We start from the raw sequence: 144179 nt of genomic DNA on the forward strand, positions 1-144179 counted from the left end.
TCTTCCATTTGCTTCTTGTTCCTATCTCATGGCTGCCAGCTTCATGCTCACATTTCCTCCAGTGGCACTCACCCTCATCAAGTTTCTGTAGCACATGTGCAGAGAGTTTCTCATCAAGTTTCAGTAGCGTCTTGATTGACAGCTTCCCAACGAGTCTCACAGGTATCCCAGAAACCAGTTTCCCAGGCTTGGCACTTTGGAGGAGTGGTTCCTGCTTGTCCAGTATCTATGGATCAGTCCTAGTCTGGGCAACTGAATTGCAAAGTTCTCTGCAATCCAGAGGTCCTCAGCCACACCTTTTCCAATGTGGCCTTCCTTAATCTCAGCCTTGGGGAAGAGAGATCTTTTCCACATTTGTTCCCTCCTTGGGTAACCTCCTGAGCCTTAGAGTATTCTTTTGAGTTATCTTTATCCTTCATAGATCACCATCTGTTACAGTTAATTATTCTTGATATAAAACTTTCCCTGTTTAAATTACTCTGTTGTCTGTTTCCTGATTGGCTTCTCATTGATATAAGAGAGGGGAGAAAAGATCTTCATTACTGAGGAATAAACCTTCAAAGCATTTGTTTAAAAACCCAAAGAATGCAAAGAACCAGAAAAGATAGTTTGACTTTCTGAAAGATAGTTTGACTTTCTGCTGGAGTAATCTATTGCAAGTGAGCCCAATATCTTGATTACAATAAATGAGACAGAAAAAAAGGCAGTGAACATTCAAATTTTAGAAATAAAGATTTTCATATTAAACCTGCAATAAAATAAAGCAAAATGAACAAACATAATTAAAAAGTCAAACCTCAATACACAAGGGCCTTAATTGTCAAGTTTCAGTATTGCTGTGCCCAAATGATTATCTTCTATGTTTAGTTTAAAAAATTATCTGGGGGATCAAGGAAGAGGAAGCCTGACTAATTAGACTTTTACATTTGTTTTCTGTAAAAATATTAGCACAAAAATATGCCACAAACAGGACCCGCTGGAAGTATAAGGTCTGCAGTCATGATACTTTGCACATGGTGTTCAGAGTTTCACTCTTTGACTCACAGAGAATGAGAATCATAATACCTGTCTCATGGAGTTATTATAAAGATCAGTACCTAGGACAGTGCTTGCCACATAGCAACTTCTCCAAAAGACTATTTTTTGCCGTTATTGTTGTTATTCATGACTTCTTTTTTTTACTATATTGAGTATTATAGCAAGAAGATTTCAGTTGCCAGTAACAGAAAATCCAACCCAAATTAGCTTAAACAATAAAAAAAAGTGCTTTGGGGACTACATAATAGGAAAGTCAAGAGGTGAAGGGAAAGTGAGCTATGTATTCCAAAGCAGAGTCCTGAAATTCACTCAGATTAGATTGGCTTGGGTCACATGCTCACCCCAATAGCAAAGTTCAGAGAAATGTAATGTGCTGACTGGCTTAAGCCAATCCTAACTTACCCGTGAAATCAGGGGTGTTTTCCCAAACTGCACATAGGCTATAAGGGGGAAAAGGAAAAAGCAATATGGATGTTGCATAGAAAAATAAAAAGATCTTGCTTAAATAATTTAATTTCCCTTGTCTATTTTTCCTGTAAAGCTTGTATAAATTCACATTGTGATTTTATAGAGGTAGTGAATACAAATATAACAAAGAATAAACAACAACAGCAATCTCACATAGTCTCATCATGCGCTCTGTGTTTTAAATGCTTTAGATATACTCATTCATTCAATCCTCAAAACTACCACAAGATTTAAGCGAGGAGCTATCCAAGAATGGAATCAGGATTTGAAACTTAGACAATAAGGCTCCAGAAACTGTGTGCCTAACCCTTCTGTTAGACTGTCTCTCAACAAAGCGGTGATACTTAATTCCTCTGGTGTGCTACAGAAATGTTGTGGAGCTTGGTTCTATGGTGCCTTCTGTCCAGGCGTGATCAGTACAGAGCAATTGATGAATGAAGGACTAATGAGTAAATGAATGACTTGGGAAGGAGGTGTTCTAGAAAGCTTTTTTTTCCATTCAAACAATATTTTAAAACCTGAAACCCAATAACAAGAGACAAAGCACATAGGCCATTCACCAACAGAGTAATCTGAAGTTCTCCAGTCACATTCCACTCAGCTTCCAAACCCTAACAGCATCCTCAAATTGTAAAGTCAGAGATGATCTTGGATCTAGTATCTCTAATTCCAAAGATTAGAAAGCTGTCAACACCATCAATTGAGAAAATCAATCTGAGTCTCAGATTCTTCCCCTGTGAAGTAAAGGAATACAACGAGGTTATCTAAAGAACAGCATGTACACACACACACACACACACACACACACACACAATTACTCCTACACTTCTACCACTACCTCAATTTTTCCCCTTCAAACAATAGTTTGTGATTTTACTTGGAACCCATGTTTATTAAATCTTTCATCATGCCTCCGGCATCCCTCCAAATATGATCAAACTAAAAGGGAAGTTAACTGGTAAACCAAAGAATAAATAACACACAAGAAATCTTGAAATCTCTCTGCAAGATTCAGCTGGTTAATCCTCCCAACATCCCCCTGGAGTCAAGCTAATCGTTTTCAAAGGTCAGATCTTTGAAAGCCTGACTAATTTTATTAAAGCCACAGAAAAACCCAGAGTTTATGATTACCCTTCCTGTCTCTCCCTCTTTTCTCTTCTCTCACTGTGTTGTGTCGTAGAGGCTATAGATGGGCTAACATGTTTTTTATATCCTTATTTATATAGAATTACAAATTGGAAATATTAATCCTGCTAATGTTAGAAACTATATCAGGACTAAATTACTGTACTGTGTGCTCACATAGAAAATTATTGATGACCTTAAGCACCTCACAGCAATTTCAATTTCATAAATTTATAAATCCAAAATAAATATGTTTCAGGTAATGCAAAAGCACCATTCATAAATTCTGGACCTTTGTGAAGGATCCAGGTAACTTCTATTTTCTCTATTCTAATAGCTAAATCATTTTCTGGGTTTCTCAGCTTAGAAAGAAAGTGCTAATGAGACTCATTCTTTTGGTCAGTGATTCCCATTAACCTCAGACAAGAGAAATCCCAGTACATAGATCAAAATGAAAGGGCCATTTGGCAATAAACTATTGCTACCTTGGCCACTAAAAGAGAAAGTAAAATGTATAATACCTGAAACAAACCTTTCCATGGTGAGGTACCTTCATTCCCTGATGAAATTCTGTTAATTTATAGAGATTTTTTTATGGAGACTTAGATAGTTCACCTTGTATCCTGTAGAAAGTATCATGGATTTTATTTTATGAGATTTACTTAGCAATCCATAACAGATTAGAAAGGAAAAAAATTGAAGGCTAAGTAAATCTGCAGAAACAAAATGTGCACTGTCATCTTCCTTAACTAATGGCATTGAATCTGTTCCAAGGATGCCCTTTTTTTTCTAAATTGACACTTGAGAAAAGGCAGCAAGTCTAATACTTCCTCCACTTCTCCACAGGAGCCCAACTTCTGCCCCACCCTCCTTTTCCTTTCCCATCACCTTATTGTCTCCAATTATACCATTCTTACATGCCCATCCTAAGACCAAAGTGGTAGATGTTGGGCAGGGATTGGAGGTGGCATATGCTCAGTTCATTAACTTCTTGGAAGGCTGGAAGCTTTCAAAACTGGACATAAGAAGGAATAAAAAGTGACAGAGAAAACACCTGAATTTCTTTGCGCTGTCTCTAAAATGTTGTGCCCTCAGTAAATGAAGGAATTTGTATTCAATAAAGTGCATTATAATGGACATCCCTGCTGCACTATAGTGAAGTTGTTAAGAGCATGGACTTTGGAGACAGATGTCTGGGTTTCCACTTAATAGCTACATGCACTTGGATAAATTAGTTAACTTTCTTTATGCCTCACTTTTTGTATCTATAAAAGAGCACCTTCCTCATAGTATACTTCTAAGGATTAAATAAGGTGATACGTGTAAAGCACTTAGAATTGTGCCAGGACCATAGGAAATGCTACATAGGTATTACTCATTATTATCTCATCTGAGATTTTAATAACCTTTCAATATTCCTAAGCAGCGGTCATTTATCCTGTGCTTGATTTTTTCCCCACAACATGGAACTCATTATCTCCCAGGGTAACTTACTATTGTTCTTACTGTTGTAATGTTGATCTTACTACAGTGAACAAAATTTGTTTTCCTTTTAGCTCCTACTTACTGGTCTGAGCTTTACCTTGGAGCTCTATAGAAGAATTTAATTCAGTTATAAATACTGTTATTTCCTTCTCATTTTCTTTAAGCTAAATATCTTCCATTCCTGCAATCATACATATGTAATATGGATGAGTGTTTAATAAATAGTTTGTCTATGGTCTTTTTAAAGCGTGGTACATGGAAAGATGTGTCTGAAAGCAAAACTAGTGCTTCCCTCATTCTAGAGGGAATTCAAAGGTCCTTTTCATTTTGGAATTTTTTTTAGCATCCCCGTATTACCACCTCAGATGAAACTCTTAAGTCATTTTTGTATGACTGCTACAAATTGCATCTCACCATCCCTTTCTGGGCTTATGCAATTTTTTCGTGTTTTTTGTTTGTTTGTAGGATGGTGGATGGTTGTAGGGTGATGTAGGCTGTAAGTGAGAGTAGTGATTACTCCTGTTATATTTCATGTGGCAGCAGCCTACAACATGAGTTTGTCAAGATATTTTTGGATTTTAGTTTTATCAACCTTCATTTCATCATACATCACAAAGTGTCCTCTTCCTTTTGATAATCAAAAATATGTAGCCATCATACAATGAGGATGACAGAGTACTGTGGAAACCAGGGTCGTATTTTTATTCCTAGTCTCAAAAATAACAGGCCTAACATACTTCTTAACTGCTCAGGCTATCTGTGTACTTCGCAGCTTTGTTTTGTAACGAGAGTTACCCAAAACACTAAAATGGTAACTACCTATCATCAAGACTGTAAATAATCCTCTAGAATGTTAAAAACCAAATTAAGATTTTAGAAAATTTTTACTTATAAAGCTATGGAAATAAGCAAAAAGCCTCAAGGTTAGCCTAAAAGAAATCAGAATGAATTTACTGAGAATATGCAGAAAGGTACAAAATTGATTTTTAACCCGTGATCTTTTGCTTGCTCAGTTCCTGGATGTCTAGGCATCTCCTCATGAGTTGCTCTAGCTCTGAGAACTGCCTCTCTGCCCACACGGCACTTTGTACGTACCTCTGCTCTCATTTTGGCAATGGGTGGAAGAAAATGTTGGCCTGTCTGTCTCTTTCTTAAGATCATGAGCTCCTCAAAGGCAAGAAAAAGCATTTTAATAATTCCTACACCCAGCACGGAACCTAACACGTAATAGATAATACATGTTTATTGAGTAAGCATGCTAAATGCATGTACCTACTGATACGAGGCCTGTCATTAATTTAGGTTACAGCTTAAGTAGAAGAATTGTAAGAAGTAAGGACATTTCCCCTTCCCTACCTCCTCCTTACTTCCACCAAATCCCCTTCCCCTGTTCACTATGACCAGAAATTCAGTTAAATAAGGACATTTTAATTCTACAAGTCTCTAAGAGAGAAAATGTAAGTATCCCCACTGGAGCAATACTTTGGAATAAATTTATGTTAAGTTGCAAAGTAGTGATACCAACTACTCCCCACAGTGCACTTTATAGAGACTGAGGTGGTAGCAAAAAAGAGTATTCATCATCCCTGCAGATCCCAGCCCTGCTACAGCCATGGGCCAATGAAATCCTGTAGCATCAGCTCACCAGCAAGTAGAGGCTAGAAAATTCTGTTCCTCTCACAAATACCATGCCTGGAACATGGATTTATACTGCAGGTGTCCTTGTAACAGTCTGAACGAAGTTTCCCCATTAAACACCTACTGCATGCAGCCCAGCTGCCTAACTAACTTCTTGGCCAGAGTTACAGGCACCTGGGTCCCGTCCTGAAAGAGGAAGTCTATCTCTGAATCCCAGTCAGCAATAAAGAACACAGGCTTCTGTGCCCTCGCTATCCCCAGGGAAGACTGCTTTCCAAGGATTCTTCTTCGGGAGGTCTTTCACCCAGACCTGCCTAGAGAACCTTGTTGTCCCTTGGTGGTGATTTCTTCATTCTTTGATTAGCAAACCCTTGGCCATTCACCTCTGCCTGAATGGGAACCTGACTTGTGCCTTCCATCATCTAATTTGAGATTGGAGCTCCCCACCCCCTGAATCCTCCCCTCTTCTAATCATTGGACCCTAATCCTTGCCAATCACTCAGTACCAATTTGCTCCTTCCTCCCCTGCAGGAATCTCTGCATTTCTATCTGCTCCCGTCACATGGTTTATGACTCTGAGAGGAAAAAAGGAGGGGGAGGGAATAGGAAAAGGAACCACTAGAGACAACAAAGATAAAAACTTCCATCCGCCTCACATGTTTTGCCTAGAGCCAGAACCAGTCCGTGACAGAGGTTCTAAATTCCATGCACGCAGCCAAAATTTCTTCCACAAGCATCTCTAACTATAGCTTCTCTGTCTTGGCCTCAGGATCTTCTTGCAAACAGTGCCTTGCCAGGTTGAGACCAATTACCCTGGATTAGCCACTTCTGCTGGGGCTTGGGCTCATGCCAAGCTCACATGCCAAAGTAAATAGAAGAGGGAGGGGGCACAGAATAAAGAGATCAAAGGGGCATTTCCCAGTTAAGACATCAGTACTGCTTTAAAAAGTAATAATAAAAATTAAAAATTTTTTTAAAACCTATGTTTTTAAAATCCAATTCAAAAGTGTAAATTCTTGACAAAAAACGTTTTCCTTCCACCAATGGCTATCTCACTTTTTTGTTTTGATTTGCTGTATTTACAGTATTAGATAGGTTTTATTTTCCCATTACACACAAGAAAGTTTAATGTTTGATATCAGTAAGTTAATTATAAAATGTAAGGTGCTAAAGGAAATTAATACTTCATGATGTTAGATGAGTAAATGAAATGTTTTTAATCATAAGCTTATTCATCACTTTAGATTAATTCAGAATTATTTCCTTTTTATAGGATAATTTCTTCAGGAATAGAAATAACTCAGGTTTATTTAACATCTAACTTAAGAGAGGTGGTGTTTTAAGGTGGAAAAGAAACTAGATCAAGAATCCAAAGTTCTAAATTCTAGTTCTTTTGCTAACTGTGAACCTCTGGATAAGGTCTCAAACTCCTCATCTATAAAACGCAGGAGTTGAACAAGGAGACTGCTCAATCGCTATAGTCCTTTTCCTGTTCAATAACTTGCTACACTGAGAAAAATACAATCAGATTCAAAAGACAGATTTTAATCTGAGTGCTACCTCTAACTTTCTTGGTGACTTTGAGCATTTACCCTCTCCTGTTTCCTCATCTGTAATAAAAAGAAAATGGGACAGATGGTGTCTAAGGACATTTCCAGCTCTAAAATTTTATAACAAAGAAAAATGTCTGGAGTGCATATGCTGCCTTCCATTTGCATGTAGAATTTGATGTTTTGCTCCATGTAGCCTGAGAAGATATATGTATTTGTAAAGCATTTCCCCAGTGTGCTGGCATATATGCTTACCCACATGAAGAGAGAATCTGAGGTCCCAGGGAGAAAAGCTCTTAAGATCCTTTTATGTTTCACCTTTCTTCTAAGTACATGAGGTTAGGCTCTGGAATCCAGCATAAACTTTAATATTACTAGGCTTCATCCTAGTGACCTCTGTAGGCCATGAAGCAAAGACAACTATACTCAAATCTAGTCTTCACCTACTGTTTATAAATATACTGCTCAGGTCAAAAAGTGACTTCTTAAAACCTAAAAAAAAAAAAGCCATTTATCAAATAAGCTTACTTTAAAATTTTCTTACATGAAAATGTGCTTAATCCAAATATAATTTGGGGTTTACAATTTCTGGATTTTTGTTAAAACGTCCTAGCTCTTCAAGTAAAGTATCTTTGCTTCAAAAGGAAGTCAAAGCTACAGCCACGGTGGTTTACAGAACATTTTCTGGTAGTCTTTGCTTCATTTCAATATCTTGCCATGATTGGCTGTTGAAAGTTACAAAAAAGGAAGTCTTCAAGGCAGGGGATTTCTCAGTGGAAGTTCCCAGTTTAACACAGGGAGATCTCAGCACAGTTTGGGCAGCACTGCTAGAGACTGGAGATAAAACTTCCAGACTCTGTAACTGCCTACTTCTTTAAGAAGAATAGTCTATGAAGGAAGCCTTGTAACCTGGAGAAGAGGTAATCAAAACTTTAGCAGTTTCTACCGATTCTCAAGCTAGCAAGGTGGCCTGGATGTCTTAAACTGAAGTGTTGCAGATTTGCTCTACAATTCCTTCTATTAAGTGAGTAATTTATGACATGATTCAGTAATGCCTTTTATTCATTGCCACAGTTGGAAATTCAGCCTTTTAAAAATGGGGTCCCTAGCCAAGAGTAAAGGAAAATTTTTTAAACTGTGATCTTTTTGCATTCTTCTCAACTTTTAAGGTAGAATTTATGTCTTTATTTGAAATTTTTTTTAAGTTTATCTCTGGAATATAGCCTTCTCCAGTGAGTGGTTTTTATAACATAAGACTTGAAAGATACATATTTAGCATAAGTTAAGTTGTATACCGCTTACTAGGTTGAAAAGTAAATGCTGTATATATTCATACTTTTTTTGGTTAAATTTTTAAAGATCAATTCTGGCCTGATTCAGTGTGTTCATTCAAACATTAACTCACATTTACTATTTTTCTATCTTCTAAGAAACACATGTTTATGAATATTTCTTTACAGTAAAGTATTAACCTTATAGAAAACTTTGCATTTCCTATCTTCGAACATTTAAATTTATACAATAATAGCTATCCAGTCTTATTCTATTACCAATTGGCCTTTATTTTCACAAAAAGTGAATATTAAAGATTGTATAGTATATTCTTAAGAATAAGTAGATAGTTCAAAAAGATTAAACCTCAAGGATCATTACTATTGTTATATTAATAGCTGCCATTATTGAGTGTCTGCTACAGGGAAATGGTCACAGGATCTCCCAGCTAGTAAGTGGTAGAGCCAGAACTTAACCATAAATCCACATCATTTCTTTTTCCATGGCTCTGTTACCACTGCCCTGCCTTCTTACAATACTGAAAAAGTATTTTGAGTTATCTTATCTAAACTGCAAACGGGTGGGGGAAAAGGACAATACTTAGTCAAGATCACAGAGAAGCCAAGTCATTCACAGAAGCTTAGAATTCATTCCTAGGTCTTCCTTGTCCTCACTAGCCCACCCCATCTCCTCACTCCCTCCAGGGCTCACTTCCACCTGGGCACAGGTGCACATATTAGTCTGCCTCCATGCAGGAGGGGGGACCTGGGGCTGTATACCAGCTCTAACCTGACTGAAGCTCCTGCTAGCAGCCAAGTAGAGCAACATCCAATTATTTCTCTTAAACACTTATGACAATGAAAGAGATGGCCAACTGGAAGATTTAAAATTAATATGTTAAATTCCTCCCCCAAAGAGCTGGTTGGAACTTCATGAAACTTATGCACTAATTTGAAGAAAATAATCATCCTTCCAGGAGAGAACCTTACTGTCTGCAAACATTCTTTCTGTCCATGTGTTAAGGCCTCAGGAAACATAGGTTGTTTGTTTATTATAAATTGTATTCCAATATATTTTATCTTCTTCATGTGTGTCATAGGGATGCTATCTTGATAGGGGTATTCTTTCCACTATATTTTCTAACTAATTACTGCTGACATTTAGGAAAGTTCTTGATATCATAATTTTATCTTGCATCCAGTCATTATATTGATATTTTATTTATTTCTAAATTATTCTAAATTATTGTAGGTAATTCACATGCAAAGTCTAGATAGGAAGAATTTACTTTTGTCTTCTTTTTTTCTTCTGGTGGTGACATTGGCCAGAACTTCTAGAACAGTGTTTAATAACAGAGGAGATAGTGGCCAACCTCATCATGTTCTCATCTCAGTGGGAATTTCCCTAGTGGTTAACATTAAGAATGACGTAGGCTGTTGGTTTGAGATAAACACATTAATCATAAAGACCAAATAACTACCAAATATGCTTCTAACCCTAGTTTCCTAAAAGTGTATCAAGACTTCAAGTTAAACTATATTCATTGTCTTTTTGATATCATCAGAGACAGTTGTATTGTTTTTCTACTTTAAACTATATAGTGCCCTGTTGTTACACAATAGAGTAATTGCATTTTTAAAAAATTACATGTTGTTAAAAATCCCTTGGTAATAAAAGTAGGTTTAAATTATAAAGTATATTTGTTATTGCCCTGGTTAAGATAATAAATTGGTTGATCAAAACAAACCAAACTTACACATTTCCTCCTTTTCTCTTCAATCCACATGCTTAAATATCTCTCCCCTATTATTTTGGCTTCACAATTCAGTTCACAACTCAAATTAACAGAAAAGAATGAAAACAATGTGGCATAGCCAAGGAACCCTATCAAGGCAGAGCAACCAACACTCAAACAAAGCAGTTGTTCCTACACATTGTGCAAAAAGCTTTCTCCCTATTTTAACACTGCTACCTGCAGATCACAATTCAGTTACAACCAACAGTGGTGTGCAAAATGTGTGTCCAAATTGATTTATCTTACACAAATTTATATTAAGAAAACACATACTGAAAAAGAATTAATGAGAATTTTTGCATTCCTATTCATAAGTGAAATTCATCTGTATTTTTATTTTCTGATAAAAATACCAAAACTCTCCATGTTCTAAAAACATTTCGTGGGACTTATCAACTCCTTGAAATGTTTAAAGAGCATATCTTAGCACTCTGTCCTTGGCACACACTTTTGGAAGTAATTATTCAAAAGCTTTTCAATGTTTTCTATTGTTATTGATCTATTCAGGTTTTATGCCATTTTTTCCGCACAGTTTAGGTTATTTGTTGTTTATAAATAAAATTTTATCAAATTTTTCAAATGTATTAGTATACATGGTATTGTAATTTTTACCATCTCCATAACCATATGGATAACCCTTTTCGCTATGTTTTCTCTCTCTTTTTTTCCTGATTGGACATGTCAAAGGGTTAATCTCTTGGATGTATCTCATTTATGGTTAGCTCTTTTTTTAATAATTAGTTTTTGCTTTTATCTTTATTACTATTTTCTTACTGCCTTTCCTTCCTTTTATATTATTTTACTTTTCCTTTCCTCAGTTTTAGATCTGGATGCTTAGTTCGTCTATTTGTTTTCTTTCTTATTTTGTAATGAAAGTATTTAAGGCTAGGAATTTTCTGAGTACCATTTTAACTGTTCTTACACGTTTATATCATTTTCACATTATTTCATTATTATTATTATTTATTATTTTTTTGTGTGTGTGGTACGCGGGCCTCTCACTGCTGTGGCCTCTCCCACTGCGGAGCGCAGGCTCCGGACGCGCAGGCCCAGCGGCCATGGCCCACGGGCCCAGCCGCTCCGCAGCACGTGGGATCCTCCCGGACCGGGGCACGAACCCGTGTCCCCTGCATCGGCAGGCGGACTCTCAACCACTGCGCCACCAGGGAAGCCCTTCATTATTATTTTATGTTTTTCTAACTGCAGTTTTATTTCCTCTCTGTTCCAAGAGTTATTTAGGAAAATAAAGGTTTTTCTTGTTTTTTGGATTTTTTTTACCTAACAGACTTTACTTTTTTTGAACAGTTTTAGATTTAGAGAAAAAATTAGTAAACACTACAGAGAGTTCCCATGTACCACCCTGCCTCTTCCCCCCTACCCCTGCTCCCCAACATAATTTCCCCTGTAATTAACGTATTAGTATATGGTACATTTGTGACAATTGAGGAACAATATTGATACATTTTTATTAACTCAGTTTATAGTTTATTCAAATTTCCTTATTTTTTCCTTTTACAAAAATTGAGGTAAAATTCACATAACAAAGTTAAGCATTATAAAGTGAACAATTTAGTGGTATTTAGTCCACTCACAATGTTGTGCAACCACTACTTCTATCTAGCTTCAAAACATTCTTATGACCCCAAAAGGAAACCCTTTACCGTTAAGCAGTTGCTCTGCATTTCCTGTTCTCCTCAATCCCTGGCAACCACCAACCTGTGTTCTGTCTATATGAATATACGTATTCTGGATATTTCATATAAGTGAAACCATATAACCTGTGACTTTTTCTGTCTGGCTTTTTTTAACTTAGCATAATATTTTCAAGATATATCCATGTTGTAGCATATGTCGGTACTTCATTCCTTTTATGGCCAAATAATATTCTGTTGTCTGTGTATACACCATTTATTTATCGATTCATCTATTGATGGATGGGATAGTTGGGCTGTTTTCACTTTTTGGCTATTGTAAACAGTGCTGCTATGACCATGCATTTACATTGTATGATTACCTATTTTCAATTCTTTTAAGTATATACCTCACAGTGGAATTGTGGGGTCATATTGTGGGCTGATTCTATGTTTAACTTTTTAAGTAACTGCCAAATTGTTTTCCACAATGACTGAACCATTTTACATTCCCACCAGCAATGCATGAAAGTTCCATTTTCTCCACATTCTTGCCAACACTTGTAATTTTCTGGGTTTTTTGTTTTGTTTTGTTTTTTGGTTTTGGCTACGTTGGGTCTTCATTGCCATGTGCGGGTTTTTCTCTAGTTGTGGCAAGCAGGGGCTACTCCGTTGCGGTGCGCAGGCTTCTCATTGCAGTGGCTTCTCTTGCTGTGGAGCACAGGCTCTAGGTGCGTGGGCTTCAGTAGTTGCAGCACACAGGCTCAGTAGTTGTGGCAGGTGGGCCCTAGAGTGTGCAGGCTTTAGTAGTTGCAATGCATGGGCTCAGTAGTTGTGGCTCGCAGGTTCTAGAGCACAAGCTCTGTAGTTGTGGCGCACAAGCTTAGTTGCTCCACAGCATGTGGGATCTTCCCAGACCAAGGATCAAACCCACGTTCCCTGCATTGGCAGGTGGATTCTTAACCAGGGAAGTCCCCTTTCTGTGTTTTAAGTTATTATTATTATAGTCATCCTAATGGATGTTACATACCTCATTGCAGTTTTGATTTGCATTACCCTAATGATTAATGATGTCAAACATCCTTTCATGTGCTTGTTGGCCATCTGTATAGTCTCCTTGGAAAAATGTCTTCAAGTCCTTTACCCAATTTTTAATTGAGTTGTCCTTCTGTTGATAGGCTAATATATAAAGAGTTCTTTTTATATTCTGGGTATAAGACTCTTATGAAATACATAATTTGCAAACATTTTCTCCCATTCTACAGATTATCTTTTGATAATGTCTTTCAATGCACAAAAGTTTACTTTCAAAATTTTTTAGAGAGTCCAATTTATTTTTTTCTTGATTGTATTTTTTTTGTTTATGATTTTGGTATCATACCTAAGAATCCATTGCCAAATTCAAGGTCACAATGATTTACGTCTTTTCTAAGTTGTATAGTTTTAGCTCTTATATTTAGATTACTTTTTCACTTTGAGTTAGTTTTTGTATATAGTGTGAGATAGGGGTCCAGTTTTGTTATTTTCATTATGGATATCAGTTGCTCCAACATCATTTGTTGAAAAGACTATTCTTTCTCCATTAAATGGTCTTTGTACTCTGCTCAAAATCAATTAGCCATAGATGTAAGGGTTTATTTCTGGACTCTCAGTTCTATTCCTGTTGTCTATATGTCTATCTTTATGCTCTTATCACACTGTTTTGATTACTGTAGCTTTGTAATGAGTTTTGAAATGGGGAAGTGTGAGTCCTCCAACTCTTTTAATTTTTTTCAATATTCCTTGGCTATTTAGGGCTCCTTGCAATTCTACATGGAACTGAAGATTGGCTTTTTCATTTCTGAAAAAGAAGTCATTGGAATTTTGATACAGATTACATTAAATCTGTAGATCATTTGGGGAGTATTGCCATTTTAACAATTTTAACTCTTCCAATTCATGAACACAGAATGTCTTCCCATTTATTTAGGTCTTCTTTCATTTTTTTCAGCAATATTTTGTAGTTTTCAGTGTACAAGTCATTTTCCTCTTTGGTTAAATTTATTCCTAGATATTTCATTCTTTTGGATGCTATTATAAATTAAGTTGTTTCCTTAATTTTCTTTTTGAATTGTTCATTGATAACATATTGAAACACAACTGATTTCTGAGTGTTGATATTGTATCCTGCAACTTTGCTAAATTCATTTATTAGCTCTAGTAGCTTTCCTGTGGATTGTTTGGGATTTTCTACATGTAGGATAATGTCATTTGCAGATATAGTTTTACTTTTCCTTTTTCATTTAGATGCCTTTTCTTTTTCTTGTTTAATTGCTCTTGCTAGAGCTACCATGACAATGTTGAATAGCAGTAGTGAAAAAAAGCACCCTTGTCTTGTTCCTGATCTTAGGGACAAATCTTTCAGTCTTTCACCATTGAGTATGATGTTAGCTGTGGGTTTTTCATAAATTCAGAATGTCTTAATTTCTCCTTCATTTTTGAAGAATGGTTTTGCTGGATATAGAATTCTTGGTTGGCACCTATTTCTTTTTTTTTTTCCCAGCATTTTAAATATGTCATCCCACTGCCTTCTGGCCTCCATGATTCCAAAGTGAAATTGGCTGTTAATCTTACAGAGGATCCCTTGTAAATAAAGAGTTGCTTCTCTCTCACTGCTTTCAAGATTCTCTCATTGTCTTTGGCTTTCAACAGTTTGATTATAATGTGTCTCAGCGTGAATCTGAGTTTAGCCTATTTGAGTTCATTGAACTTCTTGAATGTGCAGATTCAGTCTTTCATCAAATTGGGAAGTTTTCAGCCATTATTTCTTTAAATATATTTTCTGCTCCTTTTCTCTCACCTCTCCTTCAGAACTTCCATAATGCATATTTTGGCTTACAAGATGATGTTTCATAGGCCTCTTAGGCTCTATGCACTTTTCTTTATTCTTTTTCTCTTTCTGTTCCTCTATCTAGATAGTTTCAATTGTCTTATTATCACATTCACTGACGTCTTCTGCCTGCTCAAATCTGTTGCCCCTCTAGTGAATTTTTCATTTCACTTATTGTACTGTTCAGCTCCATAATTTCTATTTGGTTCCTTTTTACAATTTCTATCTCTTTATTGATAATCTCATCTTGTTCATACATCATTTTCTGATTTCCTTTGGTTTTTTGGTCCACAGTTTCCTTTGGCTTTTTGGACAAATGTAAGACAATTGATTTAAAGTAAAAGATTTTTCTAGTAAGTACAATCTCTACATTTCCTTAGGGTGAACTTTTAAAGACATTTTAAATGATAATTCTGACTACTTACTTAAATTAAAACTCAACTGCATGTAGAACCACCTACTTAAGTTATAGATATTATCTATACAATATGGGTTTGAACTGCATAGGTCCACTCATATATGGATTTTTTTTCAATAAACATAATCTGCAGTTGGTTGAACCTGCAGTTACAGAACCATGGATATGGAGGGCTGTAAAGTTATATGTGGATTTTCAACTGCATAGGGGGCTTGGTGCCCCAACCCTCTCATTGTTCAAATGTCAACTGTATTAGCTAATATTTATTGAGTTCCTCCTATAATCCAGGCCCTGTTCATATATTATCTCACTGTACACACACACATACACACACATTTTGAGGCCAGTATTATTATAATCTATACTTGACAGGAGAAGAAACGGAAGTTCAGTGTTGGTCACATGGTTAGTAAATGGCAACACCAACATATGACTGGGGCAATTTTAATGAGAACTCTCATTTATAGCTTGCTTGCATTAGCCTATGTCAGCTTGAGTTTGCCTTTGTGACGGCAATGACCATCTAGGCCTCAGACTGTGTTACATGTTTCTTTAATATCAGTTGTAATAGCCATCCTAACTTCAAAAACATCCAAATATGTGTCTTGGAATTTCAAGTGTGTGGCATGTCATAAAGGGGAAAGGACAGGGTGAAATAGGAGCCCATAGTTCTAACCTGGAAGAGAAGTCAAGTAGGGCCCTGTTTTGAATCAGACCATTCAGCTGAGGCCATAACAGACCAAGCAAAATGTGAGGGAAACATGTTCTAGGATGAGGAAATCACACTGGCAAACACCTGAAAAAGAAAGAACATGGAGCATTTGAGGTGTTGAACGAAGCCAGAAGAAGAGGCAGGATATGAGTCTAGAGAAGTAAGAAGAAACCTCATACTATGTTTAGAGTTTGGATTTTATTCTAAGGTTAATAGAAAGTGACTTTAGGTGCTAAAGGAACATAATAAAATTTAGAATTTGACAAGAGAAAAAGTTAGGAGAATAGTTAGGAGATTGTATGGTAAATATGAATTTGATGATGGCCTAAACAAGGGGTGTCAATAGAGTCAGAGTGTGACAGTGAGGACAGAGATGACAATGAGGACAGAGTATATGCATGCAAAAAAAATGTTGCAGAGGAGTGCTCACAAGAGTTACCTTATTGGATGATTGATAAAATGCTGGGAAGGAAGAGTTTTACATCTTCATTACATGAGCAATGTTTTCCTTTCTTTCTCCTCTATTGAGGAGCATGAAAAAATGGGGAATTCTATGGTGGTCCAATGGTTAGGACTCCTCGCTCTCACTGCCAAGGGCCAGGGTTCAATACCTGGTAGGGGAACTAAGATCCCACAAGCCATGAGGTGTGACCAAAAAAATAAACATAAACAATAAGCATATAATTTTTTTCTTTTTTTTTTTTTGCGGTACGCGGGCTTCTCACTGTTGTGGCCTCTCCTGTTGCGGAGCACAGGCTCCAGACGCACAGGCTCAGTGGCCATGGCTCACGGGCCCAGCCGCTCCACGGCATGTGGGATCTTCCCAGACTGGGGCATGAACCCGTGTCCCCTGCATCGGCAGGCGGATTCTCAACCTCTGCGCCACCAGGAAACCCCGGCATATAATTTTGTTAATGGCTTTATTGCAGTATAATTGCTTTTAATTCTACTTGTAGTTATTTACCTTTATTTTTCTTTAAAACCTAAAATAATATATGTTCAATTATAATATCATTGTTAGAATGAGAGCCTCTCATTTCCTTGTTTTCACATATAGAAGATAAGAAAATGAGTAAGTTAGAACTTTCTCCTTCCTGCCACCTCTCTTCTACCCACTTGAGTTTTTGTTGCTATAATCAGGAAGTTTAGAACACATTATTACTAAATTGTTTATTTATACTTGGACCTTATATCTTAAAGATTACTTTTAATATTCTAATTATATTTGCAACAAGTTTTTACCTAATCCAATATTTAAATTATTTCAAATATTTACAGATATTTCTTTTATATCAGAATTTCAGCTTTCTTAGTTTTTGCACTTTGATTCCCTTCCTGACTAACTGAAGTGTATGTCCAGTTATTTCAGGACATAGGTGAAATATTTCTGAACTATAAGGTATCTAAGAATGTCTTAGTTTTCCTTTCCTATGCAAATGATAATTCGAGTGGGTATAGACTTTGTAAGTCAAATCTTTCTCAGGCTGCTGTACGTGTTATTCTATTCAGCTTCTGAAGCTTAACGTTGAAGTTAAGTCTATTTTTCGTTTTTTTTCTTCCTTTGAAAATAGTTTCATTTTTTAATCTGTATCCTTATTGAATTTTTTCCATACTTTAGATTCAGAACGCTTTTTCTCACCCCCTCATGACTAGACTAAGACCTCTCCTATGTGTTTTTTGAGTACCCTATTCTTACCCTTATTGTTATGGTGTAATACCACATTGTATAGCAATTGCCTGTTTCTTGTATGTATATCATCCACAATAGACACTAAGTTCTTTTAAGGTAGAACTGTGTCTTGGTAATCTTTGTAGCCCTAACTTTTAGCATATAGCAAGCACTCACAAAATAGTTCCTGAATAAATGAATGAATTGATTCATAATTTAACATTACAATTTTTATCAGGATAGGTCAAAATGTTGGGCTCTTTTGATTAATACATTTCAAAACTCACTGAGTTCTTTTCATCTCCGATTGTCTTATATCAAAGTATTACTTCGGATATATTCTGATATATCTTTAGTTGCTATTTCTGTTCCATTTACTCGGATCTCTTTTTCAGAAGTTGGAGCACTATCTTTCCACTATTACATTTAATGGTTTTCATCTATTTATCCTTTCCATTCACATTTTGAGAGAGTTTTTCAAGCTTTTTCTCTAATCATTGATTTAACATTCTGCAGTATGTATTACTTTTTTTATTATGTTCAAATAATATTTGAATTTTGATGTTGCATGTTCTGTGTCCTTACAGCCTTAACTTACCCAACTTTGTTTTTATTTCTCCCTTCTTATCTTAGTTCAATATCATGTCTTAGATTTCAACTCTTGTATCACAGAAAATACAAATTGGACTCTTTCCACTTACGCTTCTGGCAAACCATTTTCTAAAGTGTTCACTTTCTCAGGATTTGGGGAGACTTTGCTCTTCTTCCTTTATGCAGCACAGTCTTTTCAAAGGGATGCCTTATCTTGTATTATACTCATTAATACAAGTATATTATATCTTGTATTAAACTCATTCCAAGATTTGTATAGCCCTTACTAACCAGATGTGTGGATTTTATTTGGTTCTTCTCATTATCTGCCTGATTTTTACTAGCTCCTCAGCACAGATCTTGAGCTGGGAGACATAAAGACATGCATAGTTCACAGATAACTTTTGGACCTAAAGCTAACATTTACCAACTTTGTCACTATGAATACTGGCCTGAGGCAAGATCCCTCACCCTTATTGCCTAGTTGTTTTAATATGAAGAAGTGAATTCCTGGTTAATCTGGAAAAAATCATTGGTCTTTTCCTTGATAGGAGCCATGTATGAAAAACTAAACTCCCAGAGAGTCAAACACACAGCTCTGTCTGCCCAGGCCCTTCCATTATTTGCTTCACATATCCTTAGATACAGAGTATCACATCTGTCCACTCCCATTGGGATCATGTTGGTATACTCCAAATCAGAGCTCCAAAATATCAATAGATAATTAAAAAAACGTACTAATGGGGGACAATGGGGCAACAAGATGTAAAATAGTACTTGCAGATAACACATAGTAGCGGGATTACTGTCCAATTCACTAGTAGGTGCCATGAGGCAGATAGCTTTCTCACTATCCTTCAGGGTCACAGGTTTGCTCACCTTCAAAAACAAAGTTCATGTCCATTTCAGCCCTACAGTTCTTGCAAATGGTGGAAAAATCTTGTCAAATTCTGTCAGTAGGATGCTTATCAGCAGGGTTATAGCAACTCTGTAAGACTCAAGCCCAAGTTAGCAAGGCTTGGCAAGTGAGCACCTATTTCAGCCAAGTGCCCTGTACAGGGCATAGCCTCTCAGCCATATGTGTTGGGTCTGGTCATCAATCCTGCCTTTTGATGCTATTATGAGTTCTCATATTTTTCTGATTTTTCATTAGGCATTTAATTCAGAGAATCTGAGACAAAAACAGCTAGTCCAGATGTCATCCTAAATCAGAAGTCAACCAGATTCTATTAATAGTGATATTTCACATCAAAGATTTGACTAAGATCATTGATGCATACCTGGCATTCCAAGTTAGTTGTAATAAGTGTTTATACTGGCAGCTTTCCTTGTTTCTAGATTTATATTCAGAACTCTCAATAAAATACTAAGCAGTTTTGAAAACAGGTTCTGAAATAGTTTTAATAAAGCTGCAGTTCTCATTTTCATTCCACCCTACCCTCCAGTACTACTTGTTAACCTGAGGTATATAATAATATAAGGAAAATTAGAGTGAAATTATGTCATTTTTAAAGAATTATTCCTCAAATGAATATCTGAACTCAATTTCTAACCTTAATAAAACATTTTGTATGTCAATTCTAAAAAATTCATCATCATTATAAAAAAAGGAAAATGTTTGACACTGTTTTAGCACAAAACTCATCCACTTACCCCCCCAGCATTTATGCATGTTTCAGACATTGGAGCAGTATGCAGCCACTTCTCTTCATGACTACAACATCATGGGAGTGGAAAGAGATAAAAATACATAGTTAAGAAATGTGTGTTTAATTTTTTCTTTCCTTATTTAAAGTGTTTAGCACTTTCATATTTCAAAATGTTCATGAATTCAGTTTTAGATTCTGAGTGTATTATTAAATTCTACTATTTAAATTAGAAATAGTCAAAGTAGCTCTTTCAATTTGCTCAAAAGCAGTGCTGGATAAGTTCGACTTTGTTAAAATTAAATTTTTCTGCTCTGCAAAAGACACTGTAAAAAGAATGAAAAGACAAGCCACAGACTGGGAGAAAATATTTTCAAAAGATACATCTGATAAAGGACTGTTATACAAAACATACAAAGAACTCTTAAAATTCAACAACAAGAAAACAAACAACCCAATCTTAAAATAGGCCAAATACCTTGACAGATAGTTCACAAAAGAAGATATACAGATTGCAAATAACCATGTGAATAGATTCTCCACATTATGTGTCATCAGGGAAATGACAATTAAAACACAATGAGATACCACTATACTCCTATTAGAATGGTCAAAATCCAGAACACTGACAACACCAAATGCTGATGAGGATGTGGAGCAAAAGGAACTCTCATTCATTGCTGGTGGGAATGCAAAATGGTACAGCCACTTTGGAATACACTTTGGCAGCTTGTTACAAAACTAAATATACTCTTGCTCTACAGCCCAACAATCACGCTCCTTGGTATTTCCCCAAAGTAGTTGAAAACATGTGCACACAAAAACCTGTGCACTAATGTTTATAGCAGCTTTATCCATAATTGCCAAAAGTTGAAGCAACCAAGGTGTCCTTCAGTAGGCAAATGGATAAATAAACTGTGGTACATCCAGCCAATGGGATATTATTCAGTGCTAAAATGAAATGATCTATCAAGCCATGAAAAGTCATGGAGGAAACTCAAATGCATATTACTAAGTGAAAGAAGCCAATCTGAAAAGGCTACCTACTGTACGGTTCCAACAATATGACAATCTGGAAAAGGCAAAACTATGGAGACAGTAAAAAGATCAGTGGTTTTCAGAGATTAGGGGGAGGGAGAGATGAATAGGTGGAACATAGAGGGTTTTTAGGGCAATGAAATTATTCTTGTATAGTATGATACTATAATAATGGATATATGTCAGAGTGTATAGAGTATATTAGTATCCTCCAGTATATTGTAGTATAATACTATAATGATAGATACATGGCATTATGCCTCTGTCCACACCCATCAAATGTACAACACCAAGAGTGAACCCTAATGGAAACTATGGACTTTGAATGATAATAGTATGTCAATGTAGGTTCATCAATTGTGACAAATGTATCACCCTGATGGGAAGTGTTGATGATGAAAGAGTCTTATGCATGTTTCAGGGTAGGGAATATGTGATAAATCTCTGTATCTTCCTCTCACATTTACTGTGAACTTAAAATTACTCCTAAAAATTCTTTTTAAAAATGTGCTGTCCTGTCATGTTTAACTCAATTACTTATTACAAGAAAACTGTTCAACTGGTCACAATGCTATACACAAGAAGTTTCTGTTTGTTTGTTTTTTAAGTGTTTTTTAAATTATGTTTTGGCTTTGACTTAAAAAATAAGCCCAGGGCTTCCCTGGTGGCACAGTGGTTGAGAGTCCGCCTGCCGTTGCATGGGACACGGGTTCGTGCCCCGGTCCGGAAGATCCCACATGCCGCGGAGCGGCTGGGCCCGTGAGCCATGGCCGCTGAGCCTGCGCTCCGCAACGGGAGAGGCCACGACAGTGAGAAGCCCGCGTGCCGCAAAAATAAACAAACAAACAAACAAAGCCCAATATTCAAGTTAACCAAGTAGAATACACTGCAATTTGGCAAGTTTTAAAATTCTTGGACTTACTTGCCTAAGGAAAGAAGTATAAACATCCATGATTCAGAAATGTAGGGAGAAACTGAGGCAGTCAGAAGCCCATCCTTCTGCTCTAACAGAGAAAAGATACTATCCTAGGAGGAGCAGATCCTGAACTCCCCTGGGAGATAGCAGCTTCTAAGTTATATGTTATATGTTATATATAGCATGGCTAGAAAAAAAGCTCAAGATTCCAGGGCTAGGCTTGCAACTTTCAGAATGAATAAAGATTCTTGGATGGACTGAAGACCTGTCCAGGTACGGCTTAGCCAAGATCACTAGGACAGGAGTGTTCTCAACTTTGGAAATTTCATCAAGTCTATGGATATAGAGCTATGTTCTAGAGTAGGCTCTGCCTAACAACAATATATAGTACTCATGGTCATTTTAATCTTTGCTATGGAATCACTATTTCAGCACCCTTAGTATCCTTGTGCTTGGTGATAAAGTCTTTTTCAAACACCATTACCCCTTGTCAGATATATGCAAAAATAGTGAGTTTTAAAAATAATGTTTAGGGCTTCCCTGGTGGCGCAGTGGTTGAGAATCTGCTTGCCATTGAAGGGGACACGGGTTCGAGACCTGGTCTGGGAAGATCCCACATGCCACGGGGCAACTGGGCCCGTGAGCCACAACTACTGAGCCTGCGCGTCTGGAGCCTGTGCTCCGCAACAATAGAGGCCGCGACAGTGAGAGGCCCATGCACCTCGATGAAGAGTGTCCCCTGCTTGCCGCAACTAGAGAAAGCCCTCGCACAGAAACGAAGACCCAACACAGCCAAAAATAAATAAATTAATTTAAAAAATAATAATAATGTTTAATTAAATAAATAGTAGGTCATCACCATGGAAGCTTCTGAAAGTGCTACATGCATTCACCCAGATACAGTTATGCTCCAGTCCATGTGGAGTGTCCCAGCCTTCAGTGCTCTCAAGAAGCTTCCACATGTGCTGTGGATTTGACTGCTCTTTTCCTGAAAGGAGTCCTAGGGATGACCTTGGTGGTGGGAAGGAGCCAGCATGACATGAGTGACTCCAGACGACACCTTTCATTTACAGAGCATTCTGAACTTTACCACGACTTTTGCTTACATTATGGATTGATTCTGCAACCATCCATCCAGTGAAGTAGGTTATCATTGTCATTTGTCAGATTTTAGAATATCAATGTTCATTAGGTTAAGCAACTTGCCTGAGGTAGTAGGTATCCGAGCTAAAACTTTTCTTGAGGTATCTGTCTAAACTTTCTATCATGGAGAATATTCAAGCATGGCTAGGAAATGGAATAATGGGGAATCGTAAGTCATGGGAAATGTTAAAGGTCTACTTGCATGTAGCAATCATTCAACTTTAGCAAGTACTTCTAATGAAAGGTGTTACTAGTTGGGGGAAAAACAAATGTGCGTGCGTGTGTGTGTGTGTGTGTGTGTGTGTGTGTGCTTTTCTCAGAGTGTGGAGCTTAATCACCTTAATCACATTCATATAGGGATATGTTGAAAATTCGGGTTCCTGGGCTTCACCCCAGTTCCTCTGAACTGGGAATCTCTAGGGGTGAATCTACATCTTTAACAAGCCTCTCAGGTGATTCTTGCGTAATTCTCGGGTGATTCTCGGCTCACACACTGGGTGTTGCTAGACCCTGTTATTTGTTGTTTGGCAAAAAGCTAGCCAACACACTCAGGTGACCTTTAAACTTGACATTGTATGCCTTTGCGTGGCTGTGGTTTTACCTGCGAGGAGGGGCGGGGCTGCGCTGGGCGGGGCTTGGATGAGCGGGACAGGGACGAGAGTGGGCGGGGCGGGGAGGGGCGGGGCCGGAGAGGCCAGGCCTGGAGAGGTGGAGGCTGAAGGGTTAATTCTCCGCGCGCAGGCGCTGCCCTTTGAACTGGAAAGGAAAACAACTTCCGGTTGGAGTCGCTCCGCCGGACCCCGGCGACCCGAGGCGTGAGAGACTGGCGCGGAAGCTCAGAACTGTGAGTAAGAAACTTCGTGAGCTAGTTGGTGTGTCCGAAGCCGTCGGGCACGGCGACGGAGAACTTGTGTGTGTGAGCGAGAGGGATATGCTGGCCGTATGCGCGCCGCAGGGAGAGAAGCCGAGGAGCTGCAGAGACAACCAGTTCTGAGTGGGGAGGGACTTAGTGCGAGAGAAACCACCTGGGTCCCCATCCCCGAGCGGCCGCGGGAGGGGCTTTCCGGGCCCGCGACGTCAGCGCAGCAACGACGGCCCCCGCTGCGACGGCAGCAGGCGAGGGATCCTGCCCGACTCCGCGTTGGCTGCTCTCGGTGACTTGACTTCTTGGCTAGCCACCGGGGAGGCAGGGCTTGCGATGTCAGGGTGAGCACTGGACCCCGCCTGGAGGTCCCAGCCTCCTTTGAGGAGGGCTGCCTTCCAGAAGCTAGTACTATCGTTGTTACTCTTCCGAAAACTTCGTTGGTTCTTTCTGTTGTTTTTTTCCCCAAGATTATTGCACAGTTCCGCACTCAGCTTTCCTGTGGGGTGTCATCATAGCCTTGTCAATGAGAAGTTGGGTAACTTCCCCGAGGGTTACGGAGAGAATAGACAGCTGAGGCGGAAAGAGCAGAAGCAAACCCTGCCCGCATTGGGAACCGGGCGTTAGGTGGAATCCCCAGCGCTGTGTAAACTGACTAGCGACGAGTTACGGGTGTCACAAGCTGTGCTTGTCACGAAGTGAAGAAAGAAGGGGGAAGACACTCAAACCAAAGAGTCTTTGTGTCTCTTATTATGCTGTAACAAGCAGAAGTAGAGCAGCCTTTGCTATGTAAAGTGTCATTTATCTCAGATTCTTTTGACAAGTTATATTTTGAGAAACGGTAGTAAAGGAAGTGAAATGACATGACAGTGAAGGAAAATAACGTGATCTGCTTCCCTACCACGGTTGGAATACACATTACAAACCGAGAGGTAGCAGAGAAGCAAGCTCTGTATTCTGCTGAAAAATTATTTTGCCCCTCTCATTAGGGAGGGGAGGAGAACCCTAAGGTGATAGTCATGCATAAAGCAGAAAATGTAATTCCTTCACAGCTCTCTCCCCAACCACAGGTACTCCAACGCCTTCCACATCTCTCTTATGTGTACGTAAACATGTTGTTTCGCTTTCTTATGACAATGAGATTATATCCGCATACAGTTCTATTATCTGGTTTTTCAGGTGAAAAATATATGGTGGAAATCTTACCACATGTAGCTACTTTATCTTAATGTCAGCATGGTATTCCTTTGCCTGGATGTACCATATGTAGTTAACCATTTCTTGATATGGCCTGTCTATATATTTTGCCCTTGTTCTACAAAATTATCTGTATTTCATTAGGATACAGATATATTAATCCTCTGTGAATTATATGGCAAATATTTTCAAGAACTATCAGTCTTTGGTTTAAATGCCCAGGTTTTGTATCGCTTAAGAATGCTGTCCTTACTCAAAAATTATTAAAATATTTTCCTGTATTGTCTGTTACTTCTTTTTATAGTTTTGTATGCTTTACTCATTAAAACGTATGAAAATTATTTTTGTACATTGTATTAAGGTAGGGTTTAGCCATTTTTCCTGAAATCAATCAATTCCTTCCCAACTGACTAGAAATACTACCTTAATATAGTAAATTTCCACCTGTACATGAGTCTTTTTTGGGGGGATTTTTCTGTTGCTGTGTTCTTTTTGCCTCTTCCTATACAAATACCAATCTCTTTAATTAGGCACTTTTTAGTAATTCATAAAGCAAGTCCCTCTTCATTTGCCTTTTTCAAAATATCCTTGGTGATGGCGTTCTCTTCTCAGGTAAAATTTAAAGTAAACTGTTTGTTTCATTAAAACATAACTTTTGGGGGGGTTTTAGCCATCCACTAATATTTTGTGACTGGTATGTAGATAATTTATATATCTGGCCAACTTTCTAAACTTATTTGTTGTAATAAATTTTTTCTCTTGAATTTTCTAGGAAAACAGTCATCTAAATATAATCTTATCTCCTTCTTTATACTTCTTTCTTTCTTTGGTTTAATAAATTTCTAGCTTCTCCAGAACAGTGATATATAATAACATTGATTCAGGCCATCCTTATCATATTTCTTAGTTTGTGGATGTTTTTACTCTGTCATCATTAAATATGAATTTTAGAGTAAATTTCAAATAATTTTATTTATCAAGGAAGTGTCTTTAATATTTCTAGCTCCTGGGATTTTTGCAGGGAATGGATTTTGGATTGTGTCTTAAGTTGGGTTTTTTTGTTTTTGTTTTTTCTTTTGGTCTGTTTGCATTGGCTAGCACTTGGAGAGCAGTTTTAACTAACAGATGTTGAATGTTCATTTGGTCTGTATATTTCTTGTTGTCAAGATGATGTCTTTTCATTACTACTTAACTAAACATTTTTATCAGGAGTAGAAGTTGAGTTTTGTCATACGGCATTTTGGCATCTATCATGGCCTATCATGTGCTTTTCTTCCTTGACCTATTAGAATGGCAAATTGTTTTAGTAGATTTTTAGGGGTTTTGTTGTTGTTTTGTTTGTTTTTTTTTAATTTTTATTGGAGTATAGTTGATTTACAATGTTTTGTTAGCTTCAGGTGTACAGCAAAGTGAATCAGTTATACATATACATATATCCACTTTTTTTTTTAGATTCTTTTCCCATATGGGCCATTACAGAGCATTGAGTAGAGTTCCCTGTGCTATATACAGCAAGTTCTTATTAGTTATCTATTTTATATATAGTAGTGTGTATATGTGAAACCCAATCTCCCAATTTATCCCTACCCCCCTTTCCCCCTTGGTAACCATAAGTTTGTTTTCTACATCTGTGACTCTACTTCTGTTTTGTAAATAAGTTCATTTTTACCCTTGATTTCTAGTTTTTGAACCAACCTTACACTTGGTCATTGTGTAATATTTAAGCATATAGGTTTCTTTTCGGTCACATTTTTATTTAAAACCAGTAATTGAGTTTCATCTGTAGTTATCTTTTTACTGTTATCTTTGGCAGAGTTTGATATCTAGGCTATGCTGATTTTCTGAAAAGAATTGAGAAGAGTTCCTTCTTTCTCTGCTCTGAGGTAGTTTAAATACAGTTTAAGAGCTCTCTATTTGAAGGTCTGAAAGAATTCACTCATGAACCCATCCAAAAGTACAGTGGACCCTTGAATAACACTTGGGGGTTAGGGGTGCCGAGCCTACTAGCAGTTGAAAATCTGCATGTAATTTATAGTCAGCCCTCCATGTCCGAGGTTCTGCATCCTCAGATTCAACCAACTGAAGACAGTATATTACTGTAGTATATATTTAATGGGAAAAAAATTCACCTGTAAGGGTATCCATGCAGTTAAAACCCATGTTGTTCAAGGGTCAATTGTACATCGTTCTTAAAAACAGCAATAATATTCAGCAAAAAGGTCCAGAACTTTAAAAGGCGAACAAACAAAAACTCCTTAGAGTAAATCCTTATAAAAGAAAGGGTGTGAAACACCAATAATGTTAAGAAAGAAGAACTGCTGTACTGATCCTGGTTATTTTTGTCCCCCACCTTTTTTTTTTTTCCCCCTGTTCTGGGAAAATGCTGTAGGTAGACTGAGGCCGATAATAAAGTGTTTTACTGTTTTTTTCTCTTCTCTACTCCAGTTTTTGAAGGAAAGAGTGTTGCTTCTACATGGGCAAGCTCACCTATGCCCTGAAAGAAACTAAGAGGGAAACTCAACTGAGAAAGCATCAGTTTTACTTTGTTGTCATCAGCTTCCCAATTTTGCCAGGAAGTTTCTTGCTTTAGAGGTAGTAACCAAGCTGACATTCTACTCTAGCCAAATCCCATAGGGGAGTTTCAAAATGAGTGGTTGAGAAAATATGCAAGCTCAGCATGCTTTTACTTATTTAATATGAAGTGAAAATCAGTAGCACAGTCTAGGTATGTACATGGCCTGTGCACACACGTAAGAACAGGGCTGCCTTCTAAGGAATACAAAGCATCCAACCAAAGCCCACCGTTTTACTCAGCTAACAGTTTACTGTTAATATGTGGATACTACTGTATTATGTAATCTTTGGTAGAGTTACTAACTTTTATAAATGATTATTTCAAGTACTTTTTGATTACTTTCAAGACTATTACCTTAGATAATGCAGTTTAGCAGTATACATCTGTGAACTGTGGAGGAGACTTCAAGACACTCATAAATGTTATTTACAGAAGAATATAGGCATTATGATTCAATGCTTGGATATTTGAGTATCTTAAATTATCATCTATTAATCTAGAACAAATAATTATTGGCATAATTTGGGGGGTGTGCCCTAAATAAATAAAGACTTGCATGATTTTTAAAAGCATACCTATTATCTGTAAGGAAATGGTAAAAAATAGATAGCCTATTCATGTAAAACTTCACTATTCTAACTATAGTTGATCCGTGAACAACACAGGGGTTAGGCATGCCAACCCTCTGCTCAGTTGAAAATCTGCATATATTTTACAGTCAGCCTTCTGTATCCAAGGTTCCTCCATATCTGTGGTTCCACCATACTGGCAGTTCCACATCCAGGGATTCAACCAACCACAAATCATATAGTACTGTAGTATTTACTCTTGAAAATATCTGTGGATAGGTAGACCTGTGCAGTTCAAACCTTTGTTGAACTGTATTCTTATGCTTTAGCTGATTAGCTCTTCCTACTATTTATCCTTTTGTTTTCTAACACCTTTCTAAGCATGAATAAATATTAACTGTTCAATTTCAACTTGGTTGTGTTTAATTATGTCAAGCCAAGTTTTATTTTCTATTTTCTATTGGATTTATGTTGTGGCTGCCATTCCTCCCATGCTATCTCTTATGCTTGCTGCTTTGGTTTTCAGTCATGGGTAGAGGGAAAGAGGAGACTATTACTGAGAATAGGTAACCAAATTTCTTTTTGGTCCAGGACCAAGATTCTGAATCATTTTCAAAAAAGGATAAGAGAGAATATGTATTGAACTCCCTTGTGGGTGGGTGACTAATTAGTGTACAGAGTCTTTTGAACTACATGCAATGTTTGACAGCTGTTCAAAAAAGTTGAGGAGGATTGGAACAGGCAGTGGTACCAGAGCCTCTGCAACTGAAAACAAGCCTTTGGGACCTAGTAATGCATATGTTATAGGTTTTCAATCCCTAGTTTATAAAAACATTTTTTAAAATTGTGGTGAAATTTACCATCTTCGCCATTTTAAAGTAGTGTTGAATGTATTCACATTGTTGTATTGTACAATCAAGAAAAACATCCCTAAGAGACTTACTTTTTTTTTTAAGAAAAAAGTTTGGGAAGTAAATAACAATGTAATTATTTGTCTCATGGGGAAAATGTCCTGGACAGTAACCTGAGTTTTCTTCCTTTTACCTTCAGAGATACACTCTCTATGATGGTAATTATCATTACTAAATTATGAGAGTAAACAGTTTGAGCACCAATGATCTGTAATAGCTTTCACTTACCACCAATACTTTTTCTTTGCGAAAAAGAAGGGTCTATTGAAAATAGGTCGTTAACAGTGAAAACAGTGTGTCTTTCAAGTCATTGCTGTAAGGAATTATAGGAAATTGAGTGGACTAGGAAAAATAATATGAGTTCCATTTTGATGGTTACATAGTCAGTTGAAGTTATAAGAATGCTTGAGATATTTGCAGTAGAATGAGGTATGGAGAATTGTTCTCTTGAGCAGCAGAATAAACGCACTCAGGTCATTTTGCTGTGGAGAATGACTTGCTCTAAGGACAGAAATCAGGGACTCAGGTCCCTTCAAGATAATATACTATTTTAAATTGCTTGAAGAAGATCAACTGTTCTTATGGGATATTTAAGTGATTTTACTATTTATAGTTAATAAATATGTGGCTTTTACTTTAATGTAATTTCATGATTTTATATATTTGCTATCCCTAAACTAAAAATGCCTTTCCCTTGATATCGATGTTTTCAACCTTTTAAAATCCGTATTTCCTTTTTTATTAACATTAAAATACCACAACTCCTAGGAGATATGTGCTTTCCTTCCCAGAGTCCTCTCTTACACCTTCTCATACTGAGTATAAACTTTCTCTTGCAGTTTTCCCCATCCAAGAATATTCTGTAGAGCCTTTCTTTATATGATTTATGAAAACAGATTTTTAATATTAAATAGCCATTTTTAACTAATAACTCCCTCTCCCCCATCTCCAGATTCTAATATGGCCCCTACTCAGAAGAGAGGATACCCCTTACATGGACTGAGCAAGCTGAGTAATGCAGTGTTTATGTACACCTCAGATGGGTAGAACATCACATGCCTAATTTCCTCTTTGGTGTTAATACTATTTAGTTTTGCACTTCAACCCACAGAATTTGATAAACAGTTTGAGAGAGGTCCTACTGGAGATAAAAAAGGAAATGAGGCAAAGCTGAGACTCTGGGTGTGGTCTTTGGCTGAAAAGTCTTCTTTTAACTCTTAGAAGATAGCACAAAAAGTTTCACCAAGTTTTAACATCCAGCAAAGTGGAGAACCTGGTCTGGGGAGCTTTTGGTTTGATCAGTGGGATTGTCTTACCTTGTTTATCCTGATGCATTTAGCAATCCAGCTTATGAAAAAAATACAAAATCCAAATTCTGACACTGCTGGATCTATTATATTTAAGTTTCTATTATTTTAGCTGCCTGATTGGAACACAGTAACAGTGTAGTGCTGTGTGCTATGGGTATATCCATAACCGAAGTTTACAACCTGGAAAGTGAGAACAGAAATGCAAGCTGTCATTTTGGGGAATTGGCTGCTTGTGTTATGGAACTCTCTTAAAAGTGGGAAATGATCGTAAGTAAATGTCAGGAGTGACAGTTCTCTTCCATTTCCCTTTCTTCAAGCAAGGAAAACACACATACTTTTTAGTGTCTTTAAAGGTTTACCTTAACCATCTAAGACAGAGGATGTTATTTTATTTATGTGTATATACTACATTATTGACTTATTTTCTGCTTTTTGCTTCTGTTGCTTTTTGTGAGTGAGGAGGCACAAACATAGAGCTAAGATAGAGAAAAGACAGGATGTATCTCACTTACTCACCTCTTCGTTTGCTAAGATGGTAACTTTTCTGAGATAGAATATGAACTCTTATTATTATTCATACCCCGAGGGGTTGGGAAAAGCAGGTGACTTTCTTTTCTAGGGCAGAGTGGAAGATGTCACAGTTACTCTATGTGATCCTTCCCCCATCCTGAAGCTTCTGTAGATTTAAACTGGCCTCTTACCACAAGTGTGAACCCTGGTAGAACACTTACCCAGAAGCAGAATAGTCTCAGCAGTGGGGGAAACCCAGCAGAGAACCTTTTACTACTTACTAAATCACCCACAGTTTTCTCTACTTGTCGACAAAAAGACTTGTTAAAGATTTATAAATCATTTTAGGGGTGGAGGTTGTGGAAATCTACCTTTAGGCCTGTGATTCTTTTCAAACTTGAAATCCCAATGTATATAACTAATCATAGTTGAGCTGCTCTGGTTGAACTGGGCAATTGGTGGTAGAACATTGTTTGGCTTATACACCTACAGCCTCAGTGGAGCTCCAAAAGCACCACTACTTTCTTTGATTATTACTTTTTATTCAGGATTGGTTAGGTATCATTTGGTATCATAATGCTGGTTGTCAAAGACAACAGGCTTAAGATATTTTTATCTATAAAATAAGGGAAGATATGATTGTTTAAAAAGAAGGAGGGGGGCTTCCCTGGTGGCGCAGTGGTTGAGAGTCCGCCTGCCGATGGAGGGGACGCGGGTTCGTGCCCCGGTCCGGGAGGATCCCACATGCCACGGAGCGGCTGGGCCCGTGAGCCATGGCCGCTGGGCCTGTGCGTCCAGAGCCTGTGCTCTGCAATGGGAAGGGCCACAACAGTGAGAGGCCCACATACCGCAAAAAAGAAAAAAGGAGGGGGACTTCTTAAGAATCCACCTGCCAATGCAGGGGACATGGGTTCGAGCCCTGGTCCAGGAAAATCCCACATGCCGCAGAGCAGCTAAGCCCATGCACCACACTACTGAGCCTGTGCTCTAGAGCCCACGAGCCACAACTCCTGAGTCCGCATGCCACTACTACTGAAGCCTGAGCACCTAGAGCCCATGCTCCACAACAAGAGAAGCCACCACAATGAGAAGCCCGTGCACCTCAACGAAGAGTAGCCCTTGCTCGCCACAGCTAGAGAAAGCCCACGCACAGCAATGAAGACCCAATGCAGCTAAAATAAATAAATAAACAAACAAATAAAGAAGAGGAGGGTGGGAAGAGTTAGAGTACCACCTCAGAAAATTTAACATCCAGTTAGTAGGAGTCCCAGAAAGGGACACAGAAGGAATGAAATTGCCCAAAAAATTATTCAAGAAAATTTGCAAGAACTGAAGGGTGAACTTCCACATGGGTTAAGTACAAGATCAGAAATCAAAATGGCTCTGCACTTCAACAAAAATAAAAGGGAGCTTAGTAAAACTTAAAAAATTCTGAGGAAAAATTACTTCCAACCTAGAACTCTTAACCTGGCAAACTATCAGTTAAATCTGAGGGTAAGATATTTTCAGTTATAAAGGGTCTCAAAAAATTTACTTTGCAGGCACTTTATCAGGAAGCTACTAGAGGGTTTACTCCACCAAATTGGGGAGTAAAACAAGAAGGATGAAGATTTGGGATACTGAAAATGAGGGATTCAGCTAGAGAGAGTGGTGAACAAAGGGAATCATCAAATTCAAGTTGAAAGAAGGTCTCAAGATGAAGGCTTTCCTCTAGACATAGAAATCAACAAATCTAGACTTGAGCAAGTCAGAAAGCTCAAGGAGAGATTCTTCTAAGTAGATGAAATTGATAGAATAATTGAAGTGTCTCAATGGATTGAGGAGTTGTAGTAATGATAATAAGAAATAAAACAAGAAGTTTTTTTCAGGAAAAATGTTCTTCAGGAAAGGAAAAGGAACCATAGTATATTATATGGCTCAACAGTGAATAGCATTACGTAGTCATAAGAAAGTTAAAGTAGAATGCAAATCTAACCAAAAAATAGGATATAACTATATGAGGAGAATGGGGAGGATATAAAGGGAGGGGAGATTTTAAAGAGAGCTGAATCCTTATTTTGCATAGTGGGAAGACAAGTAAAACTGAAAAATCAGTAGTGGCAATATTAGCATGTTATTTAGAGATACAGAGATAATACCAAAAAGAATCAGCCAAAAGGGATTTCGCTGGTGGAGCAGTGGTTAAGAATCCGCCTCCCTGGGCTTCCCTGGTGGCGCAGTGGTTGAGAGTCAGCCTGCCGATGCAGGGGACACGAATTCGTGCCCTGGTCCGGGAAGATCCCACATGCCGCGGAGCGGCTGGGCCCGTGAGCCATGGCCGCTGAGCCTGCGCGTCCGGACCCTGTGCTCCACAACGGGAGAGGCCACAACAGTGAGAGGCCCACGTACCGCAAAAAAAAAGAATCCGCTTCCCAATGCAAGGGACACGGGTTCGAGAACTGGTCAGGGAAGATCCCACATGCCACGGAGCAACTAAGCCCTTGCGCCACAACTACTGAGCCTGCGCTCTAGAGCCCGCGTGCCACAACTACTGAGCCCACGTGCCACAACTACTGAAGCCCACACGCCTAGAGCCTGTGCTCCGCAACAAGAGAAGCCCCTGCAATGAGAAGCCCGTGCACCGCAATGAAGAGTAGCCCCTGCTCGCTGCAACTTCGTGCAGCAACGAAGAGCTGACGCAGCCAAAAATTAAAAATAAAATAAAAATAAATTTATTTTTTAAAAAAAGAGGAATCAACCAAAAGAGCTGAAAATTGTTGCCAAGGTGAAGCAGGAAATAGGAAGGGAGGAGAGTAAGGTACTACTGTTTTTCTTAAACCTTATAAAGTTATTTTACTCATTAAAATGTAGATGTGTTATGCTTTGATTAAAAATAAAATAAAAACTAAATTAGGGTGAAAAGAGCTAGGATGTTGGACTTTCACATGAAAGAGACCTGGATTTATCTGGGTCTTCCATTTTCTAATTCGTTGACCTCAGGCAACGTATTTAACCTTTTGAAGCTCAGTTTCCTTATCTGGAAAGGGAACATTAAAATAAGGTAGTTTATATAAAGCAGCAAGCAATTTTTACCTCAGCAGGTGTCAGTCTCTACCCTTGTCCCTAATGCTTCCCAGGAGGAAATAGGGAACCACCACCACTGTTGGGAAGCTTCCCATTCAATTATAAGACTAAGATTGTCCTTCTGGTTCATAGCTATGTGCCTATTCAGATTGAAGGCATGGCACTGGGATCTATGTCCTTTCTAAACTATCTGTAGATAGTTAGAGAATTTAAATAGAATTGAGATGATTTAGAGTATTGGTAGGGGTAGAATCAAGTTATAAGGACTGCTTGGTGGGAGAAGAGCTCTGGTCACACTCAGAATTCTCTTTCAGCATAAGTTCAGTGCAGATGCCATTAATGGTGTCTCTTCCATTAATAGAGAAAACAGTTGTCACATAGACTGATGAATTGTGGAAATTTCATGGAACCAAGATCAACAAGAGCGCTGTTGCTCTGGACCATCTGCTAAAGTATCAAAATACCTTTTTTTTTTTTTTTTTTTAAAGAACATCTACCTTAGTAACTGCTATCTCAATTCTATACATTTCTTTTGGAACAGTTCATAAAGCAGATCACTGTGGAACAAAAGGACACTTTATGAAAGCCTATTTCCCTGCCTTGGTGCATATTTGTGTAGTGTTTTACGGAGTACAGTGCTTTCCCACTTACGATGCGATCCCCTATGGCAGTGATTCTAAATCTCTCACACTTGCTTCTCCCTCTTACTCCCCTCACCACCCACCCCCACCAAAAAAATTATGATCCAAGAAGTCTTGGACAGGGATGGCTGATCTGTTTTTTGAAACTGCCCTGGATTACTCTAACGTACTGACAGGTTGGGAACCCATGTCCTATAGCACGCTGTACCCAGACATTCTAAACTGGGGCGAGGGAACTGAGGGCCACAGAGGGTTACAGCTTATTCACTCTCGCCCATCAACAAGCATATCTAGACTGGACATGTTTTCTGCACTTCAGCTGTGATTTTATCTTTGGTTGACTAGGCTTTTTAATTTTGATTCTCTGACTTGTATTAAGAGAGAAATTAACACATTTTACACAAGATGTGGTCTCAGTTAAAAATAAGATTTGGAATCTTTATTTTATAGCATCTTTTTATTTTATCCAGATGCAAAAGGAAGTGAAACAGAGAATCAAATTTTTTAATAAACTCTTGTTCCTCCACAGTAGGGTAGCATAACAAGTGTTGGGACTTAACTAGATCTGAATATTCACATTTGAGGAAAACTGGAGTGGCCCTGAAAAGAGTAGAGATTTGGGTAATTTTGGCACAGAGGCAGGTTTGAGAAGTTGGTTTGTCAGGCTACCCAGGGATATTTAGTCCTGTCTTCAGGAGTATTCAACAGTAGGAGTAAGAAAGTGTGTTGCATGGTATAAAAATATTGTATCTGGTTTTAAACTTTTATATTATACATTTAAAGTCACAACCTAAACATCTTGGGAATGACTAGGAATGGAGATCTGGATATCTCTGAATCCTTATTTATTTTCTCACTGGAGTTCTCTCAGTTACTTCTAATAAGACAAGTTGTGACTTGCAAACATTTGCCCAGCAGCCTTTAGGTGTCCTCAGGGAAATTAAAAGCAGGGGTATGAAGAGCCAGTAGAGTTCTGTGCTAGTAATTAAGAGCACAGAGTACAACTTATAATTATGTAGGCTTTTGCCTGTTCCCGTTTATCATTGGTAATATTCTCAAGGCTAAGTGACTGCTCAGCAATTTCAACTGCGATTTAAGAGAAAATAGGCCTTTTTGTGGAAAGGTCCTCTGTCTCCCGAAGTTTCATTCTCTTTTCATAGAAGAGCTCTCTCCTTTCGTCGTGGTTATGATTTAGTAAATGACTCAGAGATGCTGGAGGGGCCCCTAATCTGTTAACTCATGAGATTTTAACTACTTCTTTTTCAAAAACAACTTTGCCCTTTATGAATCTGGTGCAGCCTGTGTCGTCTCTTCTGGTTGGGGGGACCTTTTTAAGATTACTGAAAATATTTTTTCACACTTTTTAAATTAAAACCAGAATATAGGTACAAACGTTCTACTCTTGTGAAAGATCATTAATAATACTATTTCATTGTCATAAATTTGGTAGAGTAGAAGAGAGAGACTTAAGAAAAATAACACATTCAAACACTCTACCAGAAAGTTACTTTTCTTGTTATTTAACACTGTATAAAGGTTAACAGAACAGAACGTTAGATAACATTCCTACCTGTTTGGCTAATAATCTCTTCATATAAGGTAACAGACTTACACTAAAATGCCTTACTATTTTATGCATATCCTAGTTTTCCTTCTGACGTTGTCCAGTGGGCCTATCCTCTTTTTTGGTTTATATTTGGGAGAAAAAAGGTGTTCATCTTGTGACACAAAGTGGTACAATAACACGTATTGCTTCTTTCTCTCTCCACTGTTTTCTTTTAAAAAATGTAAGGGTTTTGTTTGTTTGTTTCTTTTTTGGTAAAAAGATTTTGGCCTGGTTGATTGTCAACCAGTATCAAAGGACATTAAAAACTTTAAGAATATAAGCAGGAGGGAAGGCATACTTAGCCATCATTTCTTCCTTTAGATTTCATTATCACTCAATTGGTGCATTTTTCCTGACTGTTGTTAATTATGTCTCTGTTAGCACTTTTGTTCAAAATTGAATTCAATATCCTCTCCTCTCCCCCTCAGTATTTCTTCCTGTTTCTCTGTGGCTGACTAGCATCACTGTTTGCCTAATTTTTGAAAAATATGGCTGGTGAACTATAACAAAATAACCTGGTTACTTTGCTTATTAAAATATAGATTATAGGACTTCTTCCCAGGCCGACTGATTCAGAATTGCTGGGCCCTGAATGCTTCCTTTTTGTCTGTTCAGATCCAGTTGACCAACAAATCCTGTTGATTCTACCTTTAAAATGTCTCTTGAATCCATTCATCTTTCATTTTCCCTACTCTAGTTTAAGCCCTCATCCTTCACCCAGAATACAGCAGTAGTTTCTTATGGATATCCTCACTTTCTCTCCCTCATTAGTTTATATTCCCTGCTGGTATCCAGTTAATCTTTCTAAAACATAGCCATCTCCTGCTTGACAATCCTTCATTATTCCTTAATGTTAGCAAGTTAAAGTCTAAATTTCTTAGAGTGACATTCAAGGTCTACTGCAGTCTGGCCGTATCTAAATCTGCTGTGTATAGTTTACGTAGTTAGTGCACTCTGTAACTCTAGGGTGTGACTCTTTGCAATTATGGTCTACATGAATGGTACCCATAGGGTTCTTTCATTGCAGCACAATCACACATGGTGGCCCTGACTATGCACCTGTCTTAGCACCCTGACCTCTCTATCCTGTCTGTACATATACCTTACTTTCATAAATACAGTACTCACCACCAGTCCCTAAATGCACTATACTAGTGATATCTCAGAACCTCTGCTCTTTCAGAGTGAATGTTCTTTCCCCTCTCATTCTCTACTTGTTGCAATCCTTCTCATATTTCAGGGCCCAATACTGGGTGTCAGATCCTCTGTGAAGCCTTCCACAGTTCCTGTCATGTTAATTGTTCCTTCTATTGTGCCTTTTCCCTGCTTATACTCTTTATTTAACAGTTCTTTCTTTTCTTCTTCTTTTGAGATAAAACTTAAATACAATGAAATGTACAAATCTTGAGTGATCCTTTGGGTCAGTTCCTACAAATGCTTCTACCTGTGTTTCCCAGATACCTATCAAGATACGCTTATACATTTTTACACATTTATAATTGACTTGCTAATATGGTTAATCATTTCCATGTGTTTCTGCCTTACTAAATTATAAGCTCTAATTAGAGCTTATAAGGCAAAGACTATGAGTTTGTCTCTTTCCCATGGAAAAAGGAGAACCTACTGTGTGTTCAGCACTGAACCAGTCTTGAATATTGTGCCAGTTAGATTACAGTTCAGCTCCTCTCTTGAGAGACCCCCAAAGACAGTGGCTTAAACAAATAAGACAGATATTTTATTTCTCTCATGTATTACAATTCAAAGTATAAGATGTCCAGAGCTGATCTGGCAGCTCCACAGTGTCAAGGACCTGGGCATCTTCATTCTTGTTGTTCCACATCTCCTTGTTCCACCGTCCTGGAAGTGTTGCCCTCACCACAGTGTTTCAGGTGACTTAACCACAATATTCCATCCAACTGGGAAAGGGAAAAAGAAGAGAGCTTGTCTTGGAAGTTACACTTACTTGCCGATGACCAGAACACAGTCATATGACCACATCAGCTAAAAATCAGGAATACTAGAAGAGGAGAGAATGGATATTGAGGAACAGTTAACAGATATTGCTTCGTATATGATCTCAATCTTCACAATAAACCTACAAACTATGTATAAGAAAACTAATACTCAGAGAAGCTAAGTAAATGGCTAGAAAACTGCAGATTTGAGATCTGAATTCAAAGCCTGTACTTTTTTTTCATTCTACCTGGTAAAGTGTTAGGAGTGACTATATAATTGTTACTAAATAAATAAAGTCATTAATTTTCACAGTGTTACATCATGTATTTTCATATCACATATTTTCACAGTATCATATCTCTTCTAGGACATCCCATATAACTGTATTCCATACTTCTCACTATCTTTAAATGAATTACCATATCAACTGGCTTGTAACTTTTAAATCTATGATATCATTTATAAGGAAAAATAAATCACTATATTTGCCAAGCAAAAGCTTCTGTACTCTGTATTTGTTTAGAAATGCTGTCTAATCATAAAGTTGAAGGAGATTATGTCTTGTAACCCCTTCATTTTAAAAGCAAGGAAAATTGAGGTCCAGAGCAGATATAGGACTTGTCCTTTATTTCATTACTACCCTTGCTTCTTTTCAAGCATCATGGACAAGCCAGTAGCCTAATTAATCACTTCTATAAGTAACCATAATTTGTTATACTTAAGAATTGTCTCAGGTTTGCAGAGTTGTCCTGATCTGGAAATTCAAACTGAACAGTGCATAAGAAATGTATGTAATCCTGGGCTGTTTTAGTGAAGAATGGATATTATCTAGCACCAAAAAACATCTTTATAGCTGTCAGGAACCTGTTTTAGAAAGGATGACTGCTATTTGACAGTCAAATAAAAGGAATGGGTGAGGTCATTCCTACCCATAATTCAAAACCCAAGTCAAATGCCATCTACCTCTTAAAGCCTTTCCTAAACCTTATAAATAGATGTGAGCACTTTCCTTTCCAAACCCTAGCCTTTAAATATCTCCAGGTACTCAGATATATTCTTTAAGTTACAGCTAATGGTGCCTTTGTCAGGGTAGGTTTCATGTCTGTTTTGTTTTCACTACATCAGTGGCGCCCAGCCCAGGCTTTGTTTTTTGTTGGCACTCAGTAAATGTTTTATGGAATGAAATATCCATCATGGCATTCTAGGAGAATACTTTGCAGCTGGCTTTAATAAACAATCCTTGAACTAAGAGTTTCAAAGATATAGTCCCAGTCACTTGCTTATAGCTTTGTAGCTGTATGCAGGTCATGTAACTCCTCTGAGCCTTATGAGTCAGATTGGAATAGGAGTGACAGGAAATGAAGAGCTGGTGAAAAACTTTGTAAAAGGAACACAACATTAAGGTGGCACTATCCCTAAGGCCCCTTGCTGCATCCCACATAGTGCCTTACATGTATTAAGCAGACAATTACTTCAGTTTTTCTAATTTAATTGAATCATAATGGTATATGTTTTACTGAAATCAAAGTTTGGCCCTAGTAGTTGACACACCTTTGTTGGAGCTGGGAAGTTTTACCAAGGGAAAATAAAATTATTGCCCTCATGCAGGCTGATTCTCCTATCCTAGAACAGTTTCATTATGAACAAGGATCAATGAAAGAGGAAGCAGCCTGATGCCCAGGGATTTTCGTAGTACTTCTTCCTGTGCAAGCACATGCTGGACCTGGGAGGCAGAATAGGAACTTGCCACCCTCCATTTTCCATCTTACAGGAACAACCCAAAGGAAAAAAGGAACTTCTGTCAGAGGAATAGAGGTGGGTGTGACAGGACTATCTTGAAGCCAGGATTACCCTGGGGGTGGGATGCTTTGTATTCTGCCCACCCAGCTATACTGTCTTGGGCATCAGTGAGTTAAGTTTTTCCTTGTGTGGTATGAGGAAACCAGTAAACCAAACCCAGAAATAAATTACCACGGAAGGCTTTCCTTAAAATACATTTAAAAGAGTGAAGCCATAGCTAGAAGAACGTTTCCAAGGCAGAGCTGGCTCTAGCTTGGACCTCCTGGGTTTAGGGGATGAGAGTGGCCATTTGATTTGAGTTTGAGCATGTTTATTATAAATAAAACCATTTCCCTGGAGCCTGGCAAGTTTTGCAGAAGGCATACCAAAATGTGATTGAATTGTGACTGCCTCTTAGATTGTGAAATTAATTTTACACTTAACAAATGCTTGAAAAAATAGAGAAACGAGTGGCTTTAAAGTTCAGGGTGTTAATATTTGAAATCTGTCCAATTTAATTAGCTGGTTCCCAGAGACTGTTTCCTTTTTCTCTGGTCAGTGTCACTGATCTAATACCCAATTTTCTTCTTGGTTGTGAGATAGGAATTAAATGTATCATTTATTTAGTTGTAGTGACCTGAATCATATCTCCCCAGCATACATTCTTATTTCAGGAAATAGGATGCATCCATGTGGAATTTACTCAGTAAGTCTTCCTAGTGACATTTGTGTGATCTAATTCAAGGAACTGAAATGAAGGCTGCACATGATTTACTTGCATATGATGCAGCTGTTTTTAGTACTATATTTACATTTTTAAAAGCAAGAATGCACCTTCTTGATGGAACAGACATGCATTTTTAGATTCACAGACTCAAGAACTGTAGAACAAAGAAGTTTCTTAGAAATTGAATCCAGACATCTTTTTTTGTTTTGAAGAGATAGAAACTTGAGTCCAAAAAGATTTAGTGGCCCTGAACTAAGCTCACAGGGTCAGTCAGTGATAGAACAAAACAAGAAACTAGATGGGTTCCCAATTCAAGCCTCTTGTTTGTCCCAGATAAATATAGGTGTGGTTTACATTGACAGTTTGTTATGACATATGCAGCTTATTAAGACAGTGATAGACAACTTAGCCACTTAGCTACTTAAATCATCTCATTTCTGCATGAGCATATTATAGTATACTATAGTCCCTGTAGCTACCTACACTTATTTTTCTTTTCCTGCTTATATACTTATTTTTAATCTTGTGTGTTTTTTTAGGCCACCCTAAATCAATTTTTTGAATGATAATAGTATCTAAATAAATACTCAAAGTGATGCTTTGTGTTCATGCTAATTACGCATGTTTCCATAGTGTCTATAGTATGTCAGAGATCCTGGCAATGTTAATTATTCTAACAGTATTTCATCTTTTCCATCTATCAGAGGTAGCAGTAGAAACAAATTTCAAGTGGAATGCGTAAAAAATATATCATTCTTTCATTGCTTCACAAGGTAAAGACACTGTAATCCCCATAATAAAATCCTTGAAATTGTTTTTATCAAGCCTAGAAAATAACTTAGGAGTGTATTTAGTATCTTAAAATGAAAGACTGGCTGAAATATTACCTAGGTATTTAAAAGGGCATTGTGATTTATGGTCAACTGATTTTCAACAAGGCTGCCAAGGGCATTCAGTGGGAAAAGAATAGCCTTTTCAACAAATGATACCAGGACAACTGGCTAGCCACATGCAGGAGAATCAATCTGGAGCCCTACCTCATACCATATTATACAAATTAACTCAATATGGATCAAAGATCTAAATGTAAAAGCTAAAATTATAAAATTTCTAAAAGGAAATGCAGCTGAAAATCTATGTGCTCTTGGGTTAGGCAGTGGTTTCTTAGATATGATATGAAAAACACAAGAACAAAAAACAAATAGATAAATTGGACTTCATCAAACTAAAAACTTTGTCAAAGGGCACTATCAAAGAAATGAAAAGATAATCTATAGAATGGGAGAAAATATTACAAATTATATATGTATGTATGTATATATGAAACGTGGGCAAAGGACTTTACTAGACATTTCTCCAAAGAAGATATACAGATGACCAATAAGCACTGTAAAGATGCTCAACATCAAAACTGTGATGAGGTATCACTTCATACCAACTAGGATCCTAGCATATAATTTTTAAATGGACAACAGTTATTGGTGAAGATGTGGAGAAATTGGAACTCTTGTACGTTGCTAGTGGAAATATAAAATGGTACAGCTTCTGTGGAAACATCTGGAACTTTTGTGGCAGTTCCTCAAAAAGTTAAACATAATTGTCATCTGACCCAGGAATTCTGCTCCCAGGCATATATCTAAGAGATTAAAAACATGTTCACAGAGATATGTATACACAAATTGTAGCTTTATTCAAAATAACCAAAAAGTGGAAAAAACCCAAATGTCCATTAGCTGAGAAATGAATAAACAAAATATAGTATATTCATAAAATGAAATATTATTCAGACATAAAAAGCAATGAACTACTGTTAGATGCTACAACATGGATAAAGGTTGGAAATTTTATGCTACATGAAAAAAGCCAGACACAAAGGCTACGTATTTTATGACCCTAAACGTCCAATTAGGCAAATCCATAGAGTCAGAAAGTAGATTAGTGGTTGTCAGGGGATAGAGTGGAGATGTGAATTGGGACTAACTGCTAATAGGTACAGGGTTTCTTTCTGAGGTGATAAAAATGTTCTGTGATTAGATATTGGTGATGGTTACACAACATTGTGAATATACTGAAAACCACAGAAGTGTATACTTTAGAATGTTGAATTTATGTTATATGAACATCTTAATGTAAAATACTGAAAGTTTTTTAAAGCATGTATACCCAAAGATAAAATAAAGGTGTTATAAAAGGTTAGAGACTCTTACGAAGGATTTCTAATCATAAGGGAGTGAAATAATTTGGTACCCCCAAAATCCCCTATGACTGATAGAGAACTTTGTCTACTCTGTGGCTTTCAGAGGATTAAGAGAAAGGCTCTGTGGTGTGGTTTTTACAGCTTGACAGGAAGAATCAGTCATTAGAAGACCCTCTGCTCAGAGTTAGGGAATGTCGTTAGAGATGTTATGCAAGTTGAGATGGTAAAAGTCAATTACCTCCACTGAGTAAATCACCTGTAGTTCAGAAATAGCAAAAAAGTTGGCAAACTAATAGAGCATAGGGGTAGGACTGATGGGATGTGATTTTTTCTTTTTTAATGTAGAGTCCAATGGCAGCTCTCCCTAGATTTTGTGCTAAAATAAGAGCATTTTCACACATTTTAATTGCACTGTGATAACAACAGTGTGAACTCTATCCACAAACATCTATCTACTTAATTTTGCTCTAATTTCAGTGTAGCAAGCATTTACCTTGTAAGTGGGAGTAACTGTCCCTTTAGTAAAAAGAAGTCCCTTCTCACATTGCTAATCCTGTTGTGCATTTCTGTAATAAAGATTAATAACAAATGGCTTTTTATATTTTTCCATTTTTAGCTTGCATTTATAGAATACCATTTGCAAAGTAGCATCTTTATGAACTGGAAGCCTAATTGCTCCTTAAACATTAGTAAAGAATATTTAAAAATTGTAGAAGTTAAGGTTTCACAATATTTCTGATCAGGATTTTAAATGAGGCTTTTTTGCCTTCATAAAACTTTATAGTACTTGGTGCTATAATGTTCATGATAAACCATATAGAACTGTCTTTGAGGTATATTTTTTAAATGAGATTTATATAACTTAATAGCTGTCTAAATTTTTCAATTATTTTCCAGACCTGTCATTTACTCCATCATTTATAGTGATGCTACAGGACAGAGAGGAATGGACAAAAACATTGGTGAGCAACTCAATAAAGCTTATGAAGCCTTTCGACAGGCATGCATGGATAGAGATTCAGCAGTAAAAGAACTACAGCAAAAGGTATGTGGTTTTGGTTTTGAAAGTTATTTACCCTGGTAAATGGAATTTGAGTCTTGTGCAATGGAAAATATTATATTGTTTAAAAGTGCCTTGAAGAATGAAAACACAGTGATATATTAATGGATGAAATTTGAGATTTTTATTTGCTATCTTTTTTTAAAACATTGTGACCTGTGGGAAGAATTCATTTTAAGGTGATTGTTTTAAGGAAAGATAAGAATGTTACCTTCCATAAATAATTTTTAAATAAAATGACAGACTGAAAGTCAGAAGTATTACTATCTCAGCTAGTTTTATTTTTTGGTTTTTTTTTTTTTACATTGTTATTTGGCTGGTGAGAGGACTGTACAAATCTTAAAATATCCTGGAACTAAATTTGTTATTAATTTATAATAGTCTTCTATTCTTTAAATGTAACAGTTAAAAATCAACTATTTCAGTGAAATCTTTAGTGACTTACCAGAATGTTCAGTTTTTAAAAATTACTCCTGTACACATAAAGCTTCTGCTTAGTGCTTTCAGTTTCAAAAGAAATAAATTGGAAGAAAGGTATACCCAGGCAAATATTACTTGGTCTAGTAGTTACCAGGTACATGTCTGTTATTGGTCCATTATAAGGTTTTCACTGGTCTACAGCAAAATGAGAAAAATGAGAATAATGTAATGAACTTCTTACAATGCTAAATTTATTCCATTTAAAATTCTGTCCTTTATTCTGATACTGTTTCCATGTTTCTGTACTGTCAGAATAAAGAGCAAAATTTTATTAACATATATATTCATTGAATGACGATCATAGAGTTTTTTGTTTGCTTGTTTAATATCATTACTTAGTGTTTTGGGGGTCCCCAATACCACCCACACATTCTGCGACTCTCTAGAAGGACTCACAGGACTTAGTATACTGTCATACTCAGAGCTAAGATTTATTACAAAGACATTGTAAAGATACACAGCCAGATCACTAATGGAAAAAGACATCAGGTGGAGTCTAGAGGAATCTGTGTGCAGGCTTCCTACACTCTTTCCCTCCTGTGAGAGGTCACACAGAGTGCACCCTCTCTCCATCTTCAAAAATTCACTCAACACACTTGCAGTGTTTTGGTACGGGGAACTCCATTTGAGACTCAAGAGCTTGGGTTTTTTTTAAGGGCTGGTTACGTAGGCACCTTCTGTCAACCAAAATTTCAGATTCTCAGAAGGAAAGTAGTTATTCACCATAAATCTCATGGTACAGTCTAAGTAGGCTGGCACAGCATTTAGAATCTTATCACTTAAATGTTTTCAAAAATCAAGTTCCCAGATGCTGTCAAGGGCCAGCCTTGCAAATAGGCCTTTCTGAAGATAAACAGCCTAAGGCCTGCTATGTTAAATTATTCCTGCACAGGCAGTTGCAAGTGGAGGATCTTATGTTGGTCCCCTCAATTAAAAAAAAAATTTACTAGCCTGTGAAATTCTGAAGTCTAAGAAATATGCCAGCCATGTGGTTCTTAGTTTCTTCCATAAATATAGGAACTACACAATTCCCTTCCTCCTTCCCGTTTGATACATCTACTATAAAACTAGCTGTTATACATACTTCACTGCATTCCTCAGAAATTATCATTATTCTTTGTGATTCTCCTTTTGATTTACAAAAGAATCAGTTATATAGGTAAACTTAATGGACTAGAGGCCTTCATTAGGGGTGCATAAGAGAAACAGAGATGGGATGACAGGCACTTTCTCAATTATTGAAATGAAGTTTGGATTTCTTTTCCTTTCCAGTTCATGTATAAGGCATAATCACTTTTTAAAAAACAAAACAAAAACTTCCAGCTTTTATTCTTCTTATTTTCCCATTAGGTTCATTAAGAAACTTCAACGCTGTACTTGTTCTAGGAAAGTTAGGAAACACAGAATTAGCAAAAAGGAGTATTGAGATATTCTTGGGTTAAGGCAGACACAGGAATTTCTCTGTCTCCTCCTCTTTCTACACTGGCCAGTGGTAAGCAATTGAAAACTTTTGTAATTTTATCTCTTACCTGCTATGGAAGAAACCTTCACTCAACAGTAGCAATTACCTTAAAGAGGGGAAAGGGAAATATTGTTTTACATTTCTCAAGAACAGGGGAAGAAAAAATGTATACTATATATTCTTATATGTTAAACTCTAAATATTTTGATTTATTTAAGAAACATTATTGAGTGTCTGCTGTGTACTGGGTCCTTAATGAGGTTCTGAGAATACTGAAATAAAATATAGTTTATGTCCTTAAGGAACTTTCAATAAGTAAAAAAGGAAGATCAGGTTATTACCATAGCATACTAAGTGCTACAGTAGAGATCTGTGCAGGATAATATGTGAGCACAGAGAAGAGGCATCTGTCTCAGTCTGGAAAGATCAGATCATAAACCCACTACTAAGCCCAACCCTTTAGCTAATATTAGGAGGAGTTGGGTAAATTAGGGAAGACGGATCCTGCAAGCAGAGAGAGAATAGTATATAATAAAATCTTGGAAGTGAGGGAATATATGGTATGTTTTATGTACCATAAGGTGATCCTATGGCTCCAAAAGGAACTATAGGGCAGAATAGGAAAAGAAGCTGTGAAGGTAGATTAGAGCCCTATCTCGATGATTATGACTATGTAGTTTGTACTGTATTCTTACTCATTCAAAATTTATTGAAGGATTTAATATATGCTTTAGAAAAGTCTTTCTGACAGTGGGATAGAGGATAAATAGGATAGAGAATAGTCTGGAATTCACTCAACAAACATATATTGATGCTAAGCAATGGTCTAAGATTAAGGAATATAAAAATAAGTGGCAACCATCAAGTTGCATTTTAATATATATAATATATATAATTATATTTCTATTTATATATATATTAAATACATATGTACATATGCTTCAATTTACAAAAGAAAGAATGAATGCAGTCATTTCAAGCGATCAAAATGAGGACTTAAATTAAGCATTGGGAATAAATTTGGGAAGAAAACTAAGATTTATTTAGGAGATAGAATGAAAAGCAGGTGGCATCTGAATGTAGGCCACTTCTTAGGGTGATGGCGTAGATTCTAAGATGATACCCATGTATCTGGAAGAGAAGACTGGATTAATCATGGTGCTGATGAGCTGAAACCAAGAATGGAGAAGAAGGTTCAGATTTAAGGGATTGGGAAATAAGATGTATAATTAGATTTTAGTTATTAGGTTTGGTTTCCTATGGGACATACAGGTGAAAATGTCCAATGGATGGTTGCAAATATGGACCTAAAAGCCTAGGTAGAGTTCTGAATTGGAGATTATAGATATAGGTTATAGAACAACAGATTTCATCATAGCCTTGAATGTTTATAACATTTCTGAGTTATATGTATGGAGTGAAGGAATATATGAAGGACAGGAGGTAAGAGGACGAAAACAATGAAAACCAGTTGGTCGCTGGAGATTCAGAAATAGGTTAAGGAATTTACTATGAACAAGAGGAGAAACACCTATCCCTCTAAGAATTGGAGGGAACAAGAGAGAGAAATAGCTGCAAATGAAAATAAGTTTGCAGATAAGAGGTGGAGGTGGCAGGAAGTTAAAAGGGTTATCATGAATCACTTATATCTGGAATCTAAAAAAAGTCAGACCTGTAAAAAACAGCGTAAGATGGTGGTTACTAAGGAATTGGAGGGGGGCCGATAAGACTGATGGTGTTTAAATTTGTAACAAGTAGTAAATAAGCCATGGAGATCCAATGCATAGTATAACGAATATAAATAATAATATTGTACTATAATTATTTAATGTGGTAAATATGACTACAACAATCCTATTAAAATATATAAATGTATCAAAGTAACACACTGTACACCTTAAACTTACAAAATGTTACATGTCAAATTTATTCAATTTAAAAAATCAAATAAACAAAAAATAGTAGGGTTATCATATGAGAGTCCATTTTTTTCCTGTGAAATATAAGATAAGGTCATCTACTGAGTGAAATGATTTTAGGATATTCTGAAAGTGGTAATAAAAACATGAAAGCTTCAGTTAAGAAAAGAAAGAAGGGGCTTCCCTGGTGGCACAGTGGTTGAGAGTCTGCCTGCCGATGCAGGGGACACAGGTTTGTGCCCCAGCCAGGAAGATCCCGCATGCTGCAGAGCAGCTAGGCCCGTGATCCATGACCACTGAGCCTGCGCGTCTGGAGCCTGTGCTCTGCGAAAGGAGAGGCCACAACAGTGAGAGGCCCACGTACTGCAAAAAAAAAAAAAGACAAAAAAAAGAAAAGAAAGAAGAAAAATTTTGCATCCAGCCTTTACCATGAATTTTTGGTGGTGTCAATCCATGTTTGCTGGTTATTTTTTCAGCAAGATTCTTGATATAGAAGTAGAACAAGTGGGTGGCCAAATCCAGGATTAAGAGATTGTAGAGTGAAGAGTAGAAGAATTTCTGGTTAGGTGGCCAGAAAGTGCATACTAAAGCAATTGAAATTATGTGCTTTGCGATATAAGCGAAAATCAGAAAGAAGCTAATCTAGGAGGAATCTAACAGACTAAGAACAAAAAGAGGGTTTATGGCTGAAGTGTTCATGAAGTGAGAGAACAGATGTAGAGGGAGTAGAAGAATGTGAGAGTTCAAAGGATAGGTTATTGTCAATGAGTAAATATTGATGTTTAGGATCTTCTATCTTCATAATGAGTCATAAAAGTGGGTAGCTGGAATGAGATTGAGGAATTCAAGAAACTCCAAGACTAAAGCAATTCTCCTAGAATGGTGGTAGGTTTAGGAGCATTTAGAGAGACTGTTGTGAAAAGAAGAGCAAAAATTCTTGAATGTGAGGAAATGACTAGTATCTTGGAAGATAACTGTTTTGAGGAGAGACTGGTATAATTGAATGCCTTGTGAATGGTTTTTAGCTTAAGTTTAAATGAGTAATGGCCCAGAAGTGGCAATAATGAAGCAAGATCATACTTATCTTTTTGTTCTCCCACATCTAACTCCATCACCTAGCCCCTGTGGTTTGATATGACACTAGACAGCTTCATATGAGGGGCTTACAGAGGCATCTGTATCCTCAAGGGACAACATAATTATTCCCATTTTAATGTGAGATGCCAGGCTTGCTAAAATGCACATTCTTAACCACTTAACCACTGGACCACCAGGGAAGTAACATGGCCCTTTCAAAAGAACAGAATAAATTTCTAGAAACAGCCCCTGAAGAAACACATGCATCAGACTTAATAGACAAAGACTTTAAAATAACTGTTGTAAATATGCTCAAAGAGCTGAAGGAAGCCAGACTCAAAGGACTAAAGGAAATTGGGAAAGCAATAATATGAACAAAATAAAAATTTTACTAGAGGGGTTCAAGAATACACTTGAACAGGCAGAGGAAAGAATCAATGAACTTAAAGACAGGTCATTTGAAAAAATGGAGCCTGAGGTACAAAAAGAAAAAAGAAAAGTCAACAGAACCTAAGGGACTTATGAGACACTATCAAGTGCAGCAATATATGCATCATGGGAGAAGGAGAAAAGAGAAATTCTTTTGAAGAAATAGATTATTTGAATAAATAATAAACTTCTCAAGTTTGAGGAATAACATGCATATACAAATCCAGGAAGCTCAACACACTTCATGTAGGATAAATCCAAGAGTTCTACATCAAGACAAATTATAATCAAACTGTTGAAAGACAAAGGTAGAATCTGGAAAGCAGCAGGAGGAAAGTGACTCATCATGTACAAGGGAGCTCCAATAAGGCTGTCAGTGGATTTCTCAGCAAAAACCTTGCAGACCAGAAGGCAGTGGGATGATGTATTTAAAGTATTGAAGAAAAACAACTGTTAACCAAGAATTTTATATCTGGCAAAAATGTCCTTCAGAAATGAGGGAGAAATTAAAATATTCCCAAACAAAAGTGGAAGTTCATTACCCCTAGACCTGACTTACAAGAAATGCTAAGGAATGTCCAAGTTGAAGTGAAAGAGTGCTAGAGAGTAACTTGAAGCCAAGTAAAAATATAAAGTACTCTGGGAAACGTAAATACATAGACAAATATAAAAATCAGTATTATTGTAATTTTGGTTTGTAACTGCTTTTTATTTTCTATAGGATTTAAAAGACAAATGTATAAAAAATAATTTTAAGTCTATATTAATGGGTACACAGTATATAAAGGTGAAATTTTTGACATCAGTAACAAAGTGGGGGGCAGAGCTATAACGGCATAAGGTTTTTGTATGCAACTGAAGTTAAGTTGTTGTCGATTTGAGATAGATTGTCATAACTTCAGGATATTATATGTAATCTCAGTGATAACCACAAAGAAAATATAAAATATGCACAAAAGGAAAGGAGAAGGGAATCAAAAGTGTGTCACTACAAAAAAAACAACTAAATACAGAGAAAGGCAGTAGCAGAATAAATGAGGAACAAAATGCTATAAGACATACAAAAACTAAAGAACAAAATGACAAAAGTAAGTACTTCCCTATGGGTAATTACTTTAAGTATAAATGGGTCACATCCTACTCAAAAGACATAGATTAGCATAATGGATAAAAAAACAGGATTCCAGTATGTGCTGTCTATAAGACTCACTTTAGATTTTAAAACATGCATAGATTGAAAATGAAAGGATGGGAAAAGACTCCATGCAAACAGTAACCAAAAGAGAGCAAGTGTGGCTATACTAATATCAGACAAAGTAGACTTTATGTCAAAAATTGTTACAAAAAAAAGGAGGGACATTACATAGTGATAAAAGGATCACGGTATCAAGAAGATATAACAGTTATAAACATATATTCACTGAACATCAAAACTCAAAAATATACAAAGCAAACATTTATAGTATTTAAGGGAAGAAATAGATGACTCTACAGTAACAGTAGGCGGCTTCAGCATCTCACTTTCAACACTTCCATTAATGGATAGAACAACCAGACAAAGATGATCAATAAGGAAATAGAAGACTTGAACAACATCATGGACCAATTGGAAATAGCAGACATATACAGAATATTCCACCCAGCAGTAGCAGAATTCACGTTTTTCAAGTTTACATGATACATTCTCTAAGACCATATTTTAAGCCATTAAAAAGGCACCATAATTTTTTTTTTTTTTTTTTTTTTTTTTTTTTTTTTTTTGTGGTACGTGGGCCTCTCACTGTGGTGGCCTCTCCCGTTGTGGAGCACAGGCTCCGGACACGCAGGCTCAGCGGTCATGGCTCATGGGCCCAGCAGCTCCGCAGCATGTGGGATCTTCCTGGACCAGGGCACGAACCCGTGTCCCCTGCATCGGCAGGTGGATTCTCAACCACTGCGCCACCAGGGAAGCCCGGCACCATAAATTTAAAAAGATTGAAATCATACAAAGTGTCTTCTCTAATCACAGTGGAATGAAACTAGAAATCAATGGCAGAAGGAAAACTAAGAAATTCACCAGTATGTGGCAATTAAATAACACACTCTTAAATAACCAATGGGTCAGAGAAAAAGTCATAAGGGAAATTAGAAAATATCTTGGAGACAATTGAAAATGAAAGCACAACATACCAAAACTTATGGGATGCGGTGAAAGCAGTGCTGAAAGGGTGAAGAAAGATCACAAATCAGTAACCTAACTTTACACCTTAAGAAACTAAAAAAAGAACAAAATAAACCCAAAGCTACCAGAAAGAAGGAAATAGTAAAGATTAGAACAATGATAAACAAAATCGAGAATAGAAACTAATAAAGCCAATGAAACCAAGAATCGTTTCTTCTAAAAGATCGACAAAATTGACAAATCTTTAGCCAAATTGATTAAGAAAAAGAAGAAGACTCAAATAACTAAAATCAGAAATGTAAGAGGGAACAATACTACCAATTTTACAGAAATAAAAAGAATTCCAAAAGTACTATGAACAATTGTACACCAACAAATTGGATAACCTAGATAAAATCGACAAATTCCTAGAAACACACAACCTACCAAGACTGGAACATGGAGAAATAGAAAATCTGAATAGACCTATATCTAGTAAAGAGGTTGAAACAGTAACCAAAAAGTTTACAACAAAGAAAGCCCAGAACTTAATGGCTTCCCTGGTGATTTCTACCAAACATTCAAAGAAGAATTAACACCAGTCCTTCCCACACTCTTCCAAAATATTGATCAAGATGGAACACTTTCCTTACTCAGTTCTATGAAGCCAGCAACCCTAATCCCAAAGCCAGACAAAGGCACTACAAGAAAACTACAGGCTGATATGTCTTATGAATATTAATACAAAAATCCTCAACAGAATACTAGCAAACGAAATTCAATAGCATGTTAAAAGGATTATACACCTTGACCAAGTGCGGTTTATTCCTGCAGTGCAAGGATGGTCAAGTCAATCAATGTAATCAAAATCAGTCAATGTAATACACCACTTTAACAGAATGAAGAGGGGGACAAAAACCACACAATCATCTCAATTGATGCAGAAGAATTGATAAAATAACACCTTTTTCAAAATAAAAGCACTCAACAAACTAGGACTAGAAGGAAAGTATTGTAACGTAATAAAAGGCCATATATGAAAAACCTACAGCTAACATAATACTCCATGGCGAAAGACTGAAAGCTTTTTCTCTGAGATCAGGAACAAGAGAAGGATGTCCACTTTCACTACTTCTATTCAACATAGCACTGTAAGTCCTACCCAAAGCAATTAGGCAAGAAAAACAATATCCAAATTGGAAAGGGAGAAGAAAAATTATCTCCATTTCTTTGCAGATTACTTGATCCTGTGTGTAGAAAACCCAAAAGATTCCATCAAATAAACTAGTAGAACTAATAAACAAATTCAGCAAAGTTGTAGGGTACAAAGTCAACATTCAGAAATCATTAACATTGAACAAAATGAAAAGGAAATTAAGAAAATTCAATTTAAACTAGTATCAGAATGAATAATATACTTAAGAATAAACTTAACCAAGTAGGCGACAGACTTACACACTGAAAACTACAAAATGTTGCTGAAAGAAATTAAAAGAAGAGGGAGTTCCCTGGTGGCTTAGTGGTTAGGATTCCAGGCTTTCACTGCCGTGGCCCAGTTCATTCCCTGGTCAGGGAACTGAGATCCTGCAAGCTGCACAGAGCAGCCAGAAGAAAAAAAATTAAAAGAAGAAGCATATGGGGGAAAGTCTGTGTTCTTGGGTTGGACCCTTACCTTTCACCATATACATATTAACTTAAACCTGATCAAAGACCTAAATGCAAGAGCTACTATAAAACTCTTAGAAAAAATCATAGAGGGAGAGCTCCATGACGTTGGGTTTGACAATGACTTCTTAGATATGACACCAAAAACACAGACAACAAAAGAAAAATTAGATAAGTTGGAGTTCATCAAAATTAAAACTTTTGTGCATCAAAGGATGCTCTCAACAGAGTGAAAGGCAACTCAAGGAATGGGCGAAGATAATTGCAAATCATTTATCTGATAAAGGATTGATATTTAGAATATATAAAGAACTCCTACTCTCAACAACAAAAAACAACATGATTAAAAAATAGGCAAAGGACTTGAATAGACATTCTCCAAAGAAATTACACAAATGACCAAAGCACATGAAAAGATGCTCAACATCATTAAGGAAATGCAAGTTAAAACCACAGTAAGACACCACTCTGTACCCATTGGGATGGCTATTATAAAAAATAAAAATAAAACCAAAATCAGTATTGGTGAGGATGTGGGGAAATTAGAACTCTTGTACATTGCTGATGGGAATGTAAAATAGTATATCCACTATGGAAAATAAATTATGTTTCTTCAAAACAAAACATAGGATTACCATATAATCTAGCAATTCCACTTCTGGGTATACACCCAAATGAACTGAAAACAGGGATTCAAAGAGATATTTGTATGCCCATGTTCATAGCAGCCTTACTTAGTGGCCAAAAGGTGGAAGCAACCCAAGTGCCCCTCAGTGGATGAATAGATAAACAAAATGTGGTATATACATACAATGGATAGACTAGTTGTATTCACAGAGACAGAAAGTAGTAGTGTGGTTCCTAGAGGCTGGGGGAAGGGAGTGGGGAATTAGTGTTTCAAAGGACAGATTTTCAGTTGGGGAAGATGCAAAAATTCTGGAGATGGATGGTGGTGATGGTTACACAACAATGTAAGTGTACTTAATGCCACAGAACTGTACACTTAAAAGTGGTTAAAATGGCAAATTTTATGTTACATATATTTTACCACAACTTTCAAAAAATCTATTACCAGAAAACAAAAATCAGTGTAGCCTAGATTCTCCTACTATCTATGTTTTATTGCTGTTTACCTGTCATTCATCAGTTTGTACAGACTCGCCTGCCTTTTACCACTTAGCTGTCCATACTCCAAGTCAGTTCTTCTCACAGCATTTCTTCTAGTTCACTGCAGTTTAAGACTCAGAAGCTCCTCTTTGAAGTCAGTGTGCTACATCCATTTAAGAACATTGTCAAGCAAAGACATCTGAGTATTCCAAATCAATAAAGGAGACAAAGACAAATAAGGCAGGTAAGTGATTTTTTTTAATACTATTGGCCAAAATTACAAAAGCAGCACATGCTTATTGAAAAAAATGCAAATAATCCAAGATACACAGAATATAAAGTGATGGTCCTCTCCCTCACTTCCCAGAGGTAACCATTGTTAGTAATATATGTATATCCTTCCAGAATATGTGAATCATGTTTTTTCAAAAATGGAGTTATGCTAATTTGAAAAAGGTTTTAAATTTTTTTAAATGTCTTTATCATCACCATCATCATCACTAAGATTTATTGAGGCTTACATTTGCCTAAGTGCTTTACAGTCATCTGATTTAATCATTATATGGCTCCTATGAGGAAGAATTATCTTTCATATGAGGAAACTGAAGTACAAAAAGGGTGAAATAACTTACCCACAACCACATTACTAATAAGTAGTAGAACTATGATTTGAAAAAAAAAAAAAAATTGCTTGACCACAGATTTCATGTCTATGACTTCTTTGCCTAAAATCATCCATAGTCTTTCAAGTTCACACATACAGAACTACCTCATTCCATCTAATAACTGATCATATCTCTTGTACTACATCTTACTTAAAGCACTATTTTTCTTTAACATTTCAGACACCATATTTGATTTTTCTCGTTCCTTTTTGGGTTGCATTTCCTCATTCTTCTCTGTAGGTTTATTCTCTACTACCAGGTCACTAAACATTAGACTTATTCAAGGCCTTCTTTGCATCTTACTTTATATTCATGTATGAGCTATTTCATCTTCTCCTGTGGCTTCAAATCCCTATGACAGTGACTAAATTTATCTCCCTACTCCAGATTTACCCTCTGAGCTTTAGACCCATATATCTCATTGTCACTTGGAAGGCACAATAAACTGAATGTCAGACCTGAACTTATATATCCACTATTTTTTCCCCACTTATACCATATTAATAGAGTGATGAGTTTTATAAGGTACTGTGTGGAATAATGCTGCCTTTTATTTATCCTAAATTACCTCACTTAAATTGCAAAGGATGATCCTTCATACTGCTACTAAGATCCTACTATTGATCATCAAGTATATTTACTTTCCCTGGCCCCTAAGAGGTGTTCTTCTCTATACCAAATTTTCCATTGTTACATCTAGGCACTCCTACCACCATGACATTAAATTGTTTGTCTTAGGACCTCTAGTCTTAAAAAAACATGACTATTTTTAGCTCTTCCTTACAGTATAGCCTTTTTTCTAGACCATATTAAAATGTCAGGTAATCCCAGAAAATACTGAACCAATTGTATCCTTTTCCTCCTTCAATCCTTAAATTCATATTACTTCAGAAAGCAGAAAGGAGAATTAACGTTTTATGAATGAGTATATTTTACAAGAGTCACACATACTTTATATGTAAATACTCCCAGCCCTATAAAGTTGGCATTGTTAGCCCCATTTTCAAATGAAGAAACTGAGACTCTCAGAAATAAGTTAATTTTTTAACATAAGTGGCAGAATCTATACTGAAACAGTTTATCTGACTAAAAAGTCCATATTCATTATACTAACCTAGTTAAATCACAGCCCATTCCAGGTTTTCAAACTGTTTTCTTCCCATTGCTATAAATAACCAAATATAATCTTCCCTATCCTTGGATAAATCCTTACTTTGTGATTTATACACCTCTTACTAAGAGAGGCTAGAGTATAAAGTTTGCCATTCATATTTCTTTTATTCATCCTACAAATGATTTATGATGTTCCAGGAACATAATAAATGCTAGGTATTCAAAGATACATAAAACATAAAATGTACCTTTTAAAGGATTCACAGTCTAATATGGCTTATTCTGTTTCTTGCTTTGTATAAGCACTTAGATATACCCAGACTAAAAGGTCTTCCGACTGTTGCAAAGTAGAGGAATATTTTAATCACAGTAGCCCCTGACATAAACAACTTTTAATGTGCTTAAAGAATAAGATAAGAGATTATTATATAGGGCAGTGGTAGAGTTGGCTTGGCCCCTGAGTTTTGTGCAGATAGAATAAGCTGTTGTTACAAAGAGATCAGGAAATACCATGCTTAAATAAGATAGAAGTTTATTTCTCTCTCATGTAACAGTCCAGAAGTGAGTAGCCAGGGCTAGTCAGGCAGCTCATTCACCCCTAAATTACAGTTTCCCTCTCTGGAATCACAGTGGCTGCTCTACTTGTTATCATTTCCCTGCCCGTAAGAAGAGAGAGAAGTGGGGAAGAGCAAACAACTTCCTTATAATGATGTAGTCCAGAATTTGGACAGGTCACTTCTGTTCAGACCCTGTTAGCCAGAACTTAGTTACATGGTCACACCTAGTAGTGGGGAAGGCCAGTAAATATATTTTCTAGCTGGATGATCATGTGTCCACTTAAAAGTCTATATTACTAAAAGAAAGAATGAGAATGCGTATGTGGTAATAATGAGCAGTCTTGGCCACATCTTGTGACTGACTAGTTAAGTTGCCTAGGGAGTTTCAAATATCACAAGATTCCACAGTGTGGAATTAAATATTAAATCAGTTTTATTATACCAAGTTGCTTGTCACTTATTTCTGCCACTGTCCTGTGGGAGAAACCAAATATATTTTTTAAAGACTTAAGTACCCTCTATTGTTTCTTTGACCAAGAGAAGAATCAATAATAAAGTAATAAAAACATCTGAAAATTTAAAAACTGATTGCCAATTTAAAAGTCAGATTACCATATTCATAAATGATTAAGTTACAGAAAACTTCCTGCATTTGATCTGCTTGTCCCCAGACCCTTTGTATTATGTAATCAGAAAATATCTGCTTCTTGAGGAAAGAAGTATTTGTCTCTTCTTGCCCAGTTCTTGATTAAAAGAGAAAAATCTACAATAACTTGTATAGAAAGGAGGAAATTTTCTTAATTCTAAAATAGTTCAGATGCTGTGCTATAAACTGCTTTTTCTTTGTACTGATAAGTAAGGTGAAGGATATAAAATATTTCAAATCACCCTGTGTGCTAAGCAAAGAGCCTTATTGACTAACCAGTGGGTATAAGGTAAAAACCTCAAATAAGACTAAATTTATGCTTTTTATCATAAATTACAGATCTAAATGTTTTCCTGACAATAAATGTAAAGCCATAGGATTGTGTTGTCAGATTGCTTTATTCTAGAGCTAGTCTTGACCCATGTGAAATGTAAACTCTCAAGGCTTATGTTACCTATAAAAGCTTGTAAAACATGTTTTAAAGGAATGCATAAAGGTGTAACATGCCTTTATTTTACGTACTACTTTATTTTAAAATGCCTTTTCGTTCACTTAAGATGTGAATGGCCTCATTATTGTTTACTACTCTTCCTTTTTTCCTTTCTTTCCTTCTCAAAACATTTATCTTGGTGTAAAGTGTCGGTAGGAATAAAGTAGTTCACTCTTTTTTTTTTTTCTACTGAAGCTACTGGTATTAGAATAAAGGTGCTTCTGGCTGTTTCTGATCGAAGGCTTATTTCTTCTGTTGTATGTTGTGAGTACTTTGCCATAAACTTGTTTTCCACCTATTAGAATTTAAAATGTTTGTATCCTTTGTTCCAGGTCTTAATTTTCAGAAATATGTCCTGTCAGAACTTTTAGGCAGGTATGCTAGGATATATATTCAAGAAGATTCATTAATAATTAGGAATATTTAAATTATGATACCCATTCAAAGATTATAGGAATATTTAAATTATGATACCCATTCAAAGATTATTTTGAGCACCTACTCGCTGTATTGTATCAGGAACTGCTCTAAGTTACTGGGTCTACAATGAGCAGTAGAGATGCTTCCTACTTCATGAAATGGTGGCACAGACTACTTAAGCAGAGACTAGTCAAACAGTCCTGTAAATGTAAAGTTTCAAACTCTGATTATGTATTAGGAAGAAAAGTAAACTGCTTTTAAAATATCTGTTAGAGATTTGACCTAATTTAGAGAAGACAATTTTTATGAAGTGATTGTGGAAGGGCAAGGTTGGGGGGCTTTCCAGGTACAAGACCCATTGGCCTAAAGAACTGAAAGTATAAGGGAAATAATGCAATGAGAAGAGTCAAGGGCAAGACTTTGTAGAGCTTTAGAGGCCATATTGAAGATTTTTGGTTCTTTATTCTATAATCAGTAGGGAGCCATTTAAGGGTTTTTGGGGGGAGGGGTGGGAGGAGGAAAGAGTGGGTCTTATGATTAGATTTACATTTTGCAAAGATTTAAGAAGAGCAGTTAGGCTGTTGCAGTAGTTCATTAATGTTTGATGCTTGAACTGTTATGTCTTCATTGGAAATGAACAAGTGGATAGATTTGAGAGTATTTAAGATTAAAATTGACACTTGGTGGTGGATTGGCAATAGAACAAGTAAATGTCAAGGATGGTTGTAGCTTTCTGGATAAATAGCGATGCCATGTATTGAGAAAAGGAATACTAGAAAAGGACCGATTTGGTGGGTTTGAGGGGTTTGTTAGTTGGAGGGAGGAGATCATCAGATTTGAGTAAGTAAAATTTGAAATGCTTTTTCAGCACTTGACCACATAGATACAGAGTTCAAAGGAGGATTCTGCTAGAAGGAGAATTTGAAAGTCTGGGAAATAACCAATCACTGGGAATGAGATTGCCTGAAGGGAGAATATATAGCAAAAAGAGAACCTTGGTAGAGCTAGATAGACTCACATGAGTCTAGCCATGGTGCTTATTCAGGGCCTTGGGCATTGTGGTTAGGCAAACCTGTATTCAAATCCCAGCTTTACTACTTACTGAGAAACCTTGAGCAGGTTATTTTGTAACTCTTTGTGCCTCAGTTTTCTCATCTATAACATGTGGGAAATAATCTCAGAAGGTTAGTTTAAGGATTAAGTGAGATAGAGAAAATAAATCTAATTTCTGGAGCATAGTAAATAGTCAGTGAAATGATCATATGATGATAATGTGTTGATGAAAAATTTGGTTGCAGAACAGTTCACATTTTTAAAAAAAGATACATACACATGTACACAGAAGTTTTGAAAGGACAAATGCCAAAGTGTCAGTAGTAATTACCTCTGAGGAGGAAAGGAGAGCAAAGTAAAGGAAGAGACTGTCACTTTTACTTTGTACATATATGGGGTTTTGTTATGGTGGTGATGGTGGACATTTTGTTGTTTTTTGCATTGTTTTCAACAAACGTGCTACTTTTGTAGTTTTTAATGACAATTTTGTTTCTTAATCATTTCTGAGCCTATTTTGTCTCTTTGTAAACTTTGAACAACCAGAGTTTGTTTTTTTGCTTGACAGAATATTTTTGATTCAATGGAGATACCACACTGATTTCTTGAAGAGAAGCTTCTGAGTCCTAGATTACAGTGAACTAGAAGGACTGAGAAACTGGCTTAGAGCATGGGGTGGTTGTGTGGTAAGTCTGGTGACAAATTGCCTATGTACAGTGATAATCAGAGCTTTAGTTAATGGACATGTGCACTACATGCTATAGTAATAGATATGTGGAAATGTTGTTCATTATTACAGGAAAGTAACTAATGTTTGCAAAGAGCTTATTATGTGCCATAATAAGCAATCTCCTTCAATCCTGTAAGTAAATATTATTTTCATTTCAAAGTGAAAGAAACCAAGGCTCAAAGAAGCTGAATAAATTAATCAGGACCAAAATGCAATATTGTAAAATAAAAATAGTTTACCATTTGGCATGCAGAGAAATTGGTGACAGCACTGTCGCTTAATAGTAGATAATCAGATTGATAATCTGATCTGTCAAATTGCAGATCTTCTAGGTAAGTCTTGGTATCAGGAAGGTGGGAGAGGGCAGGGTTTCTAACTCCCTAGTTATAGGAGAATATAGCGGAGAATGGTTTAGCAATGAGCTGTGTAAACCAGATCTCCGAGTTGCTAATCCTATAGGGTCTCTTTTTTTTTAACCTAAAATTGAAGTTGGTTTTTAGTTTACCATAGTTTCAAGATAAGACAATTAGTTTGTATCTGAAGTGTTATGTATTGGAATAATTAACATTTAATTATCTTCCTTCATGAACAGTGGAGCTCCCTATTGAGAGCTTTTGTGGTAGCCAAGCAAATCCTTCAATAAAGCTTTTCTTCTCTTTGTTAATCTTGGAACAGTTTGAAAGGTTTTTAAACCAAGGCTTTTTCTTTTAATCCATTCAATATTTACTAAACTTTTTGTTCTTTTTATACTTAGAGGAAAAGAATGGTATTTCTCAGAATATTGGGATTAGTTCTTGAGGATGAGAAGAGATAATGTTTGACCTATTTAGAGAATTATGGATGACTTAAGGACACTTGAACTTTTTTTCCCATTTAGGAAATACATGCTTTGGAAAATATGAAAAATGAGAATTTTCAGTATCAGCAGTAGAAAAAATTCAATTTATAGAACTCTATTAATATTTATGAAACCCATGAAAACTTGAGCAGCTGTATGTCCAAAATTATAGAGAATATGCTGCCTTAGTTTTGAAGATGGATTGAAATTTTGCCTGGATAAAGGGACATTTCTTAAGATAAGCTTTTTGCTTTATTTATGATAGTCGAGAGTATGTATGGACAACCATTTTTAGTAAATTCAAGATGTGTACTATATTTAATCACCATTGTTTTAAGTTTTGCTTTTGAACACTGAGAAAGAATACAAAGTACATTCTGGCACCAAGTACCTAAGTACCTGTTTACCTCTTTAGATGCTGATAGACCATTTGTTTTGCTAGTCTTTGGGACTGGAAGGAGTGTCAAATACACAGAAGCCAGAGTCATCTCGGCCAGATGGTGTTTGATACAGATGGATGGTTAGTTGTCATGCAGATCTCCTAGTTGGTAACTTGTTGCTGCCATCTGACTCAAAGAATCATTCACACACACTGGCTGTCAAAAGCATCTTCTCTTCTGTCTGTTTTAGCTGTCATGTCTGTGCTCTGTACAGAAGTGTTGACAAGACATTGCTGTTGTACATTTTCAATGTGGTTGTTAGTGATTTTTCTGTTTTGTGGGGTCTTTGGTAGTGCTGGAATGTACTTGCTTTGTAATTGTACTGGTTTTTTAAAAAAAATACTGTGACAGTGCAACAATTATCTGACCTTTTAAAAGGACTTTTCAGACAGTAAGTTTGTTAACATCTGTTCAGTGAACAAAAGCATTTACTAAAAAGAAAAAAAAAACCAAACTTCTTGTTCCTGTTAGTTTCCAAACTTAGTAAACTGAATTCTGCTGGTTATCTCACAGTTTGATACAGTATCCTCTTCTGGATTTCCCCTCTCATAGCCTTGTGGTCAGAAGCTTTATACTATTTTCTAAATATGTCTTTTCTCTTCTCGAATTAGTACGTTTTTTTCTGATAGTATAAGTTTCCCTTTTTTTCCAAAAAGAGAAAAAGACATGGCCTATTTTTTTTGCATCCATCTTCTGAAACTTAATTTCCTTTTGTCTTATTTACCTACTGACTTACTGTCTCTATTTTTCCTATTTTCCTTATAGAAATGTAAGCAAAACCTTATCTCCATTCCTTCAGGTTACTTCTGAAGGCATATCTATTTCTCTTATATTTCCTTATAAAACTTAATTAGTTTATTTATTTGACTAATATTTATTGAGCGTCTCAGTGTGTGCCAGGTACTCTGCTGTACTCTGGAGATGGGGTACTCAGGAGAAAGTAGTCTCTGCCCTTGAGAAGGTCATAGTCTAAAGGGAAATCATACATATAAACATTTAGGCTAGACTACTGTAATTGATATAATGTAAGTATGTGGAAAGAACAGTAAAAGAACATGGGCCATTGCTGTTCTATTTCCCCTGCTATACTTCCAGAGTATTGGTTTTTAAATTATTACAGAATTTGCTTAAGTTTATAAAGTACTTTGTTAAGTTGTTTAAGGAATAGTTCAAAACTTCAACTTGAAATTATTGTTGATCTATAGATTTTTTTCCAGCTAATGAAAACATTTTCAGCATTATTCATTTATTGTAATATGCTATATGCAGATGTGCTAAAGTATGTTTTTAAGCCAGAAACTAGAAGATGAAAATTACCTGGCAGAGGCTTTCTGAGTTGGTTCCAAAAGAAAATACAGGTCATTTGTTTTTTTCATTAAGGTTGGGGAAAAATATATAGTACATGGAGAATGGACTGAGGCTTGAATAACTTATACATTTATTCTGGGCCCATCTCTAACTTACTAAGTTGTACTGGTTACTTAATGCTAGATAGTAGAATATATATAGCTCTCAAAGAATAGTGAAAGAATGCGTAATTTTTGTTGATATTTATGAAAAGCTTTGAGTTCTTCAGAGAAAGTTCTAAATACACAGAAGTAGATAGTACAGACTGTAATATCAGCGTGTTTGCTGATTCCTCAGCCCCAGTGGCTCTGTGTAGCCAGGTAAATTTAAAGTATTACAGAATTTGCATTAGAGGTCTAAACCCTTCTTAGAGTCAACCTACCCACTCTTTCTAGGGGCTTGGATGTAAGTTTATGTAGGAATAAGAAGTCTTATTGGGGGAAACCTGGCCCTCGACTGGAATTTGGTATCCAAGGTTCTGTTCTCAGACTCCTAGTCATAGGACATATGGTTCAGACAGATTCAAAAGACTCATTCTTTTATTCATAATAATAAAATTTACTCAGATTTTCTTTTAATTGGATTCTTTATTTTATTTTTTCAATAAGCATGTGTTGAATTCCTCCTATGTGTAAGTTACTTTGCAGAGTTCTATGGGAGTATCAAGTTATATGATACTACCCAGAAGCAACATGCAAAGACAGCACACCACTTGGGTTATTTACCAGCTTTGTCAGTTACTCATGTTTGAAGTGTAATACTTATAAAATTTCACCTTTTATTTGGGAAAATGTGGTATTTTGCTTTCATTTCTTAAGCTAATTTACTTTGGGAATCTAGGAACAGCTGTGTAATTTATAAAGAACTTTAGGTTTATAGATCTCTGAAAATAATAGAGCTTCATTAATTTTGAACTTTGATTAAGTATCAATTCAAAATCAAATATTTAGTATCTATTGAAGGACAGTCCAAGATTATTAGAACCCCATTTCATATTGCAAGGAATTTACAATTTAGTCATTTATATGTCCTTCTAGTGATGGAAATTGTTAAAGAATTCTCTATTATTCATATATTTTTCAGACTTTGTACTAACTTGATAATTGTAATGGAACGTTTTCAAATTTCGGGTTTGCAACATTCGTATTCTCTAATGCAAACTCGTGTCTTCTTTCATTGCTTAATTCTCACAGCCACTGCAATGAAATAGTAAGGTGAATGGATTAAAAATATAAGGGAGGGCTTCCCTGGTGGCGCAGTGGTTGAGAGTCCGCCTGCCGATGCAGGGGGCACGGGTTCGTGCCTCGGTCCGGGAAGATCTCACATGCCGCCGAGCGGCTGGGCCCGTGAGCCATGGCCGCTGAGCTTGCGCGTCCGGAGCCTGTGCTCCACAACGGGAGAGGCCACAACAGTGAGAGGCCCGCGTACCGAAAAATAAAAAAAAATTTTTTTAAAGTAAGGGAAATTGTAGTATTTAAGATATCCACTAGAGGTTAACCATGTGTTCTCTTGACTTCTTAAAACTTAATCTTAGAAGTTTCTGATCAATGTAATTTTATAATTTGTACATGTCCCTTTGATTTTCATAGTGTTTTAGCTAGAGCTACTTCCTTTGTGTTTTTGTACTCTAAAAGTAAATTCAAAAGTGTGTTTATTTAAAAGACATGAAATCTTCACTTTTTAAAGTTAGTGGGTATTTTTATAGAATAACTTTAATATAATATCCATTTTGTCATTCATGCTTTTCTTGTTATTATTAAGGATTAAAGTCTAAATTATAGTTTTTATCCAAGAAACTATACATTGAACTCTTAACTGAAATTTCTTTAATTAAGATTTTTAAAATTTTACAGGGTTAAAAGCGTTTTAAATCACTTATGTTTGTAATGATTATAAATGCATTATTGGATCCTATTTTTAGCTCATAAATAAATGCTCCAGTACCTGGGAAATGGCAATATGGGCAACTCATATCTATATGTAATTATTAAGGGACAGTAAATGATGTACATGTCTGTCAGTAAATATCAGGCTAACTGGTTTTTATGTCAGCAGACTGAGAACTATGAGCAGAGAATACGTGAGCAACAGGAACAGCTGTCACTTCAACAAACTATTATTGACAAGCTAAAATCACAGTTACTTCTTGTGAATTCGAGTCGAGGTATGTTCATGTAAAATTTTTATTTATTTCTTAAACCTCTGGGAGAAAAGACAGGTGGAAGTTAAGTTTTTCTACTTTATTTCTCCATTGTTTCTCAGTAGTTCTGATATTTTAATAACTGTGGTACAGTTACGTTTATTTAAGAAATGAACAGTTTCAGGAAATGGGAAAATGGACATTCACATATATTATCTGGTGGAACTCTTAAGTTGATAAAACTTCCTAGAAGACAATTTGTCAATAAATAGCAAAAGCTTTTAAAATGTCTGTGCCTTTTAAACCAAAAATTCAAGTCCTAAGAATATATCATAAGAAAATATTTCTTTAAGTATTCAAGGTATATATGCAAGGATGCTCATCACAGTATAATTTCTAATAATGGAAAACTAGAAATAAATGTTCAACAGTTAAATTACAGTCATTTGTCTAGTGAACAGCTGTGTAGCCAAGAAAAGTGATAATAGGGGTTCAGTTACAAACATGAGACATATTCATGATATATAGCAAACTGAGCAAAGCAAGATAAAAAATAAATGTAATTTTATCTATGCAAAAAAAGAAGATTCTTTTGTGAATTTATATGTATTGGAAAAGAAAAATTCTGATAAAATATAAACCAAAATGTTAACAATAATAATTCGTAGATAATAAAAACTGTGGGAAGCTTTTTTTTTATACTTTTCAGCACATCTGCATTTTCTCATTTTTTAATAATAAGCATAGAGTATTATGCAAATAATTATCATAAATAAGAAATGCATACCTGAAAATATGACTTAAATAAAAGTTTAATTACATTGCTGATGATAAGATACAAAGAACATACTTCTAGTTTTCTAAATTCTACGTATTTTATATACTACTGATATTGGAAGAGTAGGGGTTTTCTGTGTTTAGTGGGAATGAAAGTAAAAAAATATGAATCAAATATGCCAGAATCTAAATGGGCAAATCTAAATTGTCAAAGTAACTATTATCTAAAGAATCTTTAAAATTCATAGTTTAAAATCTCTACTCTTTAAAATTAGGGGTTTGGGTTTGTATTCTTTTTACTTTTCCAGGTAGTACCAAAAACAAGGATTTCCCACTTATGTCTAAGAGGTTTTTGTCTTACAGATAACAGTTATGGCTGTGTTCCCCTGCTTGAAGACAGTGAAGCAAGGAAGAATAATTTGACTCTTGATCAGCCACATGATAAAATAAAATCACGAATACCAAAAGAAAAAGAATCAAAGGTAGACTGCGCTGCCTGTTTATTCCCTAAAGGAAATAAATGAGAAATCGGGCTTCTTGAATTATTTAGTCAGTATTCTATCACATTTGGGATGGGCAGGAATGGTGGAGAAAGTGGATAAGATTCTTTTCAACCCTAACACTGCTATTGCAAGAATCAAAATTTAAATGGTGGTACATAACACATCTTCCCCATTTTATTTTCCTGAAATGGATCCACCACTGGAATTCTAAACAGAAGTTCTTTATATACAAACAAGTAACTAACATGTTCCTAACTATATTTGAAGCACTATTTCCAAGTGAAATAAAGACTTAAATTTCCTATTTCCTAGTATTCTCTTTTCTATCTCACAGGTGTTTACCAAAGAAATAAAAGATTTTACATAGAAAGAAATAAGATAGTAAGACACAGATGATTCTGGGCTAGAAAATAGCATTCTAGTTTTTTCATTTGCCTGTGCTTAATTAAAAAACAAAATCCACCTAACTAGCTTAAGCAGAAGTCTTCATTGAAGCAATATAAAAAGGAATATTGTGTATCTGTAGAGAGATGTGTACAAAGATATTCATGGCACATTGGTTAGAAACAACCTAAACATCCATCAGTAGCAGAATGGTACATTTTTACAATTAAACATTTTAGAAAAATTAAACTAAATATTTATATATTAATATACCTAGATTTCAAAAGTGATGTTGAGTAAAAACTGGAAATTACAAAATGAAAAAATGGGAATAATTTCTTTAGATTTTTTAAAATATAAAACATTATGACATCATTTATAAAAATATAAGTGTAGTAGAAGTATAAAAACATGCAGGAAGGGTATTCTTTAGAAAAATGAAAGTGGGGAGAAAAGAAACTGATTCTGGGAAAGGAATAAAGAGAGCTTCAGGTATATCTGTAACTTTTCTGTTTTTAAAGAAAAGTTCTGAAGCAAATATGGCAGAATCTTAATACTTTTTAAATCAGGGTGGTCGAGATATAGATGTATATTGTATTATTCTCCATGCTTTTCTGAATCATTGGAATTTTATGTTGAAAAATGAATTTTGTAATGAGATGAGTTGGGTTTTAGTGAGATGAAACAGCTCTTGAGTGAAATAATATCTCCTAACAAATGAGGACACTTAACAACCACAAGACAATTAAGTCAAGAGTGCTATATTTATTTATTTATTTCCTTCTAAATCAGGTAGGAGGTTTTAACTTTGTGTGTCAAGGTTATTCAGTTACTTATCCCATAACTAAGACTATCTTAACTTGTTTTTATTTAACATCAAATCTGAGAAATCCAGTTTGACAGTTACCTATAAATAAAAATTTTAGAATGAAAAATTCCCTATAGTATCTCCCAGTTCATATATCTTTATTTTAGAATCGTTATTGGTTTTTTTATTTGAATCATTCAACTCTCTTCACCCCCACTCCAATATCCATTTATCTAAAACTGCTAGTGAACACAAGAAACTGTGCCACTGGAACATGTTCAGGTTTATTTTGCAAAAGACAAAATTCAGAAACAGTGATTCTGACTCTTAGAATACAATTTTGTGATTGAGCCTATTATAGTACATTTTTAAATCATTGAACTACTATAAAATGCTGACATAAATTTAGTGCTTAAGTAAATAATATTTGCAGGCCATTTTCCTGTTTCAAAGACTTCTAAAGGTCATGATTTATCATCAATTTTTAGTCAAAATTCTTATATTTATTCCAATTATAACATTTCTCTGAAAATAATAAAATATCTCCAGTTCACGTACATAGAAAGTATTTTTGAAAGTAGCAGTCTTGATTAGAACAAAGGGGATAATGTGAAAGTCTCTAAGATATATTAATAATTTAGTTTATTTTGAATTTGGATAATTTGTCATGAAAGTTTTAGAGTTTGTCAATTAGTGTTCAAAGAGAAACTTCAAACAGATTTCTTTTTAAAATTATGTTTGTTTTAATTTTGTAAGATGTCTTTATGTCTCAAATATATATATATATATATATATATATATATATATATATATATATATATATATATATATCTGAACAGCTGGGCTGAAATTAAGTAACAGAAATCATGTCAAAGGTAGCTTATTTCCAAAAAATTAATAATGTTGCATCAATTATAACCTTATTTGTGGACAGACCATAAGAGGGAAAAATACAAAGCTCCAAGTAGGAAATAAATCTAAATTCAGTGAGTTCTCTTAATTATCTTTACTAACAGGGGAAAGATTTATTTGACAGCTACGTATTTAACTCTTTGAATAGCTCATCAACTCAATCTTCTTATACTATAATAAAAATTAGCAGTTTTATATTTCAGTTTTCCCATCTTCCTTTATATATCTAGAGCCAAAGTGCTAATGAGCACTAAACATATAAAGGATTAAAGAGAAGAAATATATTTTAAAAGAATGGATAAATTGGATTTATTGAATATTTAAGAGTTGGCTATATATGTGTTGCAAAAATTAGTCCTAATTTAGAAAAATACTGGCCAATTGAAATTAAAATCTTTTCCATTGGCATATATGTTGATCTGAGCTAATTAGTTATAATTAAATACATTTTTAGGTAATACAAGTGAAATCCTTTCCTGAAGGAGTTTGATTGGTATGGGTATCATTAAGGTTTTTCCAAAATGAAAAAATTCCATATTGGTTGCTTACAATTTTGTCAAAGTATGCATGTATACACAAGACAAAACCTAGAAGGTAGTATGCAGAAATGGCTAAGATAATGGTACAATTTTCTGTTTTCAATATGCTTTTATTTTATTAGCCTTCTCAAAAACTAATTGATTTTATTTTTTTTTACTGAAGTATAGTTAATTTACAGCATTGTGTTAATTTCTGCTGTACAGCAAAGTGACTCAGTTATAATATATATACATTCTTTTCCATTATGGTTTATCATACTGAATATAATTCTCTGTGTCATGAAAAACTTAACTGATTTTAGAAATTACATTCCCAATCAGTTGGCCTAGACTCTGTCATGAATTAGTGACTTAATAGAAATGGTTTGAACCAACAACAGAAGGAGGCTACTGCTAACCACTCACAGTCCTTTCCTCCTCCTATTTGGTGGGTAGTTTGAGGACTGTTTACCTTGTTTAGGACTTGGCTAGGATATTTGAAAAGGGAAAGACCCCCAGACATTATGGCAAATGGCAACTATGGCTGCCTTGGAAAATGAGACACATAGAGTGGAAGAAAAAGGAATATGTTGAGGGAAAAGAGGACCTTTTAGAGAATTGTATTTGAGAAACATGAAATTTATAGTTTAGTCTGTTCATAGAAATCCTACAAAAAGAGCATGCAAGAGTCCTTTGATTTCTAAAAGGACATAATAAAGTCAAGGTCGCAGAACCTGTATCGTTGGATGACCCTTAGTATTCTGCTTATAGTTTAGTGATTAGAGGAGAAGTACTCAGTTTAATGGAAAACTTGAGTTTCACCTCTTGTACACCACTGTAGTTTGTACAGTATTTCTTGTTGAGATAGGATTCATTGTATTATCTATAACAAAGTACCCCAAATTTACCCCAATATATAGCAACAACTATTTATTAATCACTTTCTGTGGGTCAAAAATTCAGGGGTGACTTAGCTGGGTAGTTCTGATTCAGGATCTTATGTGATTGAAGTCAGAATGTGGCCAAAGGCTTCCAGTCACCTGAAAGCTTAACGGTGGTTGGAGGATCCACTTCCAAGATGGCTCACTCCAAGATGGCTGTTGGCAAGATACCTCACCACATGGGCCTCTCATCACAGTGTGCCAGCTGTCTTCCTCAGAGTAAGAAAGAAAGAGATCCAAGAGAGCGAGGAGGAAGCCACAGTGCTTTCTACAAGCTAGTCTCTAAAATCACACCTTTGCTTCGACTTTATTCTGCTCATTAGAAACAAGTCACTAAGTGCTTCAGAGATAAGAAAATAAGTTCTTCTTCTTGAAAAAACAGATTATCAAAGATTTTGTAGACCTACTGTATTTAAAAGCATCACAGGGGGACTTCCCTGGTGGTCCAGTGGTTAAGACTCCATGCTCCCATTGCAGGGGGCCCGGGTTCAATTCCTGGTCAGGGAACTAGATCCCACATGCTGCAACTGAACGAGCCCATTTGCCACAACAAAGACCCAGCGCACCCTAAATAAATAAATATTTTTAAAAATAAAAATAAGGGCTTCCCTGGTGGCGCAGTGGTTGAGAGTCCACCCACCGATGCAGGGGATATGGGTTCCTGCCCCGGTCCGGGAAGATCCCACATGCCGCGGAGCGGCTAGGCCCGTGAGCCATAGCTGTTGAGCCTGCGCGTCCGGAGCCTGTGCTCCACAACGGGAGAGGCCACAACAGTGAGAGGCCACAACAGTGAGAGGCCCGCGTACCACACAAAAAAATAAATAAAAATAAAAGCGTCACAGGGATTGTGGATTGTGGTATACAGAAGAGGGTACCGAAAGATCAAGAGTGTGTGTAGGGACAGCATAGTATATCATTTACCATATGATAAATATTAATGAGAGTTAAAGGAACCTGGCAGAATTTAATAATGCATTTGATTCTCCTGAATCCTATTGCTTTTCATCTCAGAGGAAAGAAATAATCATAGCTTATTATCTTGAGAATAATTTCAAAAATTCTAATATGAATATAGACTTTCCAGAGGAGATTAGCTGAGCAGTGCTTTAGAGAACCAAGAAACTGTCGCATATTATTACTTTAAAAGTTAAAAATTGTAAGAAATCAAATAACACAAAAATGCATACAGTTATTCTTGGCAAAGACTACTATCTTGTTTGCAGGACACCATAGTCAGACATAGTAACATATGTCATGATAGCAGTTATTATTTAGCAATTGTTTTATTTTAATATAAATACAAATTCTGAGCAGGGATCAAACCCAGGCCCCCTGCAGTGGAAGTGCAGACTCCTAACCACTGGACCACCAGGGAGTTCCCCTGGATCATTTTTATGATCTTGGAAACGAGATTTTTTTATAATACAGCTCTGGGAACCACTTCATCTGCAAACTAAATGCTACCCTAGGTGTGTAGGGTGTGACAAAAGATTTTGTCATCTTTCTATCCCTTTTTTTGTGTGTGTGGAAGTTATACAAAAGTCTAGAGTGTTTTGACACAAGAAAATATAGAGAGCAAAAATGTAAAATATATAAAAGAATTTAGTGATGTTGGTAAATTTTCTTCACTCATTCATTCAATAACTCTAAACTGCCCTCTGACTTAAAGTCCTGATTTAAGAACCAAAATAGACATTATTGAATGTTGTAAAGTTTTTTCAGATTCTAGGATCCAAGATACAAAGTATATATTATATGAGTTTATTTGAACTTTTAATTATTTAGAGACCATGTGTTCATATGTATAGAGATGTTTTTATGCTTTATTTCTGATTTTCTATATGTAATTTATTCTTTATACATCTTTTTTCATTTGAGTTATATGCTTTAAACAAAAGCTTAAAAATACAAAGAATACAGTTGTTACTGAAAGATGCCAGTTAGACAGTTGGCAAATTTCTAATGTAGCTATCATTGTGATTAGATCAGCAGATACATGGTAACTGAGGAGCAGGAAAGATTTTATAGGTTTAGAATAGTAAAACAGCGATGGAGCTGTGGAGCTGCCATCAGTGCTAACATTAAGGAAGTAGGATGTGCTGTACCTGGCAATTGCAAATAAACGTAGAAGCTCTGACATGTTTGAAGAAAGCTGATGTCTAAAAATTTACTTGTCAATCAGTTAGACAAGAAGTTTTTGTTTTTATTTTAACATCTTTATTGGAGTATAATTGCTTTACAATGGTGTGTTAGTTTCTGCTTTATAACAAAGTGAATCACCTATACATATACATATATCCCCATATCTCCTCCCTCTTGCGTCTCCCTCCCACCCTCCCTATCCCACCCCTCTAGGTGGTCACATACCACCGAGCTGATCTCCCTGTGCTATGTGGCTGCTTCCCACTAGCTATTTATTTTACATTTGGTAGTGTATATATGTCCATGCCACTCTCTCACTTCGTCCCAGCTTACCCTTCCCCCCTCCCCATATCCTCAAGTCCATTCTCTACATCTGTGTCTTTATTCCTGTCCTGCCCCTAGGTTCTAAAGAACCTTTTTTTTTTATATATTCCATATATATGTGTTAGCATGTGGTATTTCTTTTTCTTTTTCTGGCTTACTTCAGTCTGTATGACAGACTCTAGGTCCATCCACCTCACTACAAATAACTCAGTTTCGTTTCTTTTTATGGCTGAGTGGACAAGAAGTATTTATTGAACTCCTTCTATTTTCCCAGTCTTGCTAGTCCTTGATAGGAATACCAAAAAAAAAAAAAAAAGAGTAAGATCTTTCCCTTTTAAGGAGCTACAATCTGGTTGGGCAAACAAAGATTTGGAGACCCAAAGCAATTAGCAAGCAAATTAAAAGACAATGTGAAGTCCTAATTACATGACAAGATGAAATCCTAATTATCATTTTATGGTACAGATAAAACATATAGGACCTTAATTTAAAAATAAAAATTCCCAGTGAGCTGAAGTTACGCTTGATCAGGCACTCAAAATTTAGTTTAAGTAGGGGAAAGGAAAATTCTTAACTTGCTTATGTGGTAGTATGTGCATTGATGTGTAAACTTAAATTTTGTGCAGCATTTTAATAGAAAAAGAATAATCTCTAGGCAAGAACCCATATTATCCCAGGCTACTTTGGAGAACATTAAATAAACTGAAAGCTAAAACTGAGGGTTTTGAAAGAGCAATTTCATTTACTATAACTTTTTTGATTTTTGTTTTTGTTTTTTTTGCGGTATGCGGGCCTCTCGCTGTTGTGGCCTCTCCCGTTGCGGAGCACAGGCTCCGGACGCTCAGGCCCAGCGGCGGCCATGGCTCACCGGCCCAGCCGCTCTGTGCCATGTGGGATCTTCCCGGACCGGGGCACGAACCCGTGTGCCCTGCATTGGCAGGCGGACCCTCAACCACTGCACCACCAGGGAAGCCCCTACTATAACTTTTTTAAATTACATAATCATGACTTCAGAGGAGAGAGTGCTTCTTTTTGTTTCCTTATTCTTTATTTTTGTTTCTTTATTCTGTAGATGGTTCTTCAGTGAAAAGCATTTGCCCATGGTATGTTCCTCCAGTTATTGTATATGACAGTTTTGGCAGACACTGTATGAACTTTAACTTGTTCTGCTGTCTGGCCTTCTGTAGCTTATAAAATCCTAGCCTCACAAGTCTAGGTCTTGGATGACATCTCCATCCTTGAACTGTTCATATCTCATATACTCTGGACTTTAGGTGCCCCACACACTTAGGGATCTCCATCTGAGTTTCAGGCCCCCATAGCTTCTTTCAACCTCTAGATACTTTATTGCAAGTCTCTTAAACTATATTTATTTATTTGTAGGTTAGGTTTATTGTCAGGTACCTGGTTTTATATACATTGTAAATGCTTTAAAATAGAGTATCATATACAGGTATATGATAAAACCCCCTTTTTTAAATATGTTTTTATTATTTGAACAGAAGTTAGAAATTATATCATTAGTCAAGATATGTTAATTATCAAGTGATTTCCTTGGCAAAGTAAAATATGGTTTACATTACCAAAACACATAGTACCTTTCCTGAGAGAGGAACTTTAAAAAAAAATATGACTGCTTATGTACTCACCTTTGTAAAAAAAAAGAAAAAAAAAAAAAAGATTTATCCCTGTATTCCTTTAAGGCTTGATTCTTTCTTTTCATCATCTCTTATTAGATAGAAATGCCCATTATACAATGGCACATGACAGCCTAGCCTGGGGATTACAGAGGATTGGAGAAAACGTGTGTATGTAACAACTTACCTTCTTGGTCAGAGCAAATGTCCCATTCTCCCTGGTTTTGTTTTTAGAGATTGGATCAAATATACCTTCTTTTTATATGTAACACTTCTATATTACTTTTCTCTGGAGATTAGTCTTTGTTTATAGACTCTCTGGTAGATTAACAATTAGAAGGAAAATAGTTATTCAACAAGTTCCCAAGGTGTCATAATAAATATATCACAAACTCTAAGAAAATTCATATCCAAATCATTTTAATGTTTACATTGAAACTTTTGTTGTAGAAATTGTTTCCAAATCTGAATTATTAATTCATCCTAACTCCTGTTCTGAGTCTCTGGTTTTGTTTTTGTTTTTTTTATTGAAGTATTGTTGATTTACATTGTTGTGTTAGTTTCTGGTGCATAGCAAAGTGATTCAGTTATGCGTATATATACATATTCTTTTTCATGTTCTTTTCCATTATGGTTTTATTACAGGACATTGAATATAGTTCCCTGTGCTATACAGTAGGACTTTGTTATTTATCTATTTTTTATATAGTAATTTGTATCTGTTAATCCCAAATACCTAATTTATCCCTCCCCCACCCCCTCTCCCCTTTGGTAACCATGTTTGTTTTCTTTGTCTGTGAGTCTGTTTCATAAATAAGTTCATTTGTGTCATATTTTAGATTCCACATATAAATGTTATATGGTATTTGTCTTTCTCTTTCAGACTTCACTAAGTATGATAATCTCTAGGTCCATCCATGTTGCTGCAAATGGCATTATTTCATTATTTTTTATGGCTGAGTAGTATTCTATTGTGTATATATACCACATTTTCTTTATCCATTCATCTGTTGATGGACATTTAGGTTGCTTCCATGTCTTGGCTATTGTAAGTAGTGCCACAGTGAATATTTGGGTGCATGTATCTTTTCGAATTACGGTTCTCTCTGGATATATGCCCAGGAGTGGGATTGCTGGATCATATGGCATCTCTCTTTTTAGCTTTTTAAGGAACCTCCATACTGTTTTCCGTGGTGGCTGCAGCAATTTACATTCCCACCAGCAGTGTAAAAGGGTTCCCTTTTCTCCACACCCTCTCCAGCATTTGTTACTTGTAGACTTTTTAATGATGGCCATTCTCATCAGTTTGAGGTGGTACCTCACTGTAGTTTTGAATTGCATTTCTCTAATAATTAGCAATGTTGAGCATCTTTTCATGTGCCTGGTTGGCCATCTTACATCTTCTTTGGTTAAATGTCTATTTAGGTCTTCTGCCCATATTTTGATTGGGTGGTTTTGTTTTTTTTTTTTTCTGTTAATGAGTTGTATGAGCTGTTCATATATTTTGGAAATTAAGCCCTTGTTGGTCACATCATTTGCAAAGATTTTCTCCCAGTCTGTAGGTTGTCTTTTCATTTTTTTTATCCTTTCCTTTGCTGTGCAAAAGCTTATAAGTTTGATTAGGCCCCATTTGTTTATTTTTGCTCTTATTTCTATTTCCTTGGGAGACTGACCTAAGAAAACATTGGTATGATTTATGTTGGAGAATGTTTTACCTATGTTCTCTTCTAGGAGTTTTATGATGTCATGTCTTATATTTAAGTCTTTAAGCCATTTTGAGTTTATTTTTGTGTACGGTGTGAGGGTGTGCTCTAACTTCATTGATTTCTATCTAGCTTTCTCAACACCACTTGCTGAAGAAAGTGTCTTTTCTCCATTATATTCTTGCCTCCTTTGTCAAAGATTAATTGACTGTAGTGTGTGGGTTTATTTCTGGGCTCTCTGTTCTGTTCCATATGTCTGTTTTTGTGCCAATACCATGCTGTTTTAATTACTGTAGCTTTGTAGTATTGTCTGAAGTCTGGGAGGGTTATACCTCCAGGTTTGGTCTTTTTCCTCAGGATTGTGTTGGCAATTCTGGGTCTTTTATGTTTCCATATAAATTTTAGGATTGTTTGTTGTAGTTCTGTGAAAAATATCATGGGTAATTTGATAGGGATCACATTAAATCTGTAGATTGCTTTGAGTAGTATGACCATTTTAACAATATTAATTCTTCTAATCCAAGAGCATGGAATATCTTTCCATTTCCTTGAATCATCTACAGTGTCCTTCATCAGTGTTTTGTAGTTCTCAACTGTAAATCTTTTCACCTCCTTGCTCAGATTTATTTCTAAGTATTTTATTTATTTTTTGATGCAATTTTTTAAAAAATAAATTTATTTATTTTTTGGCTGTGTTGGGTCTTCGTTGCTGTGTGCGGGCTTTCTCTAGTTTCAGCGAGCGGGGGCTACTCTTTGTTGCGGTGTGTGGGCTTCTCATTGCAGTGGCTTCTCTTTGTTGCAGAGCACAGGCTCTAGGCACGCAGGCTGCAGTAGTTGTGACACGCAGGCTCAGTAGTTGTGGCTCGTGGGCTCTAGAGCGCAAGCTCAGTAACTGTGGCACATGGGCTTAGTTGCTCCATGGCATGTGGGATCTTCCCAGACCAGGGCTCGAACCTGTGTCCCCTGCATTGGCAGGTGGATTCTTAACCACTGCGCCACCAGGCAAGTCCCCTTGATGGGATTTTAAAAGGGATTGTTCTTTTACTTTCCATTTCTGATACTTCATGGTTAGTGTAAAGAAATGCAACAGATTTCTGTATGTTAATCTTGGTGAGTTTCTGTTTTTTAATTTAATACATAATTTTAGTTTTTGCTTTGTTATTATACTAGAAATAATTTTTGAGGGGAGAAGAAAATGAGAAGTGGCATATCACTTTTTAAATCCTCTTCCCTGGCTTCTAAGCAGATTTAAATAGCTCTACTATCGTATTTCTCCCCTTATTTCCCCTTTTTGTACTCTTTCTCACATTTCCTATTTTTCTGTTTTCTACTCTTTTCCAGAGCCCACTAAACAGAGTTACTGTATTCTATTCTTCCCTGATTTATCTTGACCAAGGCGTGAAAGGCTGTTTTTTCAACCTCAGTAGGTTGGGGCTAGCCCTCCAAAACAATCCAGTTTCTCTTATTAATATATATCTGTCATCCTAAAAGTTCTCAAAATCTGTCTTAAAGATATTTGTTTCTTCATACTTCCCTGGCGGTCCAGTGGTTAAGACTCTGCACTTCCAGTGCAGGGGGTGAAGTTTTGATCCCTGGTCAGGAAACTAAGATCCCACATGCCGCATGGCGTGGCCAAAAAAAAAAAAAAAAAAAAAAGATATTTGTTTTTTAGTTAGAAATGCTTTTTGCATTTGATCTGTTGTGATATGTTGTGGTGGGTGGTTTGGTGGGGGGGTGGGGGTGGGTTTTTTTTGGTTGGTTGGTTGGTTGGTTGAATTATATGAAGAAAATCCAGCTTCACACAGATACGTAGTTGGGAAAGAGAAGAGTATTTTAATAACCTTTTTAGAAATTGTAGATATTTTCCTTTGATACTACACCAAAACTTGGCAAGTGGTAATTTCTTAATGTTAGCTGCAGTATGAAAGCTGAAACCAGTGAACTCTTCTGGTACATTAAAAGCCATTGGTCTGTCTTGTACTTTGAATGTATCTTTTACTTATGTATGATTTTGTAGCATCATGAATTGGTCATTTGGAAAATACTGGTTCAGGGAGCTATGCACAACTTCCAAATATTGACTTATTTCATGATATAATATTTTAACTCACATTTAACATCATTACTGATCTCATCAGAAAAGTCTTTACTGGGCAGCTGTCAAGATTACTATAACAGAAGTTTTCCAAAATTTGCACTTGAAAACTTAAATTTTTTCGTAAACAACAAATCTTTTCAGTTGTTTTCCTTAAAGTGGGAAGCTAGCTTCATTTGCTTTTGAGAAAATGTCTGAATAACCATAGCTTGCATGATAATCATTCTTTCAAGTGAAAATGGCATTCCATTAAAAAAGTGACTAGTTCAGGGCTTCCCTGGTGGCGCAGTGGTTGAGAGTCTGCCTGCTGATGCGGGGGTTCGTGCCCCGGCCCGGGAGGATCCCACATGCCACGGAGCGGCTGGGCCCATGGGCCATGGCCGCTGGGCCTGTGCGTCCGGAGCCTGCGCTCCGCAATGGGAGAGGCCGCAACAGTGAGAGGCCCGCGTACCACAAAAAAAAAAAAAAAAAAAAAAAGTGACTAGTTCAGCTTGAAGCTCAAACACTTGCACAAGTGCTTTTCCCCCTGTTCTTCAGTATGGTATAGAAGTCATTTGTGTATATTTCCCATTCCGTCACAGAGAATACTAAAAAATGTTAGCTTGGGATCAAAATTCAATAAAATTAATAGTTTTGTGGGGTTTTTTGTGGTACGCGGGCCTCCCCCTGTTGTGGCCTCTCCCATTGCGGAGCACAGGCTCTGGACGCACAGGCTCAGTGGCCATGGCTCACGGGCCCAGCCGCTCCGCGGCATGTGGGATCTTCCCAGACCGGGGCATGAACCCGTGCCACTGAGCCACCAGGGAAGCCCGAATTCATAGTTTTTACTGTGTCATCATCAAGGATATTCTTAGGTGAAACTGGTTTCCTTTTTGATCGAGTGTACGGCATTGACGAATACAGTGAGTACAGTTTGGTAACATGGCCTTAGTCATACTCAGGCACCAGCAGTTTTATTCACCATTGCTTTTGTATCATCAGTATAAATGCCAACACAGTAAAAAAAAAAAAAAGCAAATAATATTTAATACTATTGTGACAGTTGTTGACCCCATGAGTTTCAGGATCTGGGGTTTGATTTTACTCTACCTACAAGCTAATAAGTTATAACTTCATGGATGCTGGAAGAAGACATGAGACTCCTGGATCAGAGTATAAAAGGTCTCTGTTATTTATAGAACAGCAAGCAGCTAGAGCATAATATTTGCATTGGTCTCATGGTGGGGGACACAAGGTGGACCCAGATGGATGCCTGCACATGCAAAGGGTTGCATTATGCTGTTAAAAGATGGTGTGGTGCCTGATGCATTTCTTGAGCTATTCCACAGAACCCTAGATTTGTGAAATGTTGCACAGTATGTATTCTTCGTGGTAATTTTTAAAGGCACAAGAATGTATTATAGTGTCCAAAATCAACAGTAAGAAAACTACTTAGCGGGAATTCCCTAGTGGTCCAGTGGTTAGGACTCCACACTTTCACTGCTGAGGGCCCAGGTTCAATCCTGGTTGGGGAACTAAGATACCGCAAGCTACGTAATATGGCCAAAAAGAAAAAAAAATTTTTTTAAAAAGAAAACTACTTAGCTTCATTTTACCATAGAATCTCTAGCTAGCACTTTTCCCAATATTGTATTTTAACAACTCTTATTGAATTTGTAGTCCCTTTTAAGATATTGCTAGAATTTGATAGGGGAGAGATGGGGAGGGCACACCTGATTTATCATTTGCACCTAATATGCTGTGTTCTTTCAGTGTCTTTGTTGCTTGCTTAAGGCACTCTTGCCATGTTATGAAAGCTTTTTCCCTGAAAGATTTTTTTTTCTTTGCCAATTAGACATCTTTCCATACACTTGATACTTGGCTCTAAGATAAATAGATAGATCCTAGAATCCTGATAAAACTATTGTAAAGTAGTTCCCAGGCATTCTGTAAGTCATTAAACTATGATTTTTTTTTTCTTCTCTGATAAGTTCCTTTTGGAAAACCAAATAATTCCGAGATGGGTATCTTTTGTTTTCTCACTCCTGTTGTGCTTATCAATAGTGGTGTGATTTTTATATTCCTTATTGGATAGGTTTACCCACCGTTATTTCTACCTCTAATTGCTCTTCACCATTTAACATTAAGACAGCATGATTCCCTCTACATGTCATCCAAATAATGATGTGCAGGAGGTCACTGACTTGTCCAGATTCCCTGAAAGTGTCATCTAGAATGTATTCCTGCTGGATGGCCAGTGGCCACAGTAAATGTTGCTTTCCTTCTTGCTGCTGCTGATTGAACATTTTCTCTTCCTCCTCTTTCCCCATGCTGCAGCCACAGAATCCCTGTTCTTGTCCCTAGTTCTTGTTTCTCATCTTGTCCTGAGGACAGAGTGAAAACTTTTTAATAAATCTGAATCTAAAACTCTCCCTTCTACTTTTTTGATAAATGTCCATTTCTCTTTTACATGAAGAAGATAATAGATCTTTATAGTTAGTTGTTTTTACTAAGTTTTTTCTTGGCAAAGTAAAAAGTTGGTAGCCCTTTATCAGACCCCTAGTTTTGTTTTGAATTTTGCTATTCTAGGAATGCTTAATCTCAGTTTCTTTAAGGTTTTATCTTTCCCTAAGATTTTTTTATTTTAAGGAGAATGGCCTTGCATTAACAAAGGAAAATGAAGATTAGAATTGTGAACCAGATTTGAGGAAAAGGTGATTGGGTTTTTCAAAATTTTTTTTAAGATTAATTTTTTAAAATTTATTTATTTATGGCTGCATCAGGTCTTCGTTGTGGCGAGGGCTCTTTGTTGCGGTGCGTGGGCTCTAGTTGTGGCACACAGGCTCCAGGGCGCTTGGGCTCCATAGTTTTCGTCACGTGGGCATGAGCTCAGTAGTTGTGGCACGTGGGCTAGTTGCCCCGCAGCATGTGGGATCTTAGTTCCGTGACCAGGGATCAAACCCACGTCCCCTGCATTGTAAGGTGGATTCTTTACCACTGGACCACCAGGGAAGCCCCTGATTATGTTATATTTTAAAATGTGGTTCTCTACAATAGACAGCAGAACAAGTGAAAATATATTGGATTGAAAGAGAATTGAGGGTGGCTATCAAGAGAGAGGGTGGGCCTGAAGATACAGACTTTAGGAAATGAATACTCAATAGACTTAACACGAGAATGAACAATAAGAAAGGTGTATATAATGAGGGAAGAACAGTGTACCCATGTGTGAACCTTAGAGAATGCCCACATTTTTAGTCTAAGAACAACAGGGACCAATGAAAACACCAAAACTTAAAAAGAAAACCAAATATTATACTGGTAGCCAAAAAGGTATCAAGAAGGAGGAGCTGCTCACTACTGTGAAATACTGTCACTAATGTGAAATTCCAAGTTTTCTGTGGTTTTGTCCTGAGGGTGGCCACAATTCCAGTGGCTAAAATTCCAATTGAAAGCCCACCACCATTCTGGCTGGAAGAACCAGAAAGGAAAATGAGCCCAGAATAACCAGTCACCAGAGAAGGAAGCCCCCCTCCCCCCAATAAAGAAGAGAGCCAGAGAAAGTAAAGCTGAAGTTCTGTGTTTAAACTCAGCCCGTCTCTGGCTCTCCCTAAAACCAAGGATGTGTGGGCAAACTGAAAGCAGTTTGCAGCTGAAGCATTAAGGAATGAACTGAGATCTGAGCTGCTGCTCTTCAGAGGAGTGACAGTTTGGAGTCTGAGTCTAACCAACTTAATTTCCTGCAAAAACAAAAACATCAACACTCTTTGGCACCATAAAACAGAATATCTCCCCAACATAATATTCACAATGTTCTGGGTACAGTCCAAAATTATTCAACATATGGCAAGTCAAGAAAATATGACCCAGTTTCAAGGGAACAGATACCAACCCTGAGATGATGCAGATATTGAGATGATCAGACAAGGATTTTAAGTCAGCTACTATAACTATGCCCAGTCATCTATTAGGTAGTTAGGAAGGCAGGAAGAGAATTAAGGTTTTGAGAGGATAGCATTAACAGTAAGTTACTCCACTGTCATGCTTTGTCAAATGGTTAACTTTTAATGACAAGTTTGAGAAATACTTAAACTGTGAAATTCTGGTTAAGAAGCTATTGCCAGATTGCCTCTGTTAACACGTAAACTGGTTTGGCAGAACTTGAGTAAGTCTATCTAGGGTGATTTTGGGGTGTAAATTTCTTCTTGGACATTCTTGAGCACAAAAAGGGCCATACCAAAGGTTTTTTTCCCCAGGCAGTGTTTAAACATCAAAACTTGGCTTATAACTATGCCTCACTGAGAAATATATTTGTTGTATGACAGACAGGTTTTAGAGTCTTAAAAGTAGTTTGCGTTGGTGCAATGTGTAAATGTTACCCTTCTATATCTTCCTCACCATGCTAGATAACCCTACTACTTCACTTCTCTAGCAGTTGGGACCTGTAACCTGAGAGGTTAAGAGCCTGGGGCGATAAGGCTTGTGTTCCAATTGCAGCTACTCCACCTACTAGACTGTAGACAAATATTTGATCTCTCCAGAGCCTTAGTAACTATAGTGAACTTTAAAATCAAATTAAAGTACTTAATTCACAAGATTATGTGGATTTAGTTAAATAATTAATATATGCAAATTGCTTAAATAACAACTATTTTCATGAAGATATTTTCTGTTCACCATGGTAGTGGTATGACAAAAAAGTAGTAGTTAATGAAAAGGATTTTCCCAAATCATTTCATTTTAAAGTAGTGTTCAGAGAAGGGGTGAAGGAAGTATGGGAAACCTTACTTTTTAAAATTAGTCACTTAAGTTATTTTTCTATTTTGCGTAAAAAGGCATTCCCACAATTAGATATTTCTTCCTATTAAGAAAATTAATTCAGAAAGATAACGTTTTTTAAATGTTTTATTGTAACATTGAATTGATAGACGTTTTGGGGGATTTGCGTTAAACCAAAACCTTGTAAAGAACTTGGAAGTAATTGGGATAATTTTATTTTTATATTGTTTATTTTCTTGCCTCTTCCTTCAGAACTCTGGGATGGATCCCATTTTGCCCTGGAATTGTTCCCGCACTGGCAGTGGATTTGCCTAGCACACTGTGTCATGCGGAACAGACAAGGCTCCTAGGATTTGTGTTCCTCTTGCTTTTCTAGATTTTGAGTAATATTATTGAGGGTGAGAGAACCACAGATTTCACCTGGCCATAAGTTCTTATAAATACAATTTCTGTGTATTTTTTTAAATTACCTTTTGTCCTGACTTCTTTTTTAATATGCTTTTATATTCTTATCAAATCCCTTGTAACTTTTTTCTGTTCCTATTTTCTACCTTAAGCTCTTCACTTTCTCAGCCCTTTTTTCACTTTCTCCCTAATTCAGCCATATTCAATGTTTGACTTCACCATAACATTTTTTTGTTTCAATATATCTAAAACTGGTAAATTCAACCTCATTTTCTCCTTTAACATTTCATTCTTAGTTTCAAAAATCTAAGTGATAAGTGAATCCTTATTTTCACTTTCTTTTTCCACTAATTTTTTCTTTTCCTGTAGTAAATTTTATTAAGTTAGTATTTATAACTATTCCACAGTTTATATTCCCTTTACTAATCCATCCCATCTCACCTTGGCTAACTTCTTGGTTGGCATTGTTCCAAGTAAGAACATAGCTCTTTTCTGTTTTAAAAGCGTAATCTCAGAAATGAAATCAAATATTGGCTACACTCAGTTGCCTGAGCCACCTGAAAATAAATATTCCTTTTGCATGAAAGGATCTCAACTAAATTTTCGAGAGAATCTTTGATGAAACCTGGAATAAAGCCATAGTCATTGCTATAGGTTAAATATGTATCATTGAAGACTTACCACCTTTATTCAGTATTAGCCTTTTAAAGTTTAGATTCCGGAGGAAAAAAAATGGAAAAAATAGCTAAGAGGTTGTTTTATCTTATATACCATAAAGAAGAGAACGTTTCTGTTTTTAATTTCCTTTTGAAGTATATGGCTTCAGGCAATAAAATAAATTGGTACAATGTCAAAATAAATAAATAAATAAATAAACAAAGTTTAGATTCCTTCCATATGAGAGGTATTAATGAGTTTGAATTGAATCATCTTTAAAAGTTCCATAACTCAATTTAATTTTGCTGACTTTAGTTGCTTAAAATTTTTAAGAAAAAACATGATTCTAATTAAAAATTTTTATTGCATTTCTTCTTCTCCCCTAGCTTTTTGGAGCTATAAATTGACAAATAAAAATTTTATATATTTATAATGTATAGCATGATGTTTTGATATATGTATACATTATGAAATGATTACCACAGTCAATCTAATTAATATATCCATCACTTCACATGGTTATTTTTCTTTTTTATTGTGGTAAAAACATTTAAGATTTATACTCTTAGCAAATTTCAAGTATACAATACAGTAGTATTAACTATAGTTCCCATGCTATGCACTAGATCTCCAGAATTTATCCATCTACATGACTGAAACTTTGTACTCAACATCTTCCCACTTCCCCTACCCCCCAAACCCTGGCAACCACCGTTCTACTCTGCTTCTATGAGTTTGACTTTTTTAGGTTCCACATATAAGTGAGATCATGCTTATATTTGTTTTTCTGTGCCTGCCTTATCTTATTTTACATAACATAATGTCCTCCAGGTTCATCCATATTGTCTCGAATGACAGGATTTCCTTCTTTTTTAAAGCTGATGTGTTTGGCCTTAAAATGTGTGTGTGTGTGTGTGTGTGTGTGTGTGTGTGTGTGTATACACACACAATATTCTATTGTATATATACCACATTTTCTTTATCTAGTCATCCATCATCTGTTGACACTTAGATTGAATTCATGTCTTGGCTATTGCGAATCATTTCTGTATTTTTCACATTGATTTATTAAAAAAACAAAATACTTTCACTTTTAGTACCAAATATTTAAAAGGCAGGCATTGGGGAAAATATACATTTTTTTTCTTTGAAATGTTGGTATCTAACAGATCTTGGATTCCAACACAAAAACATTTCTCATTATCGCTGCATTAAGAATAAGAAGGTTTTGGACTAATTAAATATTAGCCACTTTTTGTTTTTTCTCCTTCTTAAATATTGCATATGCAACTAAGTCTTGAACAGAACATTTTTTATATATAATACACATCTATGAGAAGCTTAAATTGATTTACAGTAAAACAAATTCTCCAAATTTACATAAGAGGAAATTTAAGGAATCGTTTCACAACGTCTTCCAACTGCTTCAAATGGGTTTATCTTAATGATTTAGTTGAATGACTTATCCAGTGCCATACTGGAAGTGTAAATGAAAAGTACGACGTGTAAAACTCTTATTTCAGTATTCATTCCACAAGTTCGCCATTTCCAAACTAGTACTTGGAACAGTTTATAATGTTAAGTATTTTAAGTTTTAGTACCTCAAAATAAATTCATTTGTTGAATGATTTAATGTTAAAATCTCCTAAAATATAATGTTCAGAATTCTCTTGCTTTCTTATTTGAAGTTGTAATAACTTCAGCTTCCTGCAGTGCGGGGTCCACCTGGATAATATTTGAAAATAGAAAAATACAAATTATCTCTTTTAATGTTTACTTACTCTCTGGGATGCTCAGCAAACTGAGTAATCTTCATTAGGTAAGATCATTTAGCATTTAAAAGAAAGTCTGAGTTTCTGGGGAAAGTGTTGGAGTTGCTGTTAGCTATACTAATCCTAAATCCTTTGAAAAAATAAATGATCTTTTTCAGAAAGTTGTGTTCAATTGCTACAGTGGAAAATAATATTAACATTCTATACCCATTTTAGATAAACCCTACTTCAAAATGTCAGAGAACTGCTTTGCTTTTTTTTTGAACTAACATGTTATGATCTCTTTCGAAATTTTTTCTTAGGATGTGGGGACATAAAACTTTCATTTGAAATATATCAATAGACTTATTTGGTGCAAATGATAGAAGGTGCAATGCATTGCTCAGTACAATCAGTAATATGTCTCTTCAATAATGATAACAAAAATGATAGTAAGCAGAACTGTTCCTAACCCCAAAGAAGCTTGAAGGCCTTAGTTTAGATACTTCATAGAAATTCCTCAATAAGTCAGTCCTCCTTTTACCCCCTGCCAACACAAGCAAGAAATCTTTTCCAGATAAATTCACCCACACCAGTTATCAAATCTAAACATCGCAGAAGTAAGTCAACACCAGTTATTTGGCGAGCCAGGTAAAATTTATCATTCTTCTCCTGCCTTTTCCTTCACCTCTTTCCCACCCCCACCCCCACCCCTTAGTTTTTAGGCTTCTTTAACTTCAGAATCAATCATTCCTACTTTATGTCAAAATCAGTACTTTGAAAATCGGAGTAGTCTTCATTACTGTTTTCTGTAACTATCTTCATTTTCAGACTAAAATTACAGAAGCACTTCTTTTTGGTTCTTTCTAGCTCCTAATAGAATATTTTTATTTCATGTTGAGAATTTTAGATAGTAAATTTTAAAAGGAGATTACTTACTCTATTAATCACTTGTTTTATTATTTATTTAATATCTTAAATTGTCAAATGTTTCTGTTCTTTTAATATTACCTCTTCTCTGATTTTGTTGCTATAGATTTAATATAATATAACCTTTAAAGAGTTTGTTTTTATACTTGTAGTGTCCTGAGTGATTGGTTAGCTTTAAAATGTCGCCTTTTTTCCTAGTCCACACTAAAATCCATTGAGTGTTCTAATTGCACATTAACACTAAAGAAAAGCCTTGTCTACCACTTTTAAAAACAAACTGTGAATGTGAAAATGTCTTTTGATATGACTGCTTTATAAAGCTCAATAAAGCAGTTTTAATCCAGAAGAAGACATGGCCTAAATATCTGTCAGACAAAAAGTATGCAGCAGCAGATGATCTTTATTTTACCTGAGTCTAATGACATAATATATTTTTAAAAATTGTTTGGGTTGCTAAGATTATATTTTACTAATTACTGTAAAGTAATACACTATTTTAGAAATGGTAAGCAAACACTAGTATTTGGAAAAAGCTGAAAAAGTAGAGCAATAAACTGAAGAAATTGGAGAAGATACTAATTTTAAGAGAAACAAACTGGAATCAGGTTTTTTTCCCTAAAGAACAAATAAGACTCTTAAGAAATTGAAAGAACCTTTTGAAAAGCAAGACTATAAGGGAGATGTACTCAGATGATAAGAAACAATAAAGTAAAATCATCCATTTTAGTAAGAGCTACAATGACCTTAATTGAATAAAATCTAAAAAGTCACCTAATATAAAACACTGGTTTGAATTTGAACTTAACTTAGACCCTCTACAGTTTTGGCCTAATTATAAATGATTGAATATTAGGACTTCTTCAAATATTTGGATTTATCAATTTGTAGTTTTAAAAGGTACACAAAGTTCTCTAGGTATGACTGAAGATTTTTTAAAAATCTAAATGTTGACTTTTGTGTCATGATGAATGTAATACCAGTGGAAGCCACAGGGTGGTGGCAGGAACTTGTGTTAAAGGAGCTTAAATACATAATTGCACTATCTTTAAACTGTTAAATGCTAAGGAGCTGTAGCTTGGTTTTCTTTATTCCTCTAATACAGCCGCATTTCTCAGCAAAGAATCTATAACAAAATACAAAGACATAGATTTAAATGTATAGGCCAACAATGGGAAAAAAAGTAAACTCACAGATATTTTTCTTAAAGTTTCTAGTCGTGTCAGATGCTTAGTGATCAGAGTAGCAATTTCATCAAGATATGAATTTGAGGAAATTTCTTGAATTAGCAATACTGGAAATAGTAATTGAAGAAGTTACCAGAAATACTTCATGTCTTCATCTTATTTTTCTACTTTCATTTTCCTTTTTCCCTGAATGTTCTCATTGAAAAAAATAAAATCTATTGTACCATATATATATCTTTAAGCTAACTAAACTTATTTTTCATTGAGGAAGATAAATTTTCTATTGTGTTCTCTGTTAACCGATTCTCATTTGAGTTTAGAAGCAATTTAAAGTGGTAATCATTTTATATCTTTAAGGTAAGAAGACAAGAGGTTTCTTCTCTAAGAAAAGAAACTTCACCAAGGAGTCTTGGCATTCCTTTATTCCATGAAAGGTAGTTCTATATCCTTTTTTGCCAACCCTACAAATTATAAATATTGAAATATATTTTTATGTACATATTTTAAATTTTTAGCAATTGTAAGAAAAAGCATCCTTTTAAAACTAGAAGAGACCAACTCAAGGCTCCACCATATCAAAATGACCTAAATAAGTCATATAGTTAATAGCAGAGCTGGGCCTAAAAACTGAATTCTTTGAAGTTCTCCTATTTCAATAGAACAAGTACTATGGCCACATTGTTTTATATGGATGTCTCTTAATGTTACCCTTATCAAAGTGTGGAATATTTAATTTTTTCTATTTAAGATGTTCACAGAGGACAAAAAGTCAAAACACTGAAATTTCTAATGTAATAATGAGACAGCCTGCATAAGTGTGATATATGAATAAGTAGGTATGCTAGTCTTTGCTACATTTATGTATTAGAACTTTAATTTATCACTTACTTTGTACCTGGCTCTCCAAATATTAAAGTTGTTTTAGGAAACATTTTCTAGGAATTTAAAATGATTTTTCTTTAACTTTAACCTTTCAGTAATTATTTTGTGGTACATTAAAAAGTGCTATGTAAATTCAATCATGATTTTTAAAATTTGAAGATATAGCCTTACATTTTAAAATGTTGATTTATTTTTAGAGGTTACATAGAGAAGACTTTCCGGGATCTGAAAGAAGAATTTCATAGAATATGCATGCTAGCCAAAGCACAAAAAGACCACTTAAGCAAACTTAATGTACCAGCCACTGTAACTGGTAAGGTTTGATTTAATGTACAGTAATTAATTTTGTTGGTTGAAACTGATTTATTTTTGATTGTGAAAATATTTCTAAATGCTTATTAAGTGCTGAGGATCTATTACCTTGTGCCTCTCACCACTCATAATGGGTAAGTACTGTTTAAATTCTGTAATGTATTGCATTATATAATTATTGGCCTTTTCCCTCTCTATTTTATGTGGCACTATGTAGATTGAACTGAATGACATAATTACTAATCATCTTAATGAGAAGTCCCACCTTGGAAAAATAAATATAGGATATATCTCTCAAAGTCTTCAGTTGCTATTTGAGGGTCTTATTAAACATTAATTGATATATTAGTAAGCAACCTTGAAGCTACACTATCACATATGAGCTAAGTAAAATTATAATGTTAGGTTTGTTTTTAACTTCTGCCTGAAAGTTAATTGGACACCATGGATAGATTCTTGTAATTTGAAGAAATAAACATTTCACATTTCATGAGGCCAGTTCTGTTGGAGGTACAAAGTACAAATTAAGTATAAAATATAAGTTAAAAGTAATATTTGTTTTACAGATATATTGCAGTGTGTTTTTTAGAAGCTCCACCCTTCCCTAAAACCCCAGACCGGCTTCCTGGTATTTGCCTCAGTAGTTCGATATGAATAGCAAAATACCAGGGATTGAATCTGGCTACCATGCGCCCCTGTAAACAAAAGGAAGGTAAACTGATGGTTTATGATAAATTCTCCTTTACCCTTGTGATTTGAGATATTCTGCCTACAATTCCCAAGAGCTGTGATTTACAGTTTTTACTCTGAAAGATGTTGCAGCAGTGCTAACACTCCTTTAATTAAAGATCACTTTCCATTTCTTACAGCTCTTATAGCTAGGCTACTTTTTTTTTTTTAAGAAGATGTTGGGGATAGGAGTTTATTTATTTATTTATTTATTTTTGCTGTGTTGGGTCTTCGTTTCTATGCGAGGGCTTTCTCTAGTTGTGGCAGGCGGGGGCCACTCTTCATCGTGATGTGCCGGCCTCTCACTATCGCGGCCTCTCTTGTTGTGGAGCACAGGCTCCAGACGCGCAGGCTCAGTAGTTGTGGCTCACGGGCCTACTTGCTCCACGCCATGTGGAATCCTCCCAGACCAGGGCTCGAACCCGTGTTCCCTGCATTAGCAGGCAGATTCTCAACCACTGCGCCACTAGGGAAGCCCCCAGTAGCTAGGCTATTTAAAAACTCATTTTATAGTGTAAATTCACTTTTTGCTTACTACTACCATTTTATTTTCAGAAAAGGTACACAGTGTGCTGTTGGATAAGCAAAACAATCTTTGTAGACAAACATAATTTACTTCTTCCCCTCCCTTCCCTCTGCTTCCCCAAAAGGAACTCTAATGTTTTCACCTTAATTTTTGTCATTTTCTTGAGAATTTGATCTTTTGTGCAAACTAAAGACACTAGGTACTTCTGAAGTACCAATAAAAGAACTATCTTTATTTAAAATCTACTAGCTATAGAGATGTAGTACCTAGAATTAATCATGCTTTTTTGAATATCAGTGTAGTATCAAGACATTGTAATGGTGACATATTCATTGTTACACAAAGAACCCACCCCGTTATCAATGGCTTAATACTTTGACCATTTTTAAATTGCACAAGTCTAAATCTGAGTATGTATCTGTCAACTAGAATACTGAGTGTTTAACTTCAATTTCCTTCCCACTAAAACTGCTTCCTAACATTATTCTTATGTTTTATATTAACTGTGTCACAAATAATAAATACAACATTATTCTTGAAATGTTTTAGGTCTTTTGTGCTACAGACTCCAGTGGAGTTTTGCTGGCTCCAAACAAACCACAATATCAAATATTATGCTTCTGACAGTAGTAGATCAAAGGGGGAAAGAAAGAAAAAGAAATATTTTGGAAAAAGATGCCTATTCAGGTTTTTTAAGAGTGAACACCACATTGAATACAAATGGAAAGGAACTATTTTAAATGTGATTTGCATAATACAGCTGGAAAGAGTTTATTTAACATTATTGTCCCCTGTGTTATTTTTTTGTTAAAATTTGATTTTTACTTTTAAGTAAACAGATATAATTCATAAACTGCTGAGTTAGTAGAATTGTACATTTTCTTTTTATTTTTTTGCTTCTCATCCACATGACAATAGCCTTGAGAAAGGACAAAGGTAAAATGTATGTTTAAGTAATTGTGGCTTCAAAAAAAAAGTACTATTTGGTCTATGAAGTAGGATCATATTTCAGTGGCGATCAGGAGACAAGAATATAGGACTAGAGGTTAAAACAACCCTCAGATCTTTTTCTTTTGTCAATATACAAGATAATTAAACTGAAAAGTCATCCAGATAGACAGCCTATACTTAAAATTTAGAAACCTAAAAAATTTTCTCATTTTACTGTTTTTTCCTTGCAGGAAAACATGTCTTGAAGTAAACAAAATAGAAAGACAATTAGCTCACCTGATCATGTTTCTTAGTATAGTGTGAGAATGACAAGTGCTTTCATGCACCTTGTTTGATTTTTAAGTTTTCTAAGCTTGGATTTCTAGTAACCTTAGAAAGCTTAACGTTTAAAAGAAAATTTTTTTTTTTGGAAATAGTAACTCTCATTGCTTGAACAGATTAATTCAAAAGATTACTTTAATGTGCTGAGGTATGCCAGCTAGCTATACTAAAAGAAAATATATGCTTTATTACAACTGTTTGGGTTTTCCATGTTTTGTTCACAAAGGGGATATCTACTACTGGAAAAGAAACTCAAAGCACATTTCTGTCATTTTGGAGACTCTTCTCTATAATGTAGAAACCAGCATGTTCAGTTTATCATAATGGTTCAGAGCACAGGCTCTAGGCTGCGTGGGTTCCAGTTCTAGATCTGTCACTCATTCATTAGCTGTGTAGCCCTGGAATTAACCCCTAAATTAATGCACAAACAATGGTTATAAGTATGTGGCACACAGAAGTGCTGTATATGTTAATAGTTGTCATTATCAGGAGCAGCAAATTCTTTATTCTCCTGTTCTACTGAAGAACATTTTGATAAGTGTTTCCTCCTTCTCAGGTGTTAAAGAATTTGGTTACATCAACAGTTGGTTTTCCTGATTTGTTATTTGCAATAATTAAATGTAATCTACAAAGAAAGTACTGTTTCCTAGAAGTTTCTGCCACTCTTATGTCTACTACCAGGAAAAACAACAGCAATTGAGCTTGGTCTCAATTACTGTACCACTCCTAGTTACAGACAGATTATCTAGTAAATGTACATTATTATGCTAGGCTCTGTGGGAAAGAGAACATAGATTCATTAAGAATGCATTTATTGAGGGCATACTATGTGCAGGCACTGGGCAGGGTACTGGAGATAAGTGGGAAACAAAACATAGTTTAGGACCTCAAGAAACCTACTTTAATGGGAGAAAGGGGTATATCTGCAAATACAATGCAGTGTGTAGTCCTCAGGGCACCCAAGAGTCATGACTAAACCAGCCTTGGGAAACCAGAGAGAACCACCCAGAGAAATTAATGCCTAAGCCAAGAAATGAAGGACAAATAAGAGTCAGGCAAAGAGTAATGGAAGGGGGAAGTTCAGACAGTCTGCACAGCATGTGCAAAGGCCCAAAGACAATAGAGCATGGCTGTTTGGACAACTGTACCAAAGTTCATTATAGCTGGAGTAAGGAGTAGAGCAGATGTGGTGAAAGATGACAACATGGAGAGGTGACAAAGGGCCAGTCATGCACAGCTTTATATGAGTTTTAGGGCTGAAGGTCTTGGAGAACCATGAAAAGGTTTTATGAAGAAGGTAACATGACCAGATTTGTAATTTAGAAAAACTAAGAGAGGGTTGGGGAAAGCAGTGTAGACAATAGAGTGGATATGAGAAAAATTAAGAGACAAGGAAGTGGTTCAAAGGCTGCTGTAATCCAGTAAGAGAATATGGTACATACTAAAGAGAGGTTAGTAGGCATATAACAGGGTGAACCAAAGAAGCTATTGGCCTTGTACTACAATCATGTCCAAACAGAAAACATCTGTGTTGGAATGTGTTGTGGCAAAAGAGAGAAAAGTGTCACGAGACTGCAAAGACCAAAGGAAGGGAAAAGAACTGACATTTGTTAAGTGCCTATGTATCTGGACAGACACTGTGCGCAGTGCTCTGTATACCCTGTCTGCTCAAATAGGCATCGTTGGTTAATGTATAACTTCACTGATGACTACTTTTTTAAAGTGCTAGTTTAAAATAAAATGTTTACCCTTTGTCCATTTAATGAAAATATACACATTACCAACCTCTAATCTGTCTTCTTTTTTTTTTTTTTTTTTTCTTTTTTTTTGGCTGTGTTGGGTCTTCGTTGCTGCCCGCAGGCTTTCTCTAGTTGCGGTGAGAGGGGGCTACCCTTTGTTGCGGTGCGCAGGCTTCTTATTGCAGTGGCGTCTCGTTGCAGAGCACAGGCTCTAGGCGCGTGGGCTTCAGTAGTTGTGGCATGTGGGCTCAGTAGTTGCGGCATGTGGGCCCTAGAGCATGTGGGCTTCAGTAGTTGCGGCACACAGGCTCTAGGGCACATGGGGTCAGTAGTTGTGGCTCGAGGGCTCTGGAGCACAGGCTTAGTAGTTGTGGTGCACGGGCTTAGTTGCTTCACAGATGTGGGATCTTCCCGGACCAGGGCTCGAACCCGTGTCCCCTGCATTAGCAGGCGGATTCTTAACCACTGCACCACCAGGGAAGTCCCTTACCATCTTCTTGAAGTAACATTGTGGAATATAATCTAGCTTTTTCTAATGTCTCAGTATCATCAACATGGAGAGTGTTTTGATCATTGATTTTTTGCATTGAAAAATGTAGCCCTTGTTGGCTCTACACTAGACTGTAGTGTTTTCTGAGTTCTTATATCTGCTTTTTTGTTTTTCTTGTCTCTTCTCGTGCTTTCAGCTCTTATTGATATCTGTATCTGCTTTCAACAACTCATATCCATACCTTGTAGTCTGCTGCTTGTTACCAGCTATGAACTAGGGAGACATCATCAAGCTTGTTAGAATAAAATGAGATTAAGAGCAAAATTCATCTGTGGGCCTTGTGGCTCTTAGCCTGACTCCTCAAAAGCACTATTTACTTTCTAGCTTTTGCTTATGTCCTAGAGAGCTGAATTTGTTGGATAAGTGGCTTCCAGATAAATGAGCTACAGTGGTCCTGGTATCTACCTGATATCTACCTGTTATCTACAGAGGCCTTTTTCTAATAAGATGAGAAAATCATATATTCACATAGAGCTTTCTGAACATGCATCCTAAAATTTCATCCTTCTTTTGCCTCCAATCTTCCCTCTCTCAGCACCCACCACCACCACACCCTCACATAGTATTAAGAGTAGACAATGGCTAAGCTGATTGGTGATACACTTTGTCACACAGAGATATTAGGGGGAGTAAATGACCTAATTCATATAGATTCATAACCTGTATACTATATATATGCCTGGTAAGGGTTTTCCCTTTTAATAACTTATTTGTCTAAGCAAGCTCTCAGTTGCAGCTTCCATTACTGACAAAATGTTTAGATGTATACACTACAAGCAAATGTTTTTTAAGTATAGAGCAGTATAACTGTGAACAAGATGCAAGGCTTACAGCACGAGGACCTAGGAAAAGACAAAGTAGTTAAACTGTGACTAATAAGCTACGTTCCAATTCACCCGCTGGAGACTGCTAATATTTCTGTGTAAGATGGTAGCAAATGTAAAAAAATCCCAGTCGTCTTCAGTTGCTGTAAAAGCCAGTAGAAAAAATAATACTCATCTATCCAAAGCTAATTGAACGTTCAGATTTTTAAGAAGGATTGAAATGCGACTGTTTTCCTTTTGTTTTTTTTTCCCCTGCAGAGACACAGTGCTCTGTGCCTATACAGTGTACGGATAAAACAGATAAACAAGAAGTGCTATTTAAGCCTCAGGCAAAAGATGATATAAATAGAGGTGCACCATGCATCACATCTGTCGCACCAAGAGGATTGGGCCAAGATGAGGAAGACACCTCTTTTGAATCACTTTCTAAATTCAATGTCAAGTTTCCACCTACGGACAGTGACTCTACTTTCTTACATAGCACTCCAGAAAGACCCAGTGTCCTTGGTCCTGCCTCATGTGAGGCTCTGTGCCAGGATAAATTTAATATGGAGCCCAGAGACAACCCGGGAAACTTTGTCAAAACAGAAGAAACTTTATTTGAAATTCAGGGAATTGACCCCATAGCTTCAGCTATACAAAACCTTAAAACAACTGACAAAACAAAACCCTCAAATCTTGTAAATACTTGTATCACGACAACTCTGGATAGAGCTCCGTGTTTGCCACCTGGAGACCATAATGCATTATATGTAAATACATTCCCACTTCAGGACCCATCTGATGCACCTTTTCCTTCACTCAGTTCCCCAGGAAAAGCTGTCCGAGGACCACAGCAGGTAACTGTTTTGCATTAACAAATATATTAAGTGTGAACACACATTTTGCCATGCATGCACAGATACGCATCTTTCAGATTATCAGACACCTTTTTTAAACTAATGACTAGCTGCAATTAAGTTTTCAATAAAAATATCCAAGTCCTGTAATAAATGACATGAAATTTAAAAGATGAATATGGTGAAGCTCTATTATAAAGTACCTTAAAATTTACGGCACATTTTAAAATACATGTAAACCTTATCCATATCTAGTGTGTGTCACTTTCTTACTTAGTCCCTTATTCAAAGCTTTTAACTCAGTATCATTGCTATAATAGGATTCTTTATTAAATTTCATTCTGTGAAGCAGGTGGCATTTTTTTATCAAAAAGTTTGTGTGTATCATACTTATCTTTACAAGAATGAATGATTTTTTTATAAGTAAATAATCACATTGTATGTTTCTGTTTCTGAAAGTAAGCAAACTGTCTTTCAAATAATACTTCTGTTACATTCTCAGTTTACAGTACGTAGATCTGTAGAGTTTGGTTTTGGTTTATAATCTGCAGCCTAATATATTTTTTAAATAGTCTCTACATATGTATGATTCTAATCAAATACTTTCATGTTTCTAAAGCTTGCAGACTACTTACAGCCCCCCACCCCAATCCAATCCTACCCTCCCTTTTATTCAGGTTCTATTACAAAATGATTCTTTAAGTTTAAAAAAAAAAAGGTGTTTAATGCCTGAAGGTAAATGAAAATATGTAATTGTTACAATAAACAGAAGCTCATAAAAAATGCAGATTGGTAAAAGTGTCTAATATAACTTGCAGACATTTGTTTGATTTCTCTTTGCCTTGAGATATTTAATTTACCAAAAACCAAAAAACACCAACAACTTGATTAATACCCTTTGGCTTTATAAGTACTTTTATAGGTTATAGACTTTTAAATCAGCATACAAAGAAGGCAATAGTCAAGCTGTGGTATATTTTAGCAGTGGAGAAAACTAGGCATCTCTGACAATAAGCTTTAATTATAAACTCACTTATGTTCTACATTGTACCTTATTTCACATCATAGTCACACTTATAGTTACTACTTAATGAAACAGATTAAACAATTTCATTTAATGCAAGTAGAATTCCTGTGGAGCTGTGAAGTGCATCAGTTCTAATGCTTGTTATTTTTTTCTCCATTACATCTCTTGCTTGTTCTTTTACTAGTCTGTGCATTCATGTTTCAGTAGATGGCACCCTGCATTGTGCATTTGCTTTCTATGCTACAGCAAGGGAAACAGCTGGTATGTGATTACAACTTGATGGAAAAGTAGCTTAAAAAATGCAGGAGAATTGGTGTTGAGCTGTCACAAGACGTGGGGCATAAGGTTAGATAATTGATATTTTGGCAGAAAGGCAAAGAAATTCGTTTGTTTTGAAGGCCATGTTACAGTTTAGGATTCAAAGGATACTTCTTAAAATGGGTTTTTAAAAACATTTTGTTGTTTTATTTGTTTTAATAAAGCTACTATGAGAAATACAAAATTCTTGAGTTGTGGGTAATAACAAAGGGAAGTGAAATTTTGGTTGCATATTTCAAATTTTTACTTTTATCTAAATCATTACTACTTAACACCTTTTTTTATACATTCAGCTATCATAATAAAGTCTAAAATATATCTGCTTATTTTTGCTCTATGTGATTTTCTTTTCTTCTTACTTTTGCTGAGTCAGTGATTGGGGTCCCAACTGAATTCTATGAAAAGCTCAAATCAGAACTAATAGCTCCTAATAGAGAAGGATAAGTATGGACTTTGAAAATAAATTGGCAGTAGAAGATTGGCTCATCAAATTTAGAAGCTAAATTGCTTCTGAGTCTATTACTATTTTATAAATCTTAATTTAAAGTATCTTTAACATAATAATCTTTTTTATATATCCATATCAATTTCCCATTAGAGTGGTACATATTAATCAATTGTACTTTTTGTTTAAACTGCCAACACTAAAATTTAAATCTAGTTAACTCTGTTATATACTCACAATTATTACTGCTTTTCTTTTATCATGGAAGAGAGGAAATTATTTTACTCCAGATTTCAAATATGTATTTTAAATATTACTGTTTTTTGTAATAAAATTGCCACTTCTCACAAAAGTATTTGAGTCAGTGTTATTATACACCCTCTGTGCTGATATTTGAATGTATCTTGGTGCTTAGACAGACTTTGTATATTTACATCAACTGTACACAGCTGTCCAGTAAAATGTTTATAAGAAGACAGTGATGTCTGAAACCTAAATGCTTCAATTAGTAATATACAGTTTATGTAATGATTGGTTAACTAGGATGAAAGAGATTGGTTAAGGGAATGAAAACTAACACTATGTCAGGAGTTGAACTAGTTGTTATTTTAAAAGCATATTAGTAACAGGAACACAAAGGGGTCTCTTTAAGTTGGCATTTCGAGGTGATTTTCCTCAAAGTGCCAGAATTTAGATATGTCAAGATAAGAAAGCAAATTTCAGAAATAATTTGGTTTACAACATTTCAGGAAAATAAGATATTCCAGTCAACAAACATATATTGAACACCTACTCTTGAACTAAATGCTTTTTCTGGCCCTTCTAGATATTTTTTAATAATAAGTACAGTTAAGAGTACATAGGTGTTGCTTATAGTAATGGAGGTAACTCTGTAGAAGTATGCTTCCCATAATCCTTTAACTGGCAACTGTCGACAGGCTTCACTTTAGTTAGCCACAGAAAGGGTAAGAAGGCCAAAGTATGCGCTTGTAACAGGAGCAAAATAAGAAGTCAAAAGAATGCATCCAATGTTGGACTTTGTTGAACGATTAAATATTTGAGGTTTCAAAAAGCAACTGATGAATAGAATTTGTTTCATACTTTAAAAAAACTATTTTCAAAAATTAGAACACTTATTTCTATATGATTTATTCATTGTGTATTTGCTTATAAATAGTAGTGAAATTACATTGCTCTTGATCAAAATGCATGTACACACACATCATGTCTAGTGTGCTGTGTATTAATAAAGGTCCTATAACTTAAAGTTCCAATATAAAATAGAAGAGATAGAATTTAATTTTTTTAAAGTCTCAATTATTGACTATTGTTCCAAAACTCCAAAAACCATTGGGATAACGGGTATTAAAACATGCTGGTGTTAAAGTTGAAGGATGTTTTAATGTGTGAAGATAAAGTGCATGAATGTGTATTTTAAGTGATTCCTAAAGTTAAATTATGCCCTTTATGAAAAAGAATTGAGTCATGTCCTCATGCCAATTCTAAAGGAAAGGTAATTCGCTTTCATATTAGGGAATTTCATATATATGCACATAACCCGTTCAAGAAGTTTGAATTTGAAATTCAGTGCAAGTTGATTTTAAATACAAATAACAGAAGATGTTTTTATTTGTTTCCTGCAGCCCGTTTGGAAGCCCTTTCCTAATCAAGACAGTGACTTATCGGTACTAAGTGGCACAGGCTCAGAACTGCATATACCTCGAGTATGTGAATTCTGTCAAGCAGTTTTCCCACCATCCATTTCATCCAGGGGGGATTTCCTCCGGCATCTTAATTCACACTTTAATGGGGAGACTTAAGACGCATTTGAAAACAGACATATCAAGTTCTATGCGATGATTCTGGGTTTGTAATATTATGTACTTGATTGCAAACTTAGCTCAAGATCATTTATTGAAAATCCAGTGTCACGGCTATTTGAATTTTTTTCTAAACTTATATTGTAACTTTCTTTTATTACCTTTTAAAAGATCATTCTGTACAAAACTGTAATTCATTGTACTCATGTTTACAGTGTTTATTGCCATAATTCAAAATTATGTATGTGACTTATGGAATTGTATAACAATAATTTTTTTCAAATGTCTAAGCTTATTGCTTGGATTTCTAGTTAGATCTATTGAATTTGGTGATGTCAAATGTTTATAGGGTTTTTTTCACTTGTTTTCATTTAAAAGATTAGATTATTTATGCTGTAGGTGTTCTTTTTGAATAAACCAATAATAAATAGAGAATAGCAGACAAGATAAACATCTGAGTAAATACCAAATGTAAGACATTTGTTGCTCAGTGATAAGATCACTGGTAGGATTATTTAAACACTTTATTATTTTTTTAAAATAATAGACATGGTTTTAATTTTTACTATACGTATAGCAACATGATGAAATTAGTTAAATATTAAAAGTTACTTATGTTGTGATAATTAATGTGTTCTTTGTTCTTAAATAAATAAATCACATTTGGGGGAAATTCATAAAATTCATGTTTCTTTCCAGTAATCTGATAGAAGGGTGATACCAGATTTGGTGACATTTTATTATAACTAGTAGATCACTTTGAATTTTAAAATTATTTTCCAACCTAAACTTACTAAAGAAACACGTTTGTCTTTAATGGGAGCAAATCTAAAACCTTGTAAGGATTATCCATATTAATTAATTTATATTAGAAATGTTCACATTCTTGTTGAGAAATTTGTTAATTCATTGGTAGCATCCTGCCTGATGAGGAGAGGAAGATATTTAAGAGAGAGGATACCAAATTCAGAAGGTTGCAGAATTTTGTTTAAAATGAGACTCCCTTTCATTTTTCTTCCCTATGATTCTTGTCTTTTAGGTTTCTCTTCCCTCCTCCACCCCACACTTAATTTTTAAAAATGTTCGAGGCATGGCTTCCATTTTATGAAATAAACACTGATCTGCAACTCTCAAAACAGAAATTTAAGGCTTGTTGGGAACGAGTGTTGTAGAAAGCTGGAGGGTTTCAGATAAGAGATTGGAACAATTTTTTCAGGTATCACCTGTGTCACAGTGAAGAGCCTTAACTTGTGGAAGAATGAGAGTGGTGCTTCGACTTCTCAGGGTGCCAAGAACATCACACTGACATCTTCCTCACCAAGGTGACATAGCCATTATTAGGCATTCACTGTGAAGGCTTCTGAGGCATGTACATCTTTCTTTCATCGCCGCTGGGGCTGAATGGAAATGCCTAGACAATTATCCAAGTCTCTTCCCTTCCCCCCTACCTCCCGCCCAGCCAGCCTCCCCTCTCGCTCACTCCTCCCACACACACGCAAAATTAAACATAAAAACTTCCCAGCGTGTTCCAGCCAGAATATACCACTGTACCTATCTCATGAAAGGGGATTCTTTTTCCTTCTCTTTTCTAGGTGAGGAAGAGTTCCTCTCACACAGTTGACATCTACTAGCCTGCTGACAACCAAAGGAAATTGTGGCCCAGAAAGTGACTCGAAGTGGATCACTGACTCCTCTTCTCCAGTCCACCCTTTTGACACCTCCACCACTTTTAGTAAGCGGGGAACTCTTGTTTTCTATTGGGTTCCAGTGTTACCCCAAGCTCCGGCTTCCGAGGGACAGAGGCCCTCTCGGGCCAAGGGACAGGCAGCCTGGAGAACAGGCTGCGGGCCCGCACTGCAGAGGTGGTGCTGGCTGCAGCTCGAAAAGTGGAGTTGGGCACCCGCCGGGTCTCCCCTCTGGCTCTTAGTTCCGAGTCGTGTAGGGGCTGCATCTTGGCATCTGCTACGCGTGGCCGGGTAAGAACAGCTCCCAGGTAAAAAACGCGAAACGCTGAGTCTGAAAAAACCACCCCCGCCGAGGCGAGGCAGTTGTGAGCGGGATGCCTGAGAAGTGGGAGGTGAATGTCCTCGGGAGGGCCCCCCCCCCCCGGTGCAGCTTTCCCCGGAGGCTGAGGCTGCTGCCAGCGGGGACATCTGCTTTCTTACTCTCCAGCCTGGCTCACCCCGCCCCCTCAGCCCCGGGTTGCGTGGTTATTTTACCAACACGGGGGGAGGGAGAGCTCGAGGAGGTAGAGAAGGGGTGGATGGAAGCTCGGGAGATGTTCTTCCCACTCCCCCACGTCCCCTCCTTTTTTCTTCACATCTTTTAACCTTCAAAGTAAAGACTTTATAAATATGAAACGATAAGCGTGTCCGCTGGCTCCCTGGCCCGCCTTCTGCTCGCGGGGCTCTCGGGTGCGGGGCCTTGCCCTCCTCTCCAGCCTTCCCGGAGGCGGCCCGGGTTTCGGCGGTTCCGCCGGGCGCAGGGGCAGGCCGGGTGCGCTCAGCCGGTGGCGCCTTCTCTCCCGGGCTGCTGCCTCGACAGCTGCTTGTAGCTACAGTAATTAGACTGTCAGTGCTTGTTAGAGGAGAGAGGGGGAAACACGCTTATGACAGCAGATTCCGAGACTCCCCAGTTTGTTAATTTCTAAGAGATCTTTAAAGCATTAATTGAGGTCTCCCTAACTCTCCCCCACCCCCGTCCGTCTCCTCTCCCTAACTCCTCCCTTCCCAAAAATGTCTTTAGGGGAAGAGAATTCTCTCCGCGTGGAAGCAGTGTTTCCCGCAAAACTGCAAGCCCGCCCCCGACTCACGCACACGCAAACTATTTTATATATACATCTTTATGCACACATGTATACGCAGAAGGTTCACTCGGCAGAGGCCTCGTCCAAATGGGAACCAGGATTGCATTTAAAATAATAAATAAATAAATAAATAAACAAATAAATAAACTAGGACGGAAAGTGGGGGAGGGAAGCAGAAGTCGGGAAGAAAAGAGAAAAGCAGCAGGCTGATTACGAGGTGTCAAAACTGCCAGGAGCAAGAAGGTGATAGCAATCAGGGGTGAGAAGAGTGCGGCATTCGTGCGGGGCAACTAATTATCCGTCTCATTTGAGAAGAGCAGCATTTGAGGCAGCAGCGTTCGCCTGCTGAACGGTGACAGATTGGCGCGGAGGAGAGGGGAGGTGTTAAAACAATGGAGCCGGGCGCGCGAGCGCTGCTGCATGCTAATCAGCCCTCCCTCCGCCTGCCTGCCGCGCTCCCTCCTTTCCCCCGGCCTCCCTCCTCCTCGCTCCCCCTCCCGCCTGCGGCGCTCCCTCCTTTCCAGCGGGCCCGCCGCCGCCGCCACCCGCTTCCTGCTCTCTCTCTTTCCCGCGCGTCCTTCCCGCCGCTGGCAAGTGGAGCCCGGGCCGGGCCACCGCGTCCCCCGCGGCCCGGGAGCCCCCGCGCTGGCCCCCGCGTGCGCCCTCCGGGGTTCGGGCCGCTCGCGAGCCGCTGGCAAGCTCTGCCCCGCGCGGTGCGCCGAGGGCCGGCCCGCTACCCGCGCGCCTCTTGAGAGTGGGTCTTGGAGGAGAGGCCGGGGAGCCTGCATTCTCGCGCCCACTGCTGGTGAATTGAACTTGGTGGGCAGCGAGTGGGAAGCCAGGCGAAGTGAGGAAGGGCGAGGGGTAGGAAGAGAGTCGGAGCCAGGAAGGCGGAAAAGGTCCCCCGGACCGACGGCAGGCCCCCCGACTCAACCCCAGCGCCGCCGCCGCCCCGAGCAGCCTCGCCGACCGCTGGCGAGGTCACCAACGGCAGAGCCTCCCAGGTCGAGACCCGCAGACCCCAGCAACCTCCCCTCGCCAGCCAGGCCCCAACTGGACTTACCCAGTTTAGTAAGCACCGAGAGGAAGATAAATACAGGGCCTGAGCGTTCGTTGTGCTTCCAAGGCTTGACCTCCTGACCCCAAGACTAGACTAAGGGGCTTCCGGACCCGCGGAGATCATACCATTCAGTCATTGCGGGGGAAAGAAAGCCTTTAAGAAACCGGCCACCCGCGCCCTCCGCCGCGGTGACCAGAGGCAGGACCGGGCCGGGGCATCCGGCAGCACAGCTCCCCGCCTGAATGTTCCGCTCCGCGTTCTGGCCTTGGGAAACCTGGTCAAAACCGCAGGGCCATGGCTGCCCCTGGACAGATAATCCACCAGAACCTGAGTCTCTGCTGGAAAAGGTCTCCTTATACCTGTTGAGGCAGGCCCAGGACCTGAGGTTCTGTCTACTTTTTGAATTTAAAAGCTGATTGTTGAGCTTTTGCTTAAAATACACTTTTGTTCGTACGTTTTTACCACTACAGATTTACATAAACTACCCTTAGAGATTAAAAATCATTGAAACATTGACGTTCTTATGGCTTACTTAGGTTAAGTGAAACACAGCTACAGAGAACTGGTAGGAATTTGGACTGAAGGGGAATGCAATTTCTTCTAACGTGTTCCGTACTATTTAGTTAACCAGGTGTCTAAATTAACATAATAAAACTTCCTTCCCTCAAGCCAGACATGGAAAAGGAAAGGAGTTGAAAGGTAATCCATGCAGTATAATTTTTGTTCTGCTGACCTTTACCATTGCATAACTTCACACACAATTGTTTGTTTAAAAGAATCAATATAAAATGTGAAAGTTTGATAAAAGTGTCATATATATATGATGGTTTCATTTATATTACTCTCTCTACCCTTCTCTGTTTGAAATGGTTCATAACAAAACTACAACACAAAAAATAAAATGACCTGAGTAAATTTTGGTATTTTCTATCTTCATCCCTGACCTAGTCCTATGAAAAACTACACAAACACACAGAGTGAATAATTTTTCCTTTTAGAATATGCCCAGGCATACCAATACAATAGCTGAATGCAAAATTGTTAGGATCTACTGAAATCATATAGAATGTTTAAAAGTTTTAAAATTGAAAATTCTTAAAAAGAGTTGTATAAAGAATTGTGTGTAAATAAATGTTAATGCTTTTTGGTTTCCACTCTTGGGAAAACCACTAAGTAGGCCTCTCTGCCCTTAGTACATCACAGACTTTTTAGTGCTAGAGTATTATCTGGCATTTGGAAAATTCCCTGGCATCTCAGGCTGTTAAAATATCAACCTATCTAACAGAAAAAAAAATTAACTTTACATTTCTTAACGTAAACTTGGAGATTCAGATGCTCCATCAGCATCAAAATTAAGCAATTTATTAACTATTCATCAGCCTTTTCTCCATTAACCAATTCTGTGTAAGCAAAGTGTCTCTCTCTGATGTGGTAAACCTATAAAGTTCAAATAAATTTAGTTCAATTCCATGTTGTGTTATGTATTTCTAATATATAATCAAATCCTTTACCTTCCAACAACTTGGTTATTATGGATTTAGTGTAATTTCTTCTCAGTCTATAGACTTCACAAATTTGCATGATTGTTTTAATGGTGTATTTACAGATAAGTTTTTATTTTCACATAAGGACAAAAAGGTGAAGTGAAATTTGGTCCCAATGGAAACCTGTTAGGTTCCCTGAACATATGGCTCATTGGGCTGTTACTTCCTTTTTGAGATCATTTTCCAAGATTTTTTAATATATACATCAATTTGACACCAGTTATAAAGAAAATATATTGGCTTTGAAAGTGCCTCCACCTGGGACATATCTCAATAACAAACCATGTAGTCAGGTGTACCTCTGAATGTACAGGTGTCCAGTCTCAAGAACAGGGCATCATTTGAATCTAGTCAAAACTGACAGTTGATTTTACACTGTCTTTGAAATTAGGTAGTTCTTTATATTCTTAGAATGCCACAATGACTTGATTAATACAGTTTAGGGATGACTACTTAAAACTCTTTTTACGGAAGGCTGTGCATTTGGAACAGTATTACAATGATTACTCTCAGTAAATACAAGTGATGTTAAGTCTCATATATTGAAAGTGGGTGGTGCCAGCTTAAGACTTAAGGGGAAAATCACAGCACTTTGAAAAAGATGTAAATGTTCAATTGGTAAAAAGGAGGGGGGGAAACCGTGCTAAAACATGTGCCTATTTCCATTATGCTTAATTTACTATTCAAAACAAGTTTTTCCTAATAAGCTCTATTGTTTCTTTCTGTTTTGTAAAAGTTAATATGTGTGAGACAAAAACCTGATTCAGAATGTGAATGAAGTCTGTTTAGCGAAAGCGTGTTGGAGCTTACAGTTCAAGGAGGGCCTCAAATTAAAAGACACTTCACCTAATGACACTGATAATATATAAAGAAGCAAGTCTCTTAGGTCATTTCTAGAACCAGTTACAATTAGATTGCTAATCTCCTCCAGTCTCAGAGTGAATCCATACACTTAAAGTGCAGCGAGCACTAGAATATTCAGAATGATGATGCTGTGTATATTTATTAAATAACTTTAGCTTTTGCTTTATTGCAGTTCTCTTCTTTCTGAGGTCAAGGTTCCCAAATAGGACTGAAGTATAAGTTCTCAAACATGTTATCCCTTTGTCCTGTCTGTACAGGGTTGTTTGTCTTTAAGTCACTCACACTTTTCCAGAGTATTTGCACCTGATTATGCAAGCCCTTGATGTTGAACTGGTCTCCCTCATTTGAATATCCCCTTGGGATCTGGAATGCCCGGATAACCTGGAGTCAGCCCATGCTTTCTTTGTTGTTTAGGGCTATATCATGAATAAATTTTAAAAATATCTTGCTTATATCTTTTGGAAACAGTGTACGAAAGATGAGTTATTGCTTATTAATTCAAGGAATAATTGTTTTAGAATAAAATCTTAAATAGATTGCCTGATCCAACTTTCTTTTTGTGTGGACCAAAAGAAAAAATACCAACCCAGAAAACAGCAAAACAAAGCTGTGTCTAAAGAGAATGAATGAGTCCTTCAAACCCACTCAGAAAGCTAGAACCCAGCTCAAGCTCTCCTGCATTTCAATCCACTATTTTTCCCATAATAATCCTTTACCTCAAAAAAGATATACTTTTTCATTGGCTTTGTACTTGACTTTATAGGACGCTTAAATTACCTTATATCTGGAATCTTTTGTACACAAAGATACTACCCATTATGCTAAACCACAGAGACAGCAGGGAGCCTGACATTCCCTGACCATGGGATGGGGTGTACTATCGGGGGATTATCAATTTATCACCACCCTAACACAGGGCCCCAGAACGTGTCTGCTGGGAGAAGAAGCATCTTAGCGAACTGAGTGTTGAGATACCTCATGCCTGCTCCAATGAACAAACAGCAAGTGTTGGAATGTATTTTGCAGCGTGAGACACAATCTGAGGTAGGAGAGAAGGTAAAAAGGATTTGTACCTCTAAAGCATGGGGTTAAAACCTCACTGTGACACCCAAACCACAATGCTAACCGTTTAATAATCCAAATTCTAAATCAAAGGTTATAGTTTGTATGGGAAAGGAAAAAAAAAAGTAAACCAGTATGAACTGGAAGTGAGCCTATATATTTTCAAAAACTATTAATCTGGACTAAAACATTCTCTAAAGCAAACAGAGACTTCATTTTCTTCAAGAGGTGGCCTTCACTTGTCTCGATGGACCCTAGACTCACCAGGAGGTCTCAGCTTTACACTGTCTTCCCTAGAGTGTTGGTGAATCAACACTGAAAACAGCTCTCATTAGACAAATAGTTTCTCCGTTTGCAGTTGTTAAATAGCACTAATCGCCAGCAAGAAAGGGGCATCCTGTGTGGGTGTATTCATACAACTTCAAGCAACTGGCTTAAAAGGAAGGCAAGCTCACTAGGAATCCGAAGTATCAGTAAGGGTGATAAAGCTTCCTTGAAAAAGCTCTCTCCAACCAGGAGTGAGGAAGAAATGCAAGCAGCAGGCTTCCTCTGCTAAGCAGCTTTGTGACACACTTACACACACACACTTTCTCTCTCTCTCTCTCTCTCACACACACACACACACTCACTCCAATATCCTGAGGTTTTACCACTGGCATTTTGAAAGTCTTTTCCTTCAGCATCTACGAGGCAAGGCCTGGATAAGATCTACTTGTAGGTTAGAGTGATTGCTAAATTTCAAAGCAGATTTTGCTCCACCCTGCCATCTTTAAAGTTGTCAAGTCCCAACTTAGTTTCTTTAGAAATACAATTAATACCAAGGAGTAATGTGGCTCTATAGTAAGAGTTAGAAAAAAAAAATACACGATCCCAATATGGGAGTGCCACTGTAAGTGACGCTCCACTTCTAGATGGTGCTATGGTACCCTGGACTGGCCTGGAAAGGAGCCAGCCTCAGGGAAGGGACACTGGTCCATTGTCCAGATAAGAGTCAACAAAAGTCAAAAAACTCTGCCACTTTCTCCAAAATATAAGGACGTTTCCAAGTGTTTCAGTCATTTCATCCTCTTCCACCCCACCGTGTGCTTGGGAAAGTGTGCAGTGGGAATGACTCATTTCCTCTCCAAGGCAAAGTCCCATTAAAAATGTCCCGAATATCCTGATTCATATACATCGGAGAAAGAGCCTTGCTTCTCGTACAGTTTTCCTCAATAAAGTATTTTTTAGTTAAGATTGCCAGGTTTAGCAAATAAAAATACAGGACGCCCAGTTAAATCTGAATTTTAGATAAACAACAAATAATTTTTTACCGTAAGTATGCCCTATGCACCCCTATTTGTAATATCTTGTTGACTAAAAAGATGTGAAGTCAAGTCTTACCTAACAGATTTTCCCGTACTTTTTTGCTTTTTTGTGCATGGTGGGGGTTAGGGAATTAGGAGTAGAGCAAATACCCCTATTGTGCCCGGAATTTTCCTTCTTCCCTTCTCATTCCACAAGGAGAGTCTCCGTTCCTCTTAAATAGCTCTCAGCCTTTGCTGTACACACTGCTCTCCTCGCTTTTGATTATACAATGTTTTGCGTTGTGTCGAAACGTGTGTGTGTTGATCTAGTCTCCTCCAGCATAATGTGAGCTTTTCAAAGGGAGAGAGGGCGCGTATTACCTGGCTTCCTCCCTGCCCCTGGGTTCTCTGGAGTCTTGCTAACCTCTCCTTCCAGGCTGCCCAGGTGGGCGAGGAGGCGCAGCGGGAATTCTTCACTCCAACCTCTGACCCAGGTGCCAAGGGAAACTGAGACTCGGGAATTGGGCCCCTGGGAGCGTCGGGAAGAAGGGAAGGGAGAGGAGCCAGGAGCGCTAGGTCCTTCCAGGCCCGCCCCGGGAAGGGGTGAGGGCCCGAGCAGGCCCTTCCGGAGGCTCGGCTTGGAAGCCTTCTCTCGCCGCCCGGGGCCTGCCCGGGCCCGCGAGGCCTGGAGCCGGGCGCCTGGCCCCGTGGCCCCTGTGGGCGGCGGGCGACGCGGGCACCGACGGCTGGGGGCGCCCGGAACCCTCGGCCCTCCGCCCCGCCCTTCCCGGCCCGGTCGGCCGCTCGACGCCTCGCTTCAGCCGGGCGTTTCTTCCCCTCATTTGTTGCATTGTTTGCATTAATATGAATATCTTGTTCTGTTTGTTTTGTCTCCTGGGAGCCAATAAAGCTGTGAGTTTTTTCTTTACACCAAATGCAGCTCTACGGGCGATCAATCAATGGGTAGTCTTCGGATAATCTGTGAGAGTGAGAAATCTAATAAAGCTAGCGAGTAAAAAAGGAAAACAAAATCTATTTTTCTCTTAGGTTCACTACGTCAGGATGAGTGTTCCACTTCTGCTGCTTGAGGTGGGTTTAACTCCTTTTGGGGGGGGCGGCGGGCGGGCGTTTGCTTTAAACAAATGGAGTTAAATGTCAGATGGGAGGAGAAGAGATTTGAGGGGAGCCTGAGAAGAGGGATGTTTGGGGGCTTCTTAGATTTTCTGATGATTGGGTTGTTCTGGCAAGAAGAGGGAAGAAGGTACTTTCTAACCTCCCAGGAGACGAGAGACATGCACTTTGCATCTGATAAGACGCACTTTGGCAAAGAGGTCTTTCCTCAGTTTTCCAAGCAGACAGGGAATGTAAATTAATAAAGAAGTTTAGTAATGATAATAAATCCAGTTATTTTAGTGTCCCCTGACCCCATCCCTGGTTTCCTCTTGCTAGACGCTAAACTCCCCAAACGCATTTTGGGAAGGCCCCTCAGCTACCCTGGGCAATGCAAGGAGGATGAGAAAGACTTGCCTCGGCTGCTGCAGCCCCCTCACAGCACAGTGCAACCCAAATCATTTATAAACAGATCAAAATAACCATCTGAATTATCTAACATTAACAGCAGAACTGAAGAGCCCAAGATTATGTGATGAATTGTTACACTGCAGTAGCATTGTTTTGGATTGCTAATTAAAAAAAAATAAGCAAACCCCATGACTCTAGATATGACAACTGAAAATACCCACAAATTATTTAATAAATGAAGCGTCTAACAACTTTAACACTTCCTGGTCGCCTTGTTAATAAATGTAATTTGAGGTAGATTTTTTAAATCTTCCATCTAAACAGTGAATTCATTACGCGCCATTCAGATCTCTGGATGCCTATGGACTTCTTGGAATTAGGTGTTAAATAGACAAAAGTGAACCAAACTGCCTTTAAAAGCACAGCATGACCATGTAATTCTTTTTCCAGTTTGTGGTAAAAAATGATGAAACTTCTTTCCAAGTAGCTATCACCCAGATTTAGTGTGAAAAGTAGTGTAATTGTAATTCACGCCATCAGGGTCTATCGCTGATAGACGATCAGCTGTTCTGTAGTGGGGAGAGGCTTTCTTTTCAAATAGGAAAGCTGCCAAGTGCTCTGCGATACCTCCAGCAAGCTTATCGGATTGAGTTCAGAGCCAAAACAGCAGCTGCACACATATGCAAATTGGCAATTAATAGTATAACATTCTGCAAAAAAAAAAAAAAAAAAAAAAAAAATGTTTAAAAAAATTTGTTTAAGAAAATAGAAAGAAGCTACCTGAACATTAACCTTAACTGTAACTGGGACTTCTAGGATGAATGACTAAGGTTTAATTACCCTCTGGAGAGGACTTGCTCTGTATTACCTTTTCTCCTACAGATCAAGTCTTTGTTGTCTTGCTGAGTTTTGTCTGTTTTATGGAACATAACAATAGACTCTAAAGGAAGAAGTTTAAAAATAACTAAAACCCCTTATATTTTGATTCCAGACAGGGTGGAAATGAAGCCCTTTCCACTGATCATTCTTTCTCTGCACAGAGAACACAAAGCAAGAGCTTTAGCATCCTCGTAGAAAAGACATTTTGTTCTGGATGTCATCATCTCTTTCCACTACAGCTTGTAGTAGGAGCAGGCTTCATGTCCTGGGGGTGCTGCCTGTCTGTGTCTTGATTTCTGTCTGTCTCTTCCTCCCATTGACAGGAATGCTTGTGGGCTTCACACAGCAGTTTGCAGAAATCCAGCAAGATTTGTGGTTTATGTTGACCAGCAGGTATAAACACAACACTCTCAAATAGTTAAAGAAAAAAAAAATCATATGAATTTGTTAAATTTCTGAACATTCGGGTCCCCCCACTGCACCCCAATTCTCACACACAAGTGCTCTGTTTCCCCTGATACAGTCATACAATACCTGTGGCTGGGAATAGGTTGACAACCTAAACCCCAAGAAGGGCCTGGCGTTTTCACAGCGGGCTTTTCCCAGTGCTTTGAGCCTTTCTCTCTAGCATGGGGGTGGGGTGATTAGCAAATGTTTCAGTTAATCTGTGAATTCTTAATAGTCATATTTCCATGGCTGAAGATCTGCCTCTTTCTGGGATGTGGCAGTTTTCAGAAATGTTGATGTTGGGGGTTTTCCAGATATTTCCAAGTTCTGGGAGTTTGAAATTTGGGTCAGGACCCTGATTCCCTTCAGTGTGTAAGGGTGAAGTAGGTTTTATTTTGCTTTATTTTCAAGATGTCTCAGGGTGAGATACAGTCCTAGCTGTAACATGTACCATAAATGCAGAATTGCGACCATTATTTCTGCCTTTTTCTCCTTCTATCACCTATGCTTCTGGTATTAGTACTTTCAGTTTTACTCCAAATCAAGTGTGCCTTTAGCTTAAAAACATTCCTTTTCTTACACCCTAGAAACACTTCTTTTATAATCTGAGGCAAGTTTTGGATTATTAACGTTCCAGTTAAAAGGATACTGTACATTTTCATTGCCAATATGGGCTTGGAAGTTTGAATATCAAATTTTTAATAGGAACTTCACTCATGTAGAATTTAAATATGTTTATACTACTTGGAAAAAAATTTTGGACAACAGTCAATTAAACAACCAATCCCATTTGGGGTAGAGAAAATTTTTAGCCCTTAGTAAGAAGCACGAAACTCCTTTCCTCTGGGTCGGTAGATCGCACTTTTCTAAATGTTTGTGATTAACAGAACTTTTTTGGTCTGATTCCAATAAAAGTATCCTGTGTTCTGAAGATTATAAGGTATAGGAGAAAAATTAGCAAGCCTAAATTCTATTCATAAGTATTATTTTTCTTGACTTGTGCTCCAATTAGAATGCATTCTTAGACTTTTCTGTTTTCTTATGACTAAATGAAAACTGGTTTAAAATGATATATAGTCAATTGACAAGTTGCTTTTGAATAAAATAGAACAATGGGAATGCCAACTTTCTTTCCTTCTCCATAACTTCATTAACATGGTTGTATAGACATTTGCATGTAAAATGTAGTTAACAAAAATTACACAGAAGTAAATTTAGTCCTTTAGTGCATACCTCTATGGTAAAATCAGACCATTTGGCATAGTTTGAAGTCTTCCAAGAAGCCTGGTTTCCACCTGGAAAATAAATTACTAAATTTGAATGTGTTACTTATGCTATGATGAGTTGTCTATCTGTTACATTTTATTTTAGTACATATACTAGAAACTGTACTTAGAGTTTTCTAAAATTGTCATCTGTTAAGGTAGAGAATTATAATAATTATATAATTATACCCAGAAAAAGTGTTCTGACTAGATTATTTTGATACTGTTACAAATATGATGCATTTTTAAAAATTCAGGATGTTTGTCACAAATTCATATGTTTCATTGTCGAATTTTGAGGTTAATTTAGATTAGCTATAACTGTTTTAACCAAAGTTTATTTTCTTTGCATTTGTTGATATACAGATCAAGCTTATATATGGGCTTCAGTGTAACACATATACACTATTGCAATATCTAGCTGTACTTACTTTGCTCCATCTTTAAATGAAACTTCATCTCAAAATTTTCTGAGTTTGATAAATATAAAATATTTATTAAATCACTGTATTCTCCCTTCAATATATCCTATTGAAATCATAAACAATTTGCATTATAAGAGCTATATTGATTAATCAAAATTCTATGTTGACAGAGCATCATGAGATGATTGGTGAGATGTCATGTACAGTGAGGACAGCACTCAATTAATTTCTCCAGATAGAAATCCTATTTTCTAATGCTGCAGGTGTGCACAGTGGGAGGAGATGGAGATGTGGGACCACAGCTCAGTAAAAACTCTTTACAACAGCCAGTGAGAAGTCTTATTAAAATGTGTCTGTAGGTTTTTCTTCATCTTAAAGGAAAGTGCATTAATCTCTGAAAGAAAGCAATATTTCTTTCTGAAGTGTATATTTTCTCAGTTGAGTTAAATAACCAGAATGGGTGTGGTTGTGGAACTCTATATTCTCAAGCCCAGAAACTTTATAATTCACTACAATATACCCAGATATGTCTAATTCCTATACCACCTTCATAGTAATTATAAGTTTTAAGTTTGACTTTTTTTTTAACTCTAAAGCACTTTGTGAATCCAGGTGAATATATAATAGACACTACCTTCTGTGGGAGTGAAAGGAAGAAACACTTGATTCATATTTAAAGGTGCTATATTTGAACACTATGATGCTAAAATATTTTATCTTAGCACAGGGTATTTGTTTTGAAGAATCTATCTGGAGGACTCTATATAATAAACTGAATGAGGAGCCTTTACTCAACGTGCTAAAAGAATAATATTTTTAGAAAATCATGCCTCTAGGTAACCTACTTGGCCATTGGATTAATAGTCTAGGAAATGATGGTGATAGAATAATAATAATTTCTTGGTTCTCTGTATTGGTACTTCACATACATTCCCTCATTCAATCATAATAACCACCTTATGAGACAAGCATTATTATTTTACTGATGAGGAAAATGAGGCTAAGTTTAAATCAAATAGCTAGTAGTGGATGAGCCCCTATGGCCGTGGAACCCTGAAGTCTGCACTCCCATCATGTAAGGCATTTCCATTCTGATGTCTGAAGGATAGAGGCATGGAGGTTAGAAAACCATCTCTCCCCTCTTAAAATTCCATTTTTCCTTTACTAAATCAAAGAGAGTCAATGAAGTAGTTCAAGAATTTAGCAGTGTAGTCAAGGTCTCTTTGATTGGGAAGTCTTTATATGACTAGGAACAGGATTGCTTTGGCACATGCATAAAGACTCAGGCGATCTACACATCCATCCTCAAATTTAGCAATTCGAAGCAGTTAGCTACACGGACAGTTTTGTATGCATTGCTAAATGCAGACACAAAAACTGCATTTGCAAAAAGGAAACCCAGTTAAACTAGGTTGCAAATTTGGCCCTAATTTAGCGTAGCATTTGTGATACATATAGGTTAGAGTGACATTTATATAATGGTGTGAAATACGAGAAAGTTCCAATGCTAGACACAAAGACTTTTTAAAATTGCTTTTGCCTACTTTGGTTAGTTTAAGAAACAGGAGGAAGAATTTGGTTTTTCAAGTGATGGGAAGCCTTTAAGGATGTTGGAACACTGTTCGGTCCCCTGGGGTTCTGCCTGCTGTACAATTTTAAATGTCTTTTAGCTAAAAAATTGGCCAACAAGGGAAACATAGAGATGAAATCTCTTCTCCTTTATCTGGGAAGTGAGAAGCTATAGGTGGCTAACATAATCCAATTGTGATAGTCAAATAAATGGTCAGCTTTGGCAATCATATGCCACAATCATTCCTCCTAGTTAATATTTCTATTTAACTAGAGTAACTACCTATATATTAGAATTTACTTTGGAGGTTTTGTCCTTATGCTCGGTTGTAGATATAGGCTTCAGCTTAAGAAATATAGCCAGAGATGAGACTGGATAAATATTCACAATGTTTTACATAAATGCTGCAGTCATGGTACCTGAAACTGTTTCCATTTTTCCAGTGAAGACCACTGGAGGGCAGTGTTTTCTCCTTTGGGACCAACACCAGTTTTCAGATGGAGAATGCATTGGTGTGTTAAAAAGGCGTCTGGGTTATGGAAAATGAGTTGCACTTCTCATTCAGACAGTGCTTGGAATTTACCCCCTCCTATTTACCTGTCATTCAGGTTGTTACTTATCATACTGCCAGCCAAATTAGTCATACCTAAAAATCAGATCCTGAAAGAAGATCATGCATGGTATTTGCTATTTGGGAGTCTATATTAATTTGTCATTTGAGGATTGTGCAAAGTTTGTTTTATTAACATACATAGAAAATGAAAGGGTATATGAGCAAGAATGGGTCATTTTAACTATGAAGTTTTAACTATCAAGTGCTTTGCCCTTCATAATTTCAATATTTCATTAAGTTTACATTAATTTTATTTTCAGTATAATATATGTACACCTGCTTGTCACGAAATCAGTTGTCAGCAATTTCTAGAAAAAACAAATGAAGACTTTTCCTAGAAGTTATTTGCCATATTTTGTGGTATGACGTGTTCTCTAGCGATAGTATATGGAAAAATATTTAGAAATTTTTTATTTAAAAAATGATCTGCTACTGTCAAATTATAAAATTATACTTATTTGTGTTCCCACTAGTTAACAAATGAAGCTGAATTACATAATATAATTTGAGGGAGAGCCATTTAATCTTTATTTAAAGGCATATAATGCTAATTGAATTCTTTTAATTATACTAATTTGAAAATATATTTTACCTCTGAAAAAAAGATTCCTATTTTTTACAAAATCAACATATAATTTTATTATAATGATTTATTTGATTTTTTTTTCAATGAAATGCCTAGAAGCTGGCCTCGGATCATGCCTAAACAACACAAAGCTACCCAAAACCACCAGTCTCTTGAGGAAAAACATAAATTTCAATGTCTACATCTTCAATAATTGTTTAACGTATCTTATTTTTGGAACATTACTTCTGATTATAAAACTAATAAGTGTTTATTTTGACAATTATGGAAAATTAATATAATGAAATAAAATCACCCATAACTTAGCCAGTTAGAGAGAGAACCACTGTTAAATTTTTAGAGTATATCCTTACAGCATATTTTCCTATGCACTAACATGTGTTTAAAATAACTAGGATACATGAGCTATACTTTTCACTTAAAATATATCATAAATATTTTCCCACATCATTAAATATTTGTCAACAGAGTTATTTTGAATGCCTATCTAGTGCACCATAATTTAAGTTCTCAGACACTGTACTTGGTGGTTTCTTATTTTCCTGCATGATAAACAATGCTATGATGAACATCTCTGTAGACAATATTTGCATACATCTATAATTATTTCCTAAAGAAGAATTTCAGGGTCAAAAAGTTTGTTTTTTTTTTTTAATAAGTTTTGATACTTAAGTTCAAAGTGTCCTTCAAAATGGAAATGTATGAGAGTGTCCACTTTTCCATACCTTCACCAGCACTAAATGTTACCAGATTTTTAATCTTCTTTAATTCGATGTTTGAAAAACATTTTGTTCTTTTAGTTTTTGTTACTTTGGTTACTTGAAAAATATAATATATTTCATATGTTTATTTGCCATTTATATTGTTTCATTACGGCTTGTTTTTTCCTAAACCTCATCCATATTTTTTTTCTCTTGGGATGTTTATATTTTTTAATTAATTTATGATACTTCTTCATATAATAAGGATACACTGATCCTGTTCCATACATTTTACAAGTAGTTTTCTAAGCTAATATCATATAGTGTTACTGACTTTATTTTAAAATTCTCATTCAAATGTTTTTATTAAAATTTCTATCCTTGCTTATTACATTTAAATAATATTCCTCACAAAGATTATTCACTTATATTTTTCTCTGATACATTTGATTACTTTGTTTTATTTCTGTTTTGTTTTTTGTTTTATTTCATGCATTTAATGCTTTAATCAATCTGCAATTTATTTTAGTTTATCATGTGAAGTTAGGATTTGATAATTTTTTCCAGTTGTTAAGCAATTGTCTCTGGATATCTATTGAATAATACTTCTTTCCTACTGATTTAAAAAGACTTTTTGAATCAAGATGAAAGCTTTTATGTTCCAGGGTAATCCTTAGATTAATTTCTGCTCCACTGATTATCTTCCACTTTTATCACAATATTTTATTTTATTTATTATTTTTTTAATGTACCATACTGTTTGTGTGTGTGTGTGTGTGTGTGTGTGTGTGTGTGTGTATTTTTTGATTATTTTATCTGAGGGACCACATTGTGCTGTGGATTTATTTAGTAGTATGTTTCTTTCTTTATTTTTTTTGGCCACGCCGCGTAGCTTGCGGGATCTTAGTTCCCCGACCAGGGATGAACCCACGCCTATGACAGTGAAAGCGCAGAGCCTTAACCACCGGACCACCAGGGAATTCCCATAATATTTTATACATTTTTACATCTGGAATTGCAGGTCCCTTTTAAGTAGTTTTTTTTTTTCCTGAAAATTTTCTTTGTCATCCTTGCCTATTTATTCTTTATATCCTTCAGAATTACTTTATTAAGTTAAAAAATTCACTTGAGAACATACGTTTTGCTATGGAAAAATGCATATATATTAAGTGAAATTATATATTAAGTGAAAAAAGCAAATTGTAGAACATTGTATTTAGTATTATCCCTCCTAGAATTAAAAAAAAAAGTAAGAAAGAGCATAGAAGTGTGTCTGCATGCCCATGTGTATGTGAGTACATGCCTTATAGATACGTACAAAATTTCTGGAAGAATAGACAAAAAAATTGTTAACAGTGATTACCTTTGACGAATGGGAATGGACATTGTGGGAAAGCGGACCTTTTGTTTTTTACTACAAAGTAGTCTTTTTTAAGCAGTTTGTATTAAAAAATTTACCTGAAATTCTAAACAGAATTATAATACATTAAATTTATAAATGAAGTGGGACATCCTTATAATATCATTTTCCCATATAAGAACACTTTTCAAAAAATTTTATGTTCCTCGGTAAAAGTTTGTGGTTTTTTGGTTTTTTAATAAATTTATTTATTTATTTTTGGCTGTGTTGAGTCTTCGTTTCTGTGCAAGGGCTTTCTCCAGTGGCGGCGAGCGGGGGCCACTTTTCATCACGGTGAGCGAGCCTCTCACTATCGCGACCTCGGCCTCTGTTGTTGCGGAGCACAGGCTCCAGATGCACAGGCTCAGCAGTTGTGGCTCACGGGCCCAGTTGCTCCGCGGCATGTGGGATCTTCCCAGACCAGGGCTCGAACCCATGTCCGCTGCATTGGCAGGCAGATTCTCAACCACTGCACCACCAGGGAAGGCCCTCAGTAAAAGTTCTGTAATTTTCTTCAGATGGGTACTACACAAGCCCTGTAGTTTATTTAGTTGTAATTTTATTCAGATGGATACTACACAAGCCCTGTAGTTTATTAGTTATATATCTATAACTATATGTAAATTATGTATCTATAACGATTGATATATAGAAATATAAATTATGTTTCATAAATAATATTGCATAATTGCCATTGTTTGTAAAGTTAATTTGTCTCATGGAAGACTATTTTCTAATTGTTTTTTCTTTAAATGAAAGAAATGGTTGATTTTTAATTTTCTTGACTTTAAAAATAATCCTAAAGTAATTGGTCAGTTCAAGTTCAGACTAAAATTATTGGTTTAGGTAGAAATATTCTAAATTTACTTAATATAATTGTTTTCATTTATATGATTTTTTGAGTCATAGAAACATGGCTTGAGAAAATACCAATTATGAAGAATCCCTTGAAATATAAATGACTGCAGAATATAATACCTGTCATTTTCTGAAAAGAAATACAAAGGAGTAATAAGCAAAAATGATTATTAGAGGATAGATAGGATTTCTATGAATAATTTATAAGAAACTAGACAAGGAAGAAACTATAGATATGACCTATTTTGAGTCCTGTAGACTTTCTGCCATATTTGTAGTAGAAGATACTGCTATTTTTCATATTTTTTTCTTTACAAAAGTACAGTATTTTATTCCTGTTATTCCTGACTATAAATATTTAATATTCTCATTGTAAAAAGCATTCAAATATCATAGAAAAAATACTTTCTTGTTTTTGAAGATCAACCACAACCCTATCATCCAGAAAAAAAACTACTGTCAATATTTTGCCTAGGGACTTCACGGGTGGCGCAGTGGTTAAGAATCCGCCTGCCAACACAGGGAACGTGGGTTCGAGCCCTGTTCAGGGGAGATCCCACATGCCTCGGAGCAACTGGGCCCATGCGCCACAACTACTGAGGCTGTGCTCTAGAGCCTGTGCTCTGCAACAAGAAAGGCCACCACAATGAGAAGCCCGCGCACCCCAATGAACAGTAGCCCCTGCTCGCCACAACTAGAGAAAGCCTGCGCGCAGCAACGAAGACCCAATGCAGCCAAAAATAAATAAATAAATTTAAAAGTAATAATAATAATATTTTGCCTACTCTTCAAGAATTAATTCTATTCATATATATATCATATATTTATAAATGAGACCACACTATACCTACTGTATTATAGCCTCTTTTTTTCTTTTAATGTATAATCACTGTGCCCTAGATCACATTTTTAAAGGATGTGGAGAAATTTATGAGAGTCGAAAGAATAACAACAACAAAAAATAGCGGAAGATCTAATTCAGGTCCTTTAGGCAAGCTAAGGAATTGCCATTAGTCAGTATTGAAAGGCTAAGGTGTGACTTGCTTGGTATTCAACTGTAAGATTTATTTTCAGAGAAAAGATGCTGAGCAGGGGTTCTTCGTGTCTAAATAAGAAAAAGATGTTTATTAAAACAGACAGTTTTATGTGACTTTTATAAGGAAGTATAGTTTGTTAGGTCAAGGAAACACTACAGATATATACCAAGAAAGATTTAAAAATTTCTATTTCTGGGAAGACAAATATTCTATTTTATAAATAAGAGAATAAGCAACTATCAGTCTGGTTAAAACTGTCATTTGAAGGTCAGTGACAAACCAAATGAACTCTTCTGACAGTGTGAGCCTATGAATTTATCTCAAGTTGCCTAACACTTCTTTTTGTTTTAAAGAGAAAGATTTTTTTTTTAAAGCAAGACGTCATTTGAGAGGTTTTTGTTGTTTTCAGTTTTTATTTTTGGCCACACCGCACGGCATGTGGGGTCTTAGTTCCCCATTCAGGAATCGAACTCATGCCCCCTGCACTGGAAGCGTGGAGTCTCAACCACTGGGCCACCAGGGAAGTCTCAAGTTGCCTAACACTTTAATCTGTATTATTCATTAATGAATTAACACAAACATTTATTATATGGTTTCATCATAGCAATAAACTGACACATTTATGTACATTTTGAACATAAAACAAAATAGCACAGTTGTCTAATTTACTCTTATTTCCTCTTAATAAATAGCAATGAATATATTAGAAATACATCAGTTATGCTATGTGGATCATTTGGGGCTATTCTACACAAGCATCCAATAAAATGATGCTAAAACTATACTCATTCATTCTTGATTATAACATAGAAATTCAGGGTTTTTAATGTACTTTTAAGCATCACTTTGGGGCTTAGAGCCATATATTCAAAGTTGTCCTCCAAAGAACCAAATTTTGAAAATAAAATGCCCTCTTAAATGTTATTTGCCAATTCTGAAATACTGAATTTTGAAAGGGGGCATCGTCAAAGCATTTATGTAATATAAAACCCAAGAAATTCCCAGTAAAAAGGCGATTGGGAGGAGCTGAAACATCCTTTGCTTTTAGTCTTATGAGGCACTGACTGTTTCTTTTGTGTGTGTGTGTGTGTGTGTGTGTGTGTGTGTGTGTGTGTGTGATATATATGAGTTGAGAATTTTTAAGGAAATAAATGTCATTTTTCAAAAATATAACACAAACCTGTCAATTAATTTAGATCCAATCATAAGAAATGTGTTTTGGTAGAAAGCAAGAATGAAGTAAAGTGGTTTTGTTTTCATTTAATCATATGCCAGTGATTCTGAGAAAAGTGTATATGTACATGGAAAGCATATTAGTTTATTCCCAGGTCTCAGCTCAGTGGTGCAACCTTTGTGTAAGAAAGCAGTGTATTTGCATATTATAAATGGGTCAGTTAATCTTGCTCAATTTTTAAAAAATATTCTTTCCAAACTACTGATATTATTTGCCATGATTTTATTCTGGCCCAAGTGAAGGCCTGCTTTCATGTTTTACCACTTTACTCATCTCTGTCTGATTAAACAACCTTCACTCCTTGAAAGCCTTCCAGTGGGTTCCATGTTTTTTTTTCACTACATTTTTCCAATTACTGATAACTTCATATTTGCATAACTAATAGGCTGTCAAAGTGTGTTGATGTCTGTGTTAGTTTTGAATATCCCTTAAAGTTTTCTTTGCATTCGATCTAGAGAGATCAACCCATTTGGAGGACAGTATGTTCAAAAGTGATAGCTTTTCTCTCTTGGTCATAGAATTGCCAATGCATATGTATATGCATAAGTTGGAAATAATGTAGGATGCCTACTTCAATTTGAAAAATCAATTTAGTTTTATATTATTTTCTATTTTATTCAAACATTCATTCCTTTTTTGTAAGACAAAGGGAAAATTGCGTCATAGGACTCCACTGTCAGAACTGACTGTGATCTTAAGGGTGAAGATAACGTTTATTCTGCCTTGTAACTTACTGTCCCGCCACTAGCCTGCACCTGAGGTATGGCAGCACTCAATACATATTTGTTGCTTGGATGAACTAACGATGTAATATAATAGTCAAAACTGGCCCTTTGGTTCTTTGAACGTCTACACAACTTTGTTGTTTTTAAAGCTACCGTTTAAAAGTGTTTAGCTGGCATTTTCTTTCATTATGGTCAACAATTGGCAGTTTTTATCAAAATTTAATACACATGCATTTGATCCAGCATTTCCAGTTCTGTGAATCTATCTTATATAATACTCAAGCATACCCACAAAGATAGGTATACAAGGCTACTCACTGAATCATTGTTTTCAATAGAAAATACTTGAAAGAACCTGAAAGTTCATCATTGGCAGGGCTAAATAAATTGGGGTACATCTTTACTTTGGAACACTACACAGCAGTTTTAAAAGAAGGAGGTATATCTATATATAAGTACATGGAAAAAGCTACAGGATGTATTGTTGAGAGTTAAAAAAACCAAACAAATAAGACTCTCCAAACAATTTATGTGATGCACATGCATAAGAATATGTTCTGAAATGATAGACACCACACTTTTAATCTTATTTCCCTCTGGGATAGGGAGGTATAGTGATAATAAAATGGTAAGTTTTAAAGGTGCTGAGAAGTGCTTTCACTTTTTACTCTAATGTATTGGTATATTGTTTTAAATTTTAACAACGAGCATGCACTTGTATATTCAATAATTAAATAAAACCTGTGATTTTTTTAAACAATACTTTTTTATACAAAGAAACTTTTCCTTCTTAAACAATGGTTAAAGTATGAGGTATTTATAATTATTCTCTACAGCTCTGTCTTTTCTGCCATTCCTCTCTTCACACATCCCACCCATTACGAGGCTACAAAGAGTAACCAAAGGAAAATCTCTTAAAAGTAAAAAAGGGAAATAAATCAAGATATGCCTAGAAAATGCCTTGTACAGATTATGTCCCCCTCTTTGTTTAGAGGCAAAATAACAAATTTCTATTTAATCCAATGGATACTATTCATACATGTGGTGTTGAGACCACCATGAACCTGGAGTGTTGTTCCCTCCTGGTAAACTTCTAGGGAGATGCAGCTGATCATTTCTACTAAGACTTAAAGATAGAATAGTTCTTAAATAGTTCTTTGAATGAGTAGATACATCCCATGTTAGGATTTGTCTTATATTGATTAATATCTGAGTAGATTAATATTTTTCTTTAAGTGTATCTTACTTTGCTTTAATCCCACTAGGTATTAATATTTATTAATGTATATTCCATTGTGATATATTATTTCCTATTTATTTGCCTCACACATGGTATTTATTGCTGAGGCTAAGTCTTGTCCATGCCTTGGTAATTCAAATACAAAAGCATTAGTTATCTCTTGTCATTTCTTATTCTCTACTTTTACATATATTTGTTTACAATCTAATGTTTTGTTATAAAATTATTTTCCTATTTCTATATTATCATATGAGAAATATTTTAAATAATGAATAAGGAAGAGAAATTCTCAGATATAATGAGAAATTGCCTTCGAAAGAAGGTAAAGTTTTTAAACGTTATAAATGCTTAAACTTATGCTTGCTCTATGTAAACTCTCACTTAGATTTCAGCTACAGGTTTTGATCTCCACTTTTTAAAACTTCTAATATCTAAACCAAGTCTTTCATTATTTTCTCTGAAGCCTAACTTAATCTGAACAGATTTCTTTCTTGAAAAGACAAAAACTTTTTCATGATTGAGGCCTGAGGTTGTCTCATTCAATGATCTTTTGAGCTGACTTCTAACATTATTAAGAAGCAAATTTAGGCATCACCTGTCCCCTTAGCCTCTACAGAATCTGATCTAGTCAGTAGAAGAACCACTAGCCAAATAATCATTTCATAAAACTTACCACTGTTTTTCAAATTAAAAGGCATTAAGGTAGTAAAATGATACAAAATCTAATGATGGCTACCCTCTTCTGCTCTAATTATTCAAATTAAGAAATAGCCACCCATTTTATCAAGAAGAGAAGAATTTTAACTAAATAAGTAGAAAATAAGCTACTTTCATACATTTTTCTATTAAAACATTCCAAGGAAGAAAGAGGCAGGTAAAACCCTTAAAACAGGAAAATACAGCAAGAAATAGTGTGGCTTTTTGTTTGTTTTTCATCATTCATATTATTTTCTTTATTCTTTAAATCTACTTCTCTCTCCTCTCCTCCTAAAAGAGTTGTATGTCAGGACTTCTCTGTCTGGTGTTCCCACTTGCCGTGAGGCACGGCCAAAAAAAAAAAAAAAAACAGTTGTCTACAATCAATGGAAAACTGAAGACGCTGTTGTAGACCAAGTAATAAGAGATATGTTAGTGATTTCTAAAAATATGGAAAATCCTACTGAGGTCTTTACAGTCCTTCAGGACGATGGCCTCTCCTTACATTCTATTTTCTTACCTCCCTCCACCTCCATTTTTAATCATTACTGACCAAAGCCAGCAGAATAAATGATACTGTGGGAACTATAACCTTCATTTAAATGTAGTTCAGATTTTGAAACAGTTGATGGTGTAACAGGATAGACAAGATAAGCCCAAAATGAATTTACTTAAAATAAGTTAGTATGGATTATTTAGTTATTCTAGTTATTTTTATAGGCTTGCTTATTATTTAGCTGTTTATATACATCCATTACATATATTATTACATATGAACACATGCACATGAAAGGAGGAAGTAGTCAATTGTTATGCATTAATCAGAAATGGGTTTTAAGAGAAGGGAACTCCACATATCTCAACGTACGGTTGGCTGATAATTTCATGCTTGTGGAAAGCTTTAAGATTATAATGGACCAAAGGACTATCTGAACTTTTTACTTCTAGAAATTTCAGTGTTGTCACAGGAATGATTGTTCCTTATGGAACAACTAAAAAATATATATTGAATATATAGAAAATTATTATTATATACAATTATTATTATTGGCCTGTTCACCTGAAGATGAAAAATTTCCCTTCTTTGAGCTTTTTTTTCAAAGTTTTGTTTCTAATGAACTGGAAATAACTTCACATATAAAGAAGAAAATTTTCTTTCTGTTTTCCATTTCTATACACAGAACAACAAACATGCACAACAGACATAGACAACAAACAAACAGTTTGATAACTGAATTCTACTTTAAGACTATTTTTTTCACACAAATCTAAATAATACACATTGAAAGAAATGTCTGTTTTCAGCTGGAATGGAAATTTTAAATTGTTTTACTAAAAATATAATCAGTCCTCATGTAACCTTCACTCAAAAGAGCCAAGAGCAAGATAAATGCATCCCGTGTATTGAAACCACCATTCATCTTTCTAACATTGATGATTTTAGTAATTTTATACTTTAAAAAAAGTAACAGACTGAAAGAATTATATTTCCCTGTACCTGTATGAAGAAATTAATGAGACTATAAAAATAATTTTATCTATTTATTAGCTAGCATATGTTTCCATAGGAATTGAACTCCAACAAATCTGCTCTTAATGATCTTTTTTCTTGTCCTTGTTGGGGTGAGTTGGGATACCCTTCTGATATTTTTTGTACTGATGATACTTCTGTAGCACTTCAAAATCCAAATAATCTTGAAGATCCCATCTAGCATAACTTTGGTTAAGGATATATTATCTACCTGTAACTGAATGGCAAAAATAAATTTTTGTTCAAGAATAAGGTGGGAAAAGTATGCTGAGTTATGTCTCAAACTTGGTTCATTTCTCTATAGGGTACACTGACTGAACGATTAAACAACTTCCCCCCCCCGCCCCAATTTTCTTGGTTAAGTGAACTTCGCACAGTAAAACAAGTAAAACAAATGGTTTTCTTTTGAGATATGAAGTCCTATTGAGGCATTGGTTTATTTTTTTTTAACATCTTTATTGGAGTATAATTGCTTCACAATGTTGTGTTAGTTTCTGTTGTATAATAAAGTGAATCAACCATATGCATACTTATAGCCCCATATCCCCTCCCTCTTGCATCTCCCTCCCACCCTCCCGATCCCACCCCTCTAGGTGGTCACAAAGCACCGAGCTGATCTCCCTGTGCTCTGTGGCTGCTTCCCACTAGCTACCTGTTTTGCATTTGGTAGTGTATATATGTCCATGCCACTCTCTCACTTCGTCCCAGCTTACCCTTCCCCCTCCCTGTGTCCTCAAGGCCATGCTCTAGGAGACATTGCATTATTTTACCCAACACTTTTTGCAGTGACCAACACACGGTTATGTTCTGAACTAGACTGTGACATGCCTTTCATGGTCTAATTTTATAGGTTCTGAGGAATGGGACTTCCACTACCTTCTGGGAAGACAGTTCTCCAGTGCAGTCCCTCTAATTATTTAAGGTAGGTCTTCATTTCTTTAAAGGAGCCGAGTTATTCAAGTTGGAAAAGCAGCTACTACGTAAGCAGCCTGAGTTAAACTGACAAAAGCAAGGAAATTCTGGATCCATAATTCACCTTCCACCCCTTGACCTCGCAAGCCGCCATATTAGCGTGATCACACCAAAATACCAGCTTGTGTTTACAGTTTCAGTCCTCCTGATGGCGGACGGGCGCGTGTACACGAGCACTCGCTCTGTGTGCACTGAATAGGATCACGATCCGGAGAGCTGAAAATGTAAACACAAGCTGGTATTATGGTGTGACTGGCGGTTTGTGGTTCTTTGTTTGAATACTTTAAAAATGGGCACCCTGGCAAGAACAAAAGAGGCAGAAAGCAGAACTGCTCTGAAATGGCTTCTCTCATCTTTGTCCCTCCTCAGGTACACCCAAAATAACGTATCCACTTGACGGGGTCTCCAGCAACCATTTGTTTTTGCCTAGTTGGCTACACTTCAACGCAACAGTTTTGTTTTCAAAGCCAGGCCGTTCATTCTTTGCCTTTCGTAATTTTAAATTAGCTTCTGAGTATTTGCAAGCACTATACTTCTGTAGTCATTATTTGCATCAAAATCTTCCATGTGGCAATTTCATTGCAAGGTTTGATGGGTTTAAGCAGGAACCTAAATGCCTTCTGTGGCCTTGTTTTCATATTTGCAAATCAGCTGTGGTTTTTTTTTTTTTTTTACCTCAAATGAGGATTGTCATCAACATAACCCTATCAGACAACATATCGACCTACTGTTTTTGCTTATGCTACTTTAGTCATTGATTTTGAAGTGCAGAAGTTGACCTTAAGAGAAATGTAAAGGGTAAAAAAACCCCAAGTTATAAACTTTATTTTAGCATAACATCTACTTGCGTTGGTGGACCTTTAGTTTTCTCTGCAGTCTTTGTCATTTCTCCGTTTTTACACTAAATATGTTCAATCATTGGCTCTCCGTTGTGCACTTTGATTCTGAAATAGATTTACTTGTGAAGAGATGATCGTATCATTTCAGGGAGAAAATTAAGACATATAAAGAAGGAAGGCTTAAAAAACTCATTTCCTGAAAAATGTCAAGGTAGCTCATGATTTGCTTGGTAAAGTACACTATCTTGTTTTTTAAAAACAAAATTTTCTCTTTGGAATTAGGTATACCATCACTACCAAAAATCGGTAAGCAAAGGAACAGTGGATAGTATGGCAGGTCCCTTTTCTTAAATAAAAATTACAAAATCTGATTTTACACCTATTGAGGCAGCCATTCGCCACTGTCAACTTATTTCTGACAACTGTTTCTTTTGGAATCTAATAAGTAATTGAAAAACAAAAGTGATTTTCTCAATATAATCGAAAGGCAGTTAATGCAAAGACATAAACACAAACAACTCATGGTTGCAGACAGTTTTGATGTAGACTGCAATACTTAATAAAGGAATAAGAGGGATCCTAGCTTGGGATTTTGAATGAAATGCCACTCAAATGGAAGCAAGTGATTTCAGAAGTGTTGTCAGTCACTTTAGACTGAAAAGAAATAACAAGAAATAGCTTTTAAGATATCAAATAATTTGCACTCAAATACTGTACTATAGCACCTCTCCTTTGAATGAGCCAACAATTTGCCTTGTTTGTTTAAAACTTATTGTACTTGATCACTTCACGAAACTGCACAACTTGACTGACCTTTGCCATCTTGTATCTTTCTTTCTTATCTCTCTCCATGTGAGAATGCTCACCAAGAGCACTTGCAAGCATTCCACAGATTATAATAAAGGAACCATCTACATATACACCAATACTGACAGGTCTGGATCATGTTATTTTCACCTGATATATGTTCAGGCTCAATTGAAAACTAAATTATAGAATGAATAGATATACTGGAAGAGTGAGTTTGGCCTTATCTTACACATATGTTTTGAGAACAGCTATATGAAGCTATTTTGGAGGTTCAACATCTATGGTAATATGTTCAGATATACAAATAATTAATGTACAAAGCATTGACATTTTCACAGATTTTATCCCCAATATCATATAATTTCGTATCTTGTGAGCTGTATTTCATATTCTGGAGGGAAAAGTCTGTGCTACAGGATTTCATAGCTTTAAACTTGAGCTTTTAGTTTTATAGTTTTTTTTAAAAATTCTTTATTTCAAATATACGATTGTAATTTTACAGAAAGTTTAAAACATCTTTGAGCCTGTAAACATTCTTATTACTCCTCATAATTTGTCTTGGCCCATCTACTTGCTCATGCGATCACTTTCCTTAGCTACCTCGTGCTACTAGTATCTGTTGATAGTAAATACAAACAAACGCAGCCTTTAGGTTAGAAGGCCTTTGGCAAATTTATCTTGTGGAAGCCAGCTAAGAAAGGAAAATGGGGATCGGAAAAGCTGCAGCAATGGTCCAATTCTGCATGTGTAGCAATAAGGTTAAAAAAAAACACAGGATGGACGGTTGAAGATGGATGGTGGTGATGACTGTTCAACAATGTGAATGTACTTAATGCTACTGAACTGTACACTTAAAAATGGCTAAAATGGTGAATTTTATGTTATGTGCATTTTACCACAATAAAAAAGTAGAGGTTAAAATTGACTCTAATGAGAAATTAGGGACTGACTCTAAGAACCTACTTGCCCAACAAAAAAGGAATTTTACTGCAGAAAAGATATATGAAAGCAGGAAAACCAAACTTTTCGTTCCCATTCATTGTAGCAAACACTTAAGAATTCTTTGCCATTGGAGTTTATTCAAACACAAATTATCATGTTAAATAGCCAAAAGTTGATATTGAAGTAAGACAAAGTTTATCAAATATTCTTTAGTCCCTATTCTATATTTTTTACAACTGGCCATCTTTTTTTTCCAGGTTATTTTTTTAAAGTCCATGCGCATAAGCATATAACTTATCTGTATGACTATTTATAAAAATGAAAAGGAATGAAGTTAAAAGAAGTGAAAAATAACACTGCCTTAAATACTAATGAATTTTAAGTAGTTGAAATATGTAAAAGTAAACTATAAGTCATACTGTAGGGCCTACTTTCCTAACTTTTAATAGATTTCTAAAAAAATTCAAACCTTGAAGTGCATGCAGTTAGAAGCATGCAACAGTGAGGCTAGGCTTAGTCACAGTACTATTTCAATGCAAACTGCTTCTATTTTTGGTGTCCTACAGAGAAATAGAATTAGAATGTTCTAACCTCTGCTCATTCTGTAGGTGAGAGTATAAAGCTGACTGCTTAAAAAATTGGGGTGGGGGGAGTCCTTTCTAACCAATTCTTTCTCGCGTTTTATGTATTATGTGATTGTTTTACTATGGTGTGGACGATTAAGGACAAACGATTAATTTTGTATGCATAATCAGCTCCAAACTCTCCTAGACAGATTGCCATGAATATGGCCTATCTATGAACATCAGAACATGGTTGATTCCTCGTATTTGTACTATCCTGCTGTTTTTTTGCGCTGCTGTATGGTTTTTAAGGCTAAAACAGAGCAATGTTACATAAATTTATAGAATCTTAGGGTTGGATGAATTTTAAATTCATCCAGCTCAAGCACCCATTTGATGCCTTAATCTCTTCAAGTACTTACACAGACTTAGCATTAATAATTCTAGTGATGGTAATGATTACTTCCACTGGAGCATATATAATTGAGAAGAGGAAAACTAAGAAGTCAGGAATAAATTACAATTTCTTCATCTATAGAAGATATATGCAATTGAGGATTAAATGAAATAACCTATATGATCAGGCCTAGCAAAGTGCTAGAAATATAATACATACTAAAAAATAGTTATATTTAAATTTATATCACACTCACTATTCTTTATGTTTCAAGTGTCTATTGCTTGGTAATGTCACATAATTTGGGGGGGGGGTGGTACCTGGTTGTCTATTATTATGTTAAGGTTAGTGTCACTGAAGTGTCATTAAACTAATATTATGATATAGAACCAGGTCACAATTTTTTTAACATGAAAAAAATAAAGATACTTCTACTATACACTAGATTCTTGTTGTGTTAGGGTAATGGCTGTGTCATGTTATATTTACATAAATATTTACCTGTTAACTTAATTTACCTTACCACTCACTCACTAATTCTAAAATTTCATCATCAGATTTAAAGTTCACCAGAAATTTTATAATAGCCTCAATAATGTTTGTCTTCACAAATACAAGGTTGCTTTTTTTGCTTCATTCACATCTTGATTGACTAGATATTGAGGAGTACAAAAACCTATTAACTTCTACATCTAAAATATCTCACATGTCTGTTTCTTAATTTTATATTCATATATTTAAAAAACCCACAAAACTGCCCTCTGGTAAAATTGCATTCAACTACCTATTATGGTCTTTGAGCTATGTTTTTATTATTTTTTTAAAAAATTTATTTATTTAATTTATTTTTTTTTGGCTGTGTTGGGTCTTCATTGCTGCACGCGGGCTTTCCCTAGTGGTGGTGAGCGGGGGCTACTCTTCGTTGCAGTGCACGGGCTTCTCATTGCGATGGCTTCTCCTGTTGCTGAACACAGGCTCCAGGCGTGCAGGCCTCAGTAGTTATGGCTCGCAGGCTCTAGAGTGCAGGCCCAGCAGTTGCGGCATATGGGCTTAGTTGCTCTGCGGCATGTGGGATCTTCCCGGACCAGAGCTCAAACCCATGTCCCCTGCATTGGCAGGTGGATTCCTAACCACTGCGTCACTCCCCTGCTATGTTTTTAAATGTTCCTAAAAATTTCTAGTTCTATGATTATGATTATTATTAAAGCAATCTAAATATAAGCAGTTTGTTGAAGATAAATTAATTCAAATTATGAATATGTAACCTAAAATTTCTTAAGTAATTAGCAGCTCTGGTTTACCTGAAAGATGCAGTTATCAGGAGCATGTAGTTTAATATCAGCACATCTCTAATATTGATGTATTTAAAGCCATACATTAAGAGTCATAAGCATCTGTAGTAACAGAAGAAGCATGTAACAAAGTACTGAAAAACTGGAATAGAATTAATTGGTTTTGGTCTACCCACTTCAAATTAGAAAATAGCAACAGAAAAAAAAATTAAACACTAAAGGTATTCGTCAGGCAGGATCAGCAATCATGCTGCCCACACATGATCTGCAATTAATTTGTAAATAAGAAGATTCATCACCTGGAGGATAATAAACTCTAGTTTTATGGCCCAAAAGACTAGACAAGTAAAAACCACTAATGAATGTACTATATAAACACAGGGGCAAGAATGTACATTGGTTGAGCAAGTGAGGATAACAAGGACACTCTGTTTTGTTATTAAAGTAGACCAAAAGATACATGACACATATCTGGAGATTTTTCTGAAGTGTTAACACTGCTCAAAACAGGGTCACTTAAGAGACATGGAAAAGTGTTTACTACAAGGTAAGAAGAGAAAATGTTGATTTTTAGAAAGAGCATTTTTTTAAAAATTAAAGATCAGTGTTTAAAATACCCTGAGATCACTACATTAATATTAATTAATTTTTCATAACTGCATATTAGAAAGTCTTACTAATAAATAATAATCTGAAGTGATTTTAGTTTATATCTTAGTTTAGGTTTTAGCTTAGATTTAGTTTAGATCTTCATATGTGACTTGGACTATGAAGAGATGTCTTCAAACACTATTTATTGAGAAAATAAGTATTAAATGTAATTTCCAGTATTGCCCTACTTTGGAAGAGGATTTGATGTGAAAACTAATTTCCTTCCTGTAAGTTACAATTGTATAACACACCTTAATTTTGAACCCAAAATAAAACACTCAAGGTTACATCCATTCAAATGAGAATTTCTTCCTTAGTGCCAGCTGAGAACTCTGAAAAACACAGAGCAGTAAAAGAATCAGTTGGGATGTTTATTTAAAATACAGAGTCCTGGTCTCCACCTCATACCAACTGAAATATAATCTCTGGAAGTGGGGACTTGGAATCTGTGTACAATCGTAGCAAAATCTCTAGTTGATTCTGATGCATACTAAAGTTTAAGAATGACTTTATTGTTGGTAAATATTTATTATCATCAAATATTTCCTTTTCATAAACAAGATTATTTTTTCAATAGGCATATGAAAATACTTTTCCAAATAGTAAAAATTAGACCTGAAATTACTTTTATGAAATAAGTTCTCAGACCTGGAGTCACCTTAATGGGATCAATAATATTATTAGTGCTAAAATTAAAAGGAGAAAGAAGTCAAGGGAAGTGTTAATATAGTAAATAGCATTCAAATTTTTGAATGCTCTACAACTCAACTATTAGTTATAAATATAATCAATATATTAAAATATATCACTTATTAAGCTGCTTCAACTATCAAAACATCTCAGTACTCAAAACAGATGTCATAGACTATTCAAAATATATGCCATAAAACATACTAAGGTCTATGTAATTCATAAATAGCATTTATATTTGACCCAATTCTAATAATTTTATCTATCTGGTTTATTTGACCATAAAACATTAGCTATATTTCAAAACAAAGTTTGAGGAAAGGAGACATTTGCTGCTAGCAATTACTTTTTAAGAAGTAGTATCTGGAATAAAGAAGATTAAAAGGCTTATTAAAAAATAAGCCCCCCAAATACCAGACTATACAAAAATACTGTAAAAAATGATCTCAAAAAGTATAGTTATCTGAGACCATTTAAAGTATGGTTAAAACTAGAATAATCTGTATATGCTTGTGTAGTACTGTAACTGATGTTTATGATGATCACTGTCAATCATCAGGAAACAGGTTTATATGTTCTAGTTTAAGAAAGGAGAGAAATGTATACTCCATATTAGAAAGATTTTAATCTGGGTTGTTTAAAATTAACAATTCTTTAAATCTTTTTTTTTTTTTTTTTTTTTGCGGTACGCGGGCCTCTCACTCTTGTGGCCTCTCCCGTTGCAGAGCACAGGCTCCGGACGCGCAGGCCCAGCGGCCATGGCTCACGGGCCCAGCCGCTCCGCGGCATGTGGGATCTTCCTGGACCGGGGCACGCACCCGCGTTCCCTGCCTCGTCAGGCGGACAACCACTGCACCACCAGGGAAGCCCTTTAAATCTTAAAGAGATCAATTTCACCTAACATAAAAATTCACTAGTGGGATTTACCTCAAAGGAAGACAAGGTTTTTTCCAAATAGTTAAACTTAAAGAATATTGTTACTTAGACATAGGCGCCATCTAGTGGCAAAAGACGGTAGTTTCAGGGTAATTGTTTTGTCTTTGGAATAGGACAATATGGAACTGGCTACATATAGAGGTTTTGTTAAAGGCTTAAAAAATGTCTTAAATTGTGGAGGTTAAACTGAAAATTATTTATTTAATTTCAAAAGAATTCAGACTAATGAAATCACAGAGTCAGGAAGAGGTTGAAGATGATGAAAGTAGTGTCAACATAAACAGTAAAGGTATAGGAATATAAAATGGAAAATCAATACAAATAGAGTTTAAGAAAAAACTTTATTGAATATTGATTATAGATATATTATTTATTATATACATACATTTTATGAAGAATGGTCTTCTTACATTCCAAGCTCTTTTTATTTATTTATTTATTTTTTATTTTATTTATTTATTTTTTTTGCGGTATGCGGGCCTCTCACTGTTGTGGCGTCTCCCGTTGCGGAGCACAGGCTCCGGACGCGCAGGCCTAGCGGCCATGGCTCATGGGCTTAGTTGCTCCGCAGCATGTGGGATCTTCCCGGACCAGGGCACGAACCCGTGTCTCCTGCATCGGCAGGCGGATTCTCAACCACTGCGCCACCAGGGAAGCCCCCAAGCTCTTTTTAAAACTTATTAATATGGAGTAGAATTCTCTTTTCTCTGATGAAAGTGGTTACAAGCAGAATCATTATACATTCCAAAATTAACCCATTGTAAGGAAAACTGGATTTTCTGATTAATTATAATCAACCAACAAAATATTTATTAAATAGGTATTCTATATAACTAAACACGTTCTGGGGAATGAATGAGATTGAAAAAATATATAGTCTCTGTTTATAATCTAACAAAATACAGCTGAGGGCTTCCCTGGTGGCGCAGTGGTTGAGAGTCCGCCTGCCGACACAGGGGACACAGGTTCGTGCCCCAATCCGGGAAGATCCCACATGCCGCGGAGCGGCTGGGCCCGTAAGCCATGGCCGCTGAGCCTGCGCGTCCGGAGCCTGTGCTCTGCAACGGGAGAGGCCACAGCAGTGAGAGGCCCGCGCACCGCAAAAAAAAAAAAAAAAAAAAAAAAAAAAAACAGCTGAAATGACAAGAGATTAATTACAACAGCAAATATTTAGTAGGGAAATTAATTTAAAAGTCAGTCAAAACCTGTAACCACTGTACAATCAATCAAAGTTCAAGAAAGAGCATACCTGCTTATTCTGGTGCTGTGTGCCAGCCCAAGAGAGAACATCTCTATCAAAAATGTATTGTGTGTGTTCATTACTTGGTCTGACATATATTTCTATAATTTCTTCTATTGGTATGTTCAAACATAAATACTATATTCTCTTCTATAAAGAATTAGTAATGTCAATTATGTGAAACCATATATAATATTTCCTGGCTATGGTAGATATACAGTTCCTTTAATTCTTTGACACTTTAATACAGATAGGCAAGGCTAGTTGATAGTAAAAACTGAACAAGTACTGAAAGGAAATGTTTTAGATGGGGTATGATTAGACAAGGAAAGATTTAAGATGTTTTGAGTAAGATCTAGAACAGAGTGATAGGTAAAAAATGACAAAGAGGGAGCAAAAAGGCATATAAACTAGGGGCATAAAATTGAAAGTTAATATGATGTATTGATGTAGAGGTGCATGTAGATGTAGAGGTCAATGTGGAAAGTGTAAAGAAATAAAAGAAGAATGTCATTAGAGTCATGTAAGGAATTCAGTCTTAAAGAGTTACTTTATATGATAGGCAGTCGGCGAAACTGTGCTGGATATTAGGGTTATAAAGACTGATAAGATTAGGTCCCTGTGCTGAAAGAGCACATAATAAACTAAACGTTTGCTGGGTATCCAAAATTATTTTGAATTTTATTCAGTTTATTCATAAACATAGCCGTTTGATGTTTTTATTTCTCGTGTTAATTTTCAGATTCTCTTGCACTAATCACAGGGAAAGTGTGTGTAGTTCTTTCGGTTGAATATCCCAGTGTGGTCCCTAATGTCAGCGCATTTTTCCTGACCCTTATAACTTTCAAGGTGGTTGTCAAGATGCAGATTGACCATGAACGTCCTCCTTAGATGTCATTGTTAATTCAGTATCCTACAGCAAGATATGCAATGACGTGATGAGGCTTGTGCTGGATATTTTCTGCTCTTCATTCTCTTCACCCTGCTCTCTGCCCTGGGAGACTGGCTCCTGAGGACTGAATCATCTGGAAGCCCATCTTAGTCTGAGAATGCCTGGATTTAAGGCCATAGCTCCTGTCCGGTGGCTCCTCCCTGCAACTAAAGCTCTCATCTCAGCTCTGATTACTACCACCTCCCTCCCTTCCCCTCAAGTTTAGGGAGAGTAATGGCTTCATGTTGGCAGGTGCTTCAATCGAGTCCCTTTAAACTGGCCCACGTCTCTAATTAAACTTTCGTTTAATGATATCTTTTGAATGTGTCTCTGTTTCCTGCTGTAATTCTTACTGGTATAAGGCTTCTAGTCAGAGTCCCAGCAAGATTATAAAAAAGGAATATACACTAAGCAGGAGAGGCTAGGTTTATGTTGTGTAACGAACAAGAACTAAAATCTTAGTGGTTTCACACATAAAATATTATTTCTCTGCCACTCAGAGATCACCCTCATTGACGCAGTTCTTTAGGGCAGCTGTCATTCATGTGTCACGTAGCAATCTCATCTTCTTTGATTTTTGTGGCTCCAACTTCTTACCACATTTGCCGCTGCAGGGGAAAAGGGAACTGGAAAATTGCATGGTGGATTTTTACTGCCTCAGCCCAGAAGCAAAACACATCACTTCTTCTCTTAGTCTATTAACCGGAGGTATCAGATTGCTCTGGCCAGCTCCTACAGGGCTGGGAACTATGGTCTTCTGTGAGCTCAGGAAGTAAAAAGGACATAGAATACCTGCCACTGTGGTATAACAAGCAATATATTTGGCCTTTGTCCATGGTTCCTGGCACAAGGTTCCTAAAACCCATGTAATTTTCTGAGTGCTAGGAGTGACCTTTGTCATTCATCATAAGCCCCTTTTGATCACACTTGAGTTTATGCCAATAAGAGAGCTTAGAGTAGGTCCCTAGATAGCCTCAGGATGGGACTGGTCACCAGAAAGGCCAAGTGATTAGAGGGTAGGAACTTTCACCCTCATGCACTGACCCCCAGGGAGGGGAGAGGAGCTGGATATTGAGCTCTTTAAAACTCCTGAACAATGAGGTACAGGGAGCTTCCACATTGATGAACAGATTAAGGTGCTGGGAGGGTGGCATACCTGGAGAGGGCATGGAAGCTCTGTGCCCTTCCTACCCTATGTACTTCTTCATCTGACTGTTCTTTTGTATCCTTCATAATAAACTGGAATAATAAGCATATCATTTTCTTGAGTTCTGTGAGTCATTCTAGCAAATTATCAAATCTTGGAGGAAGAAGAGGTTATAGGAACCCTGGAATTTGTAGCCAAGTTAGACAGAAGTATAGGTAACCTGAGAACCTGGTATTGGGCCTGATGTTTGAGTGAGGGCTGTCTTATGAGACTGAGCCCTTAAACCTGTGAAGTCTGACACTAACTTTGGGTAGTTAGTATCAGAATAGGATTGAATTATAGGACACCCAGATGGTGTCAGAGAATCAGAGAGTTGGAGAAGTAGTGCTGGAAAAGACTAAATGTAGACATTAAGTTAAATAGTCATGTTAAAATTTAAGGGCAGCAACTAAAAATAGATAAAATATGCACAAACTAGGTCAATTGATTTATAGGTCATATGCAATAACTATAATAATAATAACTAACAAACACGTAACGTTTACCAAGTGCTTTACAAATATTAAGTCATTTAATCCTCACAACAAGCCTATTTAACAAGTAGCATAATTGTCCGCATTCTGGCTCTAGAATTCATGCACTCAACCACTAATGCTAATGTTTTATATATGTCTTTATTTGATTACAATTGCAATACATGTCAACATATTTTACACAGGTGACAATAAAGAAGAGTAAATGTGGCATGAAAAGATATACAAAATACTAACAATTGGTATATGAAACTGTAAGTCTTCCTAGTTTAAAAAAAAAAAAGTATTTGTTCTTGGCAATCGGTGGAGGATGGAGAGAGCTAGAAGCATCCCTAAAACTAAAGTACTGGACAATAGAAATAGATTTGATGATATGTGAGAACTTATCACAGGAGAAGGGTGGCACTTCAAATCAGTAGGATAAAGACAAATTACTTAATAAACAGAGGAACAATTAGGTAGTAATCCTGAGAAATGAGAATTTAGAGACCTACTTTACTCCATACACAAAAATGAAATCCAGATAGATCAACAATTTAAATGTAAAAGTCTCTGAAGAAGGAAGATATGATTGTTTAAAATTTTTTATGCTGTGAAATCCTTTTCTGAGTATATGCAGCCCAGAAGCAAAATCAAAGTCAGCAAACTTTTCTTGAATGTTTTATACAGCGAAAAATATAAATCTGCAGAGGGCTCCAGGTTTTCCCACCCACCACCTCAACAGAGCAGTTCTGCATTTATCTGTTTTATATATTGGTGCTCCATGTAAGGTTCCATCTGACAAAATGTTCTATTGCTAGAATAAGAAAAAGAAGAGGAAGAGGAAGAAGTTGAGAACCACTCTCTAGTTGTGCACACTGAGGCCCAGAGCAGTTAAAGTCACAAAGTTAGCAGCATAATCTTGTCTAGACTTGTGATGTTTTGTTGTTTGTGTTTTTTTCTTCTTTTTGCTATCCTTTTGTTAAGATTAAGAAAACACTATATAGCCATGGAAATAAATTCTCTTTTGCAGTAATTAAATAGCCTATTGACTTTTTCCTTTTTTAAAAAAATTATTTATTTATTTATTTTTGGCTGCGTTGGGTTTTCGTTGCTGCACGAGGGCTTTCTCCAGTTGCGGCAAGCAAGGGCTACTTTTTGTGGCGGTGCCGGCTTCTTATTGCGGTGGCTTCTCTTGTTGCGGAGCATGGACTCTAGGCACGCAGGCTTCGGTAGTTGTGGCTCATGGGCTTAGTTGCTCCACAACATGTGGGATCTTCCTGGACCAGGGCTCGAACACGTATCCCCTGCATTGGCAGGAGGAGTCTTAACCACTGTGCCACCAGGGAAGCCCCTATTGACTTTTTCAGTTTGTTTAGTTCGTAGTAGTTTTGACTAGTTTTGAATCTTTTGCATGTGTCCCATTATTGATTATTTAATTACTTATTAGCACTGTCTAATAAGTAATTAAATAATCTAAAAATTATGCAGATTAGAAACAATTGAATAGACTTTTCAAAGAAATATATAAAGTGCTTGTTCCAAACAATGAAAAATTCATTAGAACTGCCTTAAAACCCCTTTTATGGTGTAAGCAAAATCCTGTGGACTCTGTAAAGGTATCTTTTTCCTGTGCAGTTGTCAAGTGCATGAGAGAACTACCTGTGATTCTTTGGAGTTTATCTTCCTAACAAATGCACTTCATTACAAAAAAAATTCATTAGAAACACTTACAACCTAATGAAATTGGCATAATGCCAAATGTCCAAAGTATCTTATTATAAAGAGGTGTCACCTTCAAGGCAATTCCACAGCACAGATACCATGGTTAATATTACAACTCCAGCAAGCTTTTTTTAGTCTCATAAAGTTACTTCATATAAATACATATAAAATAGAACTTATATTGATGTATGTGTATATATATATATATATATGATTTGATGTTGTATTGCATGTGAATATTATTTTCAATTTTTTTTGGTCAGAATGATTAATAGCTCACTTGCACTTGTAAGTATTGAGAGTCCAATCATGTTTTGAAACATAAAATTAAAAATTATCTCTCATGGGGCTTCCCTGGTGGCGCAGTGATTGAGAGTCCACCTGCAGATTCGCAGATTCAGGGGACATGGGTTCGTGTCCCAGTCCGGGAAGATCCCACATGCCGCGGAGCGGCTGGGCCCGTGAGCCATGGCCGCTGAGCCTGCGCGTCCGGAGCCTGTGCTCTGCAACGGGAGAGGCCACAACAGTGAGAGGCCCGCGTATCGCAAAAAAAAAAAAAAAAAAAAAAAAAATCTCTCAGTAAGGAAAAATAACCTGCCTTTATTTAATTCTTAATCAAATTATTTGCACTCTCAAAATTACCACTTTTGAAATTTGCACTCAATGGCTGAGGTTTATTTAGAATGTTACCATCTACTTATAGAGAATTCTTGTCATTTGTGAATGAATATTAAATCCTCTTCATGAATGAGCTCATTTTCACCCGAATTGTTTGAAATTCATCTATTACACTAACATTTTAAAGCATTAAGGTTATTGCTTAATTTATTAAATACACAATAATTATAGAAAGCTATCACAAAATGCTAAGAAATCTAATATAAAGATTAATAGGATTTATAGTGAACTAATCTGCAAATCAAATAAGTTCATTATGAAAATAGTTACACTCTAATAAAAGGACTCTTTATAGACCCAATTAATATCATCCAACAAAGATTATCTTGTATAAGCTACCTTATATAAATGAAAAAGTTGGAGATTTTGGTGAGCTTCATAATTGTAGGTAGATGTAAGGAGAGAGAAATATATCCTAAGCACTGAATGTGCCCAAGATTAAAATTAAATTTATTATTTATCAGCCATTATGCATGATGAATCAGCTTTTAACTGTGGATTACCATAGCCATTTTTCCTGAGTATACTGGCAGAATTACATTACATGCCAGTTTCAACATCATTGAAAAAAGTCAAAATTTGGGAATATTTATACAAAGTTAATAACACAAAACAAGATAGGACATGAATACTTTGAAGTAAAAAACAATGAAGAGATTTAAAAAATTGACCCAGGACTATGTAAAACCATTAAAAGGGGGTCAGATGGTTTGGGTAGTGGTTTTAAGGATTTTCTTGGGGGCATTTGTGTTGGGCATTTGAAGTATGATAAGCAGGATTCAATATATTTATTTATTTATTATTTCTTGCTTGCTACAAAGTGAAAGGTGTAGACTCTGGAGATATTGTGAAATAGTGGTCACTAGATATTTAAATTTGAAATTCTTATAGACTAAATTCTATGCAAAATAACTCAATGTCATGCTAAATTTTAAAATACATCATTTGCTTACACTTGTGTATTCAGCTTATAGGCCACCATGGCTATTCTAAATATACTATTCTGAAACTAGAGCTTTTTCTTATAATCAATACTATCTATTCCTTGAATTTGGGATTATTAGAAGTAAGGTATTTTAAAAAATTATTTATTTGGCTGTGCTGGGTCTTAGTTGCAGCACGCGGGACCTTTCAGTTGTGGCACGCGGGACCTTTTAGTTGCAGCATGCAGGATCTAGTTCCCTGACCAGGGATCGAACTCAGGCCCCCTGCATTGGGAGCGTGGAGTCTTAACCCCTGGACCACCAGGGAAGTCCCAAGGTTAAGGTATCCTAAAGCCAAAGTATTTGAGAATAAGAGAGAAGGTGTGAATCACTAGATAAGAATGACCTGGGCTTGAAACTTGGGTTCTCTAAATTTCATGCTCATCATTTGAAAAGTGATGGTGTTGGACTTTTGATAATATCTAAAGTTCTTTTAATTATATGGTTAACTATTTTCTTGTTAACTCTTTGCTTGAGATAGTTGAACCTCAATTTCCTTCTAAGGCTCTAAGTATACAGTGATAATCAAAACGGATACAGTCCCTGTCTTATAGAGCCTGGGGCCGAGTGGATAATAAAAGCTGACATTCTTTATACAAGCCCAGTACTGTGCTAAGTGCATCATATACACTATTTCATTTAGTCACATAATCCTACCAGATTGTTACTATTTTGATTTTACAGATAAGAGATCTGAAGCTTACAGAGATTAGGTGACTTGTTCAAGGTAAGTAAGAGGTGGAACCAGGATTTGATTCTAGAATTGTCGAATACCACAGGCTGGATTATTGGAGTTGTATATTAAGGCTTAGAGTCAGGTAGCGTTAAGTCCTTTACCTTTTTTTTTCAAAGTTGTTCTGGTTATTTTAATTTGCATTTAACTTAAATGCAAATTCCTTTGCATTTCCATATGAATTTTATTTTTTATTTTTAAATAAATTTATTTATTTATTTTTGGCTGCGTTGGGTCTTCGTTGCTGTGCGTGGGCTTTCTCTAGTTGCGGCGAGCGGGGGCTGCTCTTCGTTGCGGTGTGTGGGCTTCTCATTACGGTGGCTTCTCTTGCTGTGGAGCATGGGCTCTAGGCGCATGGGCTTTGGTAGCTGCAGCACGTGGGCTCAGTAGTTGTGGTGCACAGGCTTAGTTGCTCTGCCACATGTGGGATCCTCCCGGCCCAGGGATCGAACCCGTGTTCCCTTCATTGGCAGGCAGATTCTCAGCCACTGTGCCACCAGGGAAGCACCTCCATATGAATTTTAGAATCAGTTTGGGGAGAATTGATATCCCAGCATTAAATCTGGTCAGTTACTTAGAAGTACTTTGATCCTTTGGACCTACTTTTAGTGTATGGTTAATTATTCCCCATTACTGAAGCATACCATTCTTGGTGCTCTTACTGATGCTGCTTTAATTATGAGGTTTTTTCCAAGGCTAGCTCTTGGGGACAGGCATTATTATTGGCCCTTACGAACTGGTCACCCTTCCTTCCAATCCTTTCACATGGTTCTTTCCCCAGCCACACGCATGCACTCATCGCTAATCAACTGCATATTCAGGACAGTCTCTCTGTAGATCTCTGGCGTTCTCCCTGTGCATCTCTCTCCTTTCTGGTTCTCTGCCCTATGAACTCTAACAGCCTGATCCCTCCAGACTCCCACGTCTGTCTCTTCAACTCAGGTAGGCCTCTGGGTTCTGCCTACATTCTCCCTTCCTGTTCTGAGGCTTGGAAATTTTCTCCAGACAGTAAGCTGGGACAACTGGGGGAACTAGAGGGCTCCCTTCACTTGTTTTCCATCTCTCAGGGTTCATTGTCTTTTGTTGCTTGACATCCATTGTCTTAAGTTCCATTGTTTCCTTCCTTCCCACTAGAGATGATAGTCTATTTAGCCAAGTGTGAACAAAAGTGATATGTGTAGGGCTTCCCTGGTGGCGCAGTGGTTGAGAATCCGCCTGCCGATGCAGGGAACACGGGTTCGTGCCCCGGTCCGGGAAGATCCCACATGCCGCATAGTGGCTGGGCCCATGAGCCATGGCCGCTGAGCCTGCGCGTCTATAGAGCCTGTGCTCCACAACGGGAGAAGCCACAACAGTGAAAGGCCCGCATACAGCGAAAAAAAAAAAAAAAAAAAAAGTGATATGTGTAAGTTCTCGTTCAAGCTCTTAACCAAAAGCTGCTTGCCCCCCTAATTCCTCTTTCCCCTTCCCCCATGCTGTAATATGAGAGGAGGGTGGCACAGCTGGGTAGAAGAACCCCAGGCTTCTCAGAATCTCATGGAGCAGTGCCACTCTGACCCCCTCATCACCTTGATCTTCATGTGAGATAGAAAGAAATGTTATAACCTGTTTAAGCCATTACTATTTTGGTCTTTGCTAAAGCAACTAATATACTAACCAATACAGCCAAGGAGAGTAAATTAACTTGCCACGTTCATACACATAGGAAGTAATGGAATCAATTTATAAACCCAGATTTGTCTATGATCATAATCACTGTCCAGTGTTTTCCAAATTTTGGTCATTTACGTGCCTTTTTCACAATTTTTCCCATCCACTTACTATTTGCGTTATTGTTTACTTAATATTTTCCTTAAAGAGGTGCTTTTAAAAGAAACTGAGTGTTACCTTAAGCAATAATAGCCATCAAATTAAAGGTCTGATATGCTCTTTATACAGTTTTCTAGTATACATTAAAATAAGTACATACCTATTAATGTAAAAAATGTCCACAGACTGTCCAAAATCATCTTGGGTACCACCTGTGGTATTCATGATAAACAATGAGAAATACACTGTATTTTGATTTTACCTCTCAATCACTTTAAACAATGAGTAGATAGATCACAATGAGTAGAAAGATCAGCCTCATCTGGGGATCTTTATTACACTACACACTTCCCTCATTCTATCCCCCAAATCTGAGTTTCCAGGATAGTTGTTAACCAATTTCCTCTGCTACTTGCAATTATAATGAACAGACCTATAACTTTTCAAGTTTCACTATTGCGTGTAGCCTCCTTGGAGCAGCATTTCAATCTCAGTGGACTGCTAAACCCATATATCTGCCTGGCTTAGAAAGGAGGTAGTCACATACAGTCTAAAGTGTCATAGAAATCTTATATTATATTTGTTTCTACTTTAGAAAACTAAAACGATAACATAGAAGGAAATCACGTTAGTTGCACATCAGTTCTTTTTCCACCAAAAAAAAAAAATATCACTGGTTACTATGAATTTGACTCTGTTACTTACTAGCTACATGACCTTTCCCATGCAAGGTATCCTCTTTGGGTTTCATTTTACTGAAGTGCAAAATGAAGAGTTTGAAAGTATGCAAAACAATAATAATAAGAAGAACTTCATAGTAAAGAATGTGCCAGTCATGAATTGGCATTTCAGAAAAGAGTAAATATAAATGGACAACAAACATTTGAAAGATGTTCAACCTTAACCTTATTAGTAATCAGGAACATGCAAATTAAAGCAAAGTGATATATCATTTTAATCTCATTAGATTGACAAAAATTAAGAAGTCCAACAAAATTAAATGAGAGTGATGATTTAGAGCAACAAGAAAGTTTGAACATTATATTGGATTACAATTTGGTATTATCAAGTAAAATTGACAACATGCATGCCTAAGAACCCATCAATTTTACTTCTAGGTATATACTCTTGAGAATCTCTTGGTCAGATAGACCAGGGGATACAAAGAATGTTTATAGCAGTGTTGTTCATAATAGCAAAAAACTGAAAACAAAAAACTGGAAACGACCCAAATGTCCATCAACTGGAGAATGGATAAATAGTGATATAGTCATACAACAATGAAAAACCTGGAGAAGAGATATGTACAGGCAACAGAAATTTGCAAGTCTTCAGAATGTACATGGTAATTAAAATTTTCAGCCTGAATAAAATCATACATAAAGCCCTATAGAATGAAGAGAGAAATGGGTGGAGAATGGCAGAGGAAAAGGGATCAACAAATTCTCTTTTCAAAAGGCAGAGGAAACAAAGGCATATAAAACCTTTGTTTTAATTCTCATCTAATACAAATTTCCTTTTCCCATTATAGATTGAATGCTATTTTTTGTGTCTTCCATATAGTTTCTTTCATTAGAAACTTTTTTATTGTGCAAAATTATTTTGTAATATAAATAATTACCCTTTTTAAAAAACATATATATATATATATATATATATATATATATATATTTAATATATATTTTGGCCCAGCAGCACAGCTTGTGGAATCTTAGTTTCCCCACCAGGGATTGGACCCAGGGCCCCTGCAGTGGAAGCATGGAGTTCTAACCACTGGACTGCCAGGAAATTCTCTCTCTTTTTTAAAAAATCTTTAGAATATACTGGGTTTCTGAACTTAAGGCACATCAGTTTGGAATCATTTGAGTTACTCTGTATATTTTACTTACTTTGCTAGAATACAGTAAATTAAATTTTAGAGGCCTCTTGGAAACAGAGGTTATGCTTTTTTACGCAGTAGTAACTTGAATATAGACTCTGGATTCTGATTTATCCTCTTTTTTTTTAAAAAATAATGTGGTAACATGCACATTACTTTTTTTTTTTTTTTTTGACTGCGTTTGGTCTTCATTGCTGTGCACAGGCTTTCTCTAGTTGCAGTGAGTAGGGGCTACTCTTTGTTGCAGAGTGCAGGCTTCTCATTGCGGTGTCTTCTCTGGTTGTGGAGCACGGGCTCTAGGTGTGTGGGCTTCAATAGTTGTGGTGTGTGGGCTCAGGGGTTGTGGTGCATGGGCTCAGTAGTTGTGGTGCATGGGCTTATCTTCCTGGACCAGGGATCGAACCCGTGTCTCCTGCATTGGAAGGCAGATTCTTAACCACTCCACCACCAGGGAAGTCCCTGATTTATCCTCTTTATGGCATCTTTTCTTTATAGATGCTAAAAAAATTCTTTGTTGAATTATTTGCTCAAAGAGCAATAAGGAAATTACTTGAGAAAATTAAATTTTATTGACACCAAGGATACTTAGGCCACATCACCAAAAAAAATTTATGGCAATATCAGTAGTGCCTTTTAAATTAAATGACAAATTGGAAGTGTTTAACAACATATGGTCCCTTTTTCTTGACATATATGATTAAGAATATATC

General features: G+C 36.4%; 1 protein-coding gene across 6 annotated transcripts; it reads left to right on the plus strand.

Moving 5' to 3' along the window:
- The first annotated feature begins 8113 nt into the window (after nucleotides 1-8113).
- TANK (TRAF family member associated NFKB activator) lies at nucleotides 8114-99526 on the plus strand. Of its 6 annotated transcripts, XM_059053789.2 has the most exons (9): nucleotides 8114-8328; nucleotides 23746-23848; nucleotides 43805-43952; nucleotides 64595-64706; nucleotides 65823-65941; nucleotides 87469-87545; nucleotides 88191-88306; nucleotides 94204-94784; nucleotides 98218-99072. In XM_059053789.2, the coding sequence occupies exons 3-9, from the start codon at nucleotides 43854-43856 to the stop codon at nucleotides 98392-98394; spliced, it is 1281 nt and encodes a 426-aa protein (XP_058909772.1). In that variant the 5' UTR covers nucleotides 8114-8328; nucleotides 23746-23848; nucleotides 43805-43853; the 3' UTR covers nucleotides 98395-99072. The 6 variants fall into 6 exon arrangements, with proteins under 6 accessions (XP_058909772.1, XP_066882268.1, XP_066882269.1 ...); XM_067026167.1 differs by lacking the exon at nucleotides 8114-8328 and having other exon boundaries at nucleotides 23764-23848; nucleotides 64598-64706; nucleotides 98218-99526; XM_059053784.2 differs by lacking the exons at nucleotides 8114-8328; nucleotides 23746-23848 and adding an exon at nucleotides 24042-24210.
- The last annotated feature ends 44653 nt before the right edge of the window (nucleotides 99527-144179 follow it).

The sequence above is a fragment of the Kogia breviceps genome, chromosome 2 (genome assembly GCF_026419965.1).
Source record: "Kogia breviceps isolate mKogBre1 chromosome 2, mKogBre1 haplotype 1, whole genome shotgun sequence".
NCBI lineage: Eukaryota > Metazoa > Chordata > Mammalia > Artiodactyla > Physeteridae > Kogia > Kogia breviceps.

Coding starts and splice junctions, on each gene's coding strand:
- TANK (XM_059053784.2), top strand. Junction 65,942..87,468: donor CAAAAGAAAAAGAATCAAAG/GTAGACTGCGCT, acceptor TATATCTTTAAG/GTAAGAAGACAAGAGGTTTC. Junction 88,307..94,203: donor TGTACCAGCCACTGTAACTG/GTAAGGTTTGAT, acceptor TTTCCCCTGCAG/AGACACAGTGCTCTGTGCCT.